Genomic DNA, 144,179 nt, shown 5'->3' on the forward strand with positions numbered 1-144,179 from the left:
AAGAAAGAAATTTATTACCCTAATCCGGCATTCTTTTCTGCATACAGCAGTGAATTCAAACAAATTAATCTGTACGTTCTACAATCAGCAGAGTCTCTTTTCAATTCAGTCCTTAATGTTACCAGAAAAGTTACTAGTTGTGCATCACAATAATTTTAATTATATGTAATACATGCAGGGTTGGGCAAAATACACTTTCTACTGTAATTGAAATACAAAATACAAAATACTTCAATTTAATGTATTTGAAATACAAATTACAAAATACATTTATGTCTTGTAGTTGAAATACAAAATACAAAATAGTATTTCAAATACTTTTAAAAATACAAAATATATTTTGTTCAGGACAGTGGCAAAAATAAAATTTTGATAGAAGCTCGTTCCTAAAAATTTTAAAGTTAACTGTCAGAATTCTTTCACTATCTTTATAAGTTGGCCCTGTTACATTCCATGTCCATCTAGTGTCAATTTGTCGAAAGTAAAACACGTCGTTAAAAATATTGTGACATTTCTTCTAGTTAATTTTATTCCTAGTTAGAACCAAACACTGCTGCCAACATAAATTGCGAAGTCCTCAACCGTCATTTAATTTAAACTATGGCGCTTCTCTATGTTCTCTGTTACAACCATAGAATATACTGTTACTTCTCGAAGTACACGAACATACACGAATTAACACGATCGCAAAACTGTTGTAATGAGCGCGCCGTAGTTTGATAAAATGTATTTCAAGTAATTGAAAATACAAAAATACAAGTTAAAATGTATTTGAAATACAAAATACAAAATACATTTGTGTCATGTATTTGAAATACAAATTACAAAATACAATTGTATTTCAAATACTGTATTTCAATTACAAGTAGTTCAAATAGTGCCCAACCCTGAATACATGTAAGTTTATTATTTGGGATCACGTTAACTGCAATAACAGTATTTTGTGCAGCTCTTTGAAGCTCATATACCGAACTACTAGATTCAATCAAATATAATCTGAGTGACAAAAGTAAAAGGACACTGAAAAGCAACATTAATTTGTAAGGAAATTTTATATACAGGCTATAGATTCTCAAACTAAGAATTCATTATATTTTCAATGTTATGTGCCAGTAGTTTTAAAGATTTTTTTCTTGTGTATTGGACCACTCTAGACCATGTTAAAGAAGCTGAAATCAATCTTCTTCTTAGTCCTCCAAGATCTCCTGACCCATTCTGAATAAAAAATGTTTGGAATATGATAGGCAGGAGGCTACGGAATTTACTCCGTTCTCCACAGAGTCTAAAAAGACTTCCGCACTAAAGGTAGGTTATATAAAATATACATATTTATATAGAATGAAATACCCCAAAAAACATGAGTGGTCGCATTAGGCCATCACGTATCAGGAAATGTACTTGTAATTCTTCAATATACAGGAAAATCACTTTTTTTTCTTAAAACTACTGAGCAGATGTTAATAAAATCCTAATCAATTCTGTTGGACAATCTTTATAAAAAGCTTCATTACAAAGTCATTGTTCCTTGTTCCTTGTTCGTACTCTTTTACTTTTGTCACTCGGTATATTTAAACACAAATCATTTTTCGGTTATGCAACTTACAATTCAGGTAAGCCGTTTAAAGTGTTAACTATTGCATGATTTTTTTTATTGAATTCCGCAAAAGTATTAACCACGATAAACCCCAAACAAGTGCTTAACTTCACAATTAGGCAAAAATTTCTCTTTGTAGCTCTTATTTTTCTCGTTACGACAGTTTATTTTACAGAATTTCCTTTATTCTCGTTAAAATAAAATCGAAATATACTTCCCGTGATGTTTAGCACTACAGGGTTCCTGCTTACGGCATCTACATTTTCATCATTGTCCTTACTATCATCTTGGTCATCTGTGCCATCTTTATTGCCCCCACGGTCATTGATATCCAAAAAATAGATATACAGGGTGCTGAAAAAATGGCGTACCCACTTTATGACACGTTGTTGAGGACTGTTTATAGAACAGAGAAAAGATAATTTAAAAAATCTTGGGCCCAAATGTAGAAAATATAGCCCCTTAAAATTTAACTTTCATTTTCACTATTTCACCATATCCTAGTTCTCCATTTAATGTTGGATACATGAAATCAATTAGACTTCCATTATTCAAAATAATTTTCGATGTATCTTATTTTCATCCACAGTTTTCTTCATTTTATAATATAACAGAAACTTAAACATTGTTTAGGAGGATGAATTGGAAAAGTGTAGCTAATCTTTAGACTTTTTTGATTTATGGGTCTAATCTGATATTTTGTTTCTGTAGGTGAACATCAGATTGACGTAAGGAATTTTTTAATGTTTTTTCCCAAACTTAGACTTTTGAACTTAATAATGTACCGCTGAATTGGTACGCCATTTTTTCAGCATCCTGTAGATATGCTGAGCCATTTAGATTATTTTTTTTATAATGTTAACTTCATAACTTAACAAGAGTAAAAAGATGTAATTTTACCGTACATACATAAATGTAATAATTATCCATATTAAAGAAGTGATTTTACATTAATTTTGAGTTAAATAAAATTTCACCTGTGATTTTATCTTCGTTTTGAGGTGAAATTTTATTTTACCTAAAAATTAAGGTATATGGGTAATTATTACATTTACGTACGGTAAAATTACATTTTTTTACAATGTAGGGATTGAATCCATAAAAGTGAGGATTAAAATTTGTATTTGTAATTATTGCGTTTTTTTTATATATTCAATACAAAAAACTAATCATAGTTCAGTTCTCCCATTTCCACATTAGTACCAAAATCACTCAAAAGCTTTATTCAAGTTTTGCTGTGTCTACCAACCTCTATCAGTGGGGGCGGGCCCGCCTGAGACATAAGCCTCGTGTCTACTAAGATAGGAATGAGATTTTTGATTGCAGAGATGGCGCTACAATAAATAAATTTCATCCAGACAGCAGAGATAGAGAAAACTTTGGCCATTGTCAACGACTCTCTAATGTCAGCTTACGAGAAAAGTTGCCCCGTAATGAAGGAAGGCCCGGGCAAAAGTACACCATGGTGGAACCGAAGGCTCAGCCTACTTCTTTGCTTAGCACCTCGTAACCTTTACATAGAGGAGTAAATGGTGGTATATCAGAAGCTCATACAACGACAACTGACCCAAATTTTGGTGTTAGCATTACAACCTCATATCCATCCATAGGACAGATATCAGAGATACAAGGTGTAGCTGATTTTTGCTTCGTAACAAACTTCAAATTTTTGGAGAATTACGAGCAAGAAAAACAATCAGTAAACATAGTCGTGTGGGTAAAGTGCAAGAGAATACCCGGAAAGGGCCTCCAACGCAAATAACAATAACCACGAATAAACCGAAGAAAATAGTAAATGTCGGAACGCGCTGAAAAAACCAAGGACCGACGGGTCGACCGGCCGAAATTTTTCACTCTCTCAATAAGATAAAGAATAGAATTGGACTTGGAATAATTAAGAGAAATGGGGGACGAAGAAAATAACAGGAAGAGGAAGAGCGACAAAGAGGAAGACGAATCTGATGAGGAAGAGATATAAAAAAAAAGTAAAAAAAACGGGGAATTCGCCATTAAGGAATCAACGTAAACTAGAAGACAACATAGAAGAGTTAATGAAAATGATACAAAGCATGGGTAACACAATAAACGAAATGTTCACTGAAATTAAAAAAAAAAAAAAACGAGAAAGGAACAAAGAGAATACAGGGAAGAAATGCAAGAGCTTAGAGCGGAAAATAAGAAACCAGAAGAAGAAAACAGAAAAATCAACAAAAACAAATCAAGTACGAAAACAGGGAAAAGATATTTATTCAAGATGATTTATCGAAAAAAGATAGAGAAATACAAAAGTAAACCTGATAAAAACGAAGCAGCTTAAAAACAAAAAAACCAAAGAATGAAAACACTCAAGTCAGCAACCAAGGAAATGGACCAGGCAATGAATATGGTAACAAGCAAAAAAAGAAAAGAAGAGAAGAGTGAAACCAAAACAAAATATTATACTTATAGGCACATGGAATGCAAGGGGTACTTATGAAGAAGGAGCTATCAAAAACCTTATTAAAGAAATTAAAAGATATAAAATAGAATTCATAGCTTTACAATAAGCACATCTGGTAGGTAGCGGAATACAAAAAATTGACAAGTAGAATCTGTTTAAAAGTGGAAGCACAACCAGACAGTTCGGGACAGGTTTTATAGTGGGAAAAAATAATAGACTTTATGCAAATATCAGATAGAATCTGTGGCATAAGGGTAAAAGGACAAAACCAAAATCTATTCGTTCTAAATATACATGCACCGACAGAAGAAAAAGAAGATGATGTAAAGGATCATTCTATGAAGAAATGAACAGAATTTTCGACAAAATACCAAAAAGAAATATCATAATTATAATGGGAGATGCAAATGCAAAAGTAGGGAGAGAAGAAATATATAAAGATATAGTAGGAAAACACAGCAAGCATGAAGGATCAAACAATAATGGTCTATAGAAAGAAATATAAAAATAGTAAATATGCAATTTCAACGAGAAGATATACACAAGGGAAAATGAATCATTCCAGGAAGACAAGAAACATACCAGATTGATCACGTATCTACTGATTCAAGAAAAACACTCTAGGTTAATAACATCAGTGAAAACGAGGGACCGACACAAATTCAAACCACTTTTTGGCAAGAGCAAAGCTAAAGCAATGGAAAGGGGAAGACAAAGAATACAGGAGGAATTACTAAGTAAGGTATAATACAGAAGAATTGCAACCACAAGAAATCAAAACAAAATATGAAGCAGACATAGAAAGAAACCTTGAAAAACAAGATCTTTCAATAGAAAAAAGTATAAATACGAAATCGAACAATATAGAACGAATAGTAACAGAAGCAACAGAAAGACATATGAATAAAACAAAAGCAAGAGAAAGGAAAGAATGGCTAGAAAAGAATGTGAAACAGAAATAAAACTTAAAAGTTACTCAAAATGAAAATGGTGCAGATAAGAAACAAACCAAATACAAGGAATTATAACAGTCAAAGAAAGATAGTTAAGCAAAATACTTATGTCGCAGGAAAAAAGGGATTTTTTAGAAAGACAAATAAAAACTATAGAGGTAGCATGCCAAACGAAACAGATAAGAAACTTTTATAAAGACATACAAAACGTAAAGTCAACAAAATACGAATCTACGCAATATATAAAAGATATAAGCAACTTAATAGGCGACGATGAAGGAAAATTAAGAAGATGGAAACAGTACTTCGAACAAATATTAAATATCGAAATCAGAGAAGAACAAAAACCAGTACCAAAAAAAGAACTTTAAGTAATGAAAGTTTAGCAATGCCAACAAGAGAAAAGATAGAGGAGATCATAAATCAGATGAGTAACAACAAAAGCCCAGGGGGAAATGGAATTACAAAAGAAAACCTAAAATATGAAGGTGAAAAACTGAAAGACGATATCCAGCTGGTAATAAAGCAAATTAGAGGATATGTGGAAAAAGCTCTAGGAGAATATCAAGGAGGCTTTAGAAAACCAAGAGGGACAATCGATCAAATATTTCTGTTGAAACAAACTTTGGTAGTAAACTACGAATAGGAAATTCCTACTCATTAACTCTTCGTGGACTTCAAAAGAGCTTACAATACGGTGAACAGGACGAAGTTAATAAACATATTGAGAGAACTAGATATTCCCGAAAAACTAATAAATCTAATAAAAATGGCATTGAAAAACACAATAAGCAGAGTAAAAGTAAAAGGAAAAACTAGCGACAGTTTCAATGTTAAACAAGGACTCAGACAAGGTGATCCGTTGTCAACAACGCTATTCAATCTGGTTCTAGAGAGTATTAGAAGGAAAAGTAATATAAACAGGAAGGGTCTACTATTCAACAGAAGCCATCAATGTCTAGCCTACGCAGACGATTTAGTCCTACTTGTGAGGAACAGAAAGGAATTAGAAAGGATAACAGCAAAGCTAATGAGACAAGCAGAAGAGGTAAGTTTAGAGTTCAAAACAAAATATATGGAACTAAAGAATAACTGTGAGTGTAGAAACACAAAAAACCTACAAATAGACAGCCAAAAAGGAATAAGAATTGTAGAATTTGAAGAAGTAGAAATATTTATGTACTAAGGGGTGTTGATAATCAACAAATGCTAAGAAGACAAAGAAATAGAACTGAGAATTGCTAAAAATAACAATTGTGCAGAAGGATTAAGAAAAATTATGAAAAGTAAAGAAATACCAAGAACTCAAAAGATATAAAACCATAGTGAGATCAACCCTAACATACGCGTGCGAGACATGGATTATGACAAATAAAATGAGGGAAACAAACAGAAGAAGGATGGGAAAGAAGAACTAATGAAGAAATATATGGTGACACAGTTGTAAACAATTTCATAAAAATAAAAAAATTGCAATGGTTAGGACATCTACAAAGAATGACCCAAGAAAGCGAAGTTCACATGGTGGCGTGGAAAATTCCGGAAGACAAAAGGAAAAGAAACAGACCAAGGAAAAAGTGGAAAGAAGCGATAGAGGAAGACCTAGCAGAAAAATAAATACAGGACTGGTGGAAGAACGCAAAAAACGAAGGAAATGGAGACGCATCTCAAAGCTATGGGACTAAATGGCTATTGAGCTGGCTAACAGGAACCCAATTATAAGCCAGCTTTAAAGAGAAACGTGAAGATTATGAAATAATTAATTAATTAGTAATTAATTAGAAACTGAAATCTTGCGTGTAGGTAAATAGTGGTATACTGGTATATCCCGTATATCAGAAGCTCATACAACGACAACTGACCCAAATTTTGGTATTAGCATCACAATCTGATATCCATCCATAGGACAAATATCAGTAGATACCTACAGCGAAATTAGCCATGAGGAAGCAAATGGTACTTATCAATCACAATAGCAATAATACGTGAGAGAGACATTGCATAAATATCACAATAATCAGAACAGAAGTTAACAATACGACAGCTGTTAAATATAGTTATAACATTTGTATTCGGCTTAGGGCTATAAAAATACTGAATAGATCTCAATTGAACAGTGGGGACACAGAAATTTAGATAATAGCTGTGGGCAATTGATTCTGTTGTGCAACGAATTATAATTGAACCTATAATATACAGATTCAATATTAACAATATATTTATTATTGAGTGGCGACCAAACTATAGCACCATCCTCTAAACGGGATCTGATAAGCGCAAAAAATAAGGTGATAAAACAATTTATATCAGTACATGATCGTTCTCCGGGTTGGAACCGTGTTAATTTTGAGCTCAACGTTTCGCACACTTTCGTAAGTGGCATCTTCAAGAGCAGGGTTAAGAATTTGGTTATGGCCTATTTATAGTTTTTGGTTATATCAGTGAAACTTCGACAAGAATGAATAATAAATCCGAGAAGCTTCAGAGCAGAATTCTTGATAAAATCAATATGAAGATCAAAGACCAATTGCTGATCGAACCAAATGTCCGAATCTTTGATAATCAATTATTAATAACGTCATGAGATGGTAACCACCAGTTTAATATCTTCAGATCACCGAAGTTTACGTCTCATTATTTTTTAAAACTGATTAGTGACTACTGATTAGTCTTACTATTTACCTAAAAAAATTTTTTTTTTCACAAAAAAGTATCAATTAGGGGACGAATATTGTGGGTGGCCCATCTCATGTTTTATTCTGATGACGATATTAATGATATTTAAAATAATATATGACATACATTACAAATAATAAATAATTAAAATAGGTACCTACCATATGTGGATCCAATTTTGAATATCATTTTTTCAATATTTTGAACAGTGTAAAAACAGTTACTTTAAACGTTGTAATTAAACCGTATGTTATTAAGTTCTTCAATATAAACCACACATTTCTAGCATACATAACGGGAAACCTTTCTCAAGTGTCAAATAAATCTGCTAATTGTGAAGATACAGTCATCTAAGAAAAGTCAGCAGTTACTAACTGCTATTTTTGAAACGTTACATTGTATTTTCTGCAGAACAGAGGCACAAGCATCAGAAAAGTCTCTTTCTTTCTTACACTCTTATACTCATTTCTGTGCATGGTTATGAATATGATATAATACTTATACTTAACAGACCTTTCAATTTTGAACTAATAATATAATTATTAGTAATTTTATTCTTTCAGAAGCTGAATTCTACTGATAATAATATTATATTAAAAATTATGTTGACGTTTTACGTTCATCTCAATTTTTTATGAATTTGTGAAAATCACATATAAAATGTACTGCAACGATCTTTGTTTGTTCAAAATATCTTACATTTCGGCATTGTTCTTCGTGAAACATAAGAAGCATCTTAAAAATAGTGAAAGTTCAAAATCAGATATCATTTACCAACATTTTTATCTTAAACAAAAATGGACAATCTGATTTAAAACTGTATAAAAATGGAAAGTCAGAAGAAACAAGTCACACCTCTTGGTTTGGAGCCATCTGATCGTAAATTAATCCATCTTAGATAATAATTAACTGTCGACGGCTTAAAAACTTTAAATTTAATTAGTGGTAACTTTAAAGAATAAAGAACACTGAATACAATCGTACTGTATTATAGTCTAGTCCTTTGCAACTGTCAAAACTTGAAATAAGATTCCAGGAAGCGTAACACAAAGTGGTTCCGAAAACAAATCTTGTAGTCCGTTTCAGATTGTGATCTCTATGCTTGGTTGCTCCACCATTTACTTTAATTACACATGGCGAATCTTTAACTCAGATCGTCACGGCTGATTATCCAGCCGCAATTATAATCTTTGGACACTGAAAGAAGCAAAAACATAACGATAAACGCAAGAATTATAAATGCGGCTTATTAACATTTTTAAAATGCAGAATTCTTTCAGGGTAAATAACTGCAGCAATAAACACAGAACACTTATGAGGGACACGAGGCAATAGAAAATTAAAATAAATTAAACTGTGAAATTAATACTTATTACCTGAAAAAACGTAGATCAAATAATAAAACATTTTACAGAAGTGAATATTTTTCAAGAATACTTTGTGCTGCATTAATAAATTATAATAAAAATTCATCAAAGAGACTAATAAAACGGACCTATTAAAATACTGACAGATTACCTACTTATTTCCCGAGAACTTAGATACTCAACATAAAAAAGCATCAATAACGATTTAAATTCTTATTATCGGAAAGAGAGTCTGGAAAGTCTCTATGATTCAGTCTCAAGTTTTTACAATCTACAAAATTTCATTTACACTTTTATGAGGTCAGCTACTTTTTCGGAAAAATTGTAAATTCAGAATATTCAAAAAGCGTTGCACAAAATCGTTAACAATTTTGCATTACGGCAACAGGTTTAAAAACAATATTTTAAGCAAATACTGAAAACATATGTAAATTTTTAAGCCAACAATAACAACAATATGATAGAAACCAAATTTGAGAAAAAAAGAAAAATTGCAACAGATTTCAAGATTTTTAGTTGAAGCCGTCAAGATTATAACAAAATTAATTTATTTTTTAAAGGGCTAAAACGAATACACAAAATTATGTACAGTTATATCGCTGTTTCATAAGTTGTAAACTATTAATACTGTTCTTAAATTTAGAAAAATTTTAATAATTTTAATAGTATTCTAACATGTGCACTAAAGTAAAATATAACATAGATAACAACACATCACTGAGAATGTAATCCAAAATTTCATTATTCCTGAAGTGTGGATATTTTTTATAGTGTATGTTTACCTGTAAAAATGGTTTTTGTTTTGTCAAATTTTTGTACTTTAATTTTTTGTCAGATTGTAGCTATTATAAATAAAATACCCAAAATATTTGTAACAACATTTGCAAGAGGTTATTACATAAGCTAAATTACACTGGTCAGTAAATTATTCTTCTTCGCCATATGGAGTATAACATTTGTTAAATTCGTTTTATTTTTACTTCCGTAAAATTCCATTCTATTACTCAACAACAACTATCGAACTTTTGAAAAAGGGGCACAGAGTGACGTATTTCTCAACATTTGGTGCTACTAATCTACAACAAAAAATGTTTTAAATTTTTTCTACCGATATTGGTATTTTTTTCCATTTACGATCATGTAAAAGTTGTAGGTATACTATTACATAAAGCATTTATTGTAAAAGTAGTTCACTTCACTTTATTCTCGATCAGCAAGATCGTTTATTCACCTCTCGTAAATTGTTAGTTAATTCTTAATTAATAATTATTATTATTAATCTCTTACTTTATTTTGGTGTCGCTGTTCTACGACAAAAATTTTTCGAATGCAATTTTTTATTCACGTGTTTCATCGACCTCTAGTACGTAATAGATTTGACAGCCTGGCAAGTCAAACATGAATGGGTGCTCAATATCTACACAGTGTAGAACTAATGTTACGAATTCTAATTAAATACCTTACTCACCTACAGTTAACATCTAAAATGCCTTGAGTACTATGTAACGTTACTGTTACTGAATCCGTCGCACTCCTTCATTAAAATTAATGATATCATTAAATATACAACTTTGTATTATTAACGATGTTGTCAATTCAGAGAAATGATTTCGAATAAAACAAATTTTACTACACTTACACGATTTATTATTAAATGATATTTTTTCGTTTGACTGATTTATATTAGTAAGAAGATTCTCAAGCGTTGTACATGAATGTCCTACTGTTTTTGTGTAAGAACAGTTATCCTTATCTCTATCAAGTCTGTGAGCAACAATTAATTTAGTACAAAAAATTTTGTAATAAAAATTATCTTTCGTGTTCCCCATCAATTTTTTAAAGAGAAAGTGTCCGTTAGGATGCAGACAAAAATTGTGGTGTATTTAACTAATCACATTCACAAAATAATACTTTTAAAAGCTTTGTTATGCTTAAATTAGTTGATTAAAATATTATGTACGTATCATGAATATTTAGAAGATTAAATACTTTCAAAAGAATACCTCAGTTGTAAAATTTAAAAATCTAGTACAACTATTTTTCACATAGAGGCTGATTCAAATCTTTCAAGATATAAATATATTTACTGGATCGTGAAAAGAGAGTGAATTTTGTTGGTCACTTTTCATCCTCAAGAACGATCCAATAAACAACGAAACAACTATGAAAGAACTCCACTGTTCGTTAAACGTTTCAATTAACCACGAAACAACTATGAAGAAACTCAACTGTTCGTTATTTTCCTACTAGAATTCAGGACCAGAACGCATTGAAATTCCCATTTGTTATTGTTATAAAAGAAAAAGACGAAACAAATTCTGCATAAATGGAAGTCTCTACAGAGATCAAAAAAGTGGTAGAAAAGGGAAAAATTCTGTCTAATAAAAATCGACACGGACTAATGACAGACAGAAGGAAACGGGAGACCTATTTTTCGTACTTTAGGGATCACGAAACGTCGAGAAAACGTTACAAGTACAATTACAATACTTCCTTAGCTTACGTTCCCGAAATAAAAAATTGACCAAATTGTAGTAGAACAAAAAACAAAAAATTAAGCACATTTAGTGACTGTACCAAAAATTAAAAATAGAAATAAAGAGTAGTATCAGTAAATATCCAAATAAGAAAAATATAGTACAAAACTACTATAGTCAACGCACAATGAAAGAAAATTATGTTGGTAACGGAATATCAGTAATTTCACCTTTCTTAGGTTGTCAGCCTGCTAATTGTCAACACAAAAGTTGATATTTGAATTTTAAAACTCCACAGATAAGAATTATTTCCTCGCCAACAATTTGGGTTAATTATGTTTATAATTACTGACAATCACTGTAAATTACGATAGACCAATCGGTGAGCTTGTACGTAATATCTTTTCTTATGCGTTCTTAAAAACCATCTTAACAACGCTAACCTCAACGTGGTTTGATGTCCGAACATGAAATGGCAGTAAATTACTAAAATCCACGTTTACAATTCAAAATCCATAGTGACATTGTGGTCATTTACCAAGTTCAGCTGCCAAGTGATTTTTTCATTTATAGCATTGATATTAAAAAATAACTAAATTGACAATATCTCAAAATCAACAAATAAATAATAGTAAATTGAAAAGTAAATATCGTGTACCGTCACCATATAAAGACTCATATAAAATTCTAACTTTTATGGCTTCTTCTTCTGCTACTGCTAGCGAGTCCCCTCTTCTTCGTATACGAACCCTCTGCAACAAACACCATTAAAATTGACTTAAACCTTCTTACTATTAAAGACGATGGAGACCAACATTACAAAATTAGATTCATCCATGTGATACAACCAATGTTAAAACATATTCTTTAATAAAGATTTACTTTGCATTTTTTAGTAAGGGTAATAATTTAAATACGAGTACATGTAAAGCAACGTTGTAATGCCTCTTCTACGTATTTTAAGATAATTAAATTGACAGAACAGGTGCAGTTCGAATTTAAAGTAATGTTAAACTCAAATTCAAAAATTCTTTCTAAATATTTCTTTTTTTCTACAACTCTCCTGCTGATCGGCGTTAAAATCTGCAATAACAAGAGAAAGTTACCATGCCAAAAATTTCAATAAAGTTTTAATGCAGGTAACAAAGAAACACATTTTTTTAACTTCAAATTATACATACTCGTACAATAGAAATATTTTTCCCATACAAACTTAGCTTCCACATTTCACTCCCTTTGGGGTTGAGTCTTGGAAAATGCTTAAATACGGGTTTGATTCTTTGTATTGAAGAGCATTAATTTAATATCAAGTTTCACGTAAAAATTTAAATTTACAACAGAAATACTTTTTCCATACAAACTTAACCAGTACTTTTCACCCCCTTAGGGGTTGAATCTCGGAAAATGTTTAATTACGTGTTTCAGTATGGATTAATACTAAATTCCATGTCAAAAATTTACAATAGAAATAATTTTCCGATATAAAGTTAGCCACCACTTTTCACCCCCTTTGGGGTTGAATCTCGGAAAATGTTCAAATATGTATTTCATTACTTGTGTTGAAGAGCATTAGTACCAAGTTTGATGTAAAAATGAAATATACAATAGAAATATTTTCCCATACAAAATTAGCCTCCACATTGCACCCCCTTAGGGGTTGAATTTTAGAAAATGCTTAAAGACGGGTTTCATTATTTGTGTTGAAGAACATTAATACCAAGTTTCACGTAAAAATTTCAATTTATAGTAGAAATATTGTTCCTATACAAACTTAGCCGCCCAAACGTAGACACCACTTTTCACCCCTTTAGGGGTCGAATCTTCGAAAATCCTTAAATACGTATTTCCTTATTTGTATTGAAGAGAATTAAAATGTAGCAGGTTTCGCGTAACGATGTAAATTTACAGTAGAAAATATTGGTCCTATACAAATTTTATCACCCCTTTTCACCCCCTTAGGAGATGAATTTCGAAAAATCCCTTCTTAAACGATGCGTCCAGCATAAAATGAACATTCTCTCCAAATTTCAACTTTCAAGCATTAGCGGTTTGGGCTGGGCGTTGATATGTCAGTCGGGACATTGCCTTTTATATATAAAGATTATCTACTTAGTAGATACTCTTACAAAATTCAGTCAAAATTTTGAATAGATTCTAAAATCTCACAAAAATTTAACGTACATATATGTAAGACTGCAATGTACAACTAATAGTTAGTATTAATAAATAAAAATTTAGCTTTAATGACAAAAATTATATAAAAATTGTACAATTGTACCAATTTTACGAAGAAAAACTTATTTAACGAGTTTAGACATACACAGATATGCATAATTTCCATTAAAAATTATTTTGTGGAAATGTTTATTCATTTATTAAATTTATTTTAATTACACTTACCAACCAAAAGCCATTGTCAAATATTTCAAAATTTAAATATCATCAGCACCACAAAAAAGTATTGATCAAGAAAACAATGTCGATATTTTTTGTGAATAATGGTGTTTCTGGTATTTGGTCAAGGTCCTATAAACTTATGAATTGAAACTTGATATATTTTTCAAGCATTTAACATTCATAAATGTTAAATTGTTCAAATAAATAAATGTAATTAAAGCTACATTGATGAACTGTCAGCTCACTTAGTGCAACAAATTTATTATATACTTATTTATTAAAGTTAGATTCAAATTGCTTAGACCTAATTCTACTTTCACTTCGTTATACACATATTTAAATTAAAAATCTATTTAAATAACGGTACAGCAAATAACAAACTGATAAATAAACGCAATAACAATATTTACCCTTTAAATCTGGATTTCCTTCCGCGTCGTTCTCTGGAGATCCCTCATCGCACGCTTTATTTTAGCACAGAAATAAATTATTCTTAACAAAATTAAACCATATGCAGAAACCACTTTACGAACCGAACACACACTCACCAAAGTCAAAAATGTACTGTGTCAGACCGATTAATTTCGTTCCACAACATGAAGTTACAAAAAATTTTCACCGCACTTCTTATCAGAGATTTTTTGTGAAACTTTTAATCGACGCAGCACAGAGCAGATAATTAATGTCTATTAAATTATTGAGCATGTTGTCTACAAATAAAGCAAACTTCTCAGGTTGTGTGGACGAACTAAATAAATAATACGAAGATCTGCACATTATAAAATAATTTTTAGTTGTATAAACTCAATTCTTTTAAAATCCAAGAAAATTGAAAATAATATCTGTACATATTTAAAACTGATAAAACAGGGTCAAAGTCAATTCGGTACCTTTGTGGCACAAACACACATTTTTTTTTTAAATAAATTAAATTAGTAATGAGTTTCGTTGTTTAACACAATGGTGCAAAATAATGACATGTACTCGTACATGAATTAAGGTTATTTAAACAGAACTTCCCTCGCCCCTGAAAAGCAGGCCGACAAATTCCAGTTCTTCAAAAATTATAATATATTTTTGTGATAACTATAAATAGTGATAAATATAAATAATAAGAGTCACGGTTTAAGAAACAGAAAAAAAAGATTCCTCATTTGTTAATTTATAAAATTTAAATAACGCCTACTAAAAAAAAAATTGGGGGGGACCTTATCAAATTATTGGTGAGGATAATTAGCCAAATTTGTGTTAGCGGTTTACCATCTACATGACATTCCGCATATACAGCGTGTTATTGAAAGGTACGTACAAAATAAAATCGGCAATTGGTCTCGAAGTATGGGTGCTAAAAGTAAAAAGAAGTTCAGGTAAAAGTGTTCTCCTTTTAGAGATAAAAATTATAAAAATTTATGTCCAAATTCGTTGTACGCCTCTGATAAAAAGATCATCTTTCGTTTCTATAGCAACATTTAGTGTTGACAAAAGTTTTATTGTTACAGTTGCTAGGATTTACTAAAATAAATAAATTTTACCTATTTATCCTTCAGTAGCGTCTTAAAAGGTTGGATAAGGGTTAATTTTCCCCTTATAATTTTGATAACACAAAATAAGTTTTTCAGACTTCTTAGACTTCGCGAAGAACTGTCAAATTTGTTGTACGTACCTTTCAATAACACCCTATATATACAAAATTTGACAACGATCGGTAAAGTAGTTTCGGAGATTATAAAAATCGGCCAGACCTACTGTATTACGTTTGATCCATAATACAGCACTATGCCATGCCTAATAACACTTTTAAGATTATTATTATTTTTAATGAAAATAAATGGGCAGAGGGGACTACCTGTTATTCCCGTGGAACTGTGCAATTGTTATAATCATTATTATATACATCCTGATATAATACTTATTTTCAAATCTAAATTTTATCATTTATAATATACGTGGCCCAAATATAACGAAATAGACGGAACTGTAGATGCTGTTCTGGATTATGTGAAAAATGCTCGAACGGGTCGATTTTTTATTCAAGGGGGACGTATAACGTGACTATTTTCAATCTTCACCTAGGAACAAGGGGCGGCTAGCAAGTCAAAATTCTTAAATGGCACTATGAGTCAAAAGGTATCTTGGTTGGAGGCCCTATAGAGTGTTTGAATTTTTAAATGTTGTTGATTAGTTCGTGAGATACAGTTTTATAAAGGATGTGTAATTTTGCTGCCTTGTTGTTTCTTTTTTTTTACTTCTGATAACGCTTTTAATGACAAAAAGTGGACATGATATCGCTGATATCAGTATAAGAAGGCAAATGAATATCTAAATCAAAAATCGACCTGTTCCAGCATTTTTCACATAATCAACTACAGCGCCTACAGTCTCGTCTATTTCGTTTTATTTGGACCACCTGTATTATAAATGATAAAATTTAGATTTGAAAATAAGTATTACTGGTAGGACTTTGGGCGACTTCCTTCGGCAGCTTATTCCAAATATCAGACGATCGATTTATTACGAAATATCGTCTAAAAGTTGTGCAAAAGTGCTCCTTTTCCAGTTGCAAGCAGTGATTTCTACATCCCCTGTGATTCTTTTGTGCTTCCATGTGGGTAACAACATTTATGATTATAGACGCTCAGAATAAGACGGTCTGAAAGGATCATTGCCATAGACAAGTTATTCTTTGCTGAACGACTTCAGTTATATAGCACAGGACACTACATGTAGTTTGCAAAATCCAATACTGGTCTTGTAAACCTTCATACAAAAGTTTTAAAAAATTGCAATTCGTTGAGCTATTTTTGTAAATTTTTGAGTCGTCAGCGTAGAACAAACACTTTAACTGAAGCTCTAATTGTGAATCGACAGCATAAGTTAGAAGAGCAATGGACCCAGCACCGAACCCTGCGGCACTCCACTTTCCACAGCTGTCAAATCACTCAGTGATCCAATTTAACCCTCAAGCTCTGATCAGTTAAGAATCTTAGTAAAAATTCAGATATGCCATAGCGTCGAAGTTTTACCAAAAGTTTCGTTATAGGAACCTGCTGGAAGGTTTTACCAAAATCAAAATGTACAACCTCGGTCGAAGTCTTGATACAATCTGATACGGCACCAAGAAGATTAGTGTCTACGGATTTTAAAATTTCATTTGCAATTTGTCGGGTCTTTATGACCAGACTACTCTGTTTTGGATGAAGATGTGGAATACTGAGGAAGCGTTACAATAAGAACACAAGTCATTATTGCGAAAGAATATTATCTTGTGCCAACAAAGGCAATATTTGGGTAATCTAAGCCCAAAGATTAGGCATAATATACAAAACTGCCTTTGACTGGGTGCATTCTGGGCGAAAAGTGTAGAATCTTTGCTCTAAACTAGGTATGTACACTATGAATCCATAACAATGAATCCAGAACAAAACAAAGTAAAACGTGCTGAATATGTTTTAAACCAAAACATACAACAAGGCAAACAAATGGCTTGAATAGACGAAACAAATTTCATTTTATTTTATCGGCGTACAAGAGGTCGTGCCCGAACTGATGTTAAGGCAGTCGCGTAACTACCGGCAGCAAATGTTCATTTAATTGGGGTAATATTTGCAGCAGGTGCCATGCCTATGGAACGTCGGCATTGTTCTTTTACAGTAAATTTAACGAATGATTAGATTGCACGAGTACTTCAAGAGTGGCAAAATCTGGAAAATGAGTTACAAGATTTGGTCATTGCTTGCGATAACGTGCCTAGCCAATCAGCGCTTGAAACTGTTATCGGTGAGACAGCTGCAATGCTAGTGAGGTTGGCACCTTGTGCCCCCATGCTCAATCCCATTTGATCAAAAGTCAAACTTTATGTCAAAGCTCTTCTTCACATCTCACAAGTTATTAGACCTTTGAACAGCGGTTGATTTATTTAGAACAATTTATTGACGAAGCGAAGGACACTATTGGGGAAAATTGTGCACGTTTTGCACAACATACCATCCATCATAGTACGGTTTTACACTAGAGCAGTTTTTCAACAAATTTAGACTTACCCTAGTTCTCTATACTGTTACTGCAGCATTTTTGAGATTTTCTGAAATAAAAATTTTATGATCTGATTTACAATTGACACTGTCTGAACCAGAGTTCGAAAAGGTGTAGAAATCGTACTGTTATATATACACAATAATTAAAGTAATGTGACCTTGTAATAATAGGTTGCATTTAGGTAGTGCAGAATAAATATTAATAACATGTATACATAAATATGTACCTATTTCCGAGAAAAGATTTTTATACATTTTTTTTTTTCGATTTTTGTGACTGCTAAAGATACTAAATACCATATTTGATCTCATTGTAATTCAGTCTATCTTGTGCTTTCTTTGAATTGTGTTGGCGTGTTGAACAATTACCATAAAATTGGTTATTTAGCGGCCTGCTGGCTCTGATGACAGTTTATACGAAAATGTGTAGAAATCGGGTGAAAATATTATCAATATTGACGACATAATTAATATTCTGAATATCGACAATTTGGACGTAACAGCGTTTTTTCTCTTGGATGAAACATCATTGACACGCACGTTGTTGAAACAAAAGGAATTGGTTCATCAAAATTAATGTGTTCTTCTGGCTTTCCCACCTCATAGTAAACCAGTAATTACTCATCATGGTGAAGATGACAGTGCATCCGTGGAAAATTGTTTCTTAATTCTGGCAAAAAATATAAAACAATATAAGGCTGATTGTCATAAAGACATGACACTCGAAGAATCGTGTAAATCAGCTTTTCCCAAATGTGCCGCTGGAGACTGGTAGTAATGGCCTTGTCATATTCGCGACTATTGCGCGACACATGTAGTTTATGACTCTGTGATGAATTTTTACCCCAAACGTCCAGATTTTTAGAAAAAAAAAAATAAAAATTATAAAACAACATTTTGCAATTTAATTTTGAATCTGCAAAACCGAAATCTTGCAGATGATTTAAAGTTATCACAAGCATGATAAATGTTTAATCAAAACATATTTACTTATCCCCTCCAAAAGATTGATAACGTCACTTCAAAATAATGCTGAAAATCTTAAATGTGCAAAGTATGATGAATCTGTACCTGCGATTTATCACTGCATTCATATTTTTTAGATTTGCTTATAGAGGGTGTCTCAAAAAAATTAGACTAAGTCAATTTATTTTATTGATTAAATCAAAAATTGCAAAACTGAATACTTTGAAATCTTGCGAACGTTTTGAAGTTATTGTAAGCATTAAGTAAAATGTATCTGTTTATCAACTCCAAAAATCGATGACTTAATCTTAAAATTTTGCCAAATAAATCCTATCTAAAATGTGCAAAATACTCGTATGATCAGTCTATACGTATAATTAATTTATCATTGCATTCATATTTTTTAGATTTGAATCGCTTTATACAGAAAGGGCTTAAATCAATTTTATGCAAAATGGCGTTTTTAGTTCTAAAACAGTCTTATTGCGCATTGGCCGACAATTACTACACGCAACGAAGATGAATCAATCTTTAATTAAGTTTGTGTTGCCTAATAGATAATTTTCAAACATTGTAATAATAACCATAAAATTATTTTCATACAGCTATCTTTCTCAGTTATGCATAAAGGACAAAAGTCATGTTTTCCCATAATTTTTTAAATGTGTAAATAGCCCTTAAGCCAGGTTTTAGAAAGTTTTTGTTAATTTATTTAAAATCAAATTTTATGACTTATGTTCTTTCTGTAGAAAGCGATTCATTTGCTTATACAGATTGATTGAAAAAAATTAATGAATCAGTCAATTCATTTTATTGAATAAATCAAGAATTGCAAAAGTGAATATTTTGAAATCTTGGAGACGGTTTAAAGTTATTCTAAGCATGGTAAATTCTTAATCAAAAGATATCTGTTTATTCCCCCCAAAAATTTGATGACGTCATCTCAAAATTTTGCCGAATAAATTCTACCCAAAATGTGCAAAATATGATGAGTGTTCACTTGTGATTTATCATTGCATTCAAATTTTTTAGATTTGCTTAAACAGGTGTCTCAAAAAGGTAATGAATGAGTCAAATTATTTTATTGATTAAATCATCACCGCTCACTCCATTTTGCCAGAAAACTTTGAGAATACAGTAGGTACTGTTATTTTAAGGATTACACTGAACCAATCCAAGTATACTAAACTCACTTAACATACACCTTGTAAAACTTTTATAACTTAAGCGGCCTAAGCCAAAACATGCTTAGAAGTCAAACTGGCTATTGTAAGCTTTATGGTCCCGAACCGCAAAGATTATTACTGTCCATTGTTGCTACAGTGGAGCTGTAAAGTTTTACTAGGTATATGTCAACTGAATTAAGTTATACAATAGCCAGTTTGACTTATAAGGGTGGTTTGGCTTAAGCTGCTTAAGTCATAAAAGTTTTGCTAGTCAAGTATGTAGTAGTATGTCAAGTGAGTTTAGTATAGATATACGTGTCCTTGCAAAAATGTTGATGACGTCATCGCAAAATTGTGTAAAGAAAATATCAACTCCAAAATGCTGGATATGTTTCATTGTACTTCAGGAGCGAGGGAAGTTCTGTCGAAACAACTTTCGACCAGTTTTTTTAAGTGGAAAAACATTAATAAACCCCCAGCAGCACAACCAAAAAGTAATTATGCAGTCGACGAAATTATACAACCCTGTGATTTTCAAATACCTTATAAAACATTATTATTAATAAGAACAATTCATTCTACATATTCACCGGAGACTGCTCTTAATTGTGATAGTAAGTAGATTATTGTTGTCTTTTTTATGTTTTGCTATTTTGTAAATATTTTTTGCTATTTCTTTTGTGTGGATCTCAATTCTCTTAGCTACCATCTCTAACTGGCACGGGTTCTTTAATTGTCACTAACCTTGCTATACCGGCACAAGAGACACAGTGGTTTCATGACTTTGACTTTTCCAACCCCCTCGCCTGTGAACAAAGAACATCTTAAACTAATCCCGTTAAAGATTAGCCGGTTTTGGAGAAGCGTGCTAGCCAAGTATAAAAAAGAAATTGTATTTAAGTTTGGACGGTGTCATAAATTTGCATCTAATAAGCTGTATTATACGTTGACAAGGGTAGTGAAAGAGTCGTAGTTGTAAAGCCACTATATCTCTTGTGCCAGTATACTGTGACATCCAACGCCTCATAATCATATATCATAAAGTAGATACAAAAATAACACTCTGACTACACTGTTCCATGTAGTGTCTATTGTCATCCTATCTGACAATCACTTCACTGCGAAAACAAATGTATAAACATGTGTAAAATAAGATAAAAAATCTGCTTGTGTTTGTTGTGTGCCCACTCGACAATGTCTATAAATTAAAACGAAAAACAACATCGTTGCTGCAAAAATCTTATTTCCCAGGTTATGCACATTAGTATTTTTTGATATATTATGCCGAGAGAGCAATAAAGAACACCCTTTGATAAAATTTTCTTCTTGTCAAATTACCGTCAATTTGAAAGTTTGAGTTGAACAGAGTACGACCAAAGACAAACTCTCAAAAATCGATGGCTGTGCTTGATCGTGTTTTTTGTGCTCTCCCAGCATATTTTTTTCTTCCGAGAAGTATTCCTAAAATATTTGAAATATATTACCGTATGCAGTAATAAAAATAATAGTAAATAAGTTAAATTGGTATGGAATCACTGGTTTACAAATAAGATTTACCAGCATTTTGTAACCTGTGATTTAAAAAATTTTGAAAAAATTACAGATCCCGAACGATCGTTCAACCAACAATAAGTGGGTTTTTTCGGAGGAAGCAGAGGGGACTCTTTGAAATTTTTTTAATTATTTTCTAAATCCAAATACAATATTTGTTTAATTTAAGTTGTTTTTTGTTAATTATTTAAAATAAGCATACCAAGAAAAAATATTTTTTTGACGAAAAACGGATACTATTTAAACTATACCTATACTTCAATCAAAGTATTAATTTAGACAAATGAAGACGCCTTAATGTTTGAAACGAAAAAATTGAAAGACCAAACATTCAAACAAAATTCTCAAAATTTTATTTTTTTGATTCGTCATCCAACAGTCACTAGTGAAAAAATTTTTTAAGTTGTAACAAATGTTCTCCTTTCTTTATTTTTAATTAATGATTATTTGAATTTCATTTTAGAAACATAAAGACATAAACAGTAATTTGTTTTATACTACTTAACATCATAAAGTAATTATTAAAAACAAAAAACTAAACGCAAGCTACAGTTGTTGTCAGTTACTTTTTTCGCAATATTTTTCTGCGTTGTTTGCAGAAACAAAAACCGCTGTACAAAGATGAACAATATTGGCCACCAATAAAGAACTGTTACAAGTCAATTAAAATCCAGATAAGCACTAATGGCACACAGACGACGAACAGTTAAAAACTCGCAGCCATATGGTATGGTCAATAATTTTGGACCACCTATTCCACACACACTCTATAGCGCCCCACCTTGCATTCAAACAGGTGAACCGGCGTTACCTGTGGTTCTCTTCGTCATGTACCCTCAGTAAGCGATCGACAATAAACGGGCGACAAGTGGCGAAAGAGTTCGTGAAACCTAGTGCCTTACCACTATACCATACCATAGGTCACAGTGCTTAATAATTTGTAACAAAATAACCATAGCATAGTTCATGGTTGGCATAATTACACTGTAAAAAAAGTGAATGTGTGCAATATTTGCCCGGCGTACAGCATCCGGGAGGATTTCTCATCGCAGCGATTAATGGTGGGTCATCATCATCGTAAAATGTTTTTTGTGACGACCGATCGAAAGAATTTTCAAGTTTGGGCCAAAATTATAATAAGGTGTCTAAACAAGTTCTCGAAAAATAAGACACCCACTCAGGGCAACTTCTAACAAAGAAAACTGAGACATGTTAGGAGCTCAATAACTCGCGAACAGTATATGATTGGTAAAAAGTTAAAACCAGTATTTGCATATTTAGACTTTATGTAAATCGGCAAATATTTCATAAATCTTCTCCAAATGTTGTCGCTCAGTATGCAGTTGAGAAACGTTTATGCAACTGTTTTTTTCACTTTTTCTCTGCGGGCTCATGGTATGACGCTTAATAACACCTAACTACCTTTCTAACTGACATTCTTTCAAGTGTCGTACAAAATGACACTATTTTAAAATAAGTTACGTAGTACCAAGCAGAGAATTATGTTTCAACTGTTTGAGAAATATTCAGCGCAACTCTCCCTTAGTTTCAGTAAGAAAATATAAATTTCCACTCTATTTGTGCGAAGAATGCGCCTTACACAATAGAAATCTATTATATTTAATAGCTTTATGTAAGTGCGCATTCTTTGTCTTTTACTGCTAGCAGAAGCAAACAATCTGTTAAGCGTACCTCATAAATTTCTACAATTGCAAAATCACGTCTGGGGGTTAATTAATTAGACAAAATATCCCACTCAGTTTTTTAATTATTAGTATTGAAGGCAATCCTTTTGTCTTGCATGAATAAATTTTCTGTTGTAAAGGTCATCTAACAATACAAACTAAAAAGTAAAGGAAAGGCTTGTTCACACAACACACATAGAGCACAATCCATTTACTAAAGAATTTGAAAGCCGAATTATTTCAGCATCGGCAATTAAAAATGTCGGGCACATATATTAAATTACAGAGAAATCAGAATATTTAAATTTAGGATAATCGAGCATACCCACACAGTGGGTAATAAATTTGTACGGATGCATCCAGGCAAGAAAGTTTATATTCTCTAAATCACTTGAAGCAATGTAGATACAACTATAGAATGTGAAGTTAAATGCGACTGTTAATTCTTTTTGTTAAAACAACATCAAAGAAACGTCAAAATGTGTTAAAGGCAAATTAGCGACTCGCCTAAACTTTTACTTATGTTATTGCTTTACGTTCACTTAAACTATTTAAATACATTCGAGCTTTTCCTTCGGCTATTAATTTTTTGCAGATATTAGTCAAAACGATTAAAAAAGTAGTGACAACCAAACTTGGGTTGTTGTCCCTAAACATCAAATAACACTTTCGAGAGTTTCAATATGTTTTTATCTATTACAGGTGTTCTTGTCGCAGCTCGTTACGTCAGGGTGTTAAACACCACAAATTCCTAACACTAAGTGCAAAAGACCGATACTATAACATGATATAGTGTTCTTCTATAACGACTTTAACAGGTGAGTTTGCTCCCTACAACACTCTTCTAATTGCGTTATCGTTGCATTAGCCTTAACTCGCTAATAAAGAAACGCAAATTAACCTAATATAAAATTTAAATACGGTTGTTAGATGAGCAAGCAATTAAGAGTATGCAATATTTGAAATTTTCTTGTTGACTTTCTCACTATCCGTTTGGCTGTTAGACATAATTTGTTAATTTTGTCTAGAAACTGGAAAGGTACTCGGCTAAATTACAAGTGGGTCGACAGATTCGGACAAATTTTGTGTGCATAATTAGTTTAACTTGGTTTTTGAAACTTACATAACTGAATTTGTTACAGTGCGCCTTTCTAAAGATGATAATAGAAAAAGTGTAAATTATGCACTAAATTAATTGAATGATTTCGCTTTGAAAACGATAACGTTTCTCTTCCGCAACGCTGATAATAATAATTATTTAATTCTTCAACGAACGGGTGGTTTTTACGACGAACTCGAAACCGGAAATTCCAAGATTTGGTTGCTTAATCACTTTTTGCACGCTAATCATTTAATATATATGGAATTTTTTAATTGGTGGTCTAAAATACGCCACGCTTCTAGATCCTTTCAGTTTCATTAATCAATCAATTATGATAACCAAAAGAAGTGCAACGACCAAAGAAAGTGGCTGTTAAACATTACATGCACTTAGTTATCTAGTCTTAAAGATGCTTTAGTACTAGTGAATGTGTGTCGTACAACGTAGGTATGCAACAAAGTCAAGTAGAACCGTAATGCAACATCCACACGCTCATTTCTATCGGTTTTTTAACTCTTAGTTTTGCGATCATTAGCGTAAGCAGCCTTGCATGCCTAAAATGAGTTTTGTTTATTGTAATTGTTTTGTTGTACGGGAGTAAGAGAAAAGAGCTGGACTGTTCCTCTAGAAGCAACTTAAACGTTGTAATGCTCAGATTTTTGCTGCAGGTGACCTCAAGAGGTCTGGGTTCTGCAATAACCCAGCCACAGTTCTGAGAACACTTCATTCCGTACCTAACAGGATGTTATAGTGTGCTCAATGACCGATGACTAATCAGTACGTCCATGGCAAACGTCTCTTGTCCAATGAACAGCTATGGGTTAGATCAATAGACCATGACCATTTTTAGGTTCTACCTCAGTTTTACTACAACAAGTACAAAACTCATTTGTGACTCATTTCAATTCCTAAAACTAACAACTAAAGTCTTAAAAAGACTTTCGTAACTCTTTCCAATTATCGCCTGAGCGCGGAGACTTCAACACTACATTAGAAAACGTACCGCAAATCTATGACAAAACTGCAATAAACACAGGTTCTAATGCAACTATTTGTGCACACTTTCTAATAGACAAGAAATATCAAAACAGACTTATCTCCTAATTATGGATGCATTGAACTCCCATACAAATAGAAATCAAAACTGAGACCGCTTGCTAGTGAAAATAATTAACGACTTTCATTTTAGAATCCCCCAAGGTCGTATTATCGTATTTCAAAAATTTCAACGGTTTGTCGATAATATCACATAATAGGTCAAAGTATCATGCACGAAATCTGAAACTTGGAAAATGTCACAAAGTTAATTTAATAATTATATTGGTAGTTGAGCCCACGTGAATAACATGTGTATTGGACGTCATAAAAATTGGTGGCCGCTGAAATAGCATTGACTCTTAAGTTGATTTACATTGGCTGTTGGCGGTTATGCTAATTACCTTAGTTGTTCTAGAATTGGCAAGTTTTACTTGCATGTTGTGGTTACCTAGCTGCTTAATTTATTTCTAACATGTGGATATTTATAACTATTTTCACCATTTTGTCGGCTGTCAAGGAGTGTACAGTTTAATGACATTTTAATGTGGGCCATGCAGTAGAGAGAGAGAACGCGTCATCACTGTTCTGTGACGTCATCGCATCTACTATATACATTTCCGTTTGTTGTACTGCTGTTATCTGACGGTTCAAATTGTGAGAAATAATTATTATTCTACTCTTTAGGAGTACAGTAAAGCGAAACACCCTTCACTGTAAATTTAAACAACAATATTTACAACTTTTGTTTTATTTGTTTTTTTATGTTTAAACAATTAACTAATTCACTTTGTATGCAAATTTTTTGTCACAAAATATTCAAAATTTTACAATTACAGACAAATGTCAGCAAATTCTATGTGTTACAAGATAGGTAGATATGATTCTTTTTTTTTTGGGGCACTTTTTAGTGCACAATCGTGTTAACACATAATGTATCTTCCAGAAATTTCAGGTGTAAATAAAAATTATAAAATATAGCATGTTGACTGTAAATATTTCATAATTTTGTATTCATGACTTTTTGAATGCAAATAAATAATACCTATAGGATGTGCAAAATTTTAAAATTCTAATAAAGACTCGACGATTCACAACAAATTTTCTAGATCAGAGGAAAGGTCTTTCTGCGATTGAGGAATATGTTTGTTTGTATTGTTATTAGACCTAGCTACCCACATAGGTAACCATTCCATTGATTAAATACAGTACCGTAATAATGTATAATATCTTTAATCAGTGATGGTACTAGAAAAAAAAAATTAAAATCATGCCATTTATCGTTGTTTACAATAAATAATACGGATAGTAGTAATACTATTAATAAATTCAGAACGCACGGCAAATAGTACGCCTGCTGAATTATAATAGTTAATTTTCTGAAAAAATATCGATTCAGTGAGGCTCAACGGAAGGCAAGATTCACGAATTCAGGGATTTCGAGATGTTTTATTCTGATCGCATTTTATTACGTCTTTTTTGCGGTAAAACACTATCAAGTGCGAATTTTGTCGTGAGCAAGAGCTTAAATATTTGACATGTAAATTACCTATCCAACCCGGTGACTAATTTCCACACATTAAATTGGTAGAAAAATATGTTTCTAATTTGTATTAATTTTTTTAATTCCCGTGTGACAATAAGAGAAATATTTAGAAATTGACTCATTTTTTGTGTTCTTATTTTTTAGCTCATAGGGTACGAAAATTAGTTTTCCCATTGTCATCTGTAGTCTATCAGCTATTCACTATTAAATTATTCTTCATCAGCTCAAAATTCGGTATTCAATGATATTCTTCTCTTTTGTGGTTAATTAATTGTAATGAATCCACCCCCTTTTTAAAACTTACTACCCCGAAATTTTGGTAAGACACTAACATTGGTCGAACGTTATTAAATTTTTTATTCGGTGAATGGCACCATTCTAAAAACATTATTCAATAAACTTTTCCTATGTAAAAATCCTAATTTATATCTAATTTGTCTGTAGTTCAGGAAACCGAGTGACAACTGTACTGCGTACATATCAAAGTGAATATATTTACTCCCACGAAAAAGTTAATAACTTCAATTCAAGGAGTTTCTTAAAGAATTGAAAAATGCGGAGACACGACCACCATAAAATTGTCTGAAGGAACAAAAGAAAAATGAAGTGATCTTACTCAAATACAATAAATCGAAATTGTTTCTGGACGAGTACAAGGCCTTTAAAAAATGGTTAATATTATTGAATTAAACCAACTGAACTAATATCCGTATTGCTTTTGCTTCAGAAGAGAGGAAAATTCACCGTAAATATTATTATTATTATTATTGTTATTATTGTGATATACGTACACACTTTAAATGTCATACTTTCGTTTACTACCATTCTCTAATACAAGTTCGCATTTTTAAAGAAAGTTCAAAGTTAAAGGTTGGAATCGCTTTGGATGTATCCACCATTAACTATTCTATTTGTAAAAAATTTCACCAGTACACATTATGTAATTTAGCGTTTTTTACAACAAGTTAAACAAGCCGATGAAATATTTTGTGAACCTTGGATAATTTCATCCGAATTTGTTCACAAAATAAAACGCAAGGTTAATTCTACTATGAAGCGATCCTCAGTTTACTCAGCAAATTATCTACATTTTTTTGTTCTTCTTTTTATTCCTTTATCACTGCATTTTTTTTAGTTGTGAGCAGTTGATGAACCATATTTATATGGTCGTAAGTACCGTCGAAACAACTAGTGGGCAATTTTATATACTCTATTTTTTAGAATCTGATTTTTATTTCCCGAGCGTAAATTTAGGAAAAAAAATATAATAATGTCTATCCGGCGAATGGGTACTTTCATGGTTTTTGGACGTTTCATGGTACCAGGAATGCGAACAATAGGTCCTCCTTTTCCCTTTATCTATTTTCCGTTTGTTATCTTTCCGTTGTCTGTGTCGCGCCATAGAAAGTAGTACCATTGTGGGCTAGTTTATTTGAGGTACGACATTTGTAGATTGAAGTTTCGTTAATTAATAATGACAGCATATGAGAATATTATTTCGATAATTTTTTAGATCAGTTCCTTGCTTTTTGGTAGATAGGTACTAATAAGAAATAGTTAAATTTATTTTTAGCAAAATTTCTATAATTTTTGATCGTGAAAATTTTCGTCTTAACTAAGTTACGAAAAAAGGGTTAAACATGGTGAAAAGGTGCTATCCAGACAATGCTAACATTCCTCAAGAGGCAAGTTTAAATCTCCATGACTTCAGTTTTTTTTTTTTTTTCAAAATAGTAATCGTTCAGAAACTCTTAGAATTTTCGAATATTTCAATTCTCTAAGAAAATTTTGAAATTTTAAACCCTCGATTTTCTAGGATCACCGTATTTTATATCTTAAATCTGAAGGTGATCTAAAATTTGACTTGATTTGACTTCTGATAAGTTTCATCTTTAAGCCACTAGGGTCTAGACTTATTACCACTGGGCGGAAAAATATCTTACGGATGCAATTCCCCAGTTGAAGCAAGGTGTGTTTTACGGCGAGTAGCGGGGACGCTTTGATCTGGTCCACAAGGTCGTAGCCAGTGCGTCGCTTGGAGTGTTTACAGCTTGTTAAAAAACTACTTCTATATTACTATATTACTTCAAATAAAAATACTCGATGCCCTTTTTAATTTTTCAAACACATGACCACAGATTTGTGATCTTGAAATGTTATATTATGTTGATATAGTCCAAAAGAAAAATATATTTGTAATCAAACTATCGCCGCGACAGCACTGGATCGAGCGTATGAAACACAATTCCGCGCGTTGCTTATTACACATGGTTTTCTTTTTAGGTATGGAACTACTGAAATTTTCCAAATTTTGGAATGTATAAAATTGCAACAAAATGTAGCTTTTTCAATATAAATTTTCCAAAATTTTTACCGTTTGTAAAATATTTCAATGATATGGAATACACATTTTTTAATTTTTTTAACTTAATCTTGAAAAACTTTTAGTGCTTTAGAACATCTAGAGTTAAGAAATCTTTAGCAGCTTGAAGATCTTTGAAAGTTACATCATTCTAAATTTTCAGACTTCTTCAAAAATTAAAAAAAAATAAGATAAAATATTAAGGACCATTAGGATTGTGTCTGGCATTTTCAGAATCTCACTATGTTAATATTATAATTTTGGCAATTAAGATTTCTGATTATTAATGAAAAATCGGTGTCCTTTAGTTTTCTATATCTTTGTCAAATATTAAAGATTTACTTTCAGGAAGAGAACTACTGATATTTTTCGGAGTTTTGGATTGTTGACAAATTTTTTCGTGTGTTAAGAATAGCGTGAAGTGGTAAAATCCTTACCAAAATTTATCCGATTATCCCCACCCACACTGTAATGACGTCGCATTAAAATTTTGGGTAGTAAATACAAATAAAACACTGGTTACAAAATTTTCTGCAAACTTTGCTTTAAAATAAAGAGTTTTGTCAAAAAATAAGATGTATAATTTGATAGGAATGATTTTCACTGAATTTGAGATTTACTCAATAAAAGAAAATCAGAAAATTCTAAACTCTGGTTATTTCACAATATACTTTCATACGTAAACAATATAAGCATAGCACAGTCGTAAATAAAAAATGATAAATTTGTAATAAAAAGATTTTGTGATGTTCAAAAGCCAATTTAGGCAATACAATACAAAACAAAAATCTCAAATTTTTATTCTTATTTTTCAAACTAAATTAACAATAACCGAAAACTCAACAATGAAAACATCACACATTGCATTTCTAGGTTAAAAGTAAATGTCACGGGGAAACCAAATTGGTTCCTACTTGGTTGTTCGAAAATAAATATTACTGATGTATAATTTGTATGCTTAGTCTCTCATAGTCGGACTAAAACCTGCTTAATGCAGACAATTTAATATATTTATTGCAATTATGAGTTATTATTAACATTGTAATAAGTTGGCAAAACAAAGGTCCATAACTGAAGGAAATGGACTTAAGTGCCATAAAGCAATAACGAAAATGACGTAATAATTGCCATGAACAGTAACTAAATTCATCCGGCATTGATTCTAACAGTACAAGATGACCACAGCGGTTTTTGCGTTTTATATGAAAATTATTTATTCCTGCTCTAACCAAGTTCATTGTTTTGCCAAAATCTTCCCACAAAGATTTTTTAAGCTAAGGTGCATTATATTACGATGTTGCGATCAACAAATACGTCGTATTTGTTTCTCGGGAAAAATACTCACGCGTCACTTATTTGTTTGATTAATGTTTTACAGGTTTTTGCTCCTGTAAAAAAAGTTTACTGTTAATTGAATTCAGTTAGATCAATTGTTCAGCTTTTGTGAAAATATCCACATAAAAATGTGTTAAAAGAAGCACGCTAGTGTGACAAACCAACTCAGATTGTTACAAAATTAATACAAAGGAGTAAAAATTTTATTTAATTTTAAAATAAAAGATTACAGGTATGCAAAAGTGTAGGAAATCTTCGTCGGAAGTAAAACTAAACGAGCAATGTGTTCACAATGCTATTAAAATGTTAAACATCTTAATTTTAGTTTTATGTAAATGAACTTTTTCAGTGTGTTTTCCTTGGCCCATACCTTTCTCTCGGTATAAACTGTTACAGCACCACCATAACACCTTTCTTGAAAAATAACACAACATGCGGGTATCGAGCATTGTGAATATATAACACAAATTTATAACTTGTAACAATTAGTAAATGTCCCTAATTTGATAAAATTTTTGGGTCAAGGTGATGTTTTAAATAAATTAATCGCTGCCTTCGAATCTTTAATAAAATATAATCAATCAACATTATGATTTCTAGATGTGCAAAACTTCTGTATTACTTAATTTATTTGCTAAACCAATTAATTATTTATTAGAATTTTATAATCTTTTGAGGATTTTTAATTATGTCATAACAGTCATTAAAATTAAGAGTCCTTCACGAGAGAGATTAATTGCGCCAGATAGATATTGCAATAATATACCATAACTAAAGATAAATATAAACAAAGTAATAACAAAAACCAGCATGAATGCTTGCATTTTAATTACAACATTTTGTGGTACTTGTATAAATACTCTAGACACAATTTGCATTATATTATCTTCGCTTGAAACATTTTGACAACCTATGTTTACTTTTTTCACAAATTTGTGGACCCAGTTTCGTCTCAAACAAAAGCCTCATCGTTTTTCACAGATCCTTGTGAAAATACTTAAAATCTAAATTGCGAATTTATGGGTAATCTTTCCGTGAGAACCCATTTCTTTTGTCTTACCACATGAATGAAAAATTTCCGTGCCGATAGGCGCGTTTACCGTATTATATGTCAAAGTTTCAAATTACATGCATGCCTTGACGCTCTTGTAAAAAAGCAGAACGATCATTTGTAAAACGTCTAATTTAGGCTATTCATCCCATAGGACAGTGACCTGAAAATGCGTGTAAGACTAAATAAAAACACCATTGTTGGAAAATTACACAGGTAGGTAGTAGGTATATTTATGTGGGTTTTTAGTGGCTTTCAACAATATCGCGTAAATATTCACAAGCAACTCAATTAGATGCGACCAAGTCAACTCCGCTCACAAATTTGTGAATGAGGTGATGATTTCGTCAGGTGAAACCTCACAAAAGAATGTCAGAAAATTACAATATTTGATGCAATTTGTACAAGGCGGCTACGGTTGATTAGCCTGCTACGATTTGCAAGGACGTACTTGTAATAAACCGTACAATATATAGATCAACGCCTAGAGCGAATAGCTTGAATTTCACTTTTACTCAGAGACAACATTTGAATGTGTAATAACGGTACAAGAAGAATAAAACGAGTGGTTCTTGAACAAGGTAAGAAACAGAAGCAAAAAACAAATTCCATACATTAGTGCTTAGCTATAAAATATAGATCACTATATCTAGCTACAAGGAAGTGATAATCGCTGCACTCAATTAATCTGTAGTTTATGGAGATTATCGTCGCATAAATTGACCACTCCGTGAGTTACTGTGGAAACAGATGCAATTAAAACCGCGTAGGTTTCAAATTTTGCTAAAGGTGAACAACTAGCAACTAGGTTTACCTCAATAAGGTACCATCAAAAGTGGTTTTGCAAAACCGCGTATTATTGAAACCAGTTTCACTTAAAAGATAAGTGGAAAATTTAGAGTCGGGGCTTTATAACTTTCTGTTTGGAAGTCCTTGATATAGTTTTTCTTCATCAATGTCAACCTTATCCGGATCAAAAATACAGAGACCTATTAAAAAGCTCTAAAATTAACGAATTCAATTTCGCTCTTTGCGCAATTTCACATTATAGCTTAAAGGTAACGTGATATAACGACTTATTTTGGCGAAATTCGATCTTGAAGAGAAACTTCAGTGCTGAGAAAATATGTACACGTTAAAAACGATTTTTCAAAGCTGAGTGAGCAGCGACCTTTGATGCACACAAAGAAGCCTGAACGGGGAGAGTTCAACGTGCAGTCACGCCGCAAACTTTGAACTGTCTTCTGGCTTGCCAAAGTAACAATAATAATCAACAAAATATTTACATGAATTTAAAATATCAGCTAAAATGATAAACGCAACTCAGCCTTGAAACGAGAAACTCATAATCAGAACAATAAAAATTAGACCTCCCTTTCATTGAAAACAACAATTTCCAAACAAAATGAGGTTAAAGTTAAATGATAACAATAAAATTAACATGGTCTCAGTTTTATAATAGATCTTAAAGCACAAACTGTTAAACTTGCCTTTTAATGTTCTGATAACGTTGATAACAGCAAAAATTAATAAGCATGACCGAATAACTGATTTTAGATTGCTTTATTGACAATGTGATGTCAGCTGTAACAGTGACAAGCGTCAAATGAACAATTGTCACCGCTCAAATATTTTTATCCTCCATTCGCTGAGCAAGTGACATGACTATTGATTTTAAGAATTTTTACTGTTTAACACAAACTCGTTAGCAAAGATATCAAGAATGCATGACTGGTAAGCCATAACTTTGGCAAGAAATAGGTATTACCTAATGCGATATGAGCACGTGATTAATCCAATAAATTACAAGTGTTTTTTCTTTTGTGTAATTTTTAAAGTTAATAAAACTCAAACATTCCTTTAACGACAATGCCATTATGAATATGTAACAGGAACCGTTTCACATATAAGGAGAGGTTGTCCTTCAACCGCTCTTTTACCCATTCATAAGCAGGCTAATATTTGACACGTCATAGTCTGTTGCAACGGTTTTCCTTGCTTGAAGAGAATAGCCGACGCATGAGTCTTTAGCGCTTTTAAGCGTCTGTGAAGCTTTGAAAGGTGAGATCACTGAAATAATTTTAGCGTTTGGAAATTATAAATAACCAGGTTTCTTTGAATGGCTTGATCTGACTAGAAAATTCTTGGAAAGTATTTATTTATTTTTACTCTCATTCAATTATCTCCTAATCTTATTTATCCTAACGTAAATATTTAACACAAAAAAAATAGTTATGATGTTATCAATAATTACTGAAGTTTGAAAGAATAACGCAGGATATATCTTTTGTTTACATAAAGTGCAAATATATGTTTTCTCTCTTTACAAAAAAAAACTGAGAACAACAACATGACGTTTATACGTTTGTTGAGTTTCTTGCTTTAGCTGTTATCAGAGGCCACCACTATCTCAAGACATTGAAAAACTTTTGATAACAAGAAAGAAGAGGCTAAAATACGACATTTCTTACAATATTTACTACACTTTGCTTTATATACAAGAGAAAGTTTTTACTTTTTTCTGGTTATCTGCAACACTTGGATTGTGAAGTGCATGTCGTAACACTTTAATAAATGCAAGAAATGGGTTCGTAGCACTATTTTTCGTATAAACTCTGAATTATCAAATTTCACAAAGAAAACATAAAATTCGCTTATTTGGGAATGTATTAAAAATACGTTCAAAATTCTTGAATATATTATGTAACTGTGCATAAATCAAAAGGATACTTGTTCGGGTTTATTTCTTCTATTACCTTGTTCTTAACATATATGTCCACTTTAATTACTAGAAAATAAAAATTAACTAGTCTTGCTGGCCTTTGTCAAGTCGTAGAATACGAAAATACAAGTTCCCCTCTTCCGTGTGTCTGTCGTCAATGCACTGGAAATATTTGGAGCAAAAATAATCTATGCAGACTACTCTGACATGAAATACACTGATTTTAAAAGTTTCGCCCTGAGATACTATAGGCACGTATTTTTTGTAGTTTATGCAGGATGTCTAAAAAGAACGTTTGGACCAATTTATGTGTTGGAAATCCAGAAACTATAAAATTTCTGGTTACTAATATTCATTTTTTTGTAAAATGACTTTGATAACTGTGTAAAAAAATACATAGACTGTTTCCATCATATTGAGGAATTTGGATTTTTTATCGGTAACCATTTACTTAAATCTTTTTGAATTGGGAATTGAGATAAACTGACTGTAACACATTTTACAAAACTACCATGAAAGTATGTACCTTATGAAAATATATATATATATATATATATATGTGAAAAATAAAGTAAAAATATATGTACAATACAAAGCAAAACGTCAGACTTTGCCCTAACGTCTGCCCCAAGAATTTTATCGTTTGATATTTTTGTCGCCACTTTTAATAAATTGTTATCGACATGTTGTTGAACTTGGCATTTGCAGTATACAGACATTACTAAAATTAAGAAATATCTGGATACAAATCTCAGACACCGTGGGATTCTTTCTAATCTAGGTAGGCTGGTAGTTTAGAAACGTTTGTGCATGTGGTTTCAGACAGAAAGTCTTATGCAGTATTTTTTTCTTGTCATTTAAAAAAAAACACGATGTAGTCTATGCTTTATTGTCATAATGATTGACATTTTTAAAAAATAAATTTTTACGTACGTCATCATCCACATTCCAGTCTACGTCAAAGTGACAAACATGGCAAATTTAAGGTTATAAGTACGTAAAGCCTTTTTTGGGGGAATGACAGAGCTACTCAAGATTTTGTGGCCGAAACTGTACCACACATCTGTCAATGCCAAATTAAATGCCGAAAACTAACATCTCACTTAAGAAATTAGTTGAAAAATTATTTTTATAAATTTTTTAATTTAATTGTTAGAAAAAAAATAATTGAAGCGATCTGTTTCGTTATCTCAGCAGATAAGCGAGTTTAAAAAAAACATGAGCGGTCTGAACGCGAAATTTAGAATGGCTAGGGTAAAAGCTCAAGGTGGATACATAAACCACAAGTACCGGTGATTTTTTGATTTGTTGACAGAACAAATTCGTTCGAAAAATAGGTGGTAACTAGATACAGTTTTTAAATTTAAAAAAATATAAAATTTTAATGAGTTTAGCACGTAAATCACTTTGTTCGTAAAAATGTGCATTATTGAACCTGAATACGTGTTGTCTGTGGCTGAACCTAGAAAAGTAAGTTATGTTATGTCAACAAGAACATATGTCCTTCTTGGATTTAAAATTATTTATTTATTTATGATAAGTAACATATTTAATTGAATTTACAACAATTACTGGAAGTGTGATATATAAATTGACTCAGCGTTTCATATTGTCAGATACTCTAAAAAGAACTTCCGGCGAAATACTTTCACACTTTTGTACGATTCTCACTTTTAGGTCTTCAGTTAATTGTATGCACTGATCGTTTAAAAAAATTTTCTTCAAAATTGGGAACAAGAAATAATCTAAAGGTGTGAAATCAGGTGATCAAGGTGGATATGGTTTGTTTGGTAGCTAATTTAACAAAAAATTCTCTTCGTTTAAGTTCAAACTTGTTTGAGTTGTCTGAGCTGTTGAAAACATCCAATTTGCAATTCTTCATCTTGAAACTGATTAATAAATTCCTGTCCTGTCCAAATAGTAGTCTTCGAGAAATGGCACACCAAACTCGAATTTTTTGAGTGCAATGGTATTTTTCAAAATAATGAGGTTTTTTTACTCTCCACATTACAATAATCATTCTCTTTTTAAAATCAGGTGGTTTAAGTTCTTGACATACCTGTATTTTGTAATTTTTTTATAAGTTCAATTATGACAAGTCAGCTTGTGGCCTTCTTATAAATGTATGGAGGTCATCATCCATTCCTGAGGCTCTATTACAATACTTCCTTAGCTTACGGCCGAGAAGTAAAAAGTGAACACATTGAAAATTGGTCTGATCAAGAACACGTTTTTTCCAAAGCAAATTTAGATTCGAAATTTAAAGAATCGCATGATACAACAGTGTCGGATTGAGAACATGGGGGTCCACCGGGAAAGTGGGGCCCTTTGGTATTGTATGCAGATAGGTATTATTATTACTGCTTTTATTTTCAGTGTTGCTGGCGACATTGACGTTTGGAAAAACTATGTTGCTTTTTGAAATTTACCATTACCAAGTAAAACAAAGTTAGTACAAAAATTGTAGAAGGTTATTTTGACAGAACTTCCCTCGCCTTTGAAATATGGTTCGATAAATTCCGCTTCTTTAAAAAATTATAAAATTAAGTTGTGCGATTTTCGTTTTATGACAACTGTTAACCTCTATACAGTAGCGTAATTAACATCCCCGAAACCCCTACGTCTTTAAATATGAAATATATTTAAAGCAGATAAATAACGGGAAAAAATGTAGACAATTTCAATTTCTCAGTTTATGCTTATACTTCGACCGAATTTGATTACTAGCACAAACGTTAGCGATTAAAAGAACATGAAATTCGGTTGATTTTGTGTCTTGAACGCAGAGGAAAGGACTGACTGATTAATTAATTCATACTCAGTTTTTTTTCCCAAAAACACTCATAAATTTAAGGAAATTCGGCAAAAATGTAAGATGATTGACAAATTTTGACTAACGATTTACCATGTTTCAAATAATCCTAAAATATTTGCACGATGTCACAGTATTCGAGTTTTACAATTTCAAAGTTACATTGTAAAATATCGTTATATTGGATGCTCAGGGTAAGAACTCAACACGGATTCATAAAACACACATGCAAGAATATGTTATTTTATAAAATTTAAAGAACATTTGTTCGGCAGAATTCTAAGATGACGTCACAACTTTTTGAGAAGGCCTTAAACGAACAAATTTTCATTCACGATATCATCTTTCCTATAACCTTAAAACGTTTGCGGTATTTCAGTACATTCGCTTTGGCAATTATCAAGTTAAATTGAAAAATCCAATGTTGAATTCTTTCCCAAAAATCTCGATATCTAGAGTAAAAGTTCAACACGGATTCTAAATTACACATACATGGAGTATGTAGTTCTGTAAAATTTAAAAAACATTTGTTCTGCAAAATTATAAAATGACGTCATCATTTTTTAGGAGGCCATAAACGATTTACCACGCTTACGATAATCTTAATAAACTTGTATGTTTATAAAGCATTCGGTTTTATAATTTCAATGTTAAGTTGTAAAATGTTACGCAGTTTTGTTTTTTTCCACAAAAATCTGGGTGTCTAGGATAAAAACTCGACACAGATTCATGAATCACACATAAAATTAAATATGTAACACCAAAAAAAAAGGGACAAATTAATAAATTAAAAAACAAAATGTGCGGTGATACGTATGTATCACCGCACATTTTGTTTTTTAATTTATTATAAGGTGCTTGACGTGCTTGACTTTTTTTTTATTTTTTTATAAAAATTTCCAAAGTCACCGGTTTCCATATGAATCCGCTGGAACCATGGTCAAAATCTTTAGAAGTCCACAACTTTTTTAAAAATAACCTTAAAAATTTGGTGAAATGTTAAAAAAATGCATTAAAAAAACTTCAAGACAAAAATGACTTTATTATTTTATAAAAAGCAATAAAAACTTCAGCGTCAAAATTGGCCAGTTTGCTTATAAACATGATAAAGTACCTTAAAATAAATGAAAAAACAGGTAAAACAGCTTAAATTAAAAAAAGATGTGGGGTGAAACGTACTATTTTATTTTCTACTGATTTCAGTTTAGAAATTTCATCTAAAATGTCCGATAACAACATGTGCAGGAGTATCTTATTTTATAAAATTTAAATAATATTTACTACTGTAAATTTTGGAGATGATGTCAACAAATTGTTACTAGGGATGATTAGCTAAATTTTGATCATCTACACAATATTCGTAATACACATATAAAATTTAACAACTGGTTTAGTAGTTTCGGAGATTATCTATCTAATAAAAATCCGGACAGACAGACAGACAGACAGACAGACAGGTGACCTATTGTTTCGTACTGCGTTTACGCTCTGAAATTAGAAAGATGCTCTTATTTAATAGTTACATGCATATATTGTTTTTTATGTGTCCGTTATATTTTTTCTAAGAATATTTATTGCATTTGTAATTGTAACATCCTGTGAAAAATGTAAATAATTGTATAAAAAAAAAGTAGACTGTTTCGGGGCCCACCGTGAAATTCCGAGTACCGGCTACACAATCCGATACCCTGCTACAATATCTCTGAAATACATAGATAAAAAACCCTAAAAAAAGAAATTTAAATTTAAAAAACTTCAAAACCTTAACAGTGTCGCTGAAAAAAAAAACAGATTTATACCAAACGATTTCCGTTTTTACAAAATCTTACATGTTAAATGCATCAAACGTTAACACACACTGTACATCAAAAGGTGTATAGGTTTACTTTCTATACCAGTTTAAAACTCCTCGTAATTCAATCCAAACACAAAAAATCATATATTTTTTTTGTAACTTTTTATATGACTAGTGAAAATTTAAGTTTACGAAAGCTTATGTGACAGTGTTTTAGCAAAATATTTAAGTGAAAAACAATAAAGTTTTTTGCTCAGAAATTTTAAGAAAGGATAGTAAGTTTCGCTCAGTTCGTAATAGATGCAACGACAACGGAAGCTTACTATCCAAGACTTTACTGTAAATTATTTCCACGTGTACTTTATAAAAAAATAATCAATTAATTAAACACAATTATCACACTCTTACACTACACAGTTCAATAAAAAGAGTAAATAGATTTGAGGTTTTACCTTTCCACAAAACATGTGTCACAGTTCCAAGATACTGCACTAACCAAGCGATAAAATAAAACCGATAAACCAGTGGCAATGTTTTCCCAGAACACACGAAACGTTAAATCCTCGAGACCTCTTGTGTAAATCCCAAGGTATAATTAACCATAGAAATTTGGCATAATGTGGTAAAATCCTCTAAATGCAAATCCATTTTTTCCTAAAAAACTATTATAATGAAGACCGCTACTTATTGTACAATACTTCATACTTCGTTCTCACCGAAATAACGGTTGCTTGAGATGATTGAGGAAATAGTTAAATTGGTATAAGAATGATGATGAATAGAGGCTTAATTACCATTTTAATAAGTGTTAATTGTTACCGACAATCAAATTAACGAAAATAAATAAAATAGTTGTTTGTGGCTTTATTAATATTTTAAAATGGTGTGAATGGGTGAATTTTTCAAACCTACATTTAATCTGTAATTAGTTCGAACAATCTCAGGAGTATACTTACGTCTGTACTCTCAAATGAAAACAAAATTTGTTATAACACAATGAAAATTAAATCAGAAGGATACGAAAACAAGAAAAATGGCTATAAACAACATTCTAATCAATTCTCGCCAACTACAAAACCAACAGACATCTTTAATGCATGCGATGAAGCAACCTTGTTGGTTCTTGTTAATTCCAGAAGTAAAAAGGAATAAATAAATAATCAACAGAAAATACCACGCAAAAAGCAACGCACAGTTTTTTTATTTTAAAATTAAAGCTTTATGTATTTACGACTGTAAACAAACCACTATTATTCCTAGAAATACTAAACATATGAAAACAGAAAGACAAAATTTGTACCGTGTACGCGTAAAAATATATGTTCAGCGTTTCGGTATTTAGAAAGTTCACGAAACAAGCGATAGCTTGTATCAAAAATTTACCATAAATACACCGTCATGTCAATTAATGTAATTACAGGTGAAGTTTCGAATTTCACAATGTTTGTGGTTCATAACGCAAAATAAAGATGCATAAAAATTGAAGCACCATCGTATCAACAAAGTAAAGCCCAGAAAGTAGGTTACATTTTTTATGTAATTTGGTACTCGCTTTAAAATGCCGTTTTACTTCGCTCAGACGTCAGTGCGGTCTGCATCACCTCCAGCAACATTTCTCTTGCTGGGAGTGTTTAAGAATGTTAATAATGTCATTCTGGGATGTATATGTGTATCTACACAAAAGCTGTGGGCGTTAAAAGGGAAATAGTTGCATTAATAAGTTAAAGGCAACATTAATTGGACGATTGTTGCAACTTACTGGAAATACGTACCACATTTTCACTTTGTGTCGGTTAATTATTAGATTACGCCGATAATCAAGATGCATTGCGGTTAGACGTTATTGTGGTAAAGATCATTATTGGGATTTAAGCGGCTGAAAAGAAAGTAATCGCGTTTCAATTGCCATTAAAAATGCGGCAGGTACGGTTCACTTTTACTGTCTTACTTATGCAACGTGGTGCATACAAACGGATAGTAAAAATAATAGACGATTTATTTAATTAACTTCAGGAAAACTAGCAGCGTTAATACTACGTCAATCATTTCTTATTATCATTAAAACAAAATTGAAGTTGTTATAATTAAACAGGTGATTCTTATCGATTTCCTAAGAAGCTAAATTAAGACGTGTTACGTGAAAGTGCAACAGTTGCCAGGACTGAATTCCACTTGTATCTATAAATTTCTAAATTATTCCGCAGGTTTCTAAAGATCGAATACACATTCAAATATTTCTCGAAACTAAAATTCTGTGACAGATATAAGTAACTGAAAGATTTTGGTCGCTTCCATGACCATTTAGATTAATTAAGCAATTTATATTTGTGCATTTTCAACATCTCTGCAAAAACTCTCGTTTCATTTGATTTGCTTAAAACTGAATATTGAAAAGTCTATAAAACCGAAGGCAACAATAAAAACTTTGCATCTTTCACAAAATACCTTCAAATGGCCTTTCCTAAATGATTCATGTATGAAATATTTATAAGATAGACTTTTTATACAACTGATATAGAAAGTACGCTTTTGCGTTCGCAGCGCAAAGTTAATGTATTCTGTTAACAAATACAACTGTCATTTTGTGGTTGTTCCCAGTAACAATTGTCGCAAAATACTTTGCCAGCACCTAATCTCCAATTACCACACCTTCTGTCCACGACATTCACGCGTTATGTACCGAAGAACGTCTAAAAGTGTGTCCCGTATGTTCAAGAGAATTCGAAAAATTCAAACGCTGTGCAACAATTTGTCATATTTATTCTGACTACTTACGACCTACATTTTCTAGAAGAATATTTAACGCATTAACTGTGTTTCCACTGATCAACAGCACGTCTGCAATCGTAGAAAAATTTTAGGAGCTATGTTTACCCTGTCAATTTTCACATAGTCTGTTTTCTTCTCTTTATATTGTGGAAACTTGTTACAAATGCTCCATGTGAAGATTTTGAGAACTTATTTCGCCACAGTTTGTTAATTGTAAATATTTCTATTGCAGCCTTGCAGACATGAAAAAAATCGTAAAAAATGCAGCTATGGTCTAAGAACTCTAGATTGGTGCCCACGTAACACCCAAGTCTTTACACTAACATGTTACAAGGTTATCGATTCCATATGTTGTCCGCATTATACCGATGAAAATAAAAATCAAATTCTGTCACCCGTTTTTATATAAATAAATTTTAGGCCGATGATGACAATTTGATAATCACCCGTAGAAATCGTTAAGTCTATTAGGTCTTGCTAATTATAGATTTCAAAATATTAAAACAATTTTCACATTTTGAAATTGTATATAATTAAGGTAGTTAAATTAACACTTTAATTCTTGCTTAATTATTTAATAATTATATACTATTGTTAGTACCGTAATTGATTTAAATTATTAAAAACTGGCAAAATTCACAGCATAATTAATTTAACAATAAAACATATCTAGTTACAAGTTTCCACATTATAAAAATATACTATGATAATGAATGTTTTTAAAAAAATCATGAAATATAAATATCACGTATTTCTCTTTATATAAGTCATTCAATTACCTAGAAATACTAAGAGTAACGGTTGCCTTAGTTTCAGTATATCCAATTTTCCCTCATTTCTGTTAAATGTTGTGTTTTTATTAAAATGACAAAAGATGAAAATGGGTCGCGATATTTTGTTTTTTCCAGTGTCATATATTATTGTCAGCGTGTTCAGAGGTTAAAACTACCAAAATGTCAAACCAAAAATAATCATTGCCAACTAGATATTTCCGACCATGACCTACACCCCCCATTCTTCTGTTCTAACGCACGATATTGAACATTTTTTTTAAAACGCAAGTACTTAATTAATCATAAAACTTAAAGACTTACTTCCTGCTATACAAAAGTATTTAGGAAAAGACACTATTTGATATACACCAGTACGAACTAATTTGTATATCTTTTAGATGAACACCCAACATAATGTAAGATAAAATACTTGTTACATTATAAATCTTTTAGCTTCACAATATGAAAACATACAAACCAAAATTCGTCACACTTTAAAAACTTGAATGTAAATATACTCCCGGTGCTGTACAGTTCCTCGGTCTAATAACTTACTTCACAACCAATACGTAGTATTAACGCAAACTATAATTATATGTACTATAACAGGTTGCAGGTAAATACAAAATGGAAATATTAACATATAAACCTCTTTTATTTTCATAAAAGCGACATTTCCATATTCAAGTCTGATAACTTGTTATTAATTAGTTAGGTGAATTCAAGCCTTTAGCATCCTTAATCGAGGTTAATTCTCACAGAAAATGAGCAGAATTACTGGTACAATTTCAAAATTTACATAGGTGACCACAGTTCTTATTGAGAGTCCTTTTTTGATTTTGTTTTTGTAAAAGATAAATTTAGAGCCAAGGCTCTCAAGCAGCCACTAGTCATTTATTGTGAAAATTTTTGACTAATTATGTAAAATTGCAACAAACCTAATTTCAAACATATGTAATATTCAGCAGTATGTTACGGATATAAACGCTATTTCAAACGGTGTCTCTTTTTCTGATAAATGACGTTTCAAATAAAAAGCGTCAGAGCAGAATAATTATATTCTAAAACGATTCCCCAGTTAATATTTCTGTTTGTTTCTATCGTGGATTACATGAATTTAATCCCTGTTGCATGGAGGCCAGCTTATTATTAATATTTATTACTTTCAAAATTGCCAGTGTTCTGGTAAAAAAGTAAGAGACTCGTTTCACACTTCACACTTGACCAGTCATTATGCGCAAGAGAGCAAGTGTAATCAAAATTCTAAGAAAAATCCCCTTTTTATTCAAATATAATTGCAAAAATTACGCAACATACTAATGACATAATTAAATAATCCTTTATGTTGTTGATTTAATTACCCGTCGATTTTATGCTAATTAAAGTAAACGTCTGCTACGGCAATTGAATGATTATTCCTTTTCTGACTGACTGTACTTCAATATAACAAAAGCCGTACCAGTGTCTGCATTTGTACAAAACTACGCCCCAGAACCGGAATGTAATTCTGCAGGACACTTTCACATATAATGATAACCATATTGCCCACTTACGTTGCAACACATGTGGGCCAAAAATATAGATTTATGGTATTTTTGCCGTCCTACTTATTATAATAGAAACTATGCATAGCAATTTATACGAAAATAGAACTCATCAACAAACAAAGGTCAAATCTTCTTCTTTTTTTCCTGATCATGACCTTCGTGGTTTCTCATTATGTAAGCAAGATATGGCCATAAAAGCGTTAAAGTACTATTGAAAACATAAGTCGTACTATAATTGCCGGAAAAAAGTGGAAAGGTTTCATCATGTCCTCTAAAATATGAAATACATAATTGTTTCCTTTGCAGCTCGGTCATTTTTTACATTTCTCATAATGTCACAACCGTAATCTGCACCGTTTGACATTAAGAGTTGGAGATGTTCTAGTCGGATATCTGTTTCATCCCGAAGGCAAAAACGGATTCACGTTTGAAATGAAAGTGAACGTGGTCGATACCCATCGTACCTTTTAAGGTCGTCATTGTTGCATTAGGTCGTCTTTGAGATTCCAAACGTTCTTCTCCAGTTTTTGTACCAAAACGTCGCTTGTTGATGCCCATAAAGACCACTTAGTTGCATAAGCGAGATCATAGAAACTTTTATAACGTAGCCATTTGTTTACCTTAATTTATACTCTCTCCATATGGTGGTCTGTGCTCCCCTGTTGGCAAAATCGTCGCATAAATTTATCAGTCGATCTAGGGGACGCCTCGTTCCAGCGTATGATATATCGTCCAGGTGCTAGAAGAGAAAGAATTTTAATTCCTTAGATAACGTCTAGAGAAAAAGTGAAAGGCGTTTATTTGGTAACAAGTACGAATTCTTTCCGTTACACTTATGGGTCAAGTTCATCCTCCAAATTGATTACAACTTAATTGCAAATTAAGAATTATGAAGTACCACTTAGCTGCGAGAAGTGACTCTTATAGGCACTGCTTTTGAAGAACAATGGCTTCTTTAAAGTTGAGAAAACGACGTCATAAGCGCGCTATGAGGTTTGCAGTCTGGACACGATCGGGAGTTCTTGGTTTCTTCTGTTCGTCTGCAACGTCGCATTAAGGCTGCAGTAATTGCTAAGACGCCTACAACGTTTATTGGTTCGGTTTTGCATTTATGGCTGGATGTCTGAAAGTGAGGTTAATGTTCTTTGACTCGCGTTTCAACGTACCTACGATTCTTCCGCTACTTATTCGATTGATTGTCTCACAAGAATTAGGAAGTCTGTTTTGTCAATAACAATCAAAATATTTGGAATGTGCTCCACGAATGTGTCATGGTCAGGTTTTAAATTCGATGGGAGTTGGCTTTAGTTTTACTTTCGAATATCGTGTTTTTATAGGCTAATTGAATTATGCTGAAAACGACGATTTACATTTACTTGTTGATACAGACGGTGTAGAAACACGCTTTCTACTTAATGCTTTCGGGATTATATGTCAATATTAATTTGTTAAAGTTGATGGAAGCTGCTTTTAAACATCTAACGAAATGACTATTATTTAACTAAATGACCTTTCATTCAGTAGGTTTACTGTAGATCCAATTATATAACAGTCTCTTTTTGTTAAAAAAAATATATATAATGAAAGGTAACTCACCGGCCTTGTCACATCGTCATATTTAACTTAATGACGTTACAAAGAGAAAAACATCTTGTTAATAATGGAAAACATTGTTTCCAGTGTTTATGACATCAATAGACTTTAAACGTATACTTCTACGAGATGTTATTAGGGTAATAGGAGCAATTTAACATTATTATCATGCATAACCATCAAAACCATCAACATGAACAGCCTTGACTTCACACTAAATTTTATTCTCTTCCTGTGTTAGAAATAAAAACACGCAAGTTTAATTAGTGTTTAAAGTAAGTTAAAGACAACAGAAAAGTATAAAAGGATGTTAAGTGTAGTTCCCAAAAGTTTCAGTTAAGTACTTTCTAAAAAATGGCCACAATTTTATTTTCCGAATGTTATCTAGGAAGGTACTTGGCAATTTTGACAAATGTCTAATTTTATATTTTCTTCATGTTTCACAGATGGTAGAATACGAAAATCTCTGTTCTCTATATCTATGTACAGATGAGAGTGTTATGAACAGATAATAATTTACGAAACTAGTAGACTAATTCTGTGAAATTTTAAGTATACTTTAAGATTATCGTCTCGATAATAAAACGCTAACCTAAATTTACCTGCTCGTCTCCACCAGAAATCTGACTCTTTCTCACAATTTCACTAAATAATCTCATTTGATTCACATGATCCAGTTTATCTGTTTATGTCCCTTTGTCATCTTTTCATAAAATTTTATAAAAAAAATACTCGTCCTGGGATACAACGTTGTTTGTGTTTTTATATCTCTCTGACCACACTTCATCAAGCATTACATGTCAAAAACCTCCTATTTCAAATATGTGTAGAAAAACCATACCGATATCTTGTAAAATTAACGTTGTCCTTGGAGACAAGCTATGATTAAATGGTTGAAAAGTGGTACTTCCACACTTTTAGTGCTTAATCTGACTGGCTGTAGACTGTACAGTTAAATAAAAACGTGCCAATGCCTAGAACGTGTTCATTCGCTGAAATAAACTTCCAGCACGTCAGTCAGTCGGTTCGGATAAAATTTATAAAATGCAACCACCTGGAAAGCAAATAATACCTGCGCTATTATGTCTACCTGTAATCTCTGTTATAACATTCGCTGTTATATTATTCCCATACAGCCAACTTCAAACAAAACGACAAGTAAACACCACGTCTTAAATTACTAAAACAACACGAAAACCGTTCATTTCAGAAATGCATACAGAATTCGTAACGCTGTGTAAATCAAAGAGTAAAACTACCCATCTCGTGGGATATCTAAAACGCCCTATCATTTTCATAAATTTGCTAAGTCGACTTAATGGCGAATAAGGGGAGGCAGATCAATGACTCAATGATCCGTAGTGGGAAACGAATGGCCGGAGGCGGGGAGGTATTCGTGTCAACCCAATTTCGGAAACCGAAATCGGCTGTGCGGATTTCGAGGAAAAACTGGTCGACGGCGGCCGTTTTACATGCATTAATGCCACTGGCGGCTCGTTTGGAGAACAGTGCCGACTCAATCATTTTAAATAATCACTTGGTAATTTTTTAATATCGTATAGTATGTTTTTTTTATTAATCTTCCCACAGTAACAATTTAAATTGTTTATATTTATACTGTAATATTACATTTTTGATACATAGTTATTTTTCAGTGACTTCCGATATTTAAACTATTGTTTCAATTTTCGTCTAACAAATTAACTTCGTATAGCGATATAAAATCAATGCAAAAACCAGGACAGAGCCAGAACTTTTATAAATTGTATAACAAGATGACATTTTCGATAGAAATATGACGCTGTTACAAATCCATGTACAAAAACATGTACTCAACATTACCTGCAATAATTACTTTAGAGTCAGTCATGCATGTCTGCTTTATTTTTGGCTTATTAAAAATAGCTTGAATTTCTTATTAATATTAACCAAAAACAATGACGCAGAGAATGATATTCAAATTTAACTTAATACTCTATTTTAGCATCAAATTTTATTAAAACAAAACCTTTTTAATTCTAAATTATGGTGACAAAGGTGTAGAGAAAATTATGTTATCTCTAAATAATTATATTATCTCTAAATAATACAATTCTTTTAAAAGTAGTGATTTCTTGTGTTATGGAAAATTATTTTCAACACGAAGATAGCCATTATTTACCCAGAGAAATCCATGAAATTCACAATCAGTTAGTAACACACAGCTTTTCTGACTCTTAAAAGGTTGGCCAGTAATGAACGTAAGCGGTCAGAAATAAAACTATTTCTGACGTGTGAGGGCGCCACTGTCGATTTAAACTATAAATATCAAATTAAAGTATATAGAGTTCATTTAATAGAATGTCAATCCTGTAGCGCCTACTAAGTATTAATATTTTACCTAAATAAACCACATGTAGTATTATGGAGGTGTTTTTTTTATTTTTGTTTTGTGCTTGCATTATAAATGATTATGAATAAAATACTAACTATGCAAACCTCGGTAAAAATACCATTTCGCTATCTCGAGAACTAGTTTACTTCCAGGATACGCCCCTCGGTAAAGTATAGTTCTCTCGACAGGAATGGAATACTTTCCGCCCCGGTGTGTAATAAGTATACTATTTTAAATCTTTAAACGTTATAATTTTAACAAGATACTTATAATCCACCTTTTAGTCACTGAATGGTCCAGTGTTCCAAATTTTTACTCGCGTGTATGTAGTCAAACAATAACCAAAATTTCTGTTCATCCCTACCGGAAGTGAGGTGACGTCATCTCAAAATTTTGCTAATTAAATGTGCAAAATAATATACGTGTGGTTTGTTGATCGAGCCGTATTTCTGACCATGCGCGCTGATAAGTTTCTAAAAAAAGTTTTACAACTTATCTTCGAAAGTACGAAACCGAGTATTTTCATAGTTTCCAAGTTCTGTAAGACTATCGTAAACATGGTAGATGGGAAATTGATTTGTTCATCTCTTCTAAAAACTTGATCAAACATATCGTGGAGACAATTAGATCGTCTGTCTAATAAATTCAGACAAAAACAGGAAACCTACTTTTTCATACTCTAAGAGCTATGAAAGGTAAATAAAACATGAAATTAAGTGTTCGGGAAGTAAAATGTGAAACATTTAACATAAATTATGGCTATCAAATAAAATATATACTATCCAGTACCATGTAGGTGGTTTGGAAAAGTCTAGGTGTAAATAAATGGCTTTTTTTTTCTTTGTTTTATACTTAAATGTTTAATTGTCTTACTCGTCCAACAAGTGATCATAAGTTCTGGTATGAACAAGTTTGTGATATAACGTCTACGAATTCAGTTGTTTGTTACAATGAATTGACGCTGCTAAATTAATAAAACCTCTTATGTGGGAGTTTACCATGGACTCTATTTTTGTATACTATGTACCTGACTCAACAAACAAGTTTTACTCCACCCGGTACCTAGCCGATTTTAAACAGGCAATCCAAACCAGAGTACTCTTTATTTAGTACTTATTTATTAGCTGACTTACAAGGTTATTATTATGCTGCTATTATCAGTTACTACATATTGCATTTATACTAATTTATGTATTCTTCAGTCAGTTATTTTCGTAATTCCAGTCTGTTAATATCATTTATGTCTTACAACATTCATTTTTGTGCTCCAATTACAAAAACAATGATAAGCTACATCTCTTATTTCAAAATTGTGTGGACGAGATGATATAGATAAAACCCATGTTCAAAAAAAATAATGCAGGTCAAAATTATAGTTCAAAAACTAATGCAACATCAATTATAACACTAACATTAATAATAATAATCAACAACCACGATGTGGTAATACGGTAGTAATACAGTAAATGTAAAATCACTTGTCCACCCAGTATAAAATGCAACCAGCCGCCACTGTTACAATACATACACATCAACGGCTTTACGTGATCATGTCCGCCAACGGCCATAACCAGACATCCTAAACCATGAGCGAGAGAGTGGTTGACCTTGATAATCCCACCAACTGTTCGATGGGAAGGAAAAGAACCCAACCGTTTCGCCTGTCCAAGAAACACAATTCCGTAACCACCATTACTCATATCGCATAAACGAACCCAACGACTGCAGTTCCTATATATTCTTAGTTCATTGTTTCAAAATTGAGACGGTTACTGGACTGAAGAAGAACAAAGCTCATCTACATTTCCTGTCCGAGAACAACGAGCTTTCGACTTTGCGAGAAAGGTTCAGATTTCCGAAAAGATAGTGAAGAGCGAAAGCTTCCGCTCGCGTGCAGGGGAGCATATGGTCCTTTTATTTATGGTTTACAATTAACATTTCAAATAAATATGTTCGCTGGAGATAATTACCCATGTTTGTAAAGATGTAAACATTTACGATTAGATTAAGTTAACACATTTCAACGTGAATTAACTGATTTAACAATACATTATTACTAGTAGTGTTTAATGTTTAAGGGTTGCTTTCTGCTAAGAAATGGAAGGCGATTTATGTTTCGAACCTGTTTATGTTTGACTTTAAGGTCCGTATTTCTTGAGTTAATAAACAGTTTTATTATTTAATGCCAATTTTAAGTATTGATAAAAGTAAAAACACGGCAACAAATAACAAACTTATAAGTGTCAAAATTTTAACAATGTATCTATGAGTAGAAAGTTAAAAAGGAGGATGTATATACATACCTACGTATAATATTTAAATAGACAACTTAAATACTTACTTTTTATGTATCGATCGTTTAGTAACAAGGTCACAGCGACGAATATCTAATTTCGTATTTTCTTAACCTTTCACAGCTTGTACGGCACGAAAATGCACTTTTCCATCTGTCTGTGTAATAGTTTTATATCTACTGAAAATCTCTTGATTTAGTGGTCTTCCATACTCTTGTAGCAATTACTTGGAAGTTGCATTTTAACATTATCATGAAAATAGTGAAACGCTAACCAGTCTACTAATCTCTTCTAAAAACTGATGGCATGGTCACTAATTTTTAAAGTAAATTTCCCATGAAATTTTCAAGGTAACATGCTTCCTTCTAACTTTATGTTTTGAACCTATAGATATTTTAAAGTCTATGAGATATCTTTATTGGTCGAAAGTTGTTTCGACAGAGCTTCCCTCGCTCCCGAAGTACAATGGAACATATCCAGCTTTTCCGAGTTGAGTTTTTTTTTTTTTTTATACAATTTTGTGATGATTTCATCAACATTTTTGCAAGGACACGTATATCAACTTGGCTTGGTGCAGTGTAATACTAAAAATAACCGTATTGTATTCCCAAAATGCAATGATAAATCACAAGTAACAACTTATATTTTGCACATAAGTATAATCTGGCAAATCCAGCTCTTTCAAAAATTATAAAATTTGAGTTTACGATTTCCGATTTGTGATAACCGCTGTAAAGTAAAAACCAGAGGCATAAATAACACCCCTTGTCCTTCAGCAGTAGGTAATAGCAATCTGAAGCTCAAGTGTTTATTTATGTTCATACATCGAAAGAATGTCACGTAGAAGTTAGTTTGATTCGAATGAGTTTGTCTTCTCAAAACAGGACTAAAATTATTAATTAAACCAGAATTGAACAAAATGTTCTGGATATTATAATGCTTATTTTATCATTATTATATATAAAGACGTGCGTATTTTTCACATCTTCGAGAAAATGGGGTGACTGGTTCTTAATTTGACCAATAAAAAAAATTGTGATGACGTCATCAACATGGATAATTTTAGTCGCAGCATAAAAGAAAAGTAGTCACAGCGTTATACCAAAGCAAGAAAAAAAAAGGAAAGGGCCAAGTTCGGCGTCAAACCATAATCGTAGTACCGCAGGTCGGCAATATCTTCGATACACCCACTGCGGCACGGAGACGTTCAAGCCGTGTCGGAAATAAAAAATGTAAACGTTTAGCAAAAAAAACTGAAAGTGGATTCGTATACTACAGGTATATGAGTATATTTTTGTCTAACATTCAAATCATTTAGAATACCGTTCATTGAAATGACGTCATCAAATTGTTGGTGGGGATAATTGGCCAAATTTTGGTTATCATTTGACCATCTACATGATATTTCTAAAATACATCAAAATTTGACAACAATCGGTCCTGCAGTTTCGGAGGTTACGTGTCTAATAAAAATGGATACAGACAGACGATGTAGGGGTCATGAAACGTCGAGAAAATATAAAAGTGGCCATTCGTCCGATGGACTCGGTTACAATACTTCCTTCGCTTACGCCCGGGAAATAAAAATAATATTAACACAGTCTTACTGTCGAATGTATAGCAGAATCTAAAGAAGATTTTTTTTCATGGAGTAATTTTAGATTAATTCAGTGCATGGTAATTAAGACTACACAGGATACATTGTTTATATATATATATACGTACTTTAATTTATATCTTTAGCATCCTTAATCAAGATACAATTGGAGTTCCCATAAAATCAGCGTTTTCGCATGACGAATTTAATAATTACAAACGTCAAAATTGTTTGAAACATTCACACTAATTTAGGGATTACAGAACAATAACTAAAGTTTACTTATTAATCTCCAAAAAGTTCTCTGAAAAAGAAATTATTTTAGTTGAAATTCAAAGGTGAAACATAACATTAGGCGACGTGTGTTCGTGTTCTCAAACATTAATAAATTCAAACGGTATAATTCATTTATTACATTTTACGTATGATATGACTATAAAATGTTTCAGCCACCTCACATTTTATGTTTGGCTAAACATCCGCAACAACAGTTTGATGATGGCAAAATGTACATAATAAATAGCTTTTAAATTGTATAAAATGGCACATACCTAAACGTGTAGTTTATAAATCCGTTTTGAATTTTTACCGGCGACATCCAGATTTTTGACAAAAAAAATTAAACTGCATAACAACAATGCAGCCGAATGCTTTGAAAACTTACAAACGTTTTAAAGTGGTCGTAAACAGAGTAAATTTTTAATTAAAATTTATTTGTTTATCCCCCCAAAAAGTGATAACGTCATCTTAAAATTTTTCCTCATAAATTCTGTCTAAAATGTGCAAAATGTGATGAGTCTATACTTGTGATTTATGATGGTATTCAAATTTTTTCGAATTGCTTATACAGGTGACTCAAAAAAAATTGTTTTTTAATCAAAGCAGAAACTCTATTATCCCGAAAATTTGGTAGTACCTACAATACTGTTATGTTATGATCAGTATTACACTGCACCTGTCGAAACTGATATACGTATCCGTCGAAAAAATGTTAATGACGTCTTTACAAAATTTTGTGAAGGAAAAACTCATTTGAAACATAAACCTACCGCACTTCTTTACATGCACTTTAACATTACATACATTTCTTCATTTTAAGTTTAATAAATAATTTTCCCAAAATCAAATTTTATCATTTTTCGGAAAACCTGGATACGTTTTATCGTACATCTGGAGCGAGGGAAGTTCTGTCGAAATAACCTTCGACCAATTTTGTATGCAAAAAATCTTATAACTGAAATTAAATGGCTCCTTTTTAAATTTCCAAGAGATTTTTTGTCATTAAATTGAACTACTTTTACTTATTTATTCTTGCCCAGTTTTTTTAAATTCTATAACAAAAGAACTGTACGTGATAAAAAATTTTAGTTATCATCTCTGGTGTGTACTAACATTATTTGACTGTGTATAGCTTATTTCATTACTGATACAGATCAAAAATTATAAAATGTCGCCTAGTGTGATTAATTGTTCTTCTATCATCTGTATATTAAACTCATGCAGAAAGCGTCATAAATTTTGGAGACAGACGGTAATAGGCCAAAACGGTTTGTTCCAAATCTGAAAGTACACATTCTTTACAAATTTGTCCATAATTTCATCAAATCCTGAAAACGTTTCTTTAATAGTTAAGACAAGTTTCTTCAACTTCCTTTGTAATAAAAATATATAGGAATATTGAATGAATTATGCATAACACATTTACTGTTCATAATTTCCTTTATCAATTCTTGTTATGAGGAATATAGATTAAATGGACTGGCTATTAAAATAAAATATGAAAGTAAACTGACGCCATTTCGACCTTCTACAGCGCGCTACAGCGTCTATTAGGCAAGTTATATTCTATGCTTGTGCAAAATTTCGTTAATTGGCAGAAAACAATACTTTTTGTCCCACATTAAAATGTGCTTTAAAAATAAATTAGGACCAAATAATGTCCACAGACAGGTGGCAAGACGTAGGATAAAAATCTTTATTTTTGCATTTTCAGCGCGAACAAATATATTCTTTAAACTGGAAGTTTATCCACATGTCTAGCTTCAACCCTGTCTAACCGAGAGAGAAAGCTAATCTTGTGAGAATTTTCCCATTTGCAAGAAACATTCACAAATAGTGTTATTTCAAACGTGCTTTAAAAATTTGTAACACTTAGTCTAAACCAAAAACTTGTAAAGTAATAAAGTTCATTCAGAATGTTACAGCAGAAATAGTTCAAGTACATTTATTACTTTTGCCAGTTTTCCAAAAAGCAACAAAGTGATATAAATAAATAAATCTTAAACAAAAATTGCAAACACATTTATGAGCAGTTACTGAAGACAGATCCTTGGACCGTCAATACAAACTCAAAAACGTTAAATAACGTCGAATTAATAATTTCAGTTGCAACAGACTAGGTATCCGCTGAAATATGCAATATGGACATTCATAGCACCATTCTATTCGCAAACAATAAAAAATCCAGGTCGGAACCTGCGTGGGTAGCTTGGGCAGTTGCAAGAAATATAATGCACGATCTAATCACGTAACACCGAGTGATGCCATGAAACTATAACCTGACTAGAGCTCATTGTGTGCTCAACTTCCGTCATCCTTAGTTTTCACACGCGTTTCTTGACTTTATTTCAAGTGCTCGCCACTTTATAAATTTATTATGTAATGATGATAATTAGAGCCGCAACGGAATGCACTAGATTCACACAATGAATAGAACCTGTAATTTAGAGGAATGAATCCTGACGGATATGTGTGTTCGCTTTTGTTTTGTTGTGTGTTAATGGGTGCAACGTTTTTACACAGTTTATCAAAAACCATTTTCCCCTGGCTGCATTGTTCAGGATACAGCGGTTGTTTGGTCATGCCTAGCGTTTTGAAATCACACTACTAACAATAAGATCCAATCACAGAGTCAATCTGGCGTATAATTTTTGATAAATAAGAGTTCTTTATTTGAATTCCGCACTATTTTCTTATCAGTAATCTTGGAAACCTCGATCCGAGAACAAAATCGATGTAACCTCGAAAATATAATGTTAAAATTACAAGGTGCAGTTCGAAGACATAAAAGTATGTGTGTTTCGGGGTTGGCACGGGCGTGAGAGTAGATCTTCACGTCTGGCCAAATGCCTTAGGGCTATCTACAACAGGTGAAATTCTCTCTCCATTCATTTCTTCAGTGTAAACGCATCGGCGTAGGAGAAAGGTTTTTCCGTCCTGATGCATTTTGACAAATTATCTTCCTTCATATCAACCCGTATTAGTGAAAGTACGTTAGATTTTCGGGCAAGCCAAGGTTGAAGATCTTGATGCTGCCTTCACAAATCAAGAATTTTAGGAATAGGTTTAGCGAAGAGAAACTTAAGTAAGCATTTTTTTCATGAATGCACGTAAAATGTGAAGCTTTAGCAACTACATTTAAATGTACAAAGTCAAAACAGACTGACACATACAATATGGTGCGAATTTAAATATTCACTTGACGTATAAGTAACACTATGGTGTTAACCTAAATTTTTACCTCTTCTATATACTAATCCGCAACATTTTGCCCAAACTTATCACTTACCACAGTTAAGTTAATATAAAAGAACATTTGTTTCGATAGTTGACATTTTGAATGCATAGCATACACCATGAGCTCGCTTTCACTGGATGCAAAGTTAATATGTATTAAACAACATAAATATACCTAGATCGTCTACCAGATAATTACCTTCGAATGTTTGTTACACAAGAAAAACTGATCTAAAATTATTTGGACAGAACGTCCTTGACCTCTTAAGAACAATCAAACAAGTTCCCTTTTTAGGTAAAACGAAAAGTTGACTGTGCAAACTGCATTTTAAAAAATGCAATCATAAATGATAACGCTTATATAAAAAATTTTGAAAAAAAAATTGAATTAATAAAATATAATAATGATTTATGTGTTTATTTTTTTAAACATCCTGTATAATGAATTGTAACGGGCAACCAAGGTTGCATGTTGGAGAAAATATTTGCTTAAGAAATTTTTGGAATCACGTCATTAAATTTGCAAAGGGAACAAATTAATACATTTTAATCGTTGTTCTGTAATCATTAAACCAATGTTAATTTTTCGCCAAACTTTCAAAAAAATTCGTTTCGAAGATTTTAATGTTTTAAAAGCAATTTTTATAAACGCTTCTTTACTCACAGTTTATTTAGGCACGAGTGCAGCGAGTGTCTAGAGAAGTGTAATAAATAACGTCTTCAAATTAAAACCTTAATAATAATTATTACCGAAACTCTGAAATTCATTACTCTGCAAAAAATAAAATACTAGGTAGGTACACCAAAAAAATTTTATTAAACGAAATAGTTTAATATTTTTAAGGAGCAGCAATAAATATTCCAAAAAATCAACATGTTTAAAATGGTAAATTTGTATAAGAAAATATTGATTTTGCAATTAGGCTCCGCCCCTCCGTCTGAAAACAAATGAAAAATTCATCACGATTAAGATCGAGACGGATGGGTGGGGCTTCTCTTTTGGTCTTATATTTTAATTAATACATATTTCACAAGGTAATTTCTCGTAAAAAAATAAGGATTTTACAATTAAGGTCACACTTGAGATCGGGCGACCGGGCGGGGCTTATATTTTGCCTTTTTTTTTAATATACATAGTCATCTTTTTACAACAAGAAACTTAGAACATGGTTAAAATGGTACATTTTTGCAAGGAATATGTATTTTGCAATTATGGGGCGGAACCTAATTGCAAAATCGATATTTCCTTATACAAATTTTCCATTTTAAACATGTTCTAAGTTTCATGCTGTGAAAAGAAGTCTAGACATACTAAAACAAAAAGACAAAATGTAAGCCCGCCCACCCGCCCTGTCTCAAAGGGGGCAGAGCAAAAAACAAAATACTTATTTCTTTACAAGAAATTAGAAACATATTTTTGGGTATCGTGTTGTTCAAAGAATATCATGGATATGTATTAAGAAAAAAAGCAAAATAGAAAACAAATAAAGAACCATTATAAATTTCAAACAAAATGTATGTACGAGGAAAATTTGAAGCTGACGTCATTAAGTATTTGCAAGGGATAAACAGATGATTCGTAGTTAGCGACGTATAAAAAAAATGTACTTAATTTCAGGTAAACGATTTTGCAGTTTCTAATTGGATTTGTAAAATTTTGTTATACTATTTTCGCTTTTTTTTTTCGAAAAACCCACATACAATGCAGAACCATATTATTTTACTACACATTTTAAAGAGGTTTTTGGTTAGCTTTTTATCGTCTTTTTATGATAAAATTTTATTTCAAAATACATCTAAAGCTCCACAACAATCAGTCCAGCGGTTTTGGAAATTATTTGTCTGAAACAATCACCAAAACCAGCAGACTACAAACAGACGACAGATAGACGGAAACGAAAAAGCTATTTTTCCTACTTATAGCCAACGCCCAGGTAATAAAAAAGTAACCAACATATCGATACCCATCTTTTGGATATCAACCAATTTATACAAAAAAAAATGGTCGAAGTTCATTTCGACAGAACTTCCCTCGCTTCTGAAATACAAGTCCAACAAATCCGTTTATTGCAAGGGATTGTGCAAAATGCACAAGTACAATGTAAAATACATTTAAAGCAGATAACCAACGGGAAAAATGGCCTCTCAGCAGTAATAACAAACGTTAATTTTAAGTGCTTGCTTGTACCGCGGAAGAATGGTCACGTAGAAATTTGTTTCATCTGAATGAGTTTGTCGCCTCAAAACAGGACACTAAAATTATTAATCGAACAGAATGTTCTGAATATTATTATTTTAACTAAAAAAAAAAATTAATTGAATAAATACATGCGTATTCACACTTTTTTGAGAAAATGGGGTAACTCGTTCTCAGTTTGGTCAATAAAAAATTTGTTACAACGTCATAAACACAGATAGTAACAGCGCGAGAGAAAAGGAGAAAAAAACACGAAAGGCGAAGTTTGGCATCGAACGCGTGACCGCCGATTCGCGCTTGAAGCTAGTACACACTGAGCCAGAATCGAGATATCGTGCTAGTAGTAAACTCTTATTACATTGTGCAAATGTTTTTGCAACAGTTTGGACGATTAGGGAAAAAACTCAAAGAATTCTTTGAAATGACGTCACCAAATTGTTTTTGGGGATGATTAGCCAAATTTTGGTTAGCGTTTAACCATCTACATGCTACTTCTAATACACTTAGAAATTTTACCACAAAGGGTTCAACAGTTTCGGAGATTACGTGTCTAATAAAAATGGATACAGACGCTAGACAGACAGACGGAAATGGGAGACTACTTTTTTCGTAGGGGTCATGAAACGTCTAGAAAGCATAAAAGTGGCTCGGAAACTAAAAACAACCAGGAAGATTATGAAAACGACAAAAAAACGGCATCTATGACGATGACACTATGGAGACGACGATGAACGTGATCGTGATGAAAATGGCAAATTCACCAATGAGAAAATTAATCGACGAGTGCAGAAAACTGGAAAATCAAGTTGTATTGAGTTAACAAAATTTATTAAGACGTTTAAGAACGCTTAAAATACACTTAAGGAAACATCTCGTAAAAAACAGGGGGGGGGGCAATGATTTAAACTATTTAATATTTGCAGAAAGTAGAATTTATTGCTATTCTTAAATTATTATTAGTTGTTATAAAATAAAATAATACGCAATGAACTTGACAAAGATCATTCTACAGTTAAAATAACCAAAGAACCTTTAAAGCGAGAATCTTGCATTCCACGGAGGACAAAAAAGTATAGCAATGTACATTACCTATTATACGTCTTGGAATTTAGCTAACCGTAAAATAAACAAGAAACTATTTAAATTCTTTTAATAAACAAAGTGCGCCGTTGAAGACGTAACAGGTTAATTATCTGCAATTTATATACGAGTATATTAATATATACCAACAAGAACTACTTACGTATAATCACATTGTCATGATAATTAATTTGTTTAGATATGTTCTACAAAATCATTACCAGTTGAATTGAAATTCAAACGAAAATCCATAAAGTGTTGTCTTATGTTAGATCATGAAGCAACTGTTAAACCCAAAAATTTTGTAACTATTGCTTAATAGAGAATATTGACTATCACCTGTATAACATCTAATGGTCTGAGAACGTCTAACGTCTTTTAATTTTTAAAAATTCGTCGTCCAGTCTTATCTTTAAATCTAGTTTCCAAATGTCGATTTTGGATTACAGTTATAGTCTAGATAAAACTAAAATTAGTCTTATCCAATCCTAAATACTTAGTTGAATTTTCATCAAACTTTTTTATCTTTGCAGAAATGGATGCTGATAGCAGCTATGGCGGCAGCGACACCGCTCAGGATTCGCATTCCGGTCATGATAACAGTTCCTCGCTAGAAACCACCCACAATGACGTCGCAACTACTGTCCCCGATGTGGACGCCCAACAGCAAGAGCCAAACAACTTCTACCACAAGAACGAAATTACCCTTCCAGTTAATTACGATGAAGCGGATTTCCAAGAGAATAAGTCCACGAAACAGCCCCATTATCTCTCGACAGCCAATCTCAATATCAACGATACGCTCGAACACCATAGTAATCTCGAAGAGATGAACAAAAACTATAAAAGTACGAGTTACTTGAACGAGTCGCCGAGGATACGAAAGAAGTCCACCGAAGGTGTCGATAATCCTGCGTTCCAGGAAGAAGAGTACAAACCGGAAGTCAAATCGACTTTCGACAATAATAAGCCATATAATGGAGACTTGAATTCCTCGGCCATGATGGGGTTGACGTCGCCAAATAAAAACGAGGAGCCTTTGACTGAAGCTGTTAATTTAGAATTAATCAATCTTAAGCCTATGGGGAAGGATGTGACGGGTGCTTATGAGAATGGTACTAACGGAATGACTAGCATTCCGGTTAAGAAAGAAAATGATGCCGAAATCGGTAATCCCTACGACGAGTATTTCGTCCCCGTTAATGAACACAGAAAATATATGAGGTAAGTGCTACTCCTTTAGTGTAAAAAATTTCTGTAAACGGATAAAGCAGACAAAAATTATTAAACAAAAGTCAAGTTTTCTTAAGTGGTACTAAGAAACAACCAATGAAATAATGTTATCGTAATTTCTATTCAGCGCTCTGGCAAATGCTACCAAAAGATGTCCAAGAACGTAACGAACTAAAAACTTACGCTCGAGAAGTAAAAATTTAGTCTCAAGTAATAAAATATTACAGTTCATTTCAATCAAAAACCTACCAACATCGTCTAGTCAAAAATATTTTATTAGAACTTATTCTGAAAATGTATAATGATGTCATAGCTCGAAGGGTATGAAGTCACAAATGGCTACAAGAGTTTTATTGGAAATATAAATTGACCTGTTTCGCTGTTTTCGACAAACACCATTAGTTTTAAAATTATTGGATTAATCCATAAGTAGTCCCCATATTGTGTAATAGACTCGTTTAACATTATCTTAATACAAAGTACAATTTTAGCCGCCGGCTAGGAAATGCTGTCTGTATAAAACCACAAAGCGATAACCATGGACCTCCTCGTAATACAGCATCTTTTACTTTCTTGAAACATATATTTAAACAGTAATTTGTGTACTAGTGCGTGAAACGCTATTTTAACACACCATTACAATAAAGTTTTTTGACGAGGCGCTAGCCGAGTTAAAAAATTGTTCGACAGCGAGAGCGTTATAGACATTACACGTACAAATTACACAAATCATCAATAACACACGTGTCACTTTTATTATGACCACTTATTGTCACCATGTCACTGTCGTTAATTAACACAACTTATATCGATTAACGAATAACTTTGAAAAATTGTTCACTCCCTCGTGATTCTTTTATATCATATCTAGTGGCTTTCTACTGAGCACCCCCCTATATAATAAAACAACAAATGCTAAACGTACTTACGGGTCTTTATTTTGGCAAAATATTCTATGACGTTATCAAAATTTACTTTCCTCTCTTTTTCAACTGATAAAATGGAAAGATTGTTTAGTCGCGCTTAGCTCATTGTGGACTTGAAGCACGATTTTATCAATTTCAATTTCTAACAGCTTCTAACAAATGGTTAAAAAAATCTTAGACAAAGTGCTAGACTCGGACACACTCAGAATAGCCCCTTTTACGATGAATCTGAAAAGCTCCAATGGAGTGCACTGAACCACTTCTTGGGAAGAAATGCTGGCGGCTTCCAAGTGGCGCCTCAGTCGTAAAATTTCCAAAGTTATGTACTCTGCAGAAAAATCTTGGAACTATTCCATGAACATCTTTTTTTGATGACGTTAGCAGTGGGATTTATAAACTTACCATTGCAGTTGCTGTTCCCGCTGACATTGCTTTTAGGGCTGAAAATTGTCATTTATAAACTCCGTTGGCAAGTTGCCGTTGATAGTAACTCTGATGTTCAACTTTTCCGTATTTAAAGGGGTTGAAGAAGAAAATTGAAGGATTTAAGTTGATCACTACAACAATTTACCATTTTAGACATGTTTTAAGTTTCTTGTTGTCGAAATGAGGTTACACATATTAACAAAAAAATGGCAAAATATAGCCCCGCCCACCTGCCCTATCTCAATTGTGATGATTTTTTTTTATTCGTCGCGAGCCAAGGAGGCGGAGCTAGTTTGTTCAAAGAATACTTTGTATATTAAGAAAAAGATAAAGCCAAAGATTAGGCATCACACGTACCCGCCCCGATCTCAATTCTCAATTGTGATGAATTTTTCATTCGTCGGCGGTTAATTGCAAGATCCATATTTGTCTAAAAGAATTTACCATTTTAAACATGTTTTAAGTTTCTTGTTCTCAAGAGACGACTACAATATATTAAGAAAAAACTGGTCTAAAGAGTATAGACGGTACTTCCCTCGCTGTCGGCAACGTGACGATTGTATGCCCATTATGTTTTTTTTTCGCAGTAGATTTCAAAGCATTCGGTTTTGTAGTTCCTGAGTAATTCAATAAATTTACGCATTCATTAATTTTTTTGGGTCACCCTGTATATGCAAATCCAAAAAATATCAATGGAATGATAAATCACAAGAAGAGACTCATCATATCTTGTACATTTTAGATAGGATTTATTCAGCAAAATTTTGCGATGGCGTCATCAATTTTTTAGGGGAGCAAATACATTTTGATAAAAAATTTACCATGCTTATGATAAATTTAAAACATCTCCAAGATTTAAAGGCATTCGGTTTTGTAGTTTCTGCTTAATTCAATAAAGTTAATTCACACATTCATTAATTGTTTTGAGTCACCCTGTATATGCAAATCCAAAAAATATGAATAGAATGATAAATTACAAGTACAGATTCATCATATTTTGGATATTTTAGATGGGATTTATTTGGCTAACTTTTTTTGGAGGGAATAACCAAATATATTTTGACTAAAAATTTATTATGCTCTTTATAACCTTAAAACATCTGCAAGATTGCAAAGCATTCGGTTTAGCAGATTCAAAATTAAATTGCAAATTGGTGTTTTATAATTTTGATTTTTTTTTCCAAAAATCTGGACGTTTCGGGTAAAAACTCAATTCGGAGTCATAAACTACATGTATAGGACTATGTTATTTTATACAATTTAAAACCCTTTTACTATGTACAATTTTGAAGTGACGTGTTCACATTATTGGTAGGGATGACTAGGCAAATTTTGGTTAGCGTTTTACCATCTACATGATATTCCTAATATAAATACAAAATTTGACAACAATCGGCCCAGTACTTTCGGAGAATATCTGTCTAATAAAAATCCGGGACGGCAGACAGACAGACGGACAAACGGACAGATGGAGAGACGGAGAGACAGACGGAAACGGGAGACCTATTTCTTCGTCCTCTAGGGGTTATGATCGGTCGAGTAAATGCAAAAGTAGAGAGTTAGCCAACGGACTCGATTACAATACTTCCTTTGCTTACGCTCGGGAAATAAAAAGGCTAAATATAAGCCCCGCCCACCCACCCTATCTCAATTGTGATAATTTTTTTTTATCGTCGAGAGCCAAAGGAGCGGAATTTATTAGCAAAATCCTTATTGTATATTTCTCTACAAAAAATTACCATGTAAGACATGTTTTTGAATATCGTGTTATTCAAAGAATACTATGTATATTAAAAAAAATTAAAGCCAAATATTAAGCCCCACCTGCCCTGAACTAAAAAGTAATGAAGTTTTCACTCGTTGGCAGATCCAGGGGCGGAGCCTAATTGCAAAATCCATATTTTTTTTAAGTTTCAAAAAATAAAAAAATCATCACAATTGAGATGGGGTTTATATTTTGCCTTTTTTTCTTAATATGTATATATAGTATTTTTTGAACACGAAAAGTATGTTTTTAATTTCTTGTAAAGAAATAAGTATTTTGCAGTTAAGCTGAGTCCCCTTGGTTCAGGGCGAATGAAAAAAAATCATCACAATTGAGATGGGGTGGGTGGGTGGCCATACATTTTGCCTTTTTGTTTTAATATGTGTAGAGTTCTTTACACAACATGAAACTTAAAACATGTTTAAAATGGAAAATTTGTATAAGGAAATATCGATTTTGCAATTAGCCTCCGCCCCATAATTGCAAAAACCATATTTCCTTACGTAAACCATTTTAACCATGTTTTAAGTTTCTTGTTATGAAAGGATGGCTATGTATATTAAGAAAAAAAGGCAAAATATTAGGAAAAATTGTAATGACCCCTAGAGTACGAAGAAATGGGTCTCCCGTTTCCGTCTGTCTGTCTGTCTGTCCGTCTGTCTGCCGTCCCGTTTTTTTTTATATGTTTTTGCAGAGTGATTCTTCTGTAAGTATTCTTTGGCTGTGCGAATGAGTTGTCGTCACCCCTTGGTGCTTGGTACCTGGGGTGGACCGCCCCCACGCCGGCGCTGATTATATCTTAGCTGTTTGTATCTTGATATATTTTCTTAATTTGATTATTGTATCCTTAAAACAATTTGTTTACTTTTTTATCAACGTTGAATTTCAAAATGGTTTTTAATCTTGCCTTGAAATTCCCAATAGCGACTGAAAATATATGGTATTGACGCATTTTTGATAGCAGAACGCTGAAAATTATGAACCTATTTATAATATTTAATATTCTGTTTCACTGGATATTAACTCTGGTTACTGGTGGCTGATTTTCGCTTCAATATAAAGAAATTCTCTGAAAGCTCATTCACGATCAATTATGATGAGCTTCCAAGATCCTTTTTATGAAATTTCAGTTTAGCTACATCTTCTTTATTTGCTGTTAATTTTGCAAGATGTAGCGAATAAATTTGGTGAACACAATATTATTCCAACTCCGCTTGATACTTGCACAGACATTATTTATTTTATTTGTTTTACTTTTCAGTAAAATGCAAGCAATACATCATTTACAAACATGCAACTATGGGATGTTATATGAAATAATAAAACTCGTGTTCGATAATACTACCAATAAATTGTTTTCGTCTTCAAAATCACAACATATTGTACTCTTACTAGCAACGTCATCTTTATAGAGACCACTTGAAGTATTCAATTATTTCTATTCCTTGATTCTCTTCTTAATATGTTTTGTGCTTTTCAGTAGATACGGAAGCGCAAAATACAGTAATAATGATTACTGTAGGTGCCTACATTCCAATTTTTATTTTCGCTTTCGAGTGCGCCACAGTCTTGTTGCTATTTCCCTAACGGTTTCTTCAGTTTATTTAGCTCATCTTTAAGATCGTTATCTTCCTTTTCGTTGTCCAACTAAGGTGCATGTTGCTGCTTTATTTAATTCATCTATTAGATCTCCTACAGCTCCTCCTTCTCGGCTAATTATTTTTTCAATGTATCTATTGTGTCCCGTAAGTTTTTGTTGCCATTTTCAAGAGCACCTGTTTGCTAGCCCCTTGTTTGAACTAATCATTTTGAGTCGCAGCATTTGCGGTGTTGCTTCTGCAGTTAAGTAATACTTGCTGACCGCAGAAACCGGAACTTTAATAAAAAACACAAGAAACGAATAAAAATTGTCAAACTACAATGATCTATTGATTTTGAAATTTATCGACAGTGACTAACAGTTGTCACACTGCCCCTAACTTTACTGTTTTTCCGGTGATGCACTGAGTTGCGAGAACAATTCAGAAGCAATTAAAACATGAAGATGTATATCACAACTAATTTTATACGTGCAATAAATCCCACAGTTATTAATGTCAAAATGCGACTCTAATAAATAATTGTTTTATAAAATAGTAATGCCCTTTTATTTTATAAAGTTGCTGTCTTCTAACCGAACATTTAACTTTCTTTGTACGCCACATACCACTATTAAGTTTGTCAGCCCTTCTACTTTTGTATATCTTCATTTTATATTTGGTTATTTTTTATATTTCCCGGGACTATTTCCTTTGCTAAACCTAGTATGATAATTATAACAAGTATATTTATCATGTGCGATACTTGATTCATATTAATTTGTATGTGATAACTATAAACTTAGTTATACTCGTACATTATTTTACTTTCTTCATAATAACTAAATCTATCACTTTTGATAAGACATTTTATTCACCACATACAGCGTCAGATATTCTTTAATCGCTACCATTTAAAACTTCTTACTTTAAGTAGAATATTAAAAAAGTGAAAAATGAATAAATCGCAATTACATAACAAATCTGACATTTATAAAAACCATGAATCAACACATGTATGGCTTTCTGTTATTTAAAAACAAATATTGTTTGTTTCTTTCCAATACAGCAGATAGCAAAAACTATTCTTTTGTAACCAAACATAAACTTGCATAATTTAAAAAAGTCAAGTAATATTTAACAGAAATCATCAATTTTGTGTAACATCCTTCGGGCTAATTAAAATTGTTAAAACTAATACTCTATTAGTTAACTAATATAATTTCCGAATCTCTAAATAATTAACACTCGGTATTTAATTAAGAAACTTCTTGTTGCACATCGTGTATAAAATTTCCTAACTTAACGCTGCATTGTTGTTTGGAAAGTCCAAATCATCATTCCTAATAATAGACTCCAAATTCTATTATTCACTTTTCAATAAACCATCACTGTAGATATAAATCCTATCGAAACACCAACCACGCGTACTAAATAAAAAACGAATTCTGAAACTAAGGAAGTACTACGCAATTCACGAAACATCTTCACTATTCACGTCAAAGTGTTACAAGTACCCACCCAAAAAAGCAATTGTTAGTTCCAAGCTTTCGCTTTCATTGCTTAGTATCACGCATTTGAAGAAGCGTTAAAATACCCATCAATATTCCAGTCCGTTGCACACTTTAAAATGTCGATGAATCGATTACAAATTATGACCATGCTAATGTTACTGAAATATTCGCAAATTTCTTTCACCGGAAGTACCTATAATTTTTTCTTTGACTATAGTAAAACTCGAAAAGGTCGCAACAGCGTCACTTTTGCCGAGATGATTGCCACATCTGGAGTTGACAATATGACTGGACTGTCCATAACAGCCCCGGAACAGGGTGTAGTGGAATACCCAGACTGGCTGACGTCATTAGAAAATACACGGTACCAACATTCATTCATACCACGACACCATCAAAGGGTACCGGGAGTTTGGGTACCACTATGCGGTTCGAATAAAACTATTGATAAAACTTGTTTCGCGATATCAATCAATAATTTTATTCAGCCTAAATACAAACAAAACATATAGGGGAGCATTGGTGTATGGTGGATATGACTGGGTGTTGGTTTAATAATATAATTGTTTAGACGCTAAGGCCCTTAACATTCACGCAATAAAAGATGATGATAAGTAGCGATTTTTCAAAAAGTTGGTTGTAGTTTCATTAGCTACTTACTTATCATCATTACGCCAAGCTGTAGCTGATCTAAGCTGCTCTGTAATATATGAATTATTAAAAGTGTGTGTTTGCAGGGGCGAAAAACTGTATGTTACCATGGACAAAAGGAACAAAAAGAAAAGAAATAAGTGTTTATGTTGGGGACTTTGCTTATGTATCGTCGCCGCAGCTGTTATCATTGGCATCTTAGCAGCAGGTAAGTTTTGCCTAAGCTTGCGTGGAATTTGGAGTGAAACTTCTAATGATTCTCTTCTCAAGATGCAATCAGTATTGAGAAGAATGATTTGCATTGTTCGACAGTGCCACACAAAGTAGAGTGAATCACCTTTCACCGTTCCATCATAAAACGTGTTTGTAATTAGCTAAAGGAGCCTGATTACGTATTGTCCTTAACAAAATCCTTTCAACTGAAATTCTGACAATTATTTCTTTTTGCAAAACTATTATAAACTATTAGTCTTAATATTTAGGACATTTACCAATAACAACCTTCTCCAATGATAATTATAAAAATTATTATAATTATGACAATAGTACAAGTTTTTTTTTTAATAAAAATGCGGTTTATCCTGTTCATTATAGAATCTTAATACGCAAAATAAAATTAGCAACAGTTAATCGCTTCACAAGTTGTAAACAAAGTTGTTTGAGATAACATTAATAGGATAATTTATTAGGTAATTTCTGATCTTTGCCTTTTTTCCAGTCGGTGTAATTGGAAATCAAGGACCTCATCCGATTCACGAAGTAAGCGCACGTCACTTCGGTTCTTCTGCGTCAGACGACGCACCAATACATAAAGGAGGTATTTTCGGGCTTCCACAAGACATAGTTAACGAAACGACGATACTCCCGGAAGTTTCAACACGGCGTCTTACACCAGAACCTCCCGTTGTCACAGTTTCCAGTATGTTGCCTTCCACAGAAACATCTATGATACAAGGTTAAAAAAGCAAATTAAGTAGGAAATGCATTAACCTAGAGAAATTTTAGTTCCTCGGGCATTGGAATCCCAGTTTGTGATAGATAACCTACAGTTCACTCCTGCCCTATCCAATAAAAATAGTAGTGAATACAAGCAACTTGCTGAAGAGTTAGAGACTGTCTTGAAAAACTCCTTATTTTCTAATAGTGAATTAAATTTTGGTTCGGCTGACATTGAAGTCAAAGTTATGGATTTCGCGTAATGTTTTTAAGCTCGATGTCTTAGTTCTAAAAACTAATAAATATACTTTTACAGATCTGGAAGTGTTGTAGTAAAATACCGTATTACATGGGTTTTCAAAGATGGAATTCACAATCCCAAAGATCCAGTTAACGAGGAATCATTGACAAACAAAGTAAAAAATATCATCGAGGGCAATAACGGCTTCATGAATACTTACCACGTTGTCGATAATAGTGTCGTCGTAGAAAGAGTACTCGATCTATGTAAAATTGATAATCACGGATGTGAATACAACTGCTCATTCGATTATAAATTAGCAGATTTTGTTTGTTCTTGCCCAGATGGAAAATACTTAAGTAGTGATAAAAAATCTTGCACTGATGAAATGATATTTGAACATGAACATGTACATCCTCACGAACATTACTTCCACACTACGATGCATCCAGAACCAGAACCTTCTGCTGAACCTGAACCAATCCATGACCATGATCACCACAACCATGACCACAACGATCATCAACACGATTATCATACCACTATAAATCCACAACCAGAACCAGAACCGTCTGCAGAACCCGAACCAGCCCATGATTACGATCATCACGAGCATCATCAATACTATCACACAACTGTAATTCCACAGGCAGAACCAGAACCTTCTTCTGAACCAGAACCTTCCTCGGAACCAGAACCAGTACATGACCACAATAAAGACGATCTATTTTACCACACAACTACTAAACCAGAACCAGAACCATCCGCTGAACCCGAATCTACCCAAGATCACCATGATCACTACCACTTCCATCATGAAATTGTACCCACAGCTGAACCAGAACCAGAACCAACCTCTGAACCAGTAACGGAAGCAAAAATTGTTGAAATTCATCATCATTCTGAGGAAGTACGACCGGAGCAGATCAACCCAGAGGCTGAACCAACTGACAAGCCTGAAGAAGTTTCACATGAAAATTATATTCATTTCCCCCATACTGAAATGAATAGCGTAGAAACCACTACAGAACCCAAGGCAGAACCTATTACAGAAGCACATGATCACCATAATCATTTTGTGGCCGTGCCTGTTGAACCTGAATCGGAGCTTAACATAGAGATGACCACTGAAAAACAAATGGACAGAACAGAACCTATAGATAACGTAGAAATTACCACTAGATCGAACGTGGAAGCTAACGTAGTCGCTATTTTGTCAACTAGCACCGAACATAACGTAGAACACAGCAGTGAACATAACGTAGAACATAGCACCGAATATGACCTAGAACACAGCACCGAACATAAACATGAAATTGAAATTGCGCCGGAACCAGCGGCTGAACCCGTTACAGAAAATAATCCAGTTATTACCACAAATACAAACGCTGAACATAGTGTCAAACATTCTATGATTGATGAAACGCTAACACCTATTGCAGAACCTACACCCGAACCAGAACCGGAACCCACTCCTGAACCTGTTGCTGAACCTACGTCAATTCCAGTAGAAGTCCATAATTCACATGTCGTTGAAGAAACTAGCTCTGAACATTTTGCAGTCCATCATGAAAGTGAACACAGCACAGAACCTGTCGCTGAACCAACCGCAGAACCGACAATAGAACATAACACTGAACCTGTTGCCGAACCACTTCCGGTACTTCCACTGGAATACAATACTGAGCATTTCCCACAAACCACATTGCAACCAAATTCTGAACACAGTACGCAAAACCAAATTTCTTACGATGAAAAAAATGTAGAACTACACGATCACATACCGGAAACTTCTTCACATGCAACAAGTACATCTGAATCTGAACATAAAGCGGAAATAATCACAGAAGTTGTTAGGCCTACCACTACTATGAGCACTAAAATGGAAAATGTCACCGACCACGAAATCAAAATTGTTGATTCTTCAGACGAAACGATGACTGAAACTTCATCTTCATTCGCTGTACACTCGGTTTCTGAAACAACAACAGAATCTAGAAACGACGTACATGTTTCTGTTTCTTCGACAGAATCTGCTCCACCCACCACAAATGTATATACATCTGGCAATGAACTTAGATATAATCACCTAGCAAGCGAAATTTTCGCAGAACCTGAAGAGACAACAACAATGAATAATCAACCTCAAGAAATGTCAAGTCCTGAAGCAACTACTTCTAACCAAGAATTGAATTCCAGTATTTCTACTAATGTTGTTACCGAAGAAAGTATTGTTGTAAATACTTTAACTCCCGAAATACATGTAGACAAGTCCATAACAACAAACATATATGTAACAACAACTCGTCAGCCTTTGGTTGAATCGTCTAGTACAAAGGAAGAACACGAAGAAAATCTACTAATACCAGTATCTGTTAATGAACAAGCACGACATTTGCAAGTGCATACTAGTACAGAACAGCCAGAAAATGACACAAATACTGTATCGGTCGTCGTTAATGACATGCCATTAATGTTACATTCAGATGATATAGAAATCAAAAACATCACTACCACCCAGAAACCTGAAGAAATGACTACTCAGCCATCCGAAATGACTAAAATGCTTACAGAAATGCATCAACCTGACCATTCAACTGAAACAACTCTTGAAGCATCTTCCAATAACACTCATATGCATGGAACAATAGTTGAAAGCACCGAAAACACTAGTGCTATGGACAATATGTCGCCTTTCCTTCCAGAAATCGACAATGACACATTCGTTAATAAACTGCACTTAGGAGAACATGTGATTCCTCATATTCAGAATGAAACTCACGATGATGAAGGCGCTGAAACTTCACCACCACCTCGTCTTGACAATGACCAAATGAATGTAACAAATCCGCAAGACCCTACCATAACTGACAGTGCGTTAAAAGTCGTTCCTTTGGAAGGCGGCGAGAACGAAATTGTGGAAAATGTCACAAAATCAGCATCAGACAAAATTGATGAAGAACCAAAACAAATTGAGTCTCACATTATTCCAGTTTTGATGCAACAAGATGCACCAGTTACAACAAGTGAAGCGTCTTCAGCCGTTACAGACAACCAAAGCGAACATTCAGTTGTTGTTTCAAAAGAAAGCGAACCTGATATGGTACCAGTGATAGTATCACAAGAACCAATAACCACAACGACTATGGTTTCGACACCAACAGAAAATGAAGTTGGAGCAAACAAAACAATTAATTTAACTGAAAATAGCAGTGATACTATAGTGAAAAATAACGAAAATATTTCTGATATTACTCTAGTTCAAACAACCACTACTTCTTCTTCTGGAGAAACTATATTTACTACACTACCACCAGAGATATTAAATAATGTACACGTTAACAACTTCTTTGAAAATACTAAAAACCAACAAGAAACAACTACTTCTTCTTCTGGAGAAACTATATTCACTACACTACCGCCAGAGATATTAAATAATGTACACAGTAGCAACTTCTTTGAAAATACTAAAAACCAACAAGAAAATAAAAATGATGGAAATGAATACAGTACAAGTACAGAAGATTTGATAGCTTTGGAAACAACAACCAATAGAGAAAAAGTTCCTGAATATCGAAGCGTTACAATCGATCAAACAACGGAAATTTTAAAAAGCAATCAGAGTGCTACAACAGTTCATGCAGAAATTGTAGATACAGTGACGGAATCAATTAATTTCAATAATGATATGAATGCAACTGTTAATGAAACGGTTACCAACTCAGTAAGGACACCTGTCGGAGAAGAAACAACTACTATCTTTTCAAATGAAATTACTACAATACCTACACCAGACAATTCTTCTCATGCTTATGAAGTAAATGAGTCTTTAGCTGATGTTACAACAACTGAAAAACTTTTCGTCACTGCAAAATCAACAACCGAAAATCCTATAATTACGAAAGCTGATTATGAAGATCTATCTGTTGTACCATTAGACCCCGAAGACGAAAACGAAACTGCCAAAGTTAATGAAAAGCGTGTAGTTCATGACACCATTACTCAGCTAGATTCTGACACAAGTGACAGTTTCAATGATATATCAGAAGAAGAACAGGCAGTTATGGATAAATTCCATCACAACGACAACGATATTAATGCAGTTAAAGAAAATTCCAATGATGCAACTACTAGCAAAATTGACGAGAGCGACACTAACACGGAAATTGGTGGTGAACTATCCAAATACGATGAAAGTAAATTCAACAAAAAGAGCTACTACGATAAAGAAAAACCTAAATTTGAGAAAAAGGTTAAGTTAGAAAAAGTTATCAGTACTATCACTGATGACGAACTTTTGACATCGTCTGCACCAAATGATAAGCAACCCCATCCGTTCAGTGATATCAGGCCCGTAACAGAAGATTTTGCAATTCCTGATTTTGCCAGATGTACCTACGGTCAGTTCCACTGTGTGAACGGAACATCTGTAAAAGACGGTAGTTACTGTATTCCAGAAAATGATCGCTGTGACTCCGTAGATGACTGCAGTGATGCTTCTGACGAAATCGACTGCGTTAAAAACGGATGTCCAAACAATTTCCAAGTAAGTGCTCAGTTTTGAAAGATAAAACCTATTAAAAATTAAATTTCTTACTAGTGTGCAAGTGGACAATGCTTAAAGAGACATCTAGTGTGTGATGGTATCCAAAACTGTAATGATGGTAGCGACGAAACTGGATGCGGTAAGTTCAAAATCTCTCTCAAAAAGTGTTACGGTAGTATATCTTATATTATTCAGACCACTGGACATGCCGATTCGATGAATTCTCTTGCGGACCCGGAAGCCGTTGCCTTCCCATCATTTGGAAGTGTGATGGTAGATCACAGTGTCTGGATGGATCAGATGAGCACAACTGTCCTTCAAGTCAATGCAGTGAAGATTCTTTCCACTGTACAGAACAAAATGCGTGCATACCAAAGAGTTGGACATGTGATGGAAAATCCGACTGTTTGAATGCAGAAGATGAAAAGTCATGCGGTAAGAGAATTTTCAGTTAACTTTCATTGTCTACATGATTCTATTTTAGCATGTGCAAGTGATGAATTCAGGTGCGCCATTGGTGGAGGATGTATCAAAAAAGAACAAACATGTGATGGTGTGCCTCAATGTGCTGATCAGTCGGATGAATGGAATTGCTGGCGATTAGAAAAAGAAACCGACAATAAAAAAATTTTAGAGGTCTTTATTACTTCAAAACATGCAAAATGAAATTATTTGGTTGACATTTTAGGTACGGGTTGCTAACAGCTCGTGGTATCCGATTTGTTCCAACAACTGGAATCAAACCTATTCGGACTCGGTATGTCGCAGTTTGGGTTATGGCGGTTCCACTTCAAGTGAAAATGTAGATAAAAAAGAGGACTGTGACACATGTTTTAAACTCAAGCCCGAATTGACATATGGAGTTTCCCTTTTATCTCAACTCGAAAAAGCCGACAACTGTGAAGCTCATGTTTCTATAACTTGCCAAGAATTTTGTAAGTACTTAAATTTTTTTACGTTACGAAATGAACCTTGATTTTGTAGCTTGCGGAAGTCATTCTACTCTTGACATACAATCAGCGCGTATAATTGGCGGAAATCGTGGAGTTGAATCACAATGGCCTAGTTTGACACTTCTCTACAACAAGAGGCACAATTTACAATGTACTGCAACACTCATAGCACCAACATGGGTTGCTGCTAGTTATTCTTGCATCTTCAACTCTAACTCACAAGCGCCAGTACTACCAAACGACTGGATCTTGTATGCAGGTAGTACCAACTTCTTCAGTAATCCAGACAATTCAACTGTACAAGTTGGCCAAATCAAACGTATCCTTCCACATCCACAGGTAAATACTTAGTTTTGGAAATTACTATATAATACAATTTTATACTTACGCAGGCCAAATTTTCACAATTTGAATATACCAATGACGTAGTTTTGGTAGAACTCACTAAACCGTTAACGATAACGAGAAACGTTAGCGCTATGTGTTTACCGGATAAAGACATAGAACCAAGACAGCTATGCGTAATCGCAGGATGGGGAGTTAGCAAACCAGGAGGTATTAACTTTTCTAGCAATGTTATTTGTGTTTTGACATCTAGTTACTTTTTTAGAACCCAGCAAGAATCAATATCTGCATTATTTGCCCGTTCCCGTAATTGATTCAGAAGAATGCAACTCCACCAAACACTATAATGGTTTAATGAGTAAAGACAAAATCTGTGCTGGTTATACAGATTCTGAGAAAACTCCATGTTATGTAAGTTTTACTTAAGTTGACTCTATTGACTCCATTGATTAACAAATTTTTGTTATGAAATTTTAAATATAAGTTTACGTGGCTTTAAAAATCAATATCTCAGTTATTTATGTAAATTTTGGAACGCGATTTTCACCACTGTTTTCAGTCTATAAATTTCTAGAAACTACAAAAGAAACATTATGGACTTTTTTGTCGGAAATAAGAAACTGTAAAAGCACCTATAATAATATTTATAGAGTGAAAGTTTCTACTTCAACTTTTTAAATTTTAAAAATATACTAACGTAATGCAGTAATGCAGTGTATGAATAATTATTATTGTTAAGCTCGAAGTGTATGTAACCAAAGTGTCATTTACATATCTAGAACAAATGGGAATAATTACAAAAACAATAAAAAAAAACAGTTTAACAGAATCTTGAATCACAGTTTTTCCAGAAAAAATATTCAACATTCGGCTCTAGATTTCCCTGCAAAGCTCTAACAACATTTCCGTTATTAAACTATAAACAAACTCTTAAAATTTACATACTGATAAGGTGTTTAAATGCAATTTTCAGAATGACGAGGGTGCGCCCTTGATGTGTTTCTCAGACAACGCCAGCACTTGGGAACTGCAGGGTATTCTCAGCCACCATGATAATTGCGCAAAAAGCAAACATCCTGCAATTTACACTTCGATAAACGAGAGAATGAGGAAGTGGGTGATAAATACCATAGGCCAGAAACCAGCGAGAAATGCGTAATCGTGATTTTGTATTATAGACTTTGTTGTAACATAGCAGACATAGGTTTACCAATTATTTCTTAACAGACATATTATGTAGCTCAATTACTACTTAAATTTCCATCTTAAGGTTTGAAAATAAAGTAACTAACTTCCACTTTTACTTAAAGCAAAAGTGGAAACTAGTCAGTAAAATTAACAGATTTTTATCGCTAGTACGCATACTAAATGTTCGTGGTTATTAAAAGTTAAATGTTGTTAAATTTCATGCAGATTAATGTGTAAGTATTTTGGTATCAATTTTAAAACTGTTGTAAATATTGTATAGTTTAATTACTATTATTATTTTATTTCTGTTACTGTTATATCCATCAATTTTTTTACGTAACTATCTATTTTATTCATCCAAGGTCGAAGTCCGTCCAATAAATTTAAATTAAAAACATATTTTTGTTTTTGTAGTTCGCTAGTCACACATTCTTGTGCCAATATACAAGTGCATGTGACGGTAAAGGACCATCATGTTGTGTAAATAAATCTTTTAATATTTACGTAGATACATCCATCCCAATTAGGCTTGTATTGTCCAAATTTTGTTTATAATAAAGATAATAAAACACCAAATGCAGCGTTGTTTTTTTTTTTTTAATATGTATTCATAATTTAGAAAAAAAATATCATGAAGAGTGGTTAAAACTATTGTAGTAGTGAGACATTTAAATACGTAAACCATAAACGTCTTTGAAGGGCAATGCCATACATATATGTAATAATAGTACTGCTACTGGTATTAGATATCGGGTGATTTTTTTTTAATTTCCGTGCTAATTACCCATGACGCTTACGTCAGCAGTTTTAATTTCACTGTTGAGTATTCTGCGGTTGACGTAACCGTAACTAGAACATAAATTTCTCACTCGGTATATGAGTAATATAAAATGTAACCCCTTGTATAAAAAATATGTATTTCGTGTGTCAGGCAAAGACAATAAAAAAGCAGTACATAAACAACAGCATTCATAAATGCCTATCAAAAAAAAAACTAAGTCAAACACATAATTGATATGCAAAAAACGAAAGCCCAAATAGTATATTAAAGAACGAGTTTCATAAGGCAAATATTGAGGCACGAATCCAAGTTTATAGAACGAGCGGCGAAGCCGCGAGTTATATAAAGGATGAGTGCCTCAATGGCCTTATGAACGAGTTATTTATACTATTTTTTCTACCGCACACGTTTTTTCCGAAAATTTTATTGAAATTTGCATTTTTTTTAATCTGGGGACTTTTGTCGTGGTTGGTGATGAGTTGATCTGACACTAACCACGAAATATTTGAGGTTCGAATTTTCACAACAACAACTGTAATTCGAATCAATTCGAGTTTTTGTAATTTAAAAAATTGGTTAAAATGTCTTCTGAAGAAGTTACGCGTCCGGAAATGTGGGAAATTTTAAGTTTACATTTGCCACTGACATTCACCTGACATTTCTCGTCATGGCTGCCAATCTTACCGATCTAAATTACACCAAATCTATTAAAGAACGCCTTTCCGCTATTAACGAACTGCTGTGACGTCATTTGCGTGCGTTAATAGCTCTATTAGAAAACCAAAAAACGTGGGCGGTAGAAAAAACCATTTTGGCATCTTGCATCTCAAGTAAAAAGTCGCATAAGAGTCGTATTAAGTGCTGCCCTCTTAAGAAACTTAAAGTAAATAAGCATAATAGACATCTGTAAAACTGTCAAAAATTAGTCAATTGTCACCGGTTATTGCTTGTCAAATTTGTCAAAAATTGTTGCCATTTGTACTTATTCGTTGCTTCAGTTAAAATAACAACAAGAAAATATTAAAAACGTAAGTACTCCATTAATTCTGTTCTCAGTGTCTGCAAGGAAAAAATTACAGGTCATAAAAATGGATTCTCTCGATTTCTTGGAGAAGCGTATTGAGGCTTTGGAACTCCAAATTCTCCCAAAAAATCCGAATTTCACAAATGACGATAAAACCCAACAAATCACAGATCTTCTCCTACAAACGCAAACCATGATAAGTTCAGCATTGAGTTGCCGAGAAGCCATCACCTCGATCCTGCAGCATATGACTACGATCAATGAGTATCTTGATCCCGCAAATGGCGAAAATGAGCTGGAGATTGAAGCTAAGCGTCACTATCTTTTGGAACTTTATCCTGAATTAAAAGATACGGTTAAACTAATCTCAACATTTGAGAATCTCACTCCATACACTGACTCAGGGAGCATTTTAAAAGTTACTGAATTGACAGATAAATTGGAAAGTCTAGCTGTTTCTAACTTGAAAATATTCGAAGAAAGTCAAGAAGTTACTCAGAAAACTGTTGGTGCTTTACAACAGTATAATGATATAATAACATCAATTAAAGTTTTGTTTGCACAACTTGATCAAGCTATAACTGATTTAGAAGCAGCCCTGTTACCTAAATTTGTTACAGAAGAGTAAACCATAGATCCTTGTACATAACTCCTTTATACATTTTTTATTTATTTATTAATAAGGGTGTCTTGTATTTTACAAGTCGTTTTGTTGAAAACCAACCATTTGTTGTAGCTACTAAAATGTCTTAAATATAAACAACTTCACCGATTTAGTATTTGACTGTTACCTTTCATTAGCGGCAGGAATTTTTTCTTGGATCAAAATGTTTATAAAATGTAACAAACAAGAAAAGAACAAATTTATAATAAAATAATACCGACGCCAATAATGCTGTTTCGTTTCTTTTTGCCTTCATCTTTCTTGAATTGGTGTGCCCTAATTAAATACCAGTGCTAGTTATTATAAGTAAAAACTAAATTATCTATGAGTTGTCTATTTAGTGACTTTTGCCATATTGTAATGGTTCTGGAATCCTCTTTTTGCTCTGTAGAAACAAATGGGAACAATGTTATAGGAATGCTTGATAATTAATTGCCAAAGATTGTGCTAAACTTAAACTCAAATTAAGAAATTGTAGATCACACAGCATCGTCTGTTTTTAATTTAAAATGTACTTTGTATAAATACTTTTTTAATATTGTTCGAATCATCCATCGCAAACAACTTTCAATTAATCCCTGCGTCAAATCACTGAGATTCAATAAAATATACAGATGTCCAAGTTGTTTCTAAATATTTTTGTTTGAAGACAGTGAGGTTATGTTTCCTGCATTAGCTGATCGGTGATCCCACGTGGGCCTTGGTGGTTCCCGAAATAGTCGTTCCCGTATGCGTCACATTAAAAATATCAATATATTATCAGGGGCGGCTGGTGCCGGGGGACACAAGGGCACGTGCCCCCCCCAAAATTACAACGTCTACAAACATACTGGACATAGCAAAATAGTAATTTTCAATATTTAAAAAATTATCCGGAAATTTGTGCAATAATTATCAAAACTAATTTTTTTATCTCGCTCCATTTGTATAAAATGTATCAAAACTTACTTCCACTTGCATCTAAAGATGTGTCTTGGATATATGATATGTTATTTCAGATGAAATGCTGATAAAAGCCCGGCACAGAGACCGAATGGACCGAATCATGGCTGATTTAGATGTTTTGTTTACACCGTTGCCATGGAAACTACACGTCGTAGCCGCCTGATATGCGCCTGATTCAACTGGATTGTGAGCCCGTTGCGACCGTGCTCTGGAGGATTGAGTTACTATCGCGGGTTTTAATTTTCATTCTGCGCGAACACGTATATATATCTTGGATAATCTTCTCGGTAATACAGACATTCGGAAAGAACTACACACTGCTTATATTAATAATATTCGTGCACATAGCGCAAGGGTTGACAAAAATCGCCATTTATTACGCCGATTGATAATGTGCATAAAATTTTGGGGAGTGTTTGAATTTGCTTTACGTGGACATGACGAAAGTAGGGAATCACAAAATCCTGGTATATTTCGAGATCATTTGAAAGAAGCAATGGTTTTTAAAGGAACCCCTAAAACTGTCCAAAATGAACTTTTAGATGCCATGAACACCGAAGGCAAAAAGGTATGTGGAGAAATCCTTTTTTATTTTTATTGAATGTATTTTTGTATTTTTTTCTATCACACAATTTCGTCTATTAATTGGTAATAACAACCTGTTTTATATCTTCATATTTAACTCATCAATCAAATTGTGCCCCCCCCCCCCATTCAAAAAGTCACCAGCCGCCACTGTACATTATTAAACCACAGGTACATGAGAATGTGGCAATATAAATTGCAAATGAATTCACTTAGCAAAAGGCAGGTTTACAGACGATAGATAAACATCAAACGAACGACAGAAACACAGACAGGAGACAGGGCGAAACGGAAGGCCGACAGTTACATATTGTACAATCGTCAAACGTCGAGAAAATATATTAAACCTGGGAGGCAAAAAATAAAAAAATCAGAGCTAACAGTGCCATTTTTCAATCGGTGGCACCAACTCGCGGCCGACTGCAGCTCAAAAACTTATTCATTTAATTGTCGATGTCTATTTTCTTTCTGTAAGTAGATTATATTTAATTACGCAGTATGTTTTTATTGTTTTCATCCACGAACATATTTAACTTGGTCAGATGATGTAGGAAGTGCTATTCCGTGTTTCTTACTCTTACATAAAAACCTACTACTTACCTGCCATAAAGGTGCATTCATTGGATTTTTTTTTGTTCAGAGTAGTTTCTGTTCAAAACAAAGTTCAAAAAGAAAGTAACGTCAAACAGAATTCTAGAAGAAAATGCTAAAAACCTTCAGTTTCGTTCGTGGAAACAAAATTGTCCAGACAGATGATGATTTTTATGGTAAACGGATGGAGTAAATTTGTTAGATGATAATAATTAGTCAACTCTTGACGTCAAGGGCTGGATATTGTTGACAATGTTAACTTTGCATTTGTTTACGTTTTGTAAGATACCTATTCTAATTTTTTCTATTTCACGTTTGTACTGATGACTTACATTTTCTTGTATATTGTTACGTTGAACGGGTATTTAAAATCGGCGTGGGTCAATCTCAACAATTTATGTCTTAGTAACTCAAATTTACACGACTGATTACATACCGACTATTATGTACAAAATAATTCCGGCGCCACTTGACTGGACTGGACTCGACTCGTTAACTGAATAATGGATTTGATTAGACTCTACTCCCGTTGCCTGCACTTCACTAACTGCTCCCGGCGGTGGTTCCCCTTTAAATGGCCGCACAGTCCTTCTCGAAGGTGTCCGTCACTGCTTCTAGGCTTGCTTTGGAACACCCGTCGCGATATCCGCTTCCAGGCTTTTCTTTAGAGAACGCCGTCCGACCGCGATGAGTCATCATCGCCGTACATATTAGAACCCATAGGCGTCGTACCGGGGCGGCATATGGGTTTATTTCGTAACAATATGTAGTTCTCAATTTTCATAAAGATATATTGGTGCCTATGTTACGTTGATTTTAAGGATGCTTCTAAGTCCTTGGAAGAAAAGTCTGTTGAAGATTTCGGCACAAATAAGTTAAAATTAAGCAAATCGCCTGTATTAGGAAAAAATAAAATTCCTCATTCACATAGACAAACTGAAACACTCTGCTACCAAATATTTAATAATACAATTCACTTACAAAAAACGCCCTTAACAAGAACTAAAATTGTTATAACCAACGCGCGGAATTGTGTTTCATACGCTCGATCCAGTGCTGTCGCGGCGATAGTTTGATTACAAATATATTTTTCTTTTGGACTATATCAACATAATATAACATTTCAAGATCACAAATCTGTGGTCATGTGTTTGAAAAATTAAAAAGGGCATCGAGTATTTTTATTTGAAGTAATATAGTAATATAGAAGTAGTTTTTTAACAAGCTGTAAACACTCCAAGCGACGCACTGGCTACGACCTTGTGGACCAGATCAAAGCGTCCCCGCTACTCGCCGTAAAACACACCTTGCTTCAACTGGGGAATTGCATCCGTAAGATATTTTTCCGCCCAGTGGTTATAACAAATAATTATTAATAATTATTCCTGATATTTGATATCAGTTACATAGGTATTAAACATATACCTAATTTGGGACTAAGTTGCACTGGATCCACAATTTGAAAGATGTACTTGTACACCTTTTATGCAGATATGTGTCACCACAAATAGGACCTGCAAAACACATTTTTTCAATAATTCTTTAGTTTTTGTACTGTGATAATTTTGCCAATTTTGGTATTGTTTTCTAAACGCATAAACCTGAAGTTCAGTGTCTCTTTCTAATTTTAGCTATTTCGTAGGTATTCTAGATGCTATTTCTAGCCCCACTTTATGTAACTGAGCCTGGATTCTTTGGTTTATTTGTTGATTGAAACTATTATTACTGGCTTATTCATAACAAGGCTGGTAATGCTAACATCATAGTAGTGGAGTGCTGTTATTGTGGAAAGCATAATTTAAGAGTTCTAGCTATCTATGGAAACTATGATTATCTCAGATTCAAAAAGCATTCCTAAAAACTTTACTATGTGGTGGTGTTTTGTAAAAAAAATTCTTCACGGGGAAAACCGGAAAAAGCAGAATACATTTTCAGCAACAAATATAGCTTGAACGAACTGTTCTCCGTCTGCTGATGAACTAATGGGTTGTTTCTTTCCTTTAATTAGATTACTTTTAGCGGTATTTTTTTAAAGCTGGTTTAATCCGCATGGTTCTTAACTACGTTTGATGTTTGATGATAATAATTACATACTTCAGTCATTTCAAGACCATCATCTCACAATATAGTTGGTGCAGGAATCAGCTGGTTTCGCACCAAGGTGAAGATATAGTGCGTCAACCATCACGGCAAATCTTAACCAATTTCGGATTATCTAAGGGTTCATTGGTTTTGTGTCGGGGAATTTTAAGTATCAACACTTGTTCAAAAGATTAAAAAAGAAATCTCTCTCGTCGATTTTCACTTTATTGTCTTTATATTGTTCACTTTATTGTTATTTCTATATTAACAGAAGTGTTCTTCCGTTTTTATTTTGTTGCTGCCAATTGTTGATAGGTCTGAAATGTTTACTCGAACAGAGATATCTACGTATACCGTATGATCCAAAAGTTTTCAGATAAAGGGAAGCTAAAGTCAGCGCACGTAGGGGATGATATAGCTAATATTTAATGGAAAGAAATAGGACTAGCTGATGTGTATTAGTATAAGAACTAAAAAAAAAAATGTAGGAGTTTCCCGAATTTTAATTCGTTCTGTTGAAGATTTCGCAAGTAGTATAGTCTTCTACAGGCTCTAATGTTATATGAGTCCCTTTTTTATGGAGTCAAATACCTCAAAAAGAAGGTCATAATAGGGGTAATATAAACCCATATCTTTAACCTGAAGTACCAAGGCTAAAGGTGCACTCCTGTGGTCGGATTTATAATACATCTATTATGACCTTCTTTCTGAGATATTTGACTCTGCCATATAACGTTAGAGCCCGTGGACGAGTATACCTATCAGTTTTGGTAAGCAACCACAGAACTACACCTCTGCACTCTGAAGACCATTAAAATTAGCCACATGAACAACACTTGCTGATTCTGCTATACAAAGATTTACTTAATTATTATTATTATTATTATTATTATTATTAAATTCGGCGGTCGGGCAGAGACGAACTTTTATGATTACAAATCGCCTAATAACTTGGCCTATGCATTATGTTCGTCGTACCGCTTTTTGAAGACAAGGAGGAATTGACTTGTAACGATATCGTCAGGGAGAGAGTTCCAATGATTAACAACTCTGTTGGTGAGAAATGTTCGTCGAGCAGTGGAAGTACACCTTTCCTTAATTAATTTGAAAGAATGTCCTCGTGTTATTTGATTTGAGTTTAAAACAAATAAGTGGCAAATGGGTGATGATGGATTGTTTACAGCCCGATAAGTTGTGATCAGGTCGCCCCTAATGCGCCGCTCAGATAGAGTCGCATTAGTGAGAGCCGTTCATGGTATTGCGGTCTAATTCTACCGAAAGGGATTCTGGTCGCCCTACGCTGTACAGACTCCAACTGGTTAATATCTCGCTGCAAAACAGGTCCCCAGACGGAGTTGCCAAACTCCAAGATAGGTCTCACGTAGATCCTATACAATTTGGTGAGAACTAAAGGACTAATCTTGCAAAAAGTTTTCCGTAACAAATAGAGCAACGAGTGAGCTTTTTTGATTATGCAAGCAACGTGATGGGACCAGGTTAGACCAGAATCGATAATGATCCCCAAATCTCGGCAGCAAGACAATTGAGTTAACTGCTTGCCATCAAGATTATACCTGTGCTTAGGATTATTTTTCCCAATGTGGCGGACATTGCATTTGTCGTTATTAAGCGGGAGCAACCAGTTATCGGACCAATTTTGCGGATTGTGAAAAGATCTTCCTGCAGCAATAGGCTATTGGAACTTTTATTGAACAATTTTATGTCGTCCGCGTACATTGCGAATGGTGACGTTATTATGTTTCCCAGATCAGCAGTTTATACAATAAAAAGAAGTGGACCCAGGACAGAACCCTGGGGCACTCCACTTAACACTTCAACAGATCGGCTAAGAGAGTCTCCAACTTTAACGCGAAAAGTGCGATCGCTAAGATAGGCCTCTAACCATTTCAAGAGAAGACCTGATACCCCAACATGTCTCAATTTATGCAGCAAACGTCGTTTTGGAACCCGATCGAAGACTTTAGAAAAGTCCAAATATATAGCATCTAGTGTGTTACCGCGTTCTATCTCACTAGTCGATTGTGATAAACAACTGAGCAAATTAGAATGAATGGATCTGCCAGGCAGAAAACCATACTGCTCTTTAGGGATCTGTCGGTGATTCATTAGGAACTGGATCAGTTGATCATACATTATCGACTCCATGACCTTGATTACCACTGAAGTTAGACTGATAGGCCTGAGTTATTCGAGTCAAATTTGTCTCTTTTTTTGAATATTGGGCGAACTATGCCAGTCCGCCAGTCAGGAGGGAGGATACCGGAATTAAAAGATTTGTTCATAAGTATGGAGAGAGCTTCGCACAAAGTATCAGCGCACATGTGTAATATTTTCGCAGTGATGAGGTCAGGACCGGGAGACTTTGACACTTTAAGCTGTTTTAATTTCTCGCAAACGAGATTTGGAGTAAATATGATTTCACCAAAGGAAATTGGATTAGGAGGATACTTTAGGTATGTAACCTGGTGGTTCTACTGTGAAAACACTAGAAAAGGTAGTGGCAAACATATCGGCTACGTGTTCGTTATTGTCTAAGATCTCTCCTGAAGAGTTTTTGATCTGAGGATAGCCACAGGACCCGATAGCTTAGTTCATATGTACTTATATAACCTCTTTGCATCTGTTGCTTCCGCGATATTTTTTTCGTACACACATCTGGCTTTTCTGATATCGGGCGATACCTTATTCGAGAACGCTCTGTGAATTCTATAGTCAACATTAGAGCGGGATCGTTTGTAAGCGCGCTACAAAGCTCGTTTCCTATTAATTTGATAGAGAAGCTTGCCGGTGATCCAAGGCTTTTTATGCGACTGTTTCCCAGTGACGAACTTGGTGTGGCAACCGACTACATATTGAAAAGTATCTTTGAAAATGTTCCAATTGTTGACAACCGATGGGTTTGAGAGTAATGATGTCCAATCTGTTCCCAACAAGTTCTGGTTTATTGCCTCATAATCTGTAACTGTCCTGTAATTGCAGGTGTTGAATATCACAAATTTAAACCAGCAAAAGAAAAGGAATCGTCATCAGAGTAATCGGATACAAATACATAAGTGATTACGATGATGTGGTGGCAAGTTTAAATTATGGTAGTCAAGCTTCAAGAGCGTCGGCTCGTGAAGCTGTTTGTCCTAACCACAGCCACAACAGGCGTTATGGATCTTAAACACTCGCATTCCTGAGGCTTGCTTCTATCCCTGCAAAGGTAGCAACCAACTGGACAGCCTGATTCAGTATAGGGTTGGAAATCCGGTATTGTCATTCTACCTCCATGGATATTGCAGATAAATATTCACGTGAAAATGGCAAGAAGAGAAAAGCTCTCTCATTTTAGGTAAGTGTGTGGTCACGTCACTGTGCTTCCACCATGAGACTCCGTGCGTTTATTTCGGTTAAAGTTAAAATATCCCGAATTTTGAAGATTATTGATGAGTATTATAATTATCAGGAAGGAAATAAGCAAAATTAAATTATCCACAGTCTTTAAAAATTTCGAACAACAAGAATTTATATGACGTTAAATTATGCTGTCAATGATTAAATCAAAATTAGTTCATCAAGATTACATCCTGGACCAACAGAATTTCCACATCACATAAAACAAAGCACACAACAAATAATAAATAACAATAAAAAATATAATAATTCGAGAATAAATGTTCAAATTCAAGCTGTAAGAAAATACAGTTTAGCCGCCAAAATTAAGTAGGGCACCTCTTGAAAGGATTTTTTTAAGAAATTTAGTTGTGTAAACTAAAGCAATTTATAATTTGTAATTATTCCAATGAATTACTATTGTTACTGAATAATGAGTAATTGTATTGTATTACTTTTTAAAAGTAATTGTTCCAATCACTGCCCAACGGTATAAAAATAGGTCTCCCATTCCGTTCACAACATTTTGTTCCGGTTGGCCCTTTACCACTTACACAACATTCCTAAAATACATATAAAATTTCGCAATTAGGTAGTTCACTACTTTCGGAGACAAATAATAAAATCGCCAACAGATTGCAAGTTACAAACATACCATACACAACAAAATCTGTCTATCGTCAACACAACACAACCCTTGGCAAAAGTGAATGAAACCACCATGCAATAAGTATTGCCTATAGTAGATTTGCATACAGAAAGTGAACAAAGCTCTCGACTGTATGAAGCCAGCACGAATCAAATACTTCAAAGTCCTTGTTAGCAATAACATTAACAAGAGCGTAGCGTTTAGCAACGACGGTGAAAATCATAGTACAGCTTTTAGTTTTCAAACTTCCTACTTTAATCTTATCTTAAATTTAGTGTTAAGAAAGCAATCTTTCTTCACAATAAATACGTTTTTTGAATGTCTAGAGTTTTGTCAGTGATAAATTAATAATTGCATATTGTATTTCATTGTCAGAAAATAATAATAAATTTTACTCTGATAAAGGTATAACAAGTAGGTAAGCCATCGTCTTTACTGATATGAATGGCGTTTTCAACGACAGTTTGAATATACACGATCGAAACATATAGTGTCCATTACACAGTGAATTGACCCTTTTCCTGTAAGCAGAGTGAGTAGATATTATATAAATTCCAATGATACAGAGTGAGACAACACCGCGCAGGCAAAGTCAGATTTCTGGAGCGCCAAGTTAAAATTAACCAATGAGCGACAGATTACGCATGTGTAGCCGGTTGCATTCTGTCAAAGCGGTTTGTTGTCACAGCACAGTATAGATATCAATCAGTAGAGACAACTCGCTGTTTTTACTGACCCGTTTTCATGGGTGGTCGTTTGTCTTGTGACCGTATGAGGGCGCGCAACGCAAGGTACTTCTCTTTCTTACACATTGGGACATTGAACTGCGGTACTTTTGTTATCTAGTGACATTAATGTGAATTGTGAAATATTTGAAATTTGGCAGTTTAGTTGCATTGGTTTTGATGATTTAAGGCTGATCTTCCGGTGTAATTATTGCAGTTAAGTGTAATTTTCACAGAGACATTTTAAAAAGCGTTGTTCACGTTTTCATAGGACCATTGTTTACTGTTTTTTTTTTTTTGTAAAAAAATTAAATGTACATATATGTATTAGCATTTTCTAATAATGTTGAATGTTACAACCATTTACAGCCATCATGAAAAAGAAATTAATGAAACGTAAAATCGTAATCAGAGAAGCGGGCCACATCTAAATTTCAACATGGCGTCCCTGTTATAGGGCGCTTAATTAATTATTTATTATAATAGACTGTGTGGTTTCTAAGATCAACTAGTTATAAAATGTTATTGTTATTACACTATTTTTAAGTCTTTTCCAAAAATTCATTTGCACAAAGTGTAGTAAACTGTGTACACGAATCAATTTTAAAATGAAGCGTTTGTGATCCTTTTTAAATTGGGTGGCGACATCTAGAAATATTTTGGACAACGACCACCGATGACGGCTTAAAATTCGGGTCAAAAAGATCAAAGGCGCCGACACGAGTTGTCCATACTGACTGTTGTCTATACTGTGGTCACAGGCCTTTGCTCTGCTACCGGAGTGCCGGATACTATTTCCAACGTGGTTTTGAAGATGCGTGCGCACGGAAAGTCACGATGGAAGTTTTACGATCTTACAGGAAAAGGGTCAATAAACAAGAGCTCCATATAGTTTAACGTCGAACAAATAACGACACTCGATAAAAATTATACACAAATATTAAAGAATTCGTTACGGCAAAGCATTACTTTAAATGAAACATAGCGGGGAATAATATTGCAGTACTGCAGCTTAGAGAATCAAATAAAACCTAAAACCCAGTTTAATTATAGATTTTAATTCAATGTATTTTCCAAGGCCAGAAACCGTAGTTAATTATATAGACAGTACTTTTGAACATACTTATTTATAAGCCGATATATTTTTATAAATCAATAAATAAAAAAAAACATGGGAGTAAATTTGGTTGGTGAAACATTTTGTATAGCCCACACCGATATCCCACTTCGCCAAATCCGGTCCTGTTCCTCACCCTTGCTAAATTCCAGTGCGAGATGCCATGCGTCCTCGCGTGTTCCCCAGAACATGGCGTCATAGAACAATGACGAAATCCGCCGCCGTCGCCGACGCAGGGAAGCTCTAAAAGTAAATATATTTCACATACTTCCAACAGCCTTATATTAGTAACATAGCCCCTTTTGCTAGTTTTGACAGTAACTCGCACCCTTTAGATTTCGAGTGCATGCCTCGCTTGCTCACGGCAGTTGTGCTGCTGCAGCAACACGTGCCTTTGCCGCTCTCCCGCAAAATCAATAGTCGTTTTATTTAATATTTCTCGAAATAAACCGTTTTCGGCAATCGGCCCAAGCTGTAAGTGAATCTGCATACGTAAGCTTTCATTTTAGCACATTACACGTAAATGCCATTTGATTTTCGGGGTTAAATCAATAGCCACGTTCGGCCTATTTCTTGCATTTGCAGTTGATTTCGCGCGTAAAGCTCGTGCGAGCCGGATTTTGTCAGTACATGTGAATCCGGCAGATGATACACCATTTAATATTAGATTGGAATTTTTAACAGGACTCCAGTTCCTGTGACATCATTTGCCTAAAATAGAATTTTCCCACCTACATTTGCAATATTTTGTAATTACGAAGTTTCGGTTAGCACTGAGTTGAGCAAGCAGTCACCCTTAATTCGCGATGAATTGCGAGAATTTGAGTAACTAATAGCGTAGAAAAGGTTAGTAGTAGATGGTCGCACGCTTATTTTTAGTACACTTAAATCAGTTTGTAGCACACTGTAGCACTACACTGTAGTTCTGTGTAAATATTAATGATAAAGCTTCATTATTTTGTGTAGCTATGCCGAAATCGAGTAGCAATATAACATATAGTGTAGATTATCGAGTACCTAATTTAGTAATGTTTAATGAATCGGCCTTTTGTTTGATATATTTAGAAGCTGTAACTATTTGTCTTACGAATTTTAACTTAATAATAATTAGAAAAGTGCGTGTGCTTTCCAAAATTAAACTGACCGTCTGTCTAAATTTACCGCAACAAGATTTATGTTTGGTATATTTATTAAACCCCGTTGTATTTAGATAAAAGTATAATTAATCTACGAACTCGCAAACACAAACAATTCGTTAATTAAAAAAAAGATTAATTCGTAACTATAAAGTGTTAATAATCGACACTAATAAATTTTGTATTATAACCGCCTGCATCAGATCTGTATTTCACTTTTTACTAAACCATTTTATAGTACAAGGTATATTCCGTAATAATGTAACTTTTCGTAAAAAATTAAAACCAAAGTTTTAAAGTCCTTAGGGTACGTACGTTTACTACGCAATCTCTGCTCGATTATCTTTGAACTAATCCCATTATCTTAAATTTTTAAAAGGAGACGTCTTGTAACACTTCAGTTTAAAACCCTTTTCATCAGGGATGATTAAATGATTACGCAATCTATAGTAACAAACTGACTATTCTGGTAAACAAAAACCGTTTTTTAAAACTGGAACAGGAATGTATGTTTATTTTTTCGTGTAAGATTTCCCATCTGACGACACTTGGTTTGAAAGTTCTTTTGATTATTTGTTAATAAAGAAGTCGGTAATAAAACTAAAAATAAGTTATATAAATTATTACTAATACCAATAATAAATTTACGAAAATAACTGTAATAAAATTATTAAAAAAAGGAAATCTGAAATAATTTTGGCTTCGTATTACTAGTAAAGAAGAAAATTTTTAAATCAAGTGTATAAGCTAGGTAATTTTGTAATTGAAATAGAGATGTAGAATTCGTTTTTTATCAGAAGTTTTCGACATCTATATGACAATTTTAGCACGTGATATTGTTTATAAAAACACAATCAGTACATTCCCAGTAAGAAGAATTTTCATATAACATGTCACAAGATGGATATTCTCAAAAAAAAAAATTGGTCTAAAGAGTTTAGACAGTACTTCCCTCGCTGTCGGAAACTTGACGACTGCATGGCTATTGTGTTTTTTTCTCATTACATTTTTGCAGTGGGAATTTAAAATTGCGATGACGTCATCAACATTTTTGCAAGGACACGGATATCAGTTGGGATAGATGTAGTGTAATTCTAAGAATAAAATTATTGTATTCCCAAATTTTCAGGAAAATTAATTGGGTCGTTTTGAATATTGATTTTTTATAATCAATAAAATAACGAAACAATTTACTCACGTATACGGCAACTGAAAATCGTTTATGTATAAACATTCTTAATTTAAGATGACAAGCGTAACAGCATACGTGAGAGCCAAACAGAGAAACTGTAAACAAAACGACCATCGGTTTTATTGCTTCGACTTCCGCTTATTATATAAAACATTGGGTTTTATTTTAATTCTTGACGGTGAAATTCAGAATTGGTTGATTATAAACATGTCTATTTCACATTCGCGGAACCAAGTGAACAAATGCAGGTCTGTAATGTTAAAGTCGATGTAAATAAGCGTGCTACCCTTATGTTTCAACCGAGTTTTTCCTTTAACAAATTTTGTGTCTACCAAATTGGGTTGGTTGGGGTGTAATACTAATAATAAGTGTTGCCTTTAATTTAATCAATAAAATAAATTGACTTCATTAATTTTTTTTGAACCACCTCTTAAGAAAATCTAAAAAATATGAATGGAATGATAAATCACAAGTACAAACTCATCATATTTTTTGCATTTTAGCTAGGATTTATTCAGCAAAATTTAAGGGTGACGTCATCAATTTTTTTAGGAGGGATGAACAAATACATTTTGAACAAAAGTTTACCATGCTTATAATAACTTTAAAATATTCCCAAGATTTCAAAGCATTCGGTTTTCTAATTCCTGATTAAATCGATAAAATAAATTCACGCCTTCATTAATTTTTTTGAGTCACCCTGCATATGCAAATCCAAAAATATGATTGGAATGATAAATCACAAGTACAGACTCATCATATTTTGTACATTTTAGATACGATTTATTCGGCAAACTTTTGAGCTGACGTCATCAGTTTTTTGTAGAAGATAACCAAATACATTTTGACTAAAAATTTATTATGCTCTTTATAACCTTAAAACATCTGCAAGATTTCAAAGCATTCGGTTTTGTAGTTCCTGATTAAATCAATAAAATAAATTTACGCATTCATTAATTTTTTTGAGTCACCCTGTATATGCAAATCGAAAAAATTTGAATGGAATGATAAATCACAAGAAGTGACTCACCATATTTTGTACATTTTAGATAGGATTTTTTCAGCAAAATTTTGTGGTGACATCATAAATTTTTTAGGGGGGACGACCAAATGCGTTTTGATCAAAAATTTACCATGCTTATGATAATTTTAAAATATCTTCAAGATTTCGAAGCATTCGGTTTTGTAGTTCCTGAGTAAATCAGTAAAATAAATTTACGCTTTCATTTATTTTCTTGAATCGCCCTGTATATGCAAATCCAAAAAATATGAATGGAGTGATAGATCACAAGTACAGACTGATCATATTTTGTACATTTTAGATATGATTTATTCGGCAAATTTTCGAGCTGACGTCATCAAGTTTTTGGAGGGGATAAGCAAATATATTTTGACTAAACATTTATTATGCTCTTTATAACCTTAAAACATCTGCAAGATGTCAGAGCATTCCGTTTTGTAGTTCCTGATTAAATCAATAAAATATATTTACGCATTCATTAATTTTTTTGAGTCACTCTGTATATGCAAATCCAAAAAATATGAATGGAGTGATAAATGACAAGTACAGCCTCATCATATTTTGTACATTTTAGATATGATTTATTCGGCAAACTTTCGAGCTGACGTCATCAAGTTTTTGGAGGGGATAAGCAAATATATTTTGACTAAACATTTATTATGCTCTTTATGACCTTAAAACATCTGCAAGATTTCAGAGCATTCGGTTTTGTAGTTCCTGATTAAATCAATAAAATATATTTACGCATTCATTAATTTTTTTGAGTCACCCTGTATATGCAAATCCAAAAAATATGAATGGAGTGATAGATCACAAGTACAGACTCATCATATTTTGTACATTTTAGATATGATTTATTCCACAAACTTTTGAGCTGACGTCATCAAGTTTTTGGAGGGGATAAGCAAATATTTTTTGACTAAAGATTTATGATGCTCTTTATAGCCTTAAAACATCTGCAACATTTCAAAGCATTCTGGTTAGCAGATTAAAAATTAAATTTCAAAATGTTGTTTTATAATTTTGATTTTTTTTTCAAAAATCTGGACGTTTCGGGTGAAAAGTCGATTCAGAGTTGTAAACTACATGTGTAGGACTATGTTATTTTATACAATTGAAAACCCATTTACTATGTACAATTTTGAAGTGACGTCATCGCATTAGTGGTGGGGATGATTAGACAAATTTTGGTTAGCGTTTTACCATCTACATGATATTCTTAATATAAGTACAAAATTTCACAACAATCGGTCGAGTACTTTCGGAGATTATCTGTCTAATAAAAATCCGGGACAACAGACGGACAGACGGACAGACGGACAGACGGACGGACAGACGGACAGACAGACGGAAATGGGAGACCTATTTCTTCGTCTTCTAGGGGTCATGAAAGATCGAGAAAACGTAAAAGTAGAGAGTCGGCCGACGGACTCGATTAAAATACTTCCTTTGCTTACGCTCGGGAAGTAAAAAAATGAAATGGTGGGAGTAATTATTCTAAAATGACTGAGTGTAAAATACTTAATACATATTTACTTAAAAGCTCGAAAATAATTCTCTACTTTTTAAAAAAGGTCTCATCATTGGAGTGATATAAACATTTAGTTTTTTTTTGTTCACACTCATCACTCATACAAATTTTAAAACTATATTTTTTTTCATAATTGCAACATTGTTAAATATTATTCTAGTGCACATACAGAAAAAGAAAAAAGTAGAATCCAAACTAGAGTTTCGTCCATTATTTTCCATAATACTTATAGAGGTTTTTTCGGAGATAAAAATAAACGACTGTATTTTTAAATTATGTATTTAAAAGTTACATGACATCTATATTTGAACAGATAATAGGCACCGTAGTAGCTGTAGGTTTACCCTAATTTTCTCTCCAGGAAAAAGAATATGTTTTTAAAGTTTTGTTTTGGCCGGAAATTAAGAAAAATTAAAGCTTAGTTACTTATATTGTTGAGTCGATATTTTGATTCATAGTTTACAATCTAAATCTGAGTTTATCTGAATTTTAATTTACATTTTCATATATTGTACTTAATTATTTATAAAAATTTATAGATATAATAATATATACTTTGTAATTAAACTGAACAAAAAAAAAAATGGGGGTGAGTCTATGAGAATGTATTATAATACGGTTTCAACAGTATACAGAAGCATTATAAAATTTTCCAGTTTACTTGAAATGATTTCTATAACACAATTTGAATATTAACTATTATTACATTTTGATATTTAACAACATTTGAAACATTGTGGAATCGCCCGAGAAACCTAAAAACAGTTAAAAAAACGAGAACAAAATGTTATAAAAGATATTATAGAAGAAATTTGAAAATTTTGACGGAGGTCTTAAGAGTTAAGAATAATATTTGCATATTAATCCGTACGTAATACGTAAAAATTTACGATCAACATTTGCCGACAACTCTTTTTCAGTATTTTACGAACAAAAAAAAACATTAAGATAGCTGAATTAACCAAGAGGAAAACTAGAATAAAATTAATAAAAATACATGAGGTTGATTAAAAAAATTGATCATTTTATTGTAATAGAGTCCATCCGCCGTGGGCCACTTTCATTTCTCGACATTTTTTTTTTATTAAACACCATTTAAATTTTATGAAATAACATACTCCTATACTTGTGGTTTATGAATCCGTGTTTACAGATTTTTGTAAAAAACACAACAAAATTTTGTACCAATATAAACATGTGAAATTACTAACGCGAATTTTTTTATTGATGAAATCAAGAACGATTCACCCCATTATCTTGAACATTTGACAATGCAATAATCTTGCAGCCGCCTATATTTAAAATTATGAAATAAAAATCAACATAATGACAACTACGTATCCAAAATAATATTCAGAACGTTTCGCCCCATAGTTGCTTAATTAATAATTTTAATCACCTCATCCGTTTTGATGAGACAAAAGCATTAAAATCGTGCAGCTACGTGCTTAATCGTCGCATTCTTTCGATGTATAAATGTTGTAGTCCTCCCGTGAAGCTCGTCACTTCACGAAAAGCTCAGGCAGTTCGTCTAAAGTAATTAGGATCATTACATCAGTTAACACCGTCTATATATGAAGAGCCGGCATTTAATATATAAGGCAATGAAATAATATCTTTACTAAAATCCTGAAATAACAAGTGTGCGGTAATTCATGTGACGTCGACAAATAGTGTAAAAAATTAAAATGTTGACTGAAGTAATGTTTTGGTTTTCTTCGTCTTTGTGCAAAATTTAATTAAAATAAAAATAGTTTTTCTCCCCTCGCTCCTAAACTACAGATAAGCATATCCAGCATTCTCGAGTGTTTATTTATCTTAATACATTGAAAGAATGTCACGTAGAAATTAGTTTGATTCAAATTAATTCACAGTCGAACAAAATGATATGAATATTATAATTCTTATTTTATTATTATTATTATTATAAAGACGATGTTTTCACATTTTTGAGCAAATGGGGTGACTCGTTCTTAATTTGACCAATAAGAAATTGGTAATGAAGTCATCAACATGGATAATACTAGTCAGAGTACAAAAGAAAAGTAGTCGCAGCGTAGTACCAATGCAAGAAAAAAAAAAGTATATGTATATATATTTTAAGGAAAATTTTCCTTCATTATTCCATTTACTTAGTTATAAATTTAACATAAAGTTACCATAAAAAATATATTAATCTATAACTACAACAGCTTTTGTGAGTAATTCAAAAACATAAAAGAGAAATTTATGTAGAAAACATTTTTTAAACGATCATCAACTTTCATGAGTAGATAAATACATACAATTTACTGAATGTGCTGTAATTATTAAATCCACGTTTATATCTCCCCAAAATTTCTAATAAGAAGTTCTTTCGTATATGCAGCCTCAGATAAATTACAAAATTTGATAATTCAAACTTAATTTTCTTCAAAACACGTGTACATACAGAGACTAGGGTGGATCAGGAACATATCACATGATTATCATGGTTAGAAGCAGACCTACAACTTTATTCTCACATTTTCCGTTAATCCCCATAGTTACATATATGCATTAAAAAAAAAGTCAATTGTTGAATTATTTACCACCGTTTCAAAATGAATCACCAGCATCTGAATCTTTATTTAATCCGCCCGTTTTGTTTTTGTTGAAGTGATTCATTTTTCAGCGAACGCAACAGTGCCTCACGCAAACGGATATTTTTTGTTGAATTCACTGGATTCTCTTTATAATTATTACGAACGTAAAATCTTTCTCCAGACCAGAGCAGCAACTGATGAAAATATTATCAGAACAATTCGCTGCTGGCAGTCTGCCAAAGTAGGAGAGTTAACTGAATAGGCACTGGAAGAATGGAATAAAGGTGTGGTTGCTTTACGATTTTTAGTCTGCCATACTTACCTAAAAATGGATTTTAAATACTTTGAAATATACATAGTTTATTTGTTTTAACAGCAACGGCTTCACTTTATTTGATTCCCAGATGATAATTACGGTGATTTTGACCAATGTTTCATGTTTACTTAATTCTATGTTTTTGTTACGCGGAATATGTAAAAGTAGATTTCCCGTTTCCGCCGGTCTGTTTATCTTTCTATTTGTCTGTTAGTCCTTCTCGTGGAAAGTTTATTAAATAGATAATCTCCAAAACAACTAAGCTGACATGCTCCTTTAGCTGTGGTAAATGTATCTAAAGCTTTAAATAATAAATAAGGAAAATAAATATGTAAAATTAATTGTCGTCGTTAAATTTAACGAAAAGCTTTAGATAATGAAAGTTGAAATAGTTTCAATGATACTGCAGAATAGGTATATTAAACTGACTTAGCGCTAGTATAATAAAGGTGAGCCAGTCCCCAGGGAACTGTACACTTGAACATTGTGATACCGCACCTAAATCCTCTGTTTCTGTAGTGTGAAAATTCATTAATTATTAGGTATTGTACGGCATAGATATATGTTTCAAGCAACTGTTTTCAGGAAAACGCATATTTACGACGATGTTTTGTGACATAAATCGCGCCAGCAAATAACGACAACAAAAAGATAAATTCGTACAAAAGAAACCCTTGTTTACGCGAACAGCTGACACACCAGCAACACCTCAAGCAACTCATTTATCCTTTTCTATCGATTATTTGTAAATACGAGTATATGAATGAAAACTGAGTAATGTCGAAAAGAAAACACGAAAGTGTAGTTCTCCACTTGTGTTTTTATCTATGTTTTCACGGTTCTATAAATTCTCCCCGATCAAGCAAACAATGTGAACTTTTGTAATCTTGTCGACGCTACGACTCGACTTTGTCGCAATCAAGAAAGTTTGCTCCTGGATTTGTATGAAAACAGCCCGAAAGGGAAAAATCAAGGTTACGAAGTTTATTGCTACTTTTTTCACTGTTTTCGTTTTATGGTGAATAAATCACGCAATAATTTTTATATATACTTGAAAAATCACAAACGCTGTTTAGTTCTAAAACACAAAAGTGGTGAATTGTGATTGCTAGTACAAAAATTTGGGATGTTCGTACTCGTTATCAAATATTATCATGTTATATTTTGTTGGAGATCAATGCAAATTTTGCAAAATGTTATCTTGTATCCTGCAGAAAAAATCGTGCCTGTATCACAAACATAAAGTGTTTTATCCTTTCAGTTTCCTCCTCCAACAAAATATTAGTTTGCGCTGTTGGTGCATAAATAATAATTGTGTGCATAGAACAAAGTGATTTATTACAGTGGCATTAAGGTAATACTAAGAAATGGATAATCCAGTCCAGCTACAAATAAAAGTTCGATGCCAACTACAACTTTTAAACAAAAATTTGCATTGGTGGGAGATTTCAAACTATCTTATTGGCTACGTGTAAATGTATCGTAAAAATTAGTCCACCGATAATTACCTTCGGACCTCAATCTTTTAATATTTAATAAAAAGGATGTTCCTAAATACTTAGAAGGGAGCTACAAGATAATGTAAACTTAAAAGTCTGTCTTTAATTACCTCTTATTTGGCGTTGTGACTTACATATTAAATTCAGAAAACCTTAGACGGTGGACACTCTCATAAAATTTTAGTGTCGGATTATGAGGGGTTTAATAGGACGAGCTCTATCGATTACCTGTTATAGATTTGAGTGGATCAGAAAAATGGCTAAAGTTTGTTTGACCACAAACTTTAAACATTGTGCCCCTGTTTGCTCAATTATTTATTAACATATTTTATGCTTGTAAAGCGCAATGGATTTTTTAATACAATTTCCACTAATTTACCTTTTTGAAAATTTAAAATTGATCCATAAATAGCGAAAACCAGATAATCTCATACTCATCACAATTTTAACGAGTTGTAGTTTTTTTTGACAACAAAATTTAAAAAAAGGAAAAGCAGTCTGGGTAGGATTTCTTACGCTCATTTCAACGGTGTGAAGTTTTTTACAATCGGACATACACTTTTGGCAAAAACTTCGTCAGAAATTTATGTGTGTCCCTATGCTGGAATATGTTCTAGCTCACCCTTAAAATGATGATGAAGATGAAGAGCTTATGTATATTATGGTTACCTTGTTTCTTAACAAATTCTGTGCTAAATTCCTTTTAGATTTTAACTCCCTACTGGGTTAATCTCCTCTTTGTGGGGACGAACCAGGTATAATAATCCCAGCAAGTCAAGTAAACGATTGGTAGCGAGAAAAACAAAACAATATTTTTGAGTATTCTGATTAAAAGTAATTGCAAAAAGTATTTGTAAAGTGACTGAATTATTCAAAAAAAGTAATTCGAAGGTATCTGTAAAAATTACTATCGATTTCTAACAGTAAACAAAGACCATATTACGTATTTTCAAAAAATAATGTATGTAGATATATCTTAAGAGGCTTACGGACAAAACAAAACATAAAGATAAAATCTTCCAGTGCCTTAATTCATAAAATATTACTTTGCCAGTTTTTTCAATTTTTAATCGTAAAATATACATATTATATTGATTTAACTGGAACAAATTGAAAACATGATTTTGAAAATTGTTAAATCATTTTTCTCCACTAACCGAATTAATAAAAATTTTATCTTTTTCTACAGTTGTCAGAACAGACGAAGATGTAATAATTTGCCTTAGACATCAAATCAAAGGCCACAAACACCTACGCTGGCAATAGACAAACCGCAAAAATAAATCATAAAATAAACGATACGTTTGCGTCTTTATTACTCGATGGAAAAAATAACTTCATTCATAACCAACCGATGATACTTTTCGCATGATTTAAGACGTATTCGTTCTACATTCTTCGGGTCCTTTGCTTAGACCCAGTTATATTGTGTATACATCCAGGAGAATATATTGCAAAAATGCACATTTTTCTCACAATTATGACAATCGTTAATGTAAGCTAATTTTTCTAAACCTGTCTCGATTACAAAGTGCTTATTCATATAAATTTCATCTTTACGTCATCACGTGTTGAGCTGAGTACTACTTAAGAACAATAAACCTATTCGGCTGACTCAGTGTCACTTTTTTCAGGCTGCTCTCTTTCCGCATAATGGGCGTCCACAAAGAATAACATCTAGTGCTCCATCTTCTTTCAACCAACAAGAAGAAGAATGTTGGAACCCTACTCTTCCAACTTGATATGGATCATCGTAGTGGGTTTCGTGATAGCCTTCGTTCTCGCTTTCGGCATCGGTGCCAACGACGTGGCCAATTCCTTCGGCACCAGTGTTGGATCAAAAGTGCTAACAATATTCCAAGCATGTTGTTTGGCCACGGTGTTCGAAATTGCCGGTGCCATCCTCATAGGTAACTAATGTCATCATTAATTACCCGCTAATTTACGGGGTTAATAAATGCAATAAGACAATTAATTAAGTATCACACTACTAATTGAGCCAATTTGTTTTGCAAGGTTACAAGGTTTCGGACACAATGCGGAAGGGCATCCTAGACATCAACTACTACAAAGGTGCCGAGGTGGAGTTGATGCTAGGGTCCTTGAGCGCTTTGGCATCCAGCGCTGCTTGGTTGATGGTAGCCACGTTTTTTAAATTGCCCATTTCTGGAACCCACAGCATAGTCGGCGCCACTGTTGGCTACAGCCTTGTCGCCAGAGGGACCAGGGGTGTACACTGGGGGACACTCGGAAAAATTGGTACTTGTTGACGTTCGTCTAAGTTCAGAATCAAAAAAGGCTCTTTGAAAATAATACTTTTGAAGATTTGTATTTTGATCAGTTGCATTGTGACAGAAACATACACACTAAACTTACAAGAAATAGGGAATTTAAATTTTCCAAGCCTTTTTTAATTCTGAACCACTGTGCGTCCATTCATCAGAGACTCTACCACGCATGTTATCATTTTAGTGGGTTCATGGTTTATTTCTCCTGTGCTCAGCGGTCTCACTTCAGTCAGCATATTACTAATAATCAAACACTGCATCCTGTCTAAACCCGACCCTGTACAAGCTGGACTCGTGTCTCTACCCCTTTTCTACAGCTTCACAATCCTAGTCAACGTGTTTTCCATCGTTCATGATGGCCCTCGGTTATTACACATGGATAACATTCCGTTCTGGCTAGCCGCTACCATAAGTCTTTCCGTCGCTTTAGTTAGTATGATCCTTATTTGGATGATTGTAGTCCCTTGGCAAAGGAAAAGAATCAGAGCCGATCTACTAGCAGAGAAACCTCCTGTCAATTTCAACATCGGCGAGTCCACTGGTAATATTTACTCAATTGTATTTCCTTTACCAAGACATCATCTTTTAGATACTTCTCCGGAAGGCAGCCCAAAAAGGTCCAACCGAAACTCTACGGCTTTATCTGAACGTCAATTAACTGTTATATCAGAGAATACCGAGCTTCAGGCCATGGAAAATAGAATAACGGCCGCAAAATATATCTTCCCAATACAGACCAGCGACAACAAAAATGGTTACATGCCGGCTAAAGAGACTGAAATTCATGCGAGACCTAAAACTTTAAAATTGGTTGAGAGCACCACAGACGTAAATCCTACTCTCTCTCCCAGTTCTAGTGGAGTTCCTTTAATTATTACTAAAAACCAGAGAATACAGAGTGACCAAGGCATGTGCGCTTTAGACATTAAGGACAATGACCAAATGCTCGTGGAAAACAAGAGTGTCTCAAAATTGTTTAGTTTCTTGCAAGTGTTAACGGCTATGTTTGGCAGTTTCGCACACGGTGGAAACGATGTGAGGTAAGTCATTGTGTAACGACACGTAGTGAAGTCTAATGCAGGTTGTTGCAGCAACGCGATAGGTCCACTGGTGACTTTGTGGCTTATTTATACAGAAGGCACAGTTGAGCAAAAATCGGAAACACCTTTATATATACTATTGTTTGGAGGTTTCGGTATCTCGGTGGGTCTGTGGCTTTGGGGAAGGAGAGTAATACAGACTATTGGAGAAGATTTGACCACAATAACCCCATCAACGTATGCTTGAACCACGAAGTGTGTCGTTCTCACTTATCGTTTGATTTTTCAGAGGATTCACCATTGAAATTGGTGCAGCATTTACAGTATTACTGGCTAGTAAAATTGGTATCCCCATCTCTACAACCCATTGTAAAGTTGGTTCTGTAGTTTTCGTTGGTTATTTCAGTGCATCAAAAAAAGGAGTAGACTGGAGTTTATTTAGGTATGAATTTCGACTTCTTGACTATTTTGATGTTAATGTTTTTGTATTTCAGAAATATCATCTCAGCCTGGTTAATAACAGTCCCCATAGCAGCTTTATTATCAGCTGGAACCATGTTTTTATTACGTTATCTAGTTTTGGTTTAAAGAGCTAAATGTTAGCAGTAGCAACTGATCACTCAGATAATATCCACGTAATAGTTTAAACAATCGTAAATGTGAAATTTAAGGTTGTAGTTGCTGTAGTTGTCTTCGGAATAGTTCTTACAGTTATTTCAAAGCGAATATCCATTGCAAACTAAACTTTTACTTTTATAACAATGCAACTATTTTGTATAATTTTATTTAAATCAAAAAGGATTTTGAATAAACTTTTCAAACAAGTTTGTCTCAACAAATTTAGGAATAGGACCCTACTTCACAAAATCTTAGAGTTCTATTTACAATTGTCACACTGAAAGCAAAAAAAATCCTCCATTGTGATGGGTATTCCTTCTAAAAATGGTTCACATTTCACCGCGCACCCATAGATACGTATGAAAACTACATCCTTAATACCAACACATTAGGGCCTACATTCCACTCCGGCTTTTCTACCTTACAAAAATTTAAGCGTAAATTGTGTAAATATTATCTGCATGATCGCAGTTTTACAAACTAAGATTAATGTCTCAACATGGTGTTAGATTTAGGGGATATAATCGATGTCCTTTTTTTGCCCAAACCAAATCAATTGTTTATTTTTCTATTTCAATGAACTTTTTAGAACGTGAAATTTATCAAACCTGAGCGTGTATAGTTTGTATTTTTGTAATTAGTTTGGCAAACTAGGTTTTAGAGGCATGTCTGTGATTGAAAAATAATTTTGCCAGTGTCTTGTTCTCGTTCAAACAATTGTTAAAATGAAGGAAGACGAATGTTGTTGACAAAACAGATCTAAATTCATATACGGAAAATAAATTTGTTTTACTCAACAACGTTTCCATCGAAGTTGCGATTTTATAAAATTAAATGCGTTGAATTATAATTTTCGAATATATTTTGTAAAGTATTGTTAACAACGTGACGAAAACTGTACGGCACATGTCAAATTAAGGTTAGCGAATAAATTACAAACTGAATAAAGTTTTATAAAAAATATTCTATTTTAACTAGTTGACTTTTGGGTACAATTAATTACATCCAAATCCTATAAAAGAAATTGTACATTGTACAAAAAAAACTTACAATAACATGTAAGAAGAATATTTTCAACTTGCAATAAATAAATTAGTTAAGTGTGTTTTTACTGAAGCATGTCAACCGCCTCTTCTTGCTGTTCCTCTTCTTCTTCATTGCTAGACGTGCCCTCTAAAGTAACTTCATCTTCAATTGTTACTTCATTTACGTTGTCCTCCAAAGTCACTTCGTTAACAAATACCTCCTCATCAAAAGTTTTGGTGACCATTGCGTTCTCAAACAATTGCTCACTTAAAAATGTCCCGTCTTCGATTACATCTTCTTCCTGAATATCCCCTTCTTCGGTCTCGACGTCCTCACAGTAAGCAACTTGCTCTTCAACCTGCTCTTCTTCTTGTTCATATTTCAACTGTCCTTCTTCGTCGTCTTCAACTTCTTCGACGACGTCTTCTCGTGGCAAAATTTCGCATGGTGATGCCGATGTTGTTTGTTTCACCAGTTTTGCAGTTTTCAAAAGGAAAGTTTTTGGAGCCTAATTTGCAGACAATTCTTCAAGGTAAGAAGAATATTTTTTAAAATAGATACTTACATCGCTATCGCTTTGTTGTGGAACCACTTTCAAAATAACGTTTTTACCGGAGGTTGTTTTTACCATCACCAAGCTGGAAGGGTAAGTGGCAACTGTGGAAACATCGTTTGAGCTTTCCACTTCTTCAGTGTGGCTAACTTCCAGAGTTTCAGTTCTGAAAATTTTAAAAGATGTACGTCAGCATACACATACGAAATGTTATTCATAATAATAATCAAAGGTAAAATCATTTCACTTCAAGTTAGCAGCGTATAAAACCCAATAAGATTACTAGTGCTTCCTTATAGTACTATTACAATTTTAAAATCTGTGGTAATAAGAACAGACAATGATGACTTAAACTTTATTGAATTTTAGCAAAAACCAAGCAAATTCGGTGTGTTTTCAACAAACTGGCAACATCACTGTAAAATCTTTCATATAAAGCAATAGATAACTCATCGGTTTTATATACTGTCAACTTAATCTGAAGTGAAAATCTGAAAAGATAAAAACAGCTGTATTGGAAAAATAAAAACTTTATTTTCTTTACACGTCACTTCATTTCAGTTTCTTTATTCTACAAACTGAACCATTTTTGGTCATAAAGTCATTGTTAAATTTTAAATCACCCAGCAAAGTAAAAACCAAAACATTAGTGAAGTGTTTTAAGTTTGACAATAATAGGAGATCCGTGAATACATTTTTTTAATCCAATTAGTATTTTCATTTTACAACGGTTTTGGTGCTCTTTTAATTTGCTTCGTAATTTTATCTGAAAATTGGCATGACTTAGTACTTGACCTTGTATGTTGATTTTTGCGTCACAATCAAATCTGACACACCATTAAATAACTTGAGTAATTATTTTCACCTTTTATTTATGAATTTATACGATGCAGATTTTATTTATAAATCTAAAATAATTGTTCATCATCTTTCGTGCAATTACCATATCATCACGCCATAATGTATAAATCGCGCATTATAATTAAACAATTGTACAGCACTTGACAAAATTCAAACAGCATAATTTTGATTGTATCATAAGTAGGGTTGTCAGATTTCCTGTACACAAATACGAATCATTCCAAAAGTCAAGCACACAGTGTATTCTTTTTTTTTTACTTTGTTTTCATCATTGTTTTTTTTTGCATGTTTATTGTTAACAACTCCTCACAGAAAAATTCAATACTTACACGAGACACAGTTTTTAATAAATATATTCTTATTTGAATAATACTGTACATTTTAAGCCAGTAGTTCGTTTAGAAAGTGAGCTAATGGTTTCTACCTTTTTTAAACTTCCCCGCGGTTGCGTTACCCAGATACTTTTCAATGTATTTTTGTAACTTGTGCATACGTGAATGTCAATAAATATATAAATACGCCAACAAAAATACTTCTCTTTGGAAAATTACGCAAACGTTGTCAATGCTAAATCATAAAATCAATGATTTTGTGCTATGCACTATAAATTATAATGCATATTAATAAATGCGTTCTTAATAAAATATGAATGTATGATTTATTTTAAATTTATCGTGTCTGTGTTTCTACCTGTAATTTACGACATGTAAAAAAGAAAAATAATTAGTTTCACTTCCTACTTGCAAAATTAGTTATGCTCCTAATATCAAATCAGCGACAACTGTGATTCTAAAATAAAATATATAAATAAAATCTTTAATTACAACAGTGTTTTCTGTAAGCATAAAAATTGAATTAGGCATAATGCTTACATGTTATAAAGATATAAATACTGCATGTGGGGGTTGTATTTGAACAACTGTAAGTTTAAAATGGAACGGCGCGTTGTTAAGACTAATTGAAATAAATCGAAGTACTTGTGGAATAAATTCACTAATTTCAAAACTAATTGTATTTGTCGAAAACACTGAAACACTTTTTTTTATAATTACGCTCCTTGTAAATCGCTGTACATATTTGTGACGTCATTCTCTTTCAAGCTATGGCGTCATATGCATTTTTTTAAATATAATATTACATTTTATAACCCCATTTTCAAGAATTCTTGAGATTATTAAATTTTTATGCTTCAATCAAAAGGTTTATTTAGAAAATTTTGCATGTTTTTGATGTTTATTTACAATATTCTTTGGTTACATAAAATGTGCATGTCAAAAATTAATGAAGACACAGACATTATATAAGATTTATTAAAAAGGTCCTTAAGAGAGCTATCTCGAACTAAAACAAAACAGTGGTCGGAAGTAATTCAATTTCAAATAATTCATTACTGTAATTCAATTACTTCCCAAGCAATGATCAATCCCAAAAATTACTTCTTGTAAATAATTTAATTATTTTACAATTTATTCTGCAATTATTTTTAGCTTAAAAATATTGTTTTGTTTTTCTGTACGAATGGTTTACCTGACTTGTTGGGATTATTCTACTTGGTTCGTCCCCAGAAAGAGACCCAGTTAAAATCTAAAGCGAGTTTAGCACAGAATTTGTTAGGAAACCATGATACATAAACTCTTCAAATATCATTTTAACGATTTTGAGATGTATTTTTCTGTGAATTACATTTTGCATTTCTATGAATAATAAAACTGGGATTTGGTTGATATTTGTGGTACTCTGTTGTTAGTTAAACTAAAATCTATAAATATCACTTTATGGTTCTAAAATTTGCTTTAAAACTTTACTTAACAAGAAGAAAAAAAAACAAATTTGCAAATGTTTTATGTAATTTGTAAAACCTAATTTTTGCCAGTGGTGCATCTGTCAACTTTTTTACAAAATAGGAAAATACAAAAACACCGAGTTTTTTTCAGTTTTCAACCTATTATAAGACCGTAAAAATCTCGAAAAATAAAAGGAATTCACTGGCTCATTTTTGCACTGGTGCCATTCGTGTACCCGTGGGGATTAGACGTCCCAAACTGGAAAAAGATAATGCCTTCTAGAAACGCATTTACTGTATTCATAGGATTAAGCTTAATTTCACTAAATATTGCATTTTAATTTGGGAGGATAATTTTATTACTTCTTCAATTTTTGGTTTACCTCTGTAGATATCCCGTTGCGTTCTCGGACAAAAACCATCCATTGGATATTAGAAAAAATAATGTACCTATACAACAAAGATCTAAAATTGTGTCCTCATCAAAATTTTCAAAGTGCAAAAAGTAATTGTGACGTCATAACTCAAAAGCTTAAAAATAACGTAAAAATTGACATGTTGCAGTGTTCTTATCCCACAATCAATTTCCACACTGTACATAAATGAAAACATTGTTCATTCACCTACACGAGTATAAATTTGTTATTTCAATTTTCATTTATTAACGTCACTCATGGAAAATTATTTAAACATTAAACAATAAATTTAAATTAATGTTAAATTACATAAACATGTTTGCAACGCGGGTACACTGTTCTAGTTTCGTTCAATAAGAACAAGATATGGGATATGTTTATAATAGCAATAATTTTTAATTAATATTATGGTTAAATTCAGCCATAATTTAAAATCAAATTGTACTACAAGAAATAATAGGTCCCAAAGGTTTTTTCTCACCAGATTGTAAAAATTTAATTTTATAATCCGATTTTGTGGGTTATTTCCTACGTATTGCTTCACTGATGATTTATGATTAATTTACAAAAACTTTTTTAAGGTGGGGTACTAACCTTCAATACATTTGCTTCATGTGGCAAAACTTATGTTTTATTGTTTTATTAATACTGTTACACAACTTGTTAATCGTTAATACCGAATAAACAAAAATTCTTTATGATGAACACTCAAACCCCCTCTTTGATACAGTCTGGTCCTGTATGCATTATTCAAATAAAAAACATTTATAAATGAGCTTTTCCAACCATGAAATGCTCATAAAGAGGTATATTTCTAGATTTTTTACTTTATTCAGATCGTGATATCGTTATCATTATTAGTCCAGGTGGAGCAACATTTTCACTTATTGTGAATTAAACTATCTCTATAATAAAACTCATTACACGCCATCTACAAGTCTCCAACGAACACGTATTATTCTATATAAAAACATGAACCAACATAGTTGGGAGGTTTTATATCTACTCATGTTTTGTTCTGCCTGGGAATTAACCATTACTTAAAGAATTGTGTTCAGATTTATTAATTTTTGTTTTATTTTGTATTTGCTGAAGCAATTCGTGACAGCAACCAGTCAACAAAATGAAAGTTTTAAAATCTCAACACAATATAATTTATTCTTTCTCAAATTAAAAGCAAAGCAAGGGATTTTAAACATGCTGAAAATGCATCAGAGATTGCAAGCATATGAGTCATTAATTAAATACAATTACTCTTGCTTTAGTTGCTCAAATGAATTTCACAATGTTTGTGCGGTAAATTCGTAACGCTGATAAAGTCAAGCAAAGAACTGAAATGACATTTCAAAACGTTTTGAATCAACAAGTAAAATCCGTCTGTTAAATAAAATTTGTAACAGGAACAGGGCCCACGTTTCTTTAATAAAACATGTACCTACCTTTCTATCTCATAAAAAATAAAACTGCCTATCAAATCAAAACAATTTAGCCATTACCACCCTGGGTGCTCAAAAACCAATTTGTGAAATGACACTAATGACAATAATGACATGAGGTTGACATTTGACAGCTGTCATATGTCATATTTTTTGATGAGCAAGAAAAACACCTTACCCTCTATCAGCAGGATTTACAGTAAGTCCATAGTGAATATCAGCCTGCCAGGGATTAAATTTCCTTTCATTTGACTCTTCTTCACAATATCCATTTGTATTTTCTTCATAATCAGACTGACTGTCCTCACTGCCCCCATCGATTCTCATCTGCTTGCTCCCCTTGTGATAGACCTCCCCATTAACGCCGCGTCTTACCCTTCTGCGTCTGGTGATGGTGTAGTGCATGGAGTCATAACCTTCCCTTCTCATCATTTCAGGCAAATATCGCCGTCGCGCGTTAATAAACCAGTTGCTGATCTGAAGAACTGTTAAATTAGTCTCCTGCGAAAGTATATTTTTCTCGACTTCGGTAGGATAGGCATTAAATCGATGTTCGTATAACCAATTCTTTAAAATTTTTACTGAATCTTTTGGTAAGTGACCACGACGCTTAATGGCAGCTTTTTCAACAGTGTGATAGTGGTACATGATGGGTTGTTCCTCATCTGAACCAGTTTCTGCTTCCTCTTCGGCGCTGCTTGTCGATTGGAACCTTTGGTGGTCTGTAAAGACTATCGCAACAGTCTTGGGCTTCAGCACTGACTTAAATCAATATACTGACCTACTTCTCCCATGTGGTACTCGTTAGGACTCGACATTTTCATAAATGCTTAGTGGATTAACTGTATTCAAGGAACAAGAAGTGCTTCCTGAAAAGTTACTTACTTAGAATCGGTCATGCATTAATCGAAACGTTTGACAAATTCTAGAACAAAGGAGACTTTGTTTTTATATTAGCGACGAATTTAAACAATATAAATAAACAAATCTTGCACGGTTTTTAACAAAAACTTATCTCTTTGGCTGTATGTTTAGGTCAACATGCAACAAAATTGACTAGTGACGTCACTATGGAGGGGATGGGTGTGTGTGGATATTTTTCCGATTTATCCTTACCTAAAGGCCCAAGGGAAATACCAATTAATTATTCAAATTTATTAAAAACACCACATCCAAAATTACGCCAATGATGTTTGAAAACAATTTCACACAAATGTCAATACAGTTAGGTTATGTGTATAAGTTGTAAAAATGACAAGTTTCGTCAACACTTTTCACTACGTTTACTTATTTACAAAGTTTTTAAACAATTACCTATAATATAATTAGTATTTTACAACAACTCGGAAGAGAATATGATGCCGAAATCGCCACCACATCTAGGGACTGCAGAGTTTTTAGGCGTGTTTTAGTGAACGACCAATTCCAGGAAACGCACTATGCTGCCGCACAAGTACGAATCGCGATGACGTCATCTATACCGGTAATTTCTTAAAAATAAAATGGTTCTGTTTGTAAGGACTGCGAATGACTTATTTTAAAATGTGTATATTAGTTATTTTTAATATTAATAGTGGCAATGCACTAAAATTAAGACACGAGTAACCTTTAAACCTGACGTACATCAGATTTGCCCAAATCCGATAATAAAAATCACTATCTCTTTATTGACTAATTATTATCGACTTCTTAATTCATATACATTAATCTACACAATTAGAAAGTAATTATTATTGTTAATTTATAGAAATCAGTGGAGAATATGACTCGTCAGTGTAAATTATTACTTCATAATTGTAAAGTTTTTCTTTCTAGAGTTCTTTTTTATTTCAATTATTCAAAAAAGTTGATTCATATAACATACATTATTTTTTATCAAATGTATCAATTTCTACATTGAATTGAAGTTTCAGTTCATTTTTAATGTGAACGATTGCCACGATAAATGGTGAAATTAATTCTTAATCTTAATTTTCCATCATCGTCTACCAATTCTACGATTTTTTAAATTTACTACGAACTCTACTATCAACTTAACATATAAGGCTACAAATCAAAGTACACATTTAGGTAAGATAATAATCTAACTTGCCACTATTTCTTCGACAAAATCCTCTATACAAAAACGACTTTCCCACGTCGTTAATGAGACCATTTTGTAAAAAGAAAAAACCTAAACATCAAAAAAACATTTTCTGTTTGTTGAAACAAAACCTCAAAATATCAACAATTTCCATATGTTTGTGCACCGAACCGAATATAAATTTTCTAGAGCTACCTCACCCACTTCTACTCAATTTGAAATTCTAAAAATGTTTCACTTGATTAAAAATAGGGTATTCCACTGCCACTTTGTACCACTAGAGGCGCCACGTCTGTAAGGGCAAAATTACCAAAAAGTGTCAAATATTGTGACATTCATGTGTTAAAGTTGTCCCTCTGTATACGGCGGATGTATTAGTAGATATATTAACAGTTAATTTTTATTCAAATCAAACAAAATGTGCAAAGACTGATTGACCAAGGCAGCTGACAAATACACAAAACACAAATGTCAATTTGGCTGTTGCCAACCTTTGGTTAGAAATTCGTGCCCCTTCGGTGGTGGTGGCGGCATCTACTTTAGCTTTGCGTGGAATACCCTATAAGTACCGACACCCACAGACCCACGAGAAAATACAGACCGATTGACATATTAAACTGTAATGTAGAACTCGTTCTTGCAAAGTCGAAAATGTGTATCAATTTGTGACTGCCAAAAAATTTATTCTTGTTTAATGAGTTAAATCGTATTTTGCATTGAAAGTAAAGTAATATCGTTCTTCTCAAGTATGTGTCCAGTTATGTTCCAATTATTTCTTCCGACGAAGAACACTCCTGAAATCGATTATATTATCCATTTTTTGGCAGTTCTAAGACTGTGAGTTAAATGCGGTGTATCTGAAACAAACGAATTAAAATTAAATTTAATTTCACACAGATCAATTAAATTAATCTGACTTTTCGCCAACTATCAGTGCTCAATAGCATAAAGGTTTTTTCATTGTTTTGTTTAGTTTAAATTCGATTTGACAAGATTTTAGTGATAATGTTTTAAAAGCAAAATTCACCGGAATATGTACATACATAAGAAGTAGGGGTTTAAAATTTTATGCGAATATTTAGTCTATATTTTTTCTAAGTTTGTGTTTATAACTTTCGCATTGCAGTATACACTGGAACTGGTTTTCAGTATTGTTGAAATTATAAGTAGATTAGATTTAAAATGCCCAGTAAAATCTAGCCCACAAATTTTAATGTGCTAAGAATGTAAGCATTATACAAGTGGATGTTGAGAACGAATTTGGTTGCATTCACGAAAGTATGCTTTGATCCAAATAAAAACTACTTAATTGATTTTAATGCGTTCTTTTATTCACCACTTCTGCACCATGCTAATTAGCGCGAGTATGTTTAACTTGCGTTTGAACTAAAATAAAAAATGCTCTAGTGTACTCGTAGATTATCCAATACGGATTTTATCCATTTCTCGTAATAGCGTGTATACAATAGCGTGAGTATGCAACGCTCAAATCTCAGACATACGTCCCAACGCCAAACTATGGTAATCCCCACTCTATGGAGGTAAATACTGCTATTGGTCAACGCACCTATCATTATCTCCCACTTCATCCGAGCCAACCGTAGAATTTTTGAAAAATAAATCGGAACTCATTTAGAAACCGACTGTGGTAGATGTTACAGTACTGTGATTTACCCGTAGGACTTTTTTTTGTTTGTTTTTTTTTTTAATCTATCGAAAGAGTTTTTATTTTGTTAGTGATTGTGTTTTGTGATAATTAAAAACTTTAGTTTCTGCTGTGTTTAAAAATGGTAAGGTGACTCGGAAGTGTATGAAAAAAAAAGAGTGTTAATTGTCCTGAAGTTTTTGATGGGTGAGGGTTTAGTGCATGTTTTGTTTAATCATGACTAGATCCACACTCATCCAAAAATTTGGTGTCGTCATCAGGAAATTGTATTTCATGTTATTACAAAATATTTAATCTTTCGAAATTTACGAACGGAATTCTCCCGCCAAAAATTAAAATACTCGTCAGGGGGTTACTGTTTTCGTGATTATGAATTCATTTTTTTCCAATTTGGCGCATAATTCGTACCTTGTCTTACGTTAAAAATTTGTGAAAATTACCGATGCGTTAATTCGATGACTATACTACTAAAATATTTACTTACTATGATTACTGATATATTCCCCGAAAAACCGCGGGTGTCTCATTTATAATCATGAAGACTCATTCATCGTTTTCACGTCTTTGAGCGAATGCTGGAATGTGAAATCCTGTAGTCATTGTTCTTTTTACCATACTGCTTGCTTCCTTTGTTATGTGTTGTTAACATTAACGTAATGATGGTCTGGGCGAGTATAGAATCATTATACACAATTTCTTAATTTTATAAACTATTCTTGGTAAGCATTATGTTCGGAAAATTCCAAAGTCACGATTAGCTAGACGCCAACTAAATCACTTTTCCGTTTAAATGTTAAATTTGCTAATTCGTTTTTAATTAGGTAGTTTAAGGGAAAAAACTCATTAGGTACGAGAAACAGAAGCAAATCGTGTGGTTCATTATAGCGCCAGTAGTAATGAATTTTTTTTGATATACTTGGGGCTTGCATAGTCTATATTTCTACACTCTTAGGTATAGCACCACTACTTTTTTTTAACGTTGTTTATTTTTATGTAATATTTTTTAAACAATAGAATGAAAAGTTTTGGGCAAAGTAACTTCAATCGTTTGTATGGGGCTGCATCATTTAAAAGGTATGTGTATGCAAGTACAAACGAAATAGATAGCAGGGTCAAAATATAAACTAGTAAGATTGTAGAAATATAGTTACAATGTGTTACCAGGATTTTTTTTTCTTTAGTTTGATACAAATAATATCCACATGTTGGTAAGCATAGCATAATTTAATCATATGAAAACAAAGCCACCAAAATTATTATAAGTAAAAATTATGAAGTAGCCTACATGAAATTTGAGTGGATTTTAGCTTTCGTTGAGACTTCAAGGACAATGGAAGAATTAAAATTAGTAATATAATCAACAGTTATATTACACTGTGCTTATGATATTCGTGTAATAATTATAAAGGTCTGAATATTGTATTAAGTACATATATAAAGGTTATTTGAGGTGGTCTTACAGTCTATAAAATGACACCCCATTGACTTTCAACACTACTAGAAGGGCCAGTTGCAAAATGAAATTAAAAATAATGTAAATTTCGTGTTTACTGTGAAAACTAAAATTTTAATAGTCTTTTAAATTTTCCCGTTACGTATCTTGTTTGATTGTTTGTCAGTCAATACTGATGAATTAATTATAAATAAGTAAGTAAGTTTTAAGTGGTTTAACGATTAAGAATGGTGTGACAGAATAGCTAAGCTATGTACGTATATTGATCTGAAATGGAATATTTTCCTCACAACCCTACTTGCGGTAAACTGACAAAAAGGCGAGATTACACGAGTTTAGTTGGTATTGATTTCATAGATCGAAGATTTTATTTATGTGATTAACAAAAAAACGTCCTCACGTTGGTGCTAGACGATCAAGCTACCTTTGTCACCGACTACTATATACTTGTAACGTCCATCAGCCGACTGGCTACTTTCATGTTTCGTCGACGTTTCATGACCCGAAGATCACGAAAAAATAAGTCCCCCGTTTCTGTCTGTCTGTCGTTCGTTTGTATCGATTTTTATTAGACAGATAATAATCTCCCGAACTACCGGAACGATTCTTGGCAAATTTTATGTGTTATCATGTAGACGGTAAAACGCTAAACAAAATTTGTCTAATCATCTCCACCAAGAATAGTAAATGGTATTTAAGTTATATTAAATAGTCCTACACTTATGATTTATGAATCCGTGTTGAGTTTTTACATCCAGATCTCAAAATTTTGCCTAATCATATCTAAAATATGTGCTTGAGGTTTATCCGAGGTTTATCAATGCATCCATTGTTTTTAATACTGCTTATACAAGCTGACTCAAAGAAATTAATGAATGAAGCATCTATTTTATTGATCAAATGAAGAACGACTCATCCTATTTTTCCGAAAACAGAGTATGCAGGCTGTTATCATTAGTATTGAACTGCATCTATTCGAATTAACCTGTCTTTCCTAAAATGTTGATGACGTCATCAAAAAATTTTGTTATGGAAAAAGTCACTTAAAACATATGCATAGCATGTTGTTTTATCTGTACTTTGCCAATCCGCACATATGATAATTTTAAGTTGACAGTGGTTATCACAAAAAATAAAATTCGCAAAATATAATATCATTATTTTTCGGAGATCGTAATATATTATCAAAATATTCAGCAGTAACAACAAAAATTGAGTTCTTAATGAACAAAGTTTAAAAAAATTGGTCAAAAGTTTTTTCAACAAAACTTCCCTCGTTCCTGAAGTACAATGAAACATATTCAGCATTTTCGAGTTGAGTTTTTTCTTTACACAATTTTGCGATGTCATCAACATTTTTGCAAGGACATATATATCAACTTGGATTGGTACAATGTAATACTAAAAATAATAGTATTGCATTTCCAAAATTTCATTTTTTTTGAGCCTCCTGTTTAAGTAAATCTAAAAAATATGAAAGCACTGATAAATTACAATCACTCATCATATTTTGCGCATTTTGGGTAGAATTTATTCGGCAAAATTTTGAGATACGTTATCAGTTTTTGGGTGGGAATAAACAGATAAATTTTGATTAACAATTTACCATGCTTACAATAACTGACTGACTCATTATGTTTTGAGTGACCCTGTATTAGCAAATCTAAAAAATGAGGTTCTTAATTTGATCAATACAAAATTGGTCAAGTCTATAAGTATAATTCGACAAATCCAGCTCTTTAAAAAGTTAAAACCAGAGGCATAAATAACACCGCTTCTCCTTCAGCACTAAGTAATAGCTGAAGCTCAAGTGTTTGTTTATGTGTATACATCGGTAGAATGTCAATGTAATAATCGGTCTAGTAGTTTATCTGTCTTATAAAAATCGCCACCATTTGCATTTGTCTTCTGCTGGACTTTACATTAAAATTGCGATTGTGATATTAAAAAAAATTAACAACTAAAATTTTGTTCTCTCAAAGTGGCCGCGATCATAGATATTGTAATAAGGCCCATTTTATTAGGCAAATAATTTCTGAAACTATAGTTTTTGCAAACTACCACCGGACAGGGAACATAATAAAAATTAAGCAACCGTGAAAACAGCAATTATGCGGTAGGTAACAAGACCCTACCATAAATAAAATCTTCTTTGCAATTACCTTGCATTCGGGGCTTCGCCAGATCCGTATTCACCACGTTTATTGAACTAATGATAAAAACATTTAAAGTAGTTTTATAATTCTAGCGTTAATAGTGATTATAATAACATTATAATGTACGAGTATAAAAGAATAGAACATTTATTTTACAATCATGTATTTAGCTAACTAGAAATGTAGAAAACGTAATAAGTCCTGTCCTGAGTATCGTTTCTAGGATTTTCTAGGTAAACCGCCCGGTGACCGGCTAAAATAGTTGGGGTCATAAATTTCGGTACGTTGTAATCCTAGAGTCGTCTTTGTTGCTTAATTTTTATGATCTCCACTGTCCGGTGGTAGTTTGCAAAAACAATACTATACCGATTATTGTCAAAACGATAAAAAAATTGTCTGATCATCGAAGCAACAAGGGGATGGAATAGGGCGACAAGTTCTAGATTACACGTTTTTTTATTATTTACACGGGCCATCTCAAACCAATAGATTTATGAATTTAATAATGTCAACGATTCTTTGGGAAATTTATAGAATGTTCTCGTTGAAGTTCTTCCACTATCAGGATTAGTGTTACATTGTACAATTAAGTTTAAATTGCAATTTTGTAGCTGCCTAAAAGTCACTTGTTATAAACACTTGAAAAATTTGCTATTTACTGAAGTGCCCCTTAACGTTATCACGACTATTTTGTCAAATTAACCCTCATCTTTGTTACAACTATTGGAACGGTTTACTCAAATTTTGACATATTAAATTATTATTATTGTCCTTATCAAAATAATATATTTGATAAATTGATGAATTTGTCTTGAAAAATTATTAAGTTTAACAAATACCAGATGATTGGTATACTTGAAAATAATTGTAATACAAAAACCCTACCACGCAATTTCTACGGCTACGAAAATATGTAAATGTTTTTGAATATGCAGGGCGGAATAATGACAAAAAACCTGACAAAAATCGACGCTTGCATGAAGAAATTATGTTAACTACTTAATTCTCTATCCATTTTCGTGCAAATAATATAGCACGAAAAAAAATCGTGCTGTATTGCGTTTTCAGAGATTTTGAAAACGTGATAAACTGAACCAATATGCATAATGTGTACATATATTTTTATTAATACAAACCGTTTTTACCAGTCATTTAACGATAATAAGTACATGCCATTTACTTTAAATATGTGAAATTGGTAATCACGTAATCAGATGTTATTAACTTGCTCCGGTGTGTTGTGTTCCAAATGGTTGTAGACGTTTGCAAAGATTTTCAAACTATTGCCTTGTAACAGAACCTTGTTGGACTTGATACAAAATGGGAAGGCTGTCAAAAAATTATACAAAACAAATTATTTATGTGTATTTCAAAGGCGTAACTGATTCATAAATCCAAGCATTTTTTGAGAATCTTGTAAATAATTTCGTTATATTGCGTGAAGGAATTTCTTGTTAGAATTATTGTCATTTATGTGATACACCTACTGGGTAATTCATAGATTGCAAGCGTTGCACTGATGTCTGAATATTCTCCTTTTGGAGATATTTAATAAGAATAGTTATTTAATTTGATATGGAACGTATTTCCACAAACGAAAAACCTTAAAATCTATATCACCGTTGAAAAACTGTATCGCAAATATTTTTGTGTTATTTGGCAAGTAACCACTTAAAAAAAAGTGTGATTTGCAAAAGATTCTGCATCTTTTAACACTTTCAGTTGCTAATATTCACAATAACTCAAACTTCCTTAAACTCATTGCATACAAATGTGTTTTTTTTAAACATTGTTCCACAACAAGAATTTTACAAGTCAGCGTTACTGAATGCCCTGATATGCATGCTTTCGAGGAACGAGCTACGCTAAATGGATAAATAACGTTATTCAAAATCAGTTATCCTTGAAATTTCTTCAAATCATTGTGCTCTTACGAAATTTGTATTTTCCAGCCTTTTTGTTGGTATGAGATTTCAACAAATGCACTAGAAGAATGTACCAACTCAGATATATTTTTTGCTTGGAAGCATAAAAGTAGTGGCAGATATAAGTTTAGATGTATATATTTTTCTGTTGTCAGTGTATACTTTTAATAAAGTAATTACGTTCTGTGACTTTTTTTTTATTCGATTAGTTATTTATTTATTTGATAATTAATGGCTACCATAACATTTCTCTAACAACGTATTGTATTTCTACACAACTTGACAGTGTTATTGTTACACAGACAACAGTGAACGAAGATGCCAAATTTAACAAAACGCTAAATGAAAACCAGGCAAAGTGTACATGAATAGTTCATTGTTTTTATCTAAGTATAAGCAATGAAATGACCCAGACAATAAACTTTCTTCACAATAGATCTTTTTAGAGACATCATAAATTGATCGCATGGGACAGTTCTTATAATTACATGGGATTTTTCTCAATTTTACTTTCCAAGCATTAGCAAAAGAAGTACATATTGCAATGGGTCCATCCGACGAATCTACTTTCATGTTTTTCGACGTTTGAAAATTTGTCTAATCCTCACTAACAATTTCGTGACGTGCACTGAAATTGTTTTAGTAAAATATATTCAAATTTCGTATAATAACATAACTCTTATTCTTGTGGTTTATGAATCCACCTTGATTTCCTTATCCTAGACACACGAATGTGTAATAAACTCTGTGGCGTTGCCGTAAAAATGTTGACTTATTTATATTTGATCTAGTACAATATCTCCTGTTTTTCTAATTACTGTTTGTGATAGTAATGAATAAAAATACTATACCTATCTACCTCACGTATGTAATAAATCTGTAATAAATTTTAGAAAAAAAAATTTTTAGCAGGCCAGAACAACTTGAAGATGAATTAATCTTTTGACTTTAAAATTATCCAAAACAACAAAAGTATACGTGAGTGTCGTCCATTGTTCGAATAGGTTTGGTATATGTTTAGGTCAAAAAGTCTAAATTAAATTAACACATAATTAACAAAGTCGTTGGATTGGGTTTTAACTGTGTTTCTCGTTCCTTATTCGTTGCAATGATTATTATTATTAAAAAAATACTTAAACTTTTGCATGAATACCCCAAAAAAAATGTGTGTCTTAACTGTGATTAAAATTCTTAAAATAACTGTTTTACATTCCGAGCGTAAGCTAAGAACGTATTGTAATAAGAGTCCATCGGACGAATGACTACTTCGATTTTCTCGACGTTTCATGACCCCTAGAGTATGAAAAACTAGATGGTAAACCGCTAACCAAAATTTATCTTATCATCCCTGCCAACAATTTGATGACGTCGCGTCGGCGTAGTTAAGGTTATCTAAATTTTATGATGTAATATACTTCTATAGTCGTGGTTTATGAATCCTCCCAAGATTTTATTACAATTAAGTATTTTACAAAATTTTTTGGGCAATATTTTCCACCTGCTTCAGTAATGGATGTCTCACCCATGCATGAAATGCGTGATGACTTTGTTGGTTATGCGGCAGACGTCGAACTTGTTCTCTGCCCCATTTGGGCTCGAATCCCCTCCTTCCGATTTTTTTTCATTGTGATTTATATTATCTGTTTTTTATTTATGGGAGTTCTCATAAAATAAATAAAATTTGCAAAATCAATTTTATTAATTTTCAAAATAACTGGATTTGTTCGATTGCACTTTTTTTAACAGTTTACCACCATCGTTTTTAAAGTTTTGTTCAAATTTTTCATCACGTATTTTTAAAATTCAATTTTTCGGTTGTTTATGGAAATTTCGGAATGCGCTTTTCACCACTGTTTTCAGCTTGCAAAGCTGTATACGTTACATTGTCGGTTTTTTTGTTGAAAATGAGGTACAGCAAATGAGGCTTCTTCCACACAAGCTTATTTGTAGTGTATCTCATTTCTTATAAAAAAATCAGCAATGTTTCTAAATCTAGAGTTCTGGAAGCTGAAAACAGTAGTGAAAACTGCGTTACGAAATTTCCATAAATAATAGAAAAAAAAAGATGACGATAAACTATAAAAAACTGCTCTTGCGTTATATAGTGAAAGGTGTGAACAGGTTATATTTAAAGCCAACGGTAGGGACCTCTCTAAAGGGCGGAGGAAGTTCTGTCTAAATAACCTTTGAGCAATTTTTTTTATTCATCAAATCAAGAGCGATTTACCTCATTTTCGCAAAAATTTGACACTACAGGAATGTTGCGCTCGCCTATATTAAATAATAATAAAATAAGAATTATCACAATTAGAGCTACTTATCCAAAATAATATTCAGAAGTTTTGCCCCATTAATAATTTTAGACGCTTTCTACGTGCTTAATCGTCACATTCTTTCGATGTATAAACATGTATATTTCCGTTGGTAATGTGCGGTAAATATATTTGGCATGGTCGGTGCCTATACGACAAGAATTCCATTTTTGCTTTGGGTGACTTATATTTGGAATATGATGATCTTTGTGTTGTACAGAAATTTTAATAATGTAGATCTGTGTAGTAACATAAATGTAAAGTAGAGTCCGCCAATTAGTGAATTTCTGCTTCCAAAATTTATTGGAAGCCTTGAATAAAATGCTCAGGATTACAGCGTTTGCTTTCTTTTGGAATTCTTGTCCGACTCACCGTCGTTGATCATTATAGGACCTAAAATATTTCTTTCGGGGAAGCAGTGGGACAGGAGATCAAGACTGTAAATTATCGTTTGCGAACAAAAGGATCTTAAACTAATATCTTTAAGAACTCTGCTAGGGATTATAGTGCAGCAAGGAATACAGTGGTTTTATGATTTTGACTTCTAGAAGTCTCTCGTTTGCTAACAAAGAAACAGACAAGCCGGTCCTGTTTAGGAGAAGCGGTCAAACACGACATTGAGCCGCTGTCTAAGTTTGAAATGGTGTCATAAATTTGCATCCAATAAGCTGCATCATTCGTTGACAAGGGTACTGGAGGAGTCAAAATCGTAAAACCAGGATTAGGTACACTATTTTAAAGAAATGCAAATTTTAGTACAATTTAACAGTTCGCCTTTGGATCCAACGTTTTATATGATTTTGACTTTGTCGAAATAATTTCATTATTATAGATTTTATAAACAGATTGCTGAAAAAATTATTTCTTATTTTTGTATCTTTTCTTTGTTCAGGAATTTTCTTTTGCAGTAAAATACGAGTTTTGATGGCATATTGCAATTTTAAAAATACGTCTCTGACATGCAATTCCGCCTGCTACTAATGTAGTGTCATTTAACGTCTATTTACACCGTCTAATTACCTTTTTTAAGTTCACAGGGTTATAAAAGTTTATTGGATACAAATAAACAACGGTCTGGGTATACACAACTTCTGAAATAAAATATTAATGACAAATTTCTTTTTTGAAAATGCACAAAAAGTTGTTAGTACCACTCTAAACAAAAATATCTGCTGCTCGGTTTTTTGCAATAATAAGTAAGTAGTTTACAAAGTAAGATAGGCTTTTTGACAGGGAGGAAAACTTATGTGATGTGATACAAATTTCGTATTTAAAAATTAAACTTTTCGAAGAACAAAAAAAATATGGTCTTTTTAAAAAACGAAAGTCCTCTTCATTTCCGGCGAACCCGGAAATACCATGTTAATAATATTTTGTGTGGGTGTTCTTAAAGAATCCGTTGTATCACTCCCAAGACAAGCTTATTTTGCTTTTCCACGCTGTCGCGTTACCTTTCAATTGATATGGCTTTTTATCGCTGGTTTCACACGCGAGAAATAGCAGCATCATTTGTTGACGAACGATGTTTGGTCTTTGCGATGCCGGATGCACGCTCCTAAAGCTGTTGCCGCCACTGGTGTGGTTTTATAAAGTGACCGCTAAAGCCATTTCTCCACAACTCAGCAGAGAAGAGATGACTGCCCTTGAACTATACGTGTTCGCCGGGTGTTGTGCACGTAAGTCTTGACTAGGTACCCATAACGATAGATGGAAGTTTGTTTTATGTTATTATCCTTTATCATGGTGAGCTAAAGAGCAAGGAAAAATAGCTCCTCTTCCTCGTCTCGCCCCCACCACTAGCGAATAGACAATATAACGCATTTTCCAAAAATTTACTCTGAGTCATTGATCTCTTTAAGTCAATGCACTATTGTTGAAATTACTGTAATTTTTAGACATAATATGTGTATCCTGATGTGTTACACACTGCTTTGTTTAATTTTTTTTTAGATGAGAATCTACTAAATACGTCAATTTTTACAGTTTTGTGAATTTATCTTCTTTTTTTTCGTTTTTTTTTTTTTTTAATTTTACTGGAGACTACAGAATAAAGAATTAGAAACTACAAAAGTGGACAAAAAAAAAAAGAAAATCAAATTGATAGATATAATAAGAAATACTGGTAGCCTTATGCTCGGAACGTATTATCAAGTTCCGTGAGAATCTGATAATCCAACAAACGTTAATAAAAACATGTAAGTACATTATTATGCGTAGCCTTAAGTAAAATTCTGAGAGGAGTGAATGATTCGAGCTTTTGTTATTAAGACTATTAAGTAACCAATCCTGATGTTGAAACCAATGTATCACCTATTGTTTTTTTTTTAATACCATTGAACATGATTCCAACGAATAGTGAAATAGTAAAACTATATGGAATATAACGGTGTTCAGTTAAAAAACTCATCAAGTGGGCGTTGCTTTTTTGAAATCTTAAGTTAGATAAATTTATAATCTCACAAAGTAAAACCATATTTTTCCATCAGATTTTTGTAGCGAAAATAAAATCAGAAATTAAAAACGTCAAGGGTCGCGTAAGATTGAATTACGTCCAATAACAGCTTGAAGATATGTAATTACTAAAGCTGAAATAAGCAAAGCACTAAATTAATGTAAACTGGAAAATGAGCTTTAATAAATATGTACATATAAACGAAGGAAATACCAGATTGCCACATATTCCCAATGGGTAAATTGACTTAGAGTAAGTCAATATAATAAATAAGAAACCGATACAAGATAATTTAACAAAAGCAAACAATGTGGGAATTTAAAATTTTGTAGAATGCAAAGGTGAGAAAATGTATGCTTTTAAAACAATCAGCGAACATGATATATGTGAACTAATTCTTGTAAATTTATAGAGTAGTAATTCAATGGAAAAATATAAATGAATACATTAATTTGGTACCCTTAGGCGCACAACACCCACATCTCTACAGTGCTAATACCATACTCAGTATCTACGCTTTATTTTTTTTTCCTAAAAGATGTTCTGTCATAGAAGCATAAGATGGTTGTTTTGTTTTATGACGTTTAAGGAGTAATAGAAGGCGAAGTAGTAGTGCTTCCTGAAAAATAAACTGGTTCATAAATATATTTTTAAATTAATAATAAACTAAAAAACTAAATTTTCGTTGAAAATTGAGACTGATTACACGTTAAATTACATAATTGAATATAATGGCTGATATTTGCTGGAGCATAACGTGTCAAGTACATGTGTCTACTACTAAAAACATAAGTTGCAGAAAATATTCATACAAAAAAACGTTTATTTATTCTTAACTCAAGACTGGATCATGATGGACAAGTCTTCATTGGTTAGAATTTATCATTATTATTATTAATTCTACAAAAACACGCAAAATTGTGATGATTCTTTAGCATGTTCTGATAATTTTTCTCATTTTTTGCTGCTGTGGCTCTCCGCCTTTTCTTACATTTCTCTAACGTCACATATATAATTGTCGCAAAAAATTCTTTTCTCAGTTGGTAGTGTTAAATCACTGAAGGGGTTTTTCTCAATAAGATTTTACTTTACAAAAATAAAAGTTAAATCTAGTTCACCAAATTTTACTTCCCGAGGGTAAGCGAAGGAAGTATCGTAATCGAGTCCGTCGGTCGACTCTCTACTTTTATGTTTTCTCGACCTTTCGTGATTCCTAGGGTACGAAGAAATAGGTCTCCCCGTTTCGTCTGCCTGTCTGCCTGTCTGCCTGTCTGTCTGTCTGTCTGTCTGCCTATCTGTCTGTCTGTCTGTCTGTCTGTCCGTCTGTCTGGCGATCTGTCTGCCGTCCGGATTTTTATTAAACAGAAAGTACTGGGCCGATTGATGTCAAATTTTGTATTTATATTAGGAATATCGTATAGATGGTAAAGCGCTAACCAAAATGTTCATGACGTCACTTCAAAATTGTACATAGTAAATGGGGTTTAACTTGTATAAAATAACATTAGTTTTACACATGTAGTTTATGACTCCGTTTAATCAAAATGTATCTGTTTATCAACCCCAAAAAATTAATGACGTCATCTCAAAGTTTTGGTCGAATAAATCCTATCTAAAATGTGCAAAATGTTTTTACTTGTGATTTATCATTGCATTTTTTAAATTTGCTTAAACAGGTGGGTCAAGAAAATTAATGAATGAGTCTCTCCATTTTCCCAGAAAATTTTGGAAATACAATACTGTTATTTTTAGGATTACACTGCACCAATCCAAGTTGATATACGTGTTCTTGCAAAAATGTTGTAATAATTGTGTAAAAAAAATCATCTCGAAAATGCTGGATATGTTTCATTGTACTTTAGGTGCGAGGGAAATTCTGTTGAAACAACTTTCAACCAATTTTTTTTTATTAAAACAGTAGTGTCGACATAAATTTTTTGTATTGTGATGTGCTTCGGTTAATTTCCATCAAATTTACCTTAAAATTAACCGTGTCTTCATCCTTTTGTAAAAAGAGACATTGTGTATTTAAATATTTTTTGCTACATTACAAAATCAGATTATTGCGCACTCGTACTATGGTTGGAATTTCACTTTAATTAAACTATGGTGTTGGTACGTATTATTAAAATCGTATTACATGCCACGAGATCATTTCTTCGTATTTATTAGTAGTTTTTAGAAATAGCAATCCATGTATGTCCAATATCTATGAATAAGAGTAATTTGTCTATGTCGAGAAGTGAATAATCTCATTTAAAATATCAGCTGCACATTGTTAGAATAAATTAAAAAAAGGAATGGGTGTAATTTCAAACGAATAAAACGTAGGTATTTGTTTCAATTGAAATTGATTTACGACATGCTTAATTTAATTTAGCCATAAAATTAGCACAATTCTGTATATTACAACAAAAGATTTCTATATAAGTGAATAACACTGCCAGTAAGATCCTTCAACCTAGAAAAAAAACCTTCTCTAGAGCTCTCGGTGTCAAAAGGACCTCTTTTTCTTTCTCAGATCTTTGTTGTACCCTTAGCTAGGTTTGACTTTTTAACAAACAAACATTCTTATGACATTTTTAGACAGTACTCTATTCTCTATTGAAAGCTCCTGCGGTTTTGAATAAAGATGTAACTTTTTTAATTGTTTTAATGTTGAAAGTTTTGTGTTGTTAGAACAAACGTAAATTATTTTTAATGAATATTATGTTTAGAATGAATATTTATTTCATTGTATTTTTTAGTTTATAAACAGCACGGTCACACTTTAAGAGAAGTTAAAAAACAAACGATTGTATTCTAATCAAAAGTGACTTCAAGTAAGAAAAAAATTCAACTTGTTATCTAAATTTTTCATCAAAAGGGGAACCAGCCGTCAAATTAAAATTCTAAATGATGTTTAAAAATCTTTGCCATTACTATAAAAAAGGTTAGTATAATTTGTGTGATTGAAAAAATGCTCTTGATTTAGCTAATGAGCCAGTTATGATTATGTTGAAAAACTTCTTATACTTAGATCGATATAAGTTTGGAAAAGCTTTAGCGCTCGGAAAAAACAAGAATCCCGTGGTGCCGTTTTAAAGCTGGAACAACTTGTTAGATATGTACCTGTTTGTGGAACTACCTGAAAAGTGAAATTTATGTGGCGTGTTGAACATCTGAAACTAGTGAAACCGGAAGTGACAGGTTGAAAATTGTTTGCTTGAGCGTATAGCGGAGGAACCTTTTCCTTTATGTACTTTGCATATAGTTTTATTTAATATAGACGTAGTTTTTACCAAGGAAATGTTATTACACGAACAAAATTCTATTTACTTTTCCTTAGAGCAAAACACCGAGATCTGCTGATCCTAAAGATCATTTACAGAGGCACGTATCTATTGTTTTTACGCCTTATTTTGATGGAACTGTACAAGCTGAGGTTTGAAAGATTTTCTTTGTCGTAGAGAGCTGGCCGTTTGTTACAGTTAGGCAGAGAGGGGTCCGTACCTTACACAAAGGGGTCTGACTCACTATCTTGCTCTTTTTCTCAGGTAGGTATCCTACCACCTGCCTTTCGATGATTATTATTTCGCTGCCAGTGGCGTGCGGTGAAATTATTCCAGGTTATGTGTGGTAAATTCAGGGCCGCACAAAAATTCTTGAAGTTTACGATGCACTAAATGTTTTTTTTTTTTTAAAGATAGTTAATATTCTTACCAGTAAAGCAGAAAATTTGTGTTGAAGTCCTAACAACACCTAAAAATCTGTAGAATTTAAATCTGTGAAGTTCATTTGGAATACTAAAATTTAGAAGCTCACTTTTATAATATATTTGAATAATTTTTATCCAAGTGACCTATTTGTTTTTTTTGACCTATTGTATTTTATACAACTTCTTAATTATTGCATTCTTTTATTTTTCCAATATTAAAACATCTTACAAACACCACTAAAGCCACATATTTTTGAAGATTTGTTTTTGAAAGAATTTTCGTGTTGTCAGATTATATCTTCAATTTGAAAATTTGAGTTTAACAATCAAAGACAAGTCTTCAAAAATCCAGGGCTACCTTTGATCGTGTTTTATTGCTCTCTCGGTACATAGATTTATTGACAGACTGGATCACAAAATACCTCTGCAAAAATTGTGGTCATTAGGTTTGTCTCAATCTAATTTTCTGCTTTTATTTAAGGAATCGGTGTCAATATGTTCAGTTCGTGGTCATCAAACTAATCTTTATCATCAGAAGTCTCTAGCCCCTCAGGGCTCAATCCTGGAGCCACTTCTTTTAACATTTTTATAAACGATATTCAAATCGTGGTCAACAGTGAATTTCTATTATATGCAGATGATATAATTACTAACTACTGAGACAAATACAAAGTGTACAGGATTGTCGAAATCGGCAAAATACTTTACATGAGATATACCAATGGGATCTATGCAGTAATTTGCACCTGAATATACAAGTGCCAGATTATGAAATATTCAAGGAAAAAAGTTACTAATTTTTGATTATTCGATAGGTTTAGATAATGATTATTAGCAGTCGGAATTTTTTCATGATCTGGTGTCCTTTTGACTAACTTTCATTGAAAATGGCGAAATTGTTTCGAGCAGAGTCTAAAGCACTGGACCATCAGAAGACATCTCTATAATTGAGAGAATTATTGTATTTTACAAAAAATACAAAAACAAAAATCAAGTCTATTGAAAAAAAATAAAGACGTTTCCTAAAATGTCTGGGTATTTCGTTTAGATGGTGTGGTTCCATAACGTAATTTTTCACAAAGTTGGGGACACGGAAGATTTTTTTTGTATCAGAGGGTCTATCGAGCGAATGGCCACATTAATGTTTTCTCGACGTTTTATGATATATAGAGTATGAGAAAGTAGGTCTCCCGTTTCAGTCTGTTTGTCGTTCGTGTGTCTGTGTTGATTTTTATTGACAAATAACTTCGGAGATTATTGCCAATTGTATATGTATACTAGGCATATCGTGTATATGGTACAACGCTAACCAAAATTTATTTTAATAAACACCATTTCAATTGTATAAAATAATGTACCCTTCTACTTGTGGTTTATGAATCTATCTTGAGTTTTTACTCTAACTGTTCATTTTTTTTTATTTTTTTTTAATTTACTGCGAATGTAAACTGCAGTAAGGGAATATTTTAATTTCTACCTGCAGTGATTTGCAGGTAGTATCTGTACCCAGATATTGTACATACATACTCGAAGCGTTCAAAGATTTACACCGGATTCGTCGTTTTTTCTAAAAATGTTTAGGTTTAGTAAGTACTAATACTGCAAAAGTTTCTGTTAGAGGCGAACATCCAAAATATTGTTGTTTGCTTTAACGATTTTCCTTTTGAAAAAATAAAAAATAATTATTCGTACATTATTAATTTTGTCATAATGTAATAATATTACATATTGGGGATAACTGGAAATGCCATTAACGGATTAGTTCCGCTGCAGCTTACATGTGCCCTTTAATTTATGGAGGTTATCATAAAAAATTATCGTTTTTAAAGAAGTGGGATTTGTTGGATTGTACTTCAGGGGCGGGAGAAGTTCTGCCTTGATAACATTGGACCAATTTTTTCAATTACTATTAAATGGTACTATAGTCCTCGACCACAAACATAAATTATATGCAGAGACAAATAATAATTAGATCGAGAAACAAATATTTATTTGACAAAACAAACTATCTAGTAAATTCAGTGATAAGTTGGATATAACAGATATATATGCATTATATGCCTTGTATTAACGTACAGTTTTAAAAAGAGTGCATTCGAAAACAAATTAATGAACCAAATTCAATCTTGGCGTGGGTGGATGTATACTAGAATCAGCGAGACAAGACGTGTACGTCATCGTTCGTCTATGACGTCAGTTTCGTGAGCCCGTTTATACGGATGTGTAGTCAAATTTACAAATTCCAATTAAGTGATATATTTTATCGAAAAAAAAAACAACTCACCGCAATAAGAACGACAATTTAGTCCTGAAAAGGACTATTTTTTCGCAAATAAGCACTCAGTGATGAAAGAAGAAAAATACGGAAACACGCCTGAATCGTCAAAATGCCGTATAAACAAATCCATATGTCAAAGTAAGTTGAAGCGCACGCTGACCAACATAATAGCTGTATAGATCGTGCGGACTGAGCATGATCTAGCGTGATCTGTTAACAAATTTTCGTTTTCATGTTGGCAGTATAATACGTCATCATTTCAAAACTTATGACGTACACGTCTTGTCTCACTGATTCTAGTATAGTTATGCAGACTATAATTTCTAATGAATGTGCAATTTTTAGTAACATTTATGCTAATTTTATTAGGTTAGCGCTTGTTTATGTTCGGTTTAATCATAGTAATTATTATTATTAATAGTACGATTATGAACACAAAGAATTTTATATAAAGATTGTAAATAAATTATTAGGAAAAAAAAATTGTTCAAGTTCTGCCGTCCTGCCAAATATACAAATCTGATCTAAAGAAGAAGGGCTCCGGGACGTTTGGAATTTATTCCAAACGTCCGTTGCGGAGCGAGTATTTAGAATGTTTACAAATAACTTTTTGTACCCATAATTGTGTTGTTGATTTAAAAACCATATTCCACCCATTCATTGGAATCATTGGATAATTAATTTATAAATTCCCTCGAAAAATATTGGTCGACTCTGAAGTCCAATACAATAAATCCAGATTTTTGAAAGATTTTACGAGTTTTATTTTTTTATGATAAACCTTATAAGTTAAAATAAAGATATGTATGTAACGTTAAAGTAATGGCAAAGAAGCGTGCTACGCGTTTGTTTTAAGTGAGTTTTTCAATTGTCAAATTTTGTGATGACGTCATAAACATTTTTGCAAGGACACGTGTGTCAGTTTGGATATACACTGTGTAATACTAATAATAACAGTACTGTATTCCCAAATTTTCGGGAAAATGGAGTGGGTCGTTTTGATTTAATCAAAACAACAACAACATTTATTAATTTTTTGAGTCACCCTGTATGTATACGTAGTTCTAAAAACAGCAATAAAATAAATAGCATATCTTAAAAATATAAATCCAATGATAAATCACAAGTAGAGACTCATCATATTTTGCTTATTTTAGATAGGATTTATTCAGCAAAATTTTTAGATGACGTTATTAATTTTTGGGGGAAAGCAAATATGTTTTGATTAAAAATTTACCATGCTTAAGATAAATGTAAAACATCTGCAAGATTTCAAACCATTCGGTTTAGCAGATTCAAAATTAATTTGCAAAATATTATATAATTTTGGTTTTTTTTCCAAAAATCTGGACGTGGTAAAAACTCAACAGAAAATTTAAAGCTTACTCTCAGGAAATAAAAAGTAGTTAATAATTTTAAAAGTTGACGTTTTGGGATGACAAAACAATCTTTCCCAGTGTTTTGAAACCCCAAAATGAGCTCTAAAATTTCTAAGACGTACATTTAAAGTGAGATTTACTTTACGATATTTTCAGATGACATCGTCAATTTTTGGAAGCGACGACAGATAAATTGAGTGAGCATTTGATAATCTTCACGATAACTTTAATTTATGCCTAAACTTTACGGTAAACGGTTTGGTAGTTCTGGAGATTATCTTTCTATTATAAAGTAACAAACGAAAGCTATTATCATTGCACAGGAAACAAAAAAAAGTTATTTACACAAAACTTTTCCCACCTCTGACGCAGAATACGTAGGTCAAGACCATTTTTTTTAGTGATAAGCTGACAAATGTGCTGACTATAACGTAAATTTAGGAAAATTCGATGTACCGTTTCCAAAGTAAGAAATACAATTGAAATTTCAAAATAATATGTTTGATGATTTTGGAGTTTATCCGTTTAGTAAACAAAGCCACGTTTGTTTTTAATTATAATATTTTTAGTGTAGTTTATCATTGTTTTACATCTTTTGTTGTTCGCTATTATTTATGGTTAGACACCTTCCTGGTCGTTTATTGTTCGCTTTACAAGTCGCATGTAAGTTTTTACACTAAACCCCCGAATTTTCCAGAGATTTAAACATGTTTTGTGATTAAAATACATAAATAAAAAGTAAAACCTTATCACTGTTTTTATTATTTAATATAATCCAGCGAACTCGTTTTCACGTGTCACCTTTCTTTTGCGAAACTTCTCCATTTCAACCAAATTAAAAATTTCCTTGTTATTAACACAAAAGAAACAAAAATGACGAGATCCGCTGAATTCACTTTCGTTTCACGAGTATGGAAAATTTCTTGGCAGGCTGAAGAAGCACCGCAATGAAGCGAAACGTTGAAACGTGTGGATCCAATGGAGCAATAAGCATCGCGAAACCAATAACTTCAGACGCGATGGTTTCACTCTTGAGCTGCGATGGTGAGTGAGCACTGATTTACGATCGACGAGCCGTCCTTGTTGGTGGAAGTACAGTACACCCAAGAAAATGCTTGTTGGGAGTCATTATTGTGGGTTTTTGTGGTCAACGCTCACGAACGGATCATGATCGTGTAATCATCATTTTGAAGAAACTTCCGTCTTTTCAAACCTTGGAAATCTGTATTCCTTAATCGAGGACGTCATTGGATGGTAGCGAGGATGATGGTAGGTTTTCTTCGTTCATCACCGGATACCAAACACTGAGAACTTGTTAGCTATGGTGATTATTCAAGATGGCGTTAACAGCTCTAGAGTAGTTCGAAAAATGGAGGTTTTTATGTTTGGTTAAAGTGAAAGGTTCTAGTATAACATTAAGGCGAAATAATAGGTATCATCAATTTCTACTACACACGAAGTGAAGAAACAGTGAAAGATCAGTCACTTTATAAATCAGTCGAGTCCAGTTTCCAAACTGGTAGCCAAAGTTTACAAATTTTAATGAAAGTAAAATTTTGGAAAAATACTTGATGAATGTCTAATTTCGTCTTCTTTCAGTTCTTTGTTTGTACGGTAGGGAGATGTTTAAACAGATAATTTCCGAGCTAATGATCTGATTAGATGCATTTGAAGATAGATTCTAAAATACTAACCCAAAATTATCCATCCTTCCAGAAATTTGATATGTCATCTCAAAATTTTGCTAAGTAACTCTCCCGTGAAGCTTATTTTGTAACATGCTAATTTATATATAATAATAATAATAGTGTATCGATTTTTTTAAACTTCTGCGTACGGATTACTGGAAAAAAAATGAGAAGGTAGAACTTAAATTTTACACTCGATATAAATCCTGTATGGGTTTTATGACCTGCAAAGGTAGTTGTAAGTGTTTATGTTTAAGCGTGACGATTTAACAACCCCGCAGTAAATCCATTTCCCTATACTTACTTCCCATGGCCCTCTCCTGGGCAAATTGGACAGATTCACATGGTCGGAAGATTATTTAAAAAGCACAGAAGTATTTACTTTGGAGACAAATACAGTCAAATTGATTCTAATAAACAGATGTTTATTTAAACTACAACTCTACAACTCGGACAATTAGAACGTAAAATCCAGATAATCCGGTCCTGGCTGGGCTTACGTGCTTATACGTGCTCACAAAACAATTGAATAAATGGGCGGCCCACGAAAAATAACTTTTAAATAGTTTTATGTTTATTGCCATCCGTTCTGGTCACAGTGTCCCATCTGGCATACCTGCTCCAACAGACCTTTACAGGGTCGGCTCTACACTCTCAGTCAGCATTCATTTGCCAGTGCGACAAACTTGGGAGTCTGTATCTAACGAAAACAAAATTTTATCAAAGAACTCACGAAGAACCTGTATCAACATTAACAGAACTGAAGATCCGTCTAAAGTGAAAACGAAGTAACGCCCTTATGAGTAAACTTTTATATTTCAGACGACGCACGTTTACAAATTACCATAATGCGATTTTTTAAACATATATGTTATAAATAAAATGTCGTGGAAAGTAAGTTTTATGTTTCGGTCGAAACTGTGTACATTTTAAAAACTAATACAGGATTTAAAGTCCGCCAAAAGATGTAAGATGAGTATTGCTGCTGTAAAATCTCCAATCAATTTCGAAGCTGTACCCTGTGTAAAGCTGTCAATCAAAATTAGTCGCTACCCTTGTATGTACCCTTCCAGGACTGTATTTGTTCTCTAGTAAATGCATTCCTAATGCGTAATGGTTTATTTGCGGGTTGGCGTCTAAAGTACTAAATACCCCTCATAAAATAATTGACGGCGTTTGCATTTATGTTTTGATACACTTTACATACGGAACTTTTTGAAATTTCATTGATTTATGTCACTAAAGAATTGTTAGCTCGAGGATTAGACGAAGAGTGGGAGACTGCAGTTTCGACTGTCTTTGATTTAGTGACTGCGGAACGTCAGTTATTATATATATTTTTGTGACTAGAATTATCCATGTTGATGACATCAACACAAATTTTTTATTGGTCAAATTAAGAACGAGTCACCTCATTTTCTTTTCAATGATAGAATAGGAATTATAATATTCAGAACATTTTTTAATTTAATAATTTTAGTCCTGTTTTGAGAAGACAAACTCGTTCTAATCAAACTAACTTCTATGTGACATTCTTTCCATGTATAAACATAAACACTTGAGCTTCAGATTGCTATTACCTACTGCTGAAGGACAAGGGCGGTTATCTGCCTCTGGTTTTTACTTTACAGCGGTTATCACAAAACGAAAATCGTAAAATCAAATTTTATAGTTTTTTTAGACAGCTGGATTTGTCGGATGATACTTATAGCCTTCGACCAATTTCTCATGGATCAAATTAAGCACCTTATTTTTTAGATTTGCTTATACAGGGTCACTCAAAAAAATTAATGAATGAGACAATTTATTTTATTCAGTAAATCAAGATTGCAAAACTGAATACTTTGAAATTTTCCAGACGTCTTAAAGTTACTGTAAGCATGGTAAATTATTAATCAAAATCTATCTTTTTATTCCCTCCAAAAAATTGATGACGTTACCTCAAAATTTTGTCGAAAAAATTCTACCCAAAATGTGCAAAATATGATGATGAGTTTTTACTTGTGATTTATCATTACATTCATATTTTTTAGATTTGCGTAGACAGGTAGCTCAAAAAAATTAATGAATGAGACAATTTATTTTAACACCTCATTCCATTTTCCTAGAAAATTTTGAGAATACAATACTGTTCAGTTTAGTACACTGCACCAGGGGCGGCTTGTCCTATGAGGCAGGTGAGGCAGTGCCTCACCAATGAATTTTACGCCTTATTAGGATTTTTACTATTTTTTAACGACACATTTCGGCCAATAATTTGTGTCTTTTTTCTAAAATTTTAAAAATAAATATGGAAAATTATATTCTTATTTTTATCTCAGTAGGTACTCGTTGCTCCCTTAATTAAACAGCGCGCTGAAACACTCGACACAACATGTATTTTGTGACGCGAATGAGGCAAAGTCGGAGCTTGCCTCTACAGCGGATATAGAAATCATATCGTTAATAGGCAAGCAACCTGCAATACACTCATAAGCGGTATGAGTTGAAAAAAGACAAAATTGAGGCTAGCCTCATTTCCGTGCTTGCAAAAGAGATGGACAACACTATTTGCGCGCGGAGAAAGTGCGATTACAATGCAGTCTGCATTTGCAGAAGTATTCAAAATTAGGCCGTTGATTGTTTTGCCACAAATCTGTGTGTGTATAAATTGATTCAAAATTTCGGTAACAGAATTTTGTCTTAAAAGTGCCTACGTTTGTGTGTGTCGCGTTAGTGCTTTGTGCTTGTCATAATTTGATTTCGGTAATCGTTATTTAAGATTACGAGTAAATCGGAATTTTTCTCTACTAACGTTAAATGACAATATCAGTTCTGTTTTTTCTACTTTCACGTATGATGATAAATTGTATGTAGTTAAGGAATTAAAACGGCCGGTTCCTGATTTGAGTAAATCGTTAATTATTGATCTATAAAAAAGTTTAAAATAAATCCAGAGTATTTATGTTTTATATGTTTTTCGTTTTGTTTTTTGTTATAAATCAAATAGGTTTATTTTATGTTGTATTTGATTTTTTTCGATATGTTTTCTTTAAAGTTTATTTTAATTTTGTTTTTTTTTTAAGTCATATTAGTTTTTTCTGACCACGTTTCCCTTTCCTTTTGTCCTGTCATTCCCATCCTTTCCTTACAAGAGTTCCTTACACCTTCACGTTGGTTCTTGGTGGATAGTTAAATGAGTTTACAAATTTGTTTATTTGACTAAGTAGAAAATATTTAAGTAATCTTGATTTATTTATATTTTGGAGCGTATTGTGCTTTGCCTCATCAACTTTTCAAGTCATGAGCCGCCCCTGCACTGCACTAATCCAAATTGATATGTGTCCTTCCAAAAATGTTCATGACGTCATCACAAAATTGTGTAGAGAAATTGTACTTCAGGAGCGAGGGAACTTCTATCGAAACAACTTTCGACCAGTTTTTTAATTCAGGGTGGTTGCAGTTTTAAGAAAAATATGAATAAAGAAATCTTCAAAAGTTATTATAACTGACCATATAAACATTTAAGTGAATTGTGGTTGTGAAAGAACCGATGAAACAAATATCATTAATAATATAATAGTCCGAAATAATGAAAGAACTTTTAAAAATGGGTTATAAACATTTTTTGAAAATTCAGTGTTCGGAAATTTTAATTTTATTACTAAGCACAAGTTTGAGGTGACGGCATCATATTGTTGGTGGGGATGATTAGACAAATTTTAGTTATCGTTTTACTGCATACACGGTATTCCTAAAGTGCGTATAAAATTTAAGAATAAGCAATCCAGTAGTGTCCCAGGTCATTTGTTTAATAAAAATCGACACTGACAACAGGCAAGCAGACGGAAGCGGGAGACCTATATTGTATATACCCATATTGTAGGAGTCATGAAACGTCAAGAAAATGGAAGACATTCTCCATCATTTGGTTCCAACGTCCAAAATGATTACGTATTTATTTCATCGGTAGAATCTATACACCACGATTGTTGGCTGCATTGGACAAAATTACAACAAACTACAATATTTGAAAGTTAAAACAACAACTTTCCAGACATACACATTGAGATATAAGGGCAGAAACCGCAATATTCCAGTGCGGTCTTATATGTATAGTTAGCTTTAAATTTGTATTTGAATTCGTGTTTTACCGGCCTAAAGTGAGATCAAATTGTAAAAGATACGTTTAATGACAAAATAAGTTGAAATAAGTATAAGTGGACATTTTCAGCATCTTCTGTAGTCCAAAATAAATTGTTGTTGAGTTAATTCATTGCTACGTAGTAAACAAAGTTAGAAGTGGTTTTTATTTTGAAATTAGAATTTAAATGGCATGGAAATGGAATTGACTTTATTATTTTTTTATCATAAACCGTATATTTTTCATATTCTAAACAATAAAATGTATAGAAAAATAAAATTACATAATGTTACCAAACTTTTAAAACGATCTAAAATTTCCTATGAATCAATACAAGGCATCCACATGCATAATACTCCTATTTGTTACAACTGCAAGTTGAAAATGTACAATTAATATGTATCTACTTATTAACTACTATTTATATACGTGGTGACCTAATTTCATTAATTACAATAATTATAAATGTAGTTATTATTACATTTTGCTTATAATGTTACAGTATTAAGAATATTTGAAAATCAAACATTAGATACATAAACGCCATTATATAACAGTTAAATATTAGTTAAGTATATGTAAATGTAGAGACAATTAAGCTACTAGTTTAACTCGAGAATGTGCTGGGACAGTGAGCTTGAAAAAAGAAATTACGATTACACGAGGTAAATAAATACAGATCATTTCCATCGACAGTTAAAAATTTTACTTCTTTACTATTAAAATGATTACATAGTTGTCTTTACATATACACAACATGGAGGTAATAAATGCTATTTTACAACTTGTTAATAAATATTTTGAAACAGGAAATGATGCTAACGACATTTATAGATATTTTTTGATCAACACAAATAAATTTATTTATTTCAGGTAGCACTTGAAGTAGTTTTGATTATGTATATATTTGATTTGCTTTGTAGAACAGCCATAGGTACACTAAATAAGAAGTTTGTTCAAATTACTTCGTATTGACTATTAAAACAGCTTTAAATTTTTTTAATGGGCAACTACCAAAACAAAACAGACACAGTGAAAACAGACTAACAGTGATCAATAAAGCAAGTAACTAACTCATCATAATTCAGTGAATTGAAGTGTTTACATTTAAAGGCAGCCGTAATAATTATACCTAAATAAAAACAAGTTTATCCGTTATGATGTTAGTACATCGTGCTATGGAAAATAAATTATTAGTTTGTTGAACTGCAAAAACGATAAAACGAGAAATGCATTTTATGCAACCTGACCATTCGAACTGAAAAAGGTGTGAACTAAATAATAATTTATTGCAATAAATTATTATGTATGTCTTTCCTCTGTAATGTTTTTAGTTTACTGTTTTGAAATTTTAGAAATCATATGATTTTCATGGGGGTTGCACTACACCAATCAAAATTTGAAGTATATCCTAACCAAAAAAATAATTATGTTAGATATCACAAAATTTTGGCATGCGGTATAAGAAGCTGTCTGTCTATGGTTTAACTATGGTCCACTTTTTTTAAGCATTTATTTATTAATTTATAAGAACTATCCAGATTTACAAATCACCGTCACCTTTAAAAGTTTAAATGTACTCGTGTTACCAACAGTAGACCCAAATACAACAAAAACCGCGTTATTATCAACTCCCCAGCTGTACCAGCTATAAACACATCATAAATCTATTACAATATCCTACGGCTTTTCGTAATTTATGACCAGCGAAGTCTATAAATTTGTAAGTACGTCTTAATACACAAAACAAAACAGTTGCAATTAGCTAATGTCTTGTAATTCGTTTTAACAAGTAATTTCGTAAAATACGAATTTGAATACAAATTGTATTTCCATAAATTTTCCGATTTACATAAAATTTAAAAATTAAATTAAGTATTTTGATTGAATATACCTCGTCCTGAAACTTCTTTAAATAAAATGTAGAGAGTTAACATCATCAAGACGTTTAAAGACCAATTCCGCATCTTCTCCGCCAAGAAATTTAAAAGCTTCTCATGACTGTAATGGTTTAAACGGCAACAAATTTTTATGCAAAACGCCACAGCGAGTTATTCCAACTTTGGGCTCATTAAAATCCTCTGTCGATCTGCAGAGCCGGAGTCGTTTAATTTCCACGAATATGCGGGTTCCATTCACCGCTCTGTTAATATCAAGGGGAAATAACGTGAATCATTAGATATTTGCAGGATGATTCAAATCAAGTGTGGCTTTAGGTTGTATTTTTGAGAGCTGAGGGCATATGAGGGACACGCGACCATTAATAGTCGTTGCTCGTGACTCTATCAATTGAACCAATTATCTTTGTGCTCTTATATACAAATTTTAAAAGCCCGCATCTGTCTCGGAAAATTAATAACGCCGCTGCAGTGCAACAAAAATCGATGTGCATCCAAGCGTTATCATCTCTTAGATTTAGTTGATGCTGTAACTGTTAAACATTTATAGTGCATTAAAATTTAAGTTTATAGTCGAACTTTGCTGCATTTGCGTAAGAGAAGTAGCAATTTGAATCTATTAGAAAATTATTGTTAGTTGAAGTTTTCCTGATTCTTTAAATTGTTATATTACGTGTTATTTTCTTTTCAAATAATACAATTTCACTTGAAATGTGTATTAAAAAGTTCAAGAACTCACAAGCACTGACCATGACGGTATAGTTACAGTTTAGTACCAACGGTGTGACAGACTTTTTATTATAATAGCATTGAGGAGGAATGGGAAAAACCGTGATTTCTGAACCTACGTAACACAGGAGTGATACCACTTACCACTTGAGTAGATTCATTTTTTATTAAATATTAAATTACTAATAATTAGTCACTTATTTATAGCAACTAGTAGTTACTCAGTGTCTTAAAATTCTTTTCAACTCGATATGTTATCTTTTACACGTATATATTACTCATTTTTAAACGTCACGAGCAGTCTACATTTTTAGTGGCCAATAAACTCGAGTAAATCCGATCCCATGAAATGAGGGTTATACGTAGACTACAGTACGTCGCATCTTTACATTGTTTTGATTTATAAGCGAATTGGTTTGTATTTAGATCTCAGTTCTTTTTTAGTAGGAAAAGATAATTTTGTATGTATTTTAAGTTTTATAGCTTTTTCTAAGCGAATGAAAATGTGTAATTTGTCAGTATATCACATATCGTAATTTTACAGCAGCGCTCTAAAGTTTTATAGACAGATTTGGTGATAGGGGACTCGTACTGGGGTGAAACAGAAAACATTATGCTGGTTCAGTACAAATTTGTTACAGTGCTGGTAGAATAAGTTGGTATTTTCAATAAATTTTCAGAGCGTAAGTAATACCGCCATTATTAACAGATCTATTATTATGAAATTTTAAATATGTATTATATTACGCAATCAGTTTTTTTTCTTTTTAGCTTTTTGGGAAAATGGTATATCATGTATCTTTAAAAATCAATATTTCTATTATTTATGGAAAATTCGTAACACCGTTTTCACCACTGTTTTCAGCTGATAGAACTCTATCCGTTGTCCGGGAAACATTGCCGATTTTTTTTATCCGAAATGAGATACACTAAAAAGAAGTTTATATCGAAGAAGCTGCTTTTGCTGTATCTCATTTTCAACAAAAGAAATCGACAATGTTTTCCACATAATATACAGAATTTTGTAAATTGTGTTATACAGAGTAAGTTGTGGACAATTTATATTTAAAATTTCGTAGCAATAAGTGTGTTAATAAAGGGATATTACCTCACAAGTGAAAAAATTGGTCTAAAGAGTTTAGACAGTACTTCCCTCGCTGTCGGAAACTTGACGACTGCATGCCTATTGTGTTTTTTCTCATTACATTTTTGTAGTGGGAATTTAAAAAAAAATTGCGATGACGTCATCAACATTTTTGCAAGGACACGTATATCAGTTTGGGATAGATGTAGTGTAATACTAAGAATAAAATTATTATATTCTCAAATTTTCGGGAAAATGAATTGGGTCGTTTTGAATATTGATTTGTAATTATCAATAAAATAACGAAACAATTTACTCACGTATACGTATCCCAGGCAGCTGAAAATCGTGTATGTATAAACATTCTTAATTTAAGATGACAGGCGTAACAGCATACTTGAGAGTCAAACAGAGAAACTGTAAACAAAACGACCATCGGTTTTATTGCTTCGACTTCCGCTTATTATATAAAACATTGGGTTTTATTTTAATTCTTGACGGTGAAATTCACAATTGGTTGATTATAAACATGTCTATTTCACATTCGCGGAACCAAGTGAACGCATAAAACAAATGCAGGTCTGTAATGTTAAAGTCGATGTAAATAAGCATGCTACCCTTATGTTTCAACCGAGTTTTTCCTTTAACAAATTTTTTGTCTACCAAATTGGGTTGGTTGGGGTGTAATACTAATAATAAGTGTTGCCTTTAATTTAATCAATAAAATAAATTGACTTCATTTTTTTTTTGAACCACCTCTTAAAAAAATCTAAAAAATATGAATGGAATGATAAATCACAAGTACAAACTCATCATATTTTTTGCATTTTAGATAGGATTTATTCAGCAAAATTTAAGGGTGACGTCATCAATTTTTTTTAGGAGGGATGAACAAATACATTTTGAACAAAAGTTTACCATGCTTATAATAACTTTAGAATATTCCCAAGATTTCAAAGCATTGGGTTTTGTAATTCCTGATTAAATCGATAAAATAAATTCACGCCTTCATTAATTTTTTTGAGTCACCCTGCATATGCAAATCCAAAAATATGAATGGAATGATAAATCACAAGTACAGACTCATCATATTTTGTACATTTTAGATACGATTTATTCGGCAAACTTTTGAGCTGACGTCATCAGTTTTTTGTAGAAGATAACCAAATATATTTTGACTAAAAATTTATTATGCTCTTTACAACCTTAAAACATCTGCAAGATTTCAAAGCATTCGGTTTTGTAGTTCCTGATTAAATCAATAAAATAAATTTACACATTCATTAATTTTTTTGAGTCACCCTGTTTATGCAAATCGAAAAAATTTGAATGGAATGACAAATTACAAGAAGAGACTCACCATATTTTGTACATTTTAGATAGGATTTATTCAGCAAAATTTTGTGGTGACGTCATAAATTTTTTAGGGGCGACGACCAAATACGTTTTGATCAAAAATTTACCATGCTTATGATAATTTTAAAATATCTTCAAGATTTCGAAGCATTCGGTTTTGTAGTTCCTGAGTAAATCAGTAAAATAAATTTACGCATTCATTAATTTTTTTGAGTCACCCTGTATATGCAAATCCAAAAAATATGAATGGAGTGATAGATCACAAGTACAGACTCATCATATTTTGTACATTTTAGATATTATTTATTCGGCAAATTTTCGAGCTGACGTCATCAAGTTTTTGGAGGGGATAAGCAAATATATTTTGACTAAACATTTATTATGCTCTTTATAACCTTAAAACATCTGCAAGATGTCAGAGCATTCCGTTTAATCAATTAATCGTTAAATCAATAAAATATATTTACGCATTCATTAATTTTTTTGAGTCACTCTGTATATGCAAATCCAAAAAATATGAATGGAGTGATAAATGACAAGTACAGGCTCATCATATTTTGTACATTTTAGATATGATTTATTCGGCAAACTTTCGAGCTGACGTCATCAAGTTTTTGGAGGGGATAAACAAATATATTTTGACTAAACATTTATTATGCTCTTTATGACCTTAAAACATCTGCAAGATTTCAGAGCATTCAGTTTTGTAGTTCCTGATTAAATCAATAAAATATATTTACACATTCATTAATTTTTTTGAGTCACCCTGTATATGCAAATCCAAAAAATATGAATGGAGTGATAGATCACAAGTACAGACTCATCATATTTTGTACATTTTAGATATGATTTATTCCACAAACTTTTGAGCTGACGTCATCAAGTTTTTGGAGGGGATAAGCAAATATTTTTTGACTAAAGATTTATGATGCTCTTTATAGCCTTAAAACATCTGCAACATTTCAAAGTATTCTGGTTAGCAGATTAAAAATTAAATTTCAAAATGTTGTTTTATAATTTTGATTTTTTTTCCAAACATCTGGACGTTTCGGGTGAAAAGTCGATTCAGAGTTGTAAACTACATGTGTAGGACTATGTTATTTTATACAATTGAAAACCCATTTACTATGTACAATTTTGAAGTGACGTCATCGCTTTAGTGGTGGGGATGATTAGACAAATTTTGGTTAGCGTTTTACCATCTACATGATATTCTTAATATAAGTACAAAATTTCACAACAATCGGTCGAGTACTTTCGGAGATTATCTGTCTAATAAAAATCCGGGACAACAGACGGACAGACGGACAGACGGACGGACAGACGGACAGACGGACAGACGGACGGACAGACGGACAGACGGACGGACAGACGGACAGACGGACAGACGGACGGACAGACGGACAGACGGACGGACAGACGGACAGACGGACAGACAGACGGAAATGGGAGACCTATTTCTTCGTCTTCTAGGGGTCATGAAAGATCGAGAAAACGTAAAAGTAGAGAGTCGGCCGACGGACTCGATTACAATACTTCCTTTGCTTACGCTCGGGAAGTAAAAGGTAAGGATTCGCCTAAAAGTTTGAAGAAAAGTGTAGTGCGCTTACAAATTTGACTTCATCAGCATTTTACAGCCGATTCCTCGTTAAATTTACTAATAAAAACAAGCAATAGTACGTTATTATTACAGAACTAGTTAGCTAGACAATTATTAGTTGATACTTTTACAAGGAGAGGTCTTCCCAGGTAAGCGGTTTTGCTGCCTCCGCTATGACTATAAAATGACCGCAAGTTGAGTAGCAATTAAACCATAACCGCACTATATTTTCGCCAAACTTTACGTCTGTCTGCGGGAAATTTTTTAAGGCGTAATTTCTGAAATTATCTTGTTGACTAATCTAAACTTTTAATTGTACGTTAACAGTAGAATGAAAGCTTAAAAGGCAAAATTTGTCTGTTCATTTCCTATAAAAAACGATAAAATCATCTGAAATTATTACAAATTGTACTTGCACTAATTAAATCTTATTTTAAATGAGCAACAAACATTCCCTTTACTTTAATTACTGTATATGCTACAAAATCTTGTTCTAATTTTATGGACACGAATTATCTTCAAAAAATTTAGTTTGAACTATTAAATTTTACAGCTTGTTACAGTCGAGCTTTTTTGTAATATTAGTAATTGATTTAGGTTAGTATTAGTACATCTAAATTTTAATGAACTAGTTATCTGCATTTCATGAATTTGTCACAGAGCTTCCCTGGCCCCTGAAGCACAATCAGCTAAAGAAGTCCAGTTTCTTCGATACATAGATGTTGATGCTATTCTGAAAGTTTCAAATTAGACTGACTTTGCAAAAGAGCGACCTGATCCATTTTGATTAACTATTATGTTCACGTGCTTTTACACGTGCAAAAATTTTGAGATGATGTCATCATATTTTTGATGGGGATGGACAGACAAATTGGTCAGGATTTTTCCAAATACAGGACATATATTAATTGATTAAAATATTTTATATAACAGACAGAAGCGCATCATCTGCTCTTTCATATTTTATAGAAGTTATTAAACGTCCGGAAAAAAGATGAAATGAGGCATTCGTTAAATGCACCCAATCAAAATAGTTGCCTAACCTACTTTGGGGGAGTGAAAATTAATCCATTGGTTAAAGGTTACTTCGACAGAACTTCCCTCGCTGTTGAAATACAGTCCAACAAATTCCGTTTCTTTGAAAAATTATAAAAACCAGTGGTGTAAATGACACCTCGAACCAGCTGTGCTGCGGGGGCGCAAATCCCAAAGAGATGCCGTTCGCAGACATACGGATAATATGAAATAGATTTAAAGCAATTAACCAACGGAAAAGTGTGTATTATAATCAGTGTACATGCTTAACTTCGATTGTTTATGTTTATGCATCGAAAGAATATCACGTATAAATTTCTTTAATTTGAATGTGTGTGACGGCATAAAATGTCCTTCAGCACTAGGTAATAGCAATCTGAAGCTCAAGTGTATATTTATGTCTATATATGGAAAAATGTCACGTAGAAATTAGTTTGATTTGAATGATTTTGTCTTCTCCAAACAGAGGACTAAAATTATTAAGCTACAATGGAACAAAATGTTTTGAATATGATTATTATTATTCTTATTTGCTTATAATTAAATAAAGACGTGGCTGTTCTCACATTTTATAGAAATGGTTTTTAATTTGATCGATAAAACATTGGTCGAAGGCTATAAAGTATAATCCGGCAAATGAAGCTCTTTAAAAAATATATAAAATTTAATTTTACGATTTTCGTTTTGTGATAACCGCTGTAAAGTAAAAACTAGCAGTGGCATAAATAACACCCCCACAGCCTTTGCGTAAGAATAATGTAGAATATATTTAAAGCACCTAACTAACGTGGTAAAATGTCCTGCGGAACTAGGTAATAGCAATCCAAAACTCAAGTGTTTATTTATGTTTATACATCGAAAGAATGTCACGCAGAAATGTTTAAAAAGTTTAATTTGGTTAGCATTTAACCACCTACATGATATTTCTAATATTACGTATCTAATAAAAATGGATACAGACAGACGGACGGAAACGGGAAACTATTTTTTTCGTACTATAGGGGTCATGAAACGTCGAAAAAACATAAAAGTAGCATTTCACCCGATGGATTCGATTACTATACTTTTTTAGCTTACGCTCGGGAAGTAATAATACAGTTTTGCCTAAAAATTATACAATTTGATTTTGCAAAACAGTATTTATTTTATAACAACCCCTGTTAGTAAAAAAGTACATATTACCAACACTTGAGGAATCTGCAACCGTCATTTGATTTAAACTATGACGCTTTTCTATGTTCTCTGGTACTGATGTCCCCATTCCCCCCCATCATCGCTCAAGGCGGTGATGTCATCACCACCAACACGGAGTTCGGGGAACTACTGGCGTCAGCCGAAGCGGTTGCCGCTTACACAATCAGAAATTATTTGTCTGATAAAAATCGAGACAGACAGACGACCACCATACGACAGACAGACGGAAAAGAAAGCGCTATTGTTTCGGACTCTAAGGGTCATAAAATCTCGAGAAGACCTGAAAGTAGTGATTCCTCAGATGGACCCTACTACAATAGTTCCTTCCTTACGCTTGGGAATAAAAATGTATGGAGGGGTGTATTATTTTTTATTACTGCCTGTAGTGGTGTAATTTTCTTGAAATTCAACTTTTCCACCTGTTTTACTTTGTACTCATCAGTATTAATATATCTAATTATTTCCATTTATCTAAGTAATACGTTGCTTTATTTTTTCACTTTTTTTATTTAAGTACTGTTACGAAACAAACCCATACGCCGCCCCGGTACGACGCCTATGCATTCTAATATGTACGGTGTTTATGAGGCGGGCGGCACTGTTTTCGCTCAAGGAAAGCCTGGAAGGAGACGCCGCGACGGACCCAGAACACCCTCGAAGCGGCGTTCTCGACCCATTGAGGGCAACGTATAGGTTTAAATGGGAGCAACGAGAGCTGAATTCAGTTAACAAGTCGAGTCCAACGAGTGTCAAGAAAACCCAGCCAAGTTGCGCCGGAATTATTTTGTACATAATCGCTCTGTATAATTAGTCGTGTAAATCCGAGTTTCTAAGAAATAAATTCTTGAGTTTAACCCACACCAATTTTATTCACCGATCAACGTAACAGTACTTTCCCCGGCAGTTGTTTATTTATTGGTTTTCACATTTATTAATCGATTAAATCAAAACTGAAGTTATTTAATACGTGCACATTTGACTTGACAATAGCAAGTTTTAAACATCAGCAGCCTATACTATAATTTGGATAATCATAACAAAAAACAGACTTCTCTAAATACATTTTTTACGGGTTCGTAGAGTATGGGTAATTTTCAAAATTGGCATTTCACATTTTTACTAATT

At 32.8% G+C, this 144,179-nt stretch overlaps 5 protein-coding genes and 1 long non-coding RNA gene across 15 annotated transcripts; 4 read left to right on the plus strand and 2 right to left on the minus strand.

Annotated features, from left to right (window-relative positions):
- The first annotated feature begins 3,555 nt into the window (after window positions 1–3,555).
- Window positions 3,556–5,358, plus strand: LOC135145434 (uncharacterized). Its single transcript, XM_064077538.1, has 3 exons — window positions 3,556–3,816; window positions 4,600–4,771; window positions 5,255–5,358. The coding sequence occupies exons 1-3, from the start codon at window positions 3,556–3,558 to the stop codon at window positions 5,356–5,358; spliced, it is 537 nt and encodes a 178-aa protein (XP_063933608.1).
- Window positions 5,359–22,461: 17,103 nt separating this feature from the next.
- On the plus strand, window positions 22,462–75,683 carry LOC135122637 (uncharacterized). Of its 3 annotated transcripts, XM_064046943.1 has the most exons (16): window positions 22,462–22,682; window positions 24,009–24,124; window positions 59,340–60,030; window positions 66,465–66,611; window positions 66,985–67,106; window positions 67,617–67,853; window positions 67,904–68,093; window positions 68,151–72,621; window positions 72,676–72,760; window positions 72,817–73,056; window positions 73,106–73,257; window positions 73,310–73,556; window positions 73,606–73,913; window positions 73,967–74,129; window positions 74,185–74,330; window positions 74,893–75,683. In XM_064046943.1, the coding sequence occupies exons 3-16, from the start codon at window positions 59,342–59,344 to the stop codon at window positions 75,076–75,078; spliced, it is 7,383 nt and encodes a 2,460-aa protein (XP_063903013.1). In that variant the 5' UTR covers window positions 22,462–22,682; window positions 24,009–24,124; window positions 59,340–59,341; the 3' UTR covers window positions 75,079–75,683. The 3 variants fall into 3 exon arrangements, with proteins under 3 accessions (XP_063903013.1, XP_063903015.1, XP_063903014.1); XM_064046945.1 differs by lacking the exon at window positions 66,465–66,611; XM_064046944.1 differs by lacking the exon at window positions 24,009–24,124.
- Window positions 75,684–76,808: 1,125 nt separating this feature from the next.
- LOC135122641 (uncharacterized) lies at window positions 76,809–77,684 on the plus strand. The gene is made up of 2 exons (XM_064046956.1): window positions 76,809–76,916; window positions 76,968–77,684. The coding sequence occupies exon 2, from the start codon at window positions 76,977–76,979 to the stop codon at window positions 77,538–77,540; it is 564 nt and encodes a 187-aa protein (XP_063903026.1). The 5' UTR covers window positions 76,809–76,916; window positions 76,968–76,976; the 3' UTR covers window positions 77,541–77,684.
- Window positions 77,685–78,869: 1,185 nt separating this feature from the next.
- Napi-iii (Na[+]-dependent inorganic phosphate cotransporter type III) lies at window positions 78,870–101,832 on the plus strand. 5 transcript variants are annotated; one of them, XM_064046947.1, is made up of 9 exons: window positions 78,870–79,089; window positions 84,780–85,134; window positions 98,560–98,835; window positions 98,942–99,184; window positions 99,398–99,754; window positions 99,803–100,253; window positions 100,305–100,490; window positions 100,543–100,695; window positions 100,748–101,832. In XM_064046947.1, exons 3-9 carry the CDS (start codon window positions 98,640–98,642, stop codon window positions 100,839–100,841), a joined length of 1,680 nt encoding a protein of 559 aa, XP_063903017.1. In that variant the 5' UTR covers window positions 78,870–79,089; window positions 84,780–85,134; window positions 98,560–98,639; the 3' UTR covers window positions 100,842–101,832. The 5 variants fall into 5 exon arrangements, with proteins under 5 accessions (XP_063903017.1, XP_063903018.1, XP_063903016.1 ...); XM_064046948.1 differs by lacking the exon at window positions 84,780–85,134 and having other exon boundaries at window positions 78,879–79,089; XM_064046946.1 differs by lacking the exons at window positions 78,870–79,089; window positions 84,780–85,134 and adding an exon at window positions 87,825–87,915.
- On the minus strand, window positions 87,588–88,054 carry LOC135122642 (uncharacterized). The gene is made up of 2 exons (XR_010279429.1): window positions 87,995–88,054; window positions 87,588–87,909 (listed from the first exon to the last, which is right to left on the minus strand). It is a non-coding gene; the product is annotated as an uncharacterized LOC135122642 (long non-coding RNA).
- LOC135122640 (uncharacterized) lies at window positions 101,816–108,406 on the minus strand. 4 transcript variants are annotated; one of them, XM_064046954.1, is made up of 5 exons: window positions 108,261–108,406; window positions 107,728–107,815; window positions 107,125–107,677; window positions 102,463–102,616; window positions 101,816–102,405 (listed from the first exon to the last, which is right to left on the minus strand). In XM_064046954.1, exons 2-5 carry the CDS (start codon window positions 107,768–107,770, stop codon window positions 101,980–101,982), a joined length of 1,176 nt encoding a protein of 391 aa, XP_063903024.1. In that variant the 5' UTR covers window positions 107,771–107,815; window positions 108,261–108,406; the 3' UTR covers window positions 101,816–101,979. The 4 variants fall into 4 exon arrangements, with proteins under 4 accessions (XP_063903024.1, XP_063903021.1, XP_063903023.1 ...); XM_064046951.1 differs by having other exon boundaries at window positions 107,728–107,871; XM_064046953.1 differs by having other exon boundaries at window positions 108,063–108,406.
- Window positions 108,407–144,179: the final 35,773 nt, after the last annotated feature.

The sequence above is a fragment of the Zophobas morio genome, unplaced genomic scaffold (assembly GCF_036711695.1).
Source record: "Zophobas morio isolate AGI-343-1 ecotype UQ-CSIRO unplaced genomic scaffold, CSIRO_AGI_Zmor_V1 ptg000005l, whole genome shotgun sequence".
Classification (NCBI taxonomy): Eukaryota; Metazoa; Arthropoda; class Insecta; order Coleoptera; family Tenebrionidae; genus Zophobas; species Zophobas morio.

Coding starts and splice junctions, on each gene's coding strand:
- LOC135145434 (XM_064077538.1), top strand. CDS start 3,556: ATGAGGAAGAGATATAAAAAAAAAGTAAAAAAAACGGGGAATTCGCCA. Junction 3,817..4,599: donor AATCAACAAAAACAAATCAA/GTACGAAAACAG, acceptor GAATCATTCCAG/GAAGACAAGAAACATACCAG. Junction 4,772..5,254: donor AATACAGGAGGAATTACTAA/GTAAGGTATAAT, acceptor GCAACTTAATAG/GCGACGATGAAGGAAAATTA.
- LOC135122637 (XM_064046943.1), top strand. CDS start 59,342: ATGGATGCTGATAGCAGCTATGGCGGCAGCGACACCGCTCAGGATTCG. Junction 67,854..67,903: donor AGAAACATCTATGATACAAG/GTTAAAAAAGCA, acceptor GAGAAATTTTAG/TTCCTCGGGCATTGGAATCC. Junction 68,094..68,150: donor GTCAAAGTTATGGATTTCGC/GTAATGTTTTTA, acceptor ATACTTTTACAG/ATCTGGAAGTGTTGTAGTAA.
- LOC135122641 (XM_064046956.1), top strand. CDS start 76,977: ATGGATTCTCTCGATTTCTTGGAGAAGCGTATTGAGGCTTTGGAACTC.
- Napi-iii (XM_064046947.1), top strand. CDS start 98,640: ATGTTGGAACCCTACTCTTCCAACTTGATATGGATCATCGTAGTGGGT. Junction 99,755..99,802: donor CAACATCGGCGAGTCCACTG/GTAATATTTACT, acceptor ATCATCTTTTAG/ATACTTCTCCGGAAGGCAGC. Junction 100,254..100,304: donor CACGGTGGAAACGATGTGAG/GTAAGTCATTGT, acceptor AGGTTGTTGCAG/CAACGCGATAGGTCCACTGG.
- LOC135122640 (XM_064046954.1), bottom strand. CDS start 107,770: ATGAAAATGTCGAGTCCTAACGAGTACCACATGGGAGAAGTAG. Junction 107,678..107,727: donor GTACCACATGGGAGAAGTAG/GTCAGTATATTG, acceptor CTGTTGCGATAG/TCTTTACAGACCACCAAAGG. Junction 102,617..107,124: donor GTAAATCCTGCTGATAGAGG/GTAAGGTGTTTT, acceptor TAAAATTTTCAG/AACTGAAACTCTGGAAGTTA.